Raw genomic sequence first — 144,179 nt, 5'->3', positions numbered from 1 at the left:
TCAAGATTTGGCGTCACTATCTGTATGGGGTTAGATGTACGATATATACGGACCATAAGAGCTTGAAGTATTTGATGGATCAGCCCAACCTAAATATGCGTCAGAGGAGGTGGTTGGATGTGGTCAAGGATTATGATTGTGAGATCCTGTACCACCCAGGCAAGGCTAATGTGGTAGCCGATGCATTGAGCCGCAGGGCGGAGAGCACTCCATTGCGAGATGTATGTTTGAGATTGACTGTGATGACTCCAGTATTGGATGCTATTCGTGGGGCACAGGCCGAGGCTGTGCGACCAGAGATGCAGAAGAAAGAGCGGGTTGTTGGGTTAATTTCAGAGTTCGTTAAGGATGGACGAGGGCTTATGACGTTTCAAGGTCGGATTTGGGTACCGTTCGTGGGCGGTACGCGTATTACTTTGATGGAAGAGGCTCATAGATCGAAATTCTCGATCCATCCCGGTGCTACGAAGATGTATTTGGACTTGAGAAAAGAGTATTGGTGGCCCTGTATGAAGAGGGACGTCGCATGGTTCGTTGAGAGGTGCTTGACCTGCCGTAGGGTTAAGGCCGAGCACCAGAGACCGCATGGCAAGTTATAGCCATTGGAGATTCCTGAGTGGAAGTGGGAACAGATCACTATGGATTTCATCACCAAATTGCCAAGGACTGCCAGGGGAGTCGATGCAATTTGGGTGATTGTGGATAGGTTGACAAAGAGTGCACACTTCCTTGCCATCAGCGAGAGTTCTTCAGCGGAGAAGTTGGCGGAGATATATGTGAGAGAAGTAGTATCTCGGCATGGAGTGCCGATCTCGATTGTTTCAGATCGTGATGTGCGCTTCACTTCCAGGTTCTGGAAGAAATTTCATGAGGAGCTGGGTACTAAATTGCATTTTAGTACCGCATACCATCCCCAGACAGACGGTCAGAGCGAGCGGACGATTCAGACGCTGGAGGACATGCTTCGAGCGTGTGTGTTAGACTTCGGGGGTAGCTGGGATGCGTATTTACCCTTGGCATAGTTTTCCTACAACAACAGCCATCATTCGAGCATTGGTATGCCACCTTTTGAGCTGTTGTATGGTAGGAGGTGTCGGACCCCCATTTGCTGGGGAGAAGTGGGACAGAGAGTGATGGGCAGCACGGAGATCGTGCTCCAGACGACAGAGCAGATTCAACAAGTTAGACAGAGGTTATTGACCGCCCAGAGCCGACAGAAGAGTTATGCAGACAGGCGCCGATCCGAGCTTGAGTTTCAAGTCGGCGACTTCGTTCTCCTGAAGGTCTCTCCTTGGAAAGGAGTGATTCGATTCAGGAAGAGGGGCAAGTTGGGGCCCCGGTATATTGGGCCATTTCGTGTGATTGCAAGGATAGGCCGGGTAGCCTATCGGTTGGAGTTGCCAGCGGAGATGGGACAGATCCACGACACTTTTCATGTGTCGCAATTGAGGAAGTGCATAGCCGATGAGTCGGCAGTGGTTCCATTAGAGGATATTCAGGTGGATGCGAGCCTGAATTATGTTGAGAGACCAGTGGCCATCAGGGATCGGAAGATCAAGGTTCTGAGGAACAAGGAGGTACCTCAGGTGTTGGTTCAGTGGCAACATCGGAAGGGATCGGAAATGACTTGGGAGCCGGAACGTGAGATGCGGGAGCAGCATCCGGAACTATTTTCAGAGTGAGACTTCGAGGGCGAAGTCTAATCCTAGTGGGGGAGAATTGTAACAGCCCGGAATCTCAGGTATTGTTAAAATTATGTTTTTGGGGTGTTTTAAGAGGGGACTCGGCGAGTTGGAGCCTAGACTCGCCGAGTAGGATCGCAGACTTGGTCGCGGGTTCGCGACTGGACTCGACGAGTCCAGATATGGACTCGGCGAGTCTACGCTGTTTAGCAAAAACCCTAACCGTTCAGGTTTGGGACGTATAAAAGGGACTTATTGGCCGTCATTGTTCATTTTAGCCTTCTGAGAAGAACCCTAAACCGATTGTGTGCATCTGAAGCAAGGATTATAGGCCATTGTTGATTATAGAAGAGTTGTTGTGCAAGGAAGAGAAGGGATTGGCTAAAGGAACAGCAAGGGAGTCACATTCTGAGGATTGGGGACACAGAGAATACATCATCCAGGTAAGAATTCGAGTATACTCTGCTATGTTGATGTGATTATGGAATTAGGGTTTATGGAACCCTTTTTGTGAATAGATTGAATGTTACCCTAGTCCCCTAATCGATTGTAACCCTGTATTGGGACCTTTGGAGGTCCAGAATGTCCCATGTCTGTGCATTTCGGGAATTGATGAAGGTTTTGGATTGGAATCCTTATGCCTTAGGTCAAAATGTAAATTATGAATCATAGGGTGTATCATGAGCACTGAAATGAGGACTTTACGTGATGGATCAGCCTAGGAAGGCCAGACCTAGGAATGGTCGGAGCAGTTCTGACCTTATGATGCAGTTTGAGCAGTTGCATGGCATGGACTCGCCGAGTTCGACGAACAGACTCGACGAGTAGCTTGAAGATTAACTGGGACTCGTCGAGTTGTTCGTCAGACTCGGCGAGATGAGTCGGGGTGGCCCCGCGATTCTTCCAGGAGTAACTCGCCGGGTCAAGGAGGATACTCGACGAGTAGATAGGGAATCTCAGAGAGTTGGAGGACGTCTAGACTCGCCGAGTCGCCATGGCACTCGCCGAGTCCGGTCGAGTTGACCGTTGACCGTTGACCAGAGTTGACCTAAGTCTGACTTCTTAGGGATAGTCACACTTAGAAGAAATAAGTGCTAATAAGAGATATGTGATGTTATAGGGAGGTTGTAGCTCGACGGATTGTGCACGAGTGATTTCAGGATTTGCTAGCTTTCAGCATTCACGAGGTGAGTCTTCTCACTATACTGTACCCGGAAGGGTTTGATTGTGTGACCGGAAGGTCAGTTATGATATGTGATATGTATGCTATATGTGGTAAGTTATTTGTTATATGTGCTATGTATGTCATGGGCCGGAAGGCAAATATGTTATGGGCCGGAAGGCGATATGTTATGGGCCGGAAGGCAATATGTTGTGTTATGGACCGGAAGGTCGGCGTGGGTAGGACCGGAAGGTTTACCCAGCAGGGACGGAAGTCCCCTGAGACACATGGACCGGAAGGTCAGGGCCTGGAAAGGCGTATGTGCGTAAGTTGTATATTGGGGAACTCACTAAGCATTTATGCTTACAGTTGTTACGTGTGCGTTTCAGGTACTAGCGAGGACCGTGGGAAGGCGCCGGCGTGATCGGTACACACTGGAGAATGTTTTTATGATCTTGGGATTTAGACAATTTGTATTTGACATGACACTTAAATTATTTATGCCTTGTTTTGAATGGAAATACTTTATTTTTAAAATGAAATTTTGTTTGAAAATTTGCGTTGTTACATTCTCCTTTGTGGATTTCGAAAATCATAGGAGCATCCCAGGTTTCTTTTTGTTTTCATTATGTTGTATGTCTAATAGTGAGAACATAGATCCAATTAGAGTTGCATGCACACATGGGTTTGTTTGTATTAACCCCATCAAAGATATCATCACCATTCTTTCCAATTAACCTTCAAAACGCTATTCATGACTTTTATATTTGATTTCTTTTGATGATTTGAACATAGAATAGATAAATTTATATCCAAGTCATATTATGATATTAATTTCATAATCAATTTTGAATCTTGATGAATCAAAGAGTGATCCAAATTGTTAAGATACTAAATATTTATCAAAGCATCATAAATTCAAAAATGACTTCAATGGTTGAATCCTTAACATTTATTTGAACTTAGGATGATGAAACCAAAATTCACACCATTGGATAAAACTAAATCAAACTACAAATTTATATTTCAATGAATAAAATATTGTTTCATCAAATCTAACGCTCAAAATCTTGTATTAGCTTTATAACATCAAATTTGGCTTGATTCATGGATCAACTTCAATAGATTGGAAATAGACACTAGAATCTATTAGTAAAAATCCACCAAAACTTCAAGATTTTTTAATCAAACATGTGATTCACCATTCTTAGGGGACATCAAATGGAAAAGAAGACTACCTCAATAGCTTGAAGTCATGAAGGTAATGTTAGAAAACTATTTGGAACGTCTAATTGCTTCAAAATTTTAAATCGTTATTCAAACACATGGCTTAATGAGAAAGGAGTAGGATTGGGGACATAAGACATCACATCTTTTCCATTATCGAAAAAAAATAACCCCTTAATTTCATATTTTTCAAAAATATTGAAGCTTCAAAATTAACAAACAAATTGAGACTTAAAGTTTACATATTAACCCCCAACATAGCTTATCTATGCAAATAAGGTCCACGACTAATTACAAAAAAGGGGGGAGGGATTTTCATTTTATGCTTTTTATTTATCTTTGACTTTTATACTCCAATGATAATCGTTTTGTTGGATTAGTGTCTAAGTCCATAACTATTTTGGTATGTACTTGACCCGATGGTGCATGGTCCTTTTGGGTTGCCTTCACCAAAGCAACTTGATAGGATGAATTATGGAGGAGAAAGGATTAAATATGATTTCTAAATATATTATGAGAATAATATATTAAAGGAGAAATCATATTGTTTAATTAATATTAGTCAAGAATTAATTGGTAATTAGTTTTTGTGACTAAAAGAGATTAATTAAACTTAAGGGACTGGAATTGTAATTATAAGATAATTGCAATTTGGGCCATGGATTGCTTTATTAAGGAGTGGACGAATTCTATGGGGAAACCCATAAGGAAATCGTCCAAGGCCTTAAGGAAAGGGATTCATGGGTTGCTTAGGGCTTAAGCATCCAAATTAGGGTTTCCTTGTTAGATAACCCTAATAGCCTAACTATATATACATCCCTTATGACCCAAAAACGTGGCTAAGACTTATTCTAGGGTTTCACACATTTTAGGGCAGCCTCCTTCCTCTCTTCTCTTCATCCTCTTGCTCTTGGTGTTTGTGAACCATTAGAGGAGTGACATTTGTGACTCTAAGCTTTCTAAAGTCAATACAAGAAAGATTTGGGATTGTTATTGCTACATAACAATCAAGGTATGATCTAAACCCATTATTATGTTAATATGATTACTTGTATGCTAGCATTAGGGTTTATAGTCTTGGATAACTTGCGTGTACAATAGAGAAACCTAGATCCAGGCATTAGGGTTTGTATGAGCACATAGGATGTTCTTATGGCCAAAACCCATCAGTGGTATCAGAGCCTAGATTGGTTTCTATTGTATTAATGCCTTGTATGTTGGAAAATTTTGTTTTTTGTGGTTCTGCTTGCTGAACTCGCCGAGTTTCTAGATGAACTCGCCGAGTCCATGCTGAACTCGACGAGTCCATGCCTGACTCGACGAGTCGGCTGGTCAGAATAAAGGAAAACCGGGATTTCTTGCTATTTTTGCTTGAGGATACTTGCCTTATCATATTAGATCAATATAAATCCGATTTTTTAATATATATGACTATATTCTTGATCTAATTGAAGATATTTATCAATTAATAAAATATTTGTTTCCTTATGTGATAATTGATTAATTATTTTGATTAAAATGGTAACTTGTTTTGCAAGAAATCATTAAATAAATCAAATACGGAAAATTACATGATTAAATGTTAATTTAGATTATTTGTTATTTGATCCTTATGTTATGAAATGTTTCATATTTTTCCCCTTTAGGTTTTATAGTTTAAATTTGAACTCAAAAGTTTTAGTTTTGAAATTTAAATAGTTAAAACCCTAATGTTTTGAAATGGTTCAAAACTTGCCCTCAAGTTTTGGAATTTAAATTTTGATGTATATTTAAATTCTAAACCCTAATGTTTTGAAATGTTTCAAAACTTGCCCTCAAGTTTTGGAATTTAAAAGTTAATTAAAGGTTTAATTAGGAATGTTAAATTCTAAAACACTAGTATTGTTTTGAAAAGTTCAAATCTCACCCTTATGGTTTTATTAATTAATTAAGGTGTATAATTAAAAGAGGTTTAATAAATCCATAAAAGTTTTGGTTTAAAATTTAATTGAATTAAAGGTATAATTATTAAATTTGACCACCTAGTATTTTGAAAGTGTAAAATACACCCTATACTATATATAACATTAAAAGTCTAACTTTATATATATGTATGAGTAAAAGTCAGTCTTACCGTTAGTAGGCCTCATTCATGAAGCTGGTCTATAAGGGGTGTTTAAGGAAATTGCCTATAAAATGGCGATTGAATGGGTATCCACTCTTACCCACCGCACTCTTGACTAGTGGAGGGTTGTTAGCCGAACGGGTAGGATAGGACGAAACCTTCCATTATAAGTATAGTGAAGTATAAAAGTAACTAAATGTTTTTCAAATTCCCAATCTTAGTTACTAAGGCAAAGTGAATTGATGCAATTCCATGAAATTACACTTTGTGCCCTTGCGAAGACGTTAGTGGATCGTGTGTGGTTTACCGGCACACTAAATGGTTCTAAGCAAAGGTAGCAAAGGGTGAATCAATGTTTGTCATAGTTCGGTGGAGCGTGTGTGGTTTACCGGCACATCGAATAGGTGAATGTAACATGTGGGGGCACCATGTAGTTTGCATGGTTATTTACACCTGCTTTGTGATCCTCAGCATCCCAGTCACAAACAAGAGGGGCATATCGAGATTTAAACATGCCATTGAAATGTTCAATGAATCTCATAGGATCTAGGAGTTTTCATAGATTTAAAACTTAAATTTCTTTTTCGTTTTTCATGGTGGAAATTAGTGAATCGTCATTCACTTACCTTCAAATGTTCTGCAATTTGGGTTACGGCATCCCTCTCCCGAGTTGTAGAATATTGTGTTGGGTCCTAGCCTTAGTATCTCATTTGGGTGATTTACTAAGGACTCAATCAATCGACTAACTTGAATTCGTTTTCTCCCGTTGTGTAGATGTCTAAGTTCGACAACTATGGTCTTCCCAAATCCTGTGGAACAGGCATTCCACATGAAGATGGTATTCCACGATTTGATCAAGGAACAAGAAATCATGCTTCACTTCCTCCACCTCCTCCAATTGTTCTCCCTAACCCACAAGATCGAAAAATTGAAAGGTTCAGTATCACTAAAGCCCTATTGGAAATGAAACATGAAGATGGTAAACCCGTGTGTGCTCACGTTCTAGGAATGAAATCACACATTGATAGGTTGATAATGTTGGGTGTGTCATTCCCGGATGAGTTGGCTGTGAATTGGGTTTTGCAGTCACTTCCTGAATCATATAATGAGTTCAAAAGAAAGTATTATATGATGGATCATGACGACAACCTCATTTACCTAACTTACATGCTCATTACTGCTGAATCAGAAATGATTTGGCGAAGCAATGGAGCACATTTGTTGGGAAAGTCAACCGACCATGCTTCCGAGGACGTTCTAGGAGAACCGACCTGCGTTTGCTGTCAAAAGAAAGGGCGTTGGATACAAGTCTGCCCAAGGAGCCTGAAGAGTCCAGAAGATGGGAGAGTCAAAGAGTATGGTTGCGCTTCAGGTAAAATCCACTATCTAACTCCGTCAAGTTCCTATTCATTGATTCTTGATACATGATGTGATAAGATTGCATTTGAATGTTTTGCAGGATCGGTGAAAAGAAAGGAAGCTTGGTAAGAGAGCAAGAAGAATCTAATCACAAAGAAATGGATCTAGATCGCATGGACTTGAAGATTAGATTTTGAGCTTAGATAGTTATGATAGAGTTGTTAGGAATTTTCTTTTTGAATACATAGTTTTCAGTTGATTTTCCATTGTAAGGACAAATGTTTTCTGCTGCTTTTATAAATAAAATAAATTTTGGTTTGACTTATTTATTTATTTGTTTACTTCCGTGCAATGAAATCGTTATGAAAATTGATTTTTGCATATTTCTACAACAAATGGATATGATTCTTATTTATGGTGTTTATGGAAAGGTCGAGAATTTACCAAATAGGGAGAGTTTCTCATCGCCCAAGTTTCAATTGGATAGAAATTTGGAATCACGCAACTTGGTTGCATGATGAATGAGAAATTTCATATTTGGAAATTAGACTAATTCGTTGACAAAGTGTCAAGTGAAGGACTACGAGATCGAGTACACAAAGTTGTGTGTTGATCAAAGTCCACCATAAGAGTAACAAGATATTCGTCATGATTTACTAAGAGTTTAGTAAATATGATTATACTTATAAGATTAAGTATAATTCGTAATTGATTAAAAAAAAGTTTAAATCAATAGCAAAACGAATAAGAAGAATCAAGTAGGCAGAAAGATAAAAGTTTCTTCATTCTAAGAAGAAGGGAGAGTAGCTTTTATGCTTTATGATAGGTCTTAATGATTAAGAACCATATCTCAATTGATCCTCTAAGTGAGTCTTAGTACAATTGTATGTTTAAGAAGAGGAATCAAGGATTGAAGAAATGGTTAAATCAAGAAGTCAATCATACTTCGTTCCAATAACAAGTCTTAAAGTTAAGATTGTGACATTGAGTGAAAAGTATTAAGAAGGTTTGTAACATTCATAAAATGTGGAAAGTTGTGATGTCTTGGATAAGACAAAGACCAACTAGGACCAATTTATGAAGAGTTTTCATAAAAGCTACACTAACTCTTGAATATTTGTTTGTCAAGAAATGTTTTGACAAGAGAATCTTATATGTTAAGGAGTCAGTGGGAGTCTAATGGTCTTGAAAGGTTTCAAGAACAAATCAAATAAACCTTATCAATCATCACTAGCACACGAGTTGAGGTTTACATGCAACCTATCGTGTTGACATTATTTTGTTTCTGCGTTGTTCCAATTGAGTTAATTATGCATGTGATTCTTATGAGTTCTCATTTGAATGCATAAAAGGCAAGGACCTTGATCAATGGAAAGTACATTGATAAGAAAAGGTTCTTAACTACTTGGAAGACATGGTGGGCACATGTGCTACCATAAGGCAAGAAATCGAGATTAAGAAAGTTCGATCCATATGAGTTTGAATTTGTCGTAAACTTTGGTTTTAACAAATTCACATGGATAGGAGCACATACACCGTTTAAATCTAAGTGTCATAAGATTTCCTCCTTCATGAAAATGATTGTGAGGAAATGCTTTCACTAAGAAAGATTTTAAGAAGATAGTGATTGAAAAATTGCATTCTCGAATTCGATCATGGTTATGGTATCCCTTTCCATGATTTGAATTGTGAGGTTTGGCAATTAGTCTTAATTGTTTAGACACACATATGAACTATCTAAGGCAAAGGTGTATAAGTTCAAAAAGCCTTGATAAAAGGTTATCAAAGCATTAAGTATTAGAAACATGGACTTATGAAATTCAATAGGTATTGTTTTTCTGAAAGTTAAGATGTTTCTGAATACATGTCGAAGCTAGTGGGAGCATAAAGTGTTATGTTTTTATAATAATCATCATGATAGTGGGAGCATAAATGTTATGATTGTATGATTATTAAGGAAAGTATTGCAAGTTGGCAATATTAATTATAGAAAACAAGAGTCATTCTTTGCAAAGTTGTAAGGATGGAATAGTTGTTTTGCTATAATTAAGGGAGAAAATATTATGCTTCATTTCAAATCTAAAGGCTTAGGTTGTGGAATGTTAATAAATTTAGTCAAAGGTATATAGTGTGTTCTTAAAATTTCGATTATGATTACGGCATTCCTCTTCACAATTCGAATTTTGAGAACATAGCAAATGAAATATTATGGCGGAAGATTGATAAAGTATCAAATCTTTATGTAAGACATTATGCATTGTGTCCCATACGCTTCGGGTATAGGATCGATTGCAAATGCTATAATATTTGACCATTCTAAATTTTTTCAAATGTCTAGCGCATTTAGAGGGAAAAAGGACAAGAATTGGTTTTGACTAAGATAATTAAACAACTATCAAAGGACAATCCAAAGTTCGCCGATGATTGGTCGCTTGTAAGTAGTTGGAAGTATAGTATTGGAAAATATGGAAATTTTTCCATATTGGATGGACCATATCGACATTATTATGAATAGATAAGATTCTATTAAGAATGAGTTGTCATATGGAAAATATGGAAACGTTTCCATATTGGGAATTGAATATTGAAAATCTATGACTAGATTAGAAACTTTTATGCAAAAGGATGTTCAAAGGAATCTACTTTGAGTGAGAGACATCATATCTAAGGAATTGTATTGTAACAATTTCCGATAGAGGACTTTGTAATTTCATTGGCAATAGTCTTTGTGACTTTGGTGCAGTGACATTACGAAAGGATCATTGCATAAAATGTTAGAATCTAACATATTCCATAAGTGGCAGGAATTCAATATTCTTTCACTTATGAAAAAAAGGATTAGGAGTTGTGAAATGAGAATGATTGGAAATGTGTTTAATTTGATCTATTTCACAAAGTAAGAACCATAGGTAAACATTGTGTGCATGCTAAGAGCATGGGACAAGTGTGATAATTCAAGTAAGAAGTTGATTAACCGAAACGACAAATAATGAGTAATCAATATGGTGATAAATAAAATGTGTTTTATTTATGCTCAAAGGTTTGAGGCCATATGGGATTAGTATTATTCTTGTTTTTCACTTTGCATGTTTTGACTTCCTGAATAATTTAATTGGTTTAGAACAGTAAAATTATTCGAACGGGCCACAGTCGTTCATATGTTGGAAGTAGGTATGAATAAAGACTATCGTGAATTGGTGTGTGGATTATCTAAAAGAGTATTAGACATAAGCAAATGTTTGCTGCAACGTTCATGAGTGCTTATGAATATGATTTGAGCATTGGATTAAACCCACGCTCACTTGGATCACTTCATGGATTGTTATCACGAGTGATTGATGAGACGATAACATCTTATATTCTTGAAACCGAGATGTGTGAGTTGTATCTTGCAAGTCGGTTGCACATTGATAATATGTAAACGCACCAGTAACTTGGTGTTATAAAACATATTGTTGTGTGTGATTCGGTGAGTAAGTGCAAGCGAGCATTGAATCAAAGTTTATCCGTTCCTTTTATCCAAAGTAGGATAAAAGCGATATCTTTGGGCCCCTCGATGATTTAGTGATGACAAACGTAAATGCTCGGCCGGGCTAGGGCTAATTTGATTTGTTCAATTAGTCAGTCGTCATAAATCGGAAGTCGAGAAATAGTACAAATAGAATGATTTGAAATCATGTCTCATACGATATCTAGAATGGAGGAATATATGATCCCTTATCTAAAGGACACGCGTATCTAATAGGATCAGAGTTGACAGCGGCTTTGGAAAGCTACGATTGCAGATCAGGATCTGAAGTCATACGCATAATAGTTATTAGACTTATCCAAGTGGGAGACTGTTGGATGATCTGAAGTCTAAGTCCATAACTATTTTGGTATGTACTTGACCCGATGGTGCATGGTTCTTTTGGGTTGCCTTCACCAAAGCAACTTGATAAGATGAATTATGGAGAGAAAGGATTAAATATGATTTATTAATATATTATGAGAATAATATATTAAAGGAGAAATCATATTGTTTAATTAATATTAGTCAAGAATTAATTGGTAATTAGTTTTTGTGACTAAAAGAGATTAATTAAACTTAAGGGACTGGAATTGTAATTATAAGATAATTGCAATTTGGGCCATGGATTGCTTTATATTAAGGAGTGGACAGATTCTATGGGGAAACCCATAAGGAAATCGTCCAAGGCCTTAAGGAAAGGGATTCATGGGTTGCTTAGGGCTTAAGCATCCAAATTAGGGTTTCTTTGTTAGATAACCCTAATAGCCTAACTATATATATACATCCCTTATGACCCAAAAACGTGGCTAAGACTTATTCTAGGGTTTCACACGTTTTAGGGCAGCCTCATTCCTCTCTTCTCTTCATCCTCTTGCTCTTGGTGTTTGTGAACCATTAGAGGAGTGACATTTGTGACTCTAAGCTTTCTAAAGTCAATACAAGAAGGATTTGGGATTGTTATTGCTACATAACAATCAAGGTATGATCTAAACCCATTCTTATGTTAATATGATTACTTGTATGCTAGAATTAGGGTTTATAGTCTTGGATAACTTGCATGTATAATAGAGAAACCTAGATCCAAGCATTAGGGTTTGTATGAGCACATAGGATGTTCTTATGGCCAAAACCCATCACGTTTATCTTCAACTAAAATAAAAGATATAAAAATCAAATCACTTTTATTTTATATAGATTAATAAAAAAGAGAAAATGACATAAATGCCTTACGAAGTTTCTAGGGTTAGTTTATTTAGTCCTTAAACTATTTGTGTTGCTTTATAGGAGCATAAGGTAGGAAACAACTTTTTTTTAGTCACCATAACTTATTTTAGCCAGTTTCAATGTCAAGTCAGTTATTTTTGCCACATCAGTCATTGGAAAGTTAACATCACATTTTGACAATTTCTTTGTTACCTAATCCAAACACAAACCCATCATACTCTCTTGTTTTATCACGAGAAAATATTTCATTTCTTCTCTCTACTTCACCACCAAATCACCATCTCCCTCTTGAACTACCTGAATCATTCCCTCCTCTTCCATTTCCAAATCCATTCTCCTTTCTGGAGATGAATTTCAATGAGTTTGCTTTGTTATCCACGAGTTTTGTGCTTTAACATCTGTTCACGGAGGTTTGTCCCTCTGGCTTGTAGTAACCTGTAATTGGATCTGGAATCCATGGAGTACTCGATTTCTTTGAGTCATCACCTCCTTTCTGCATCATTACAACTCCACTTCCCCTCATACTTACATAAACGCTCCCCTGTGTTACCGTTGCAAATCCATGTCTGTCAAGATCATCAAAAACATAATCAGGTACTTAATCTCCATATCAGATCTCAAACAGAAAGAATATAATCAGTTAAATGTATGAAACGCAAAAATATTCTTTGATTTTTTTTTCTCTCTTCTTCACCACCAAATCGCTCTCTCCTTCTTAAACTACTTGAATCCTTCCTTCATCTTCCATTTCCAAATCCATCCTCCTTTCTGAACTACCTACCTGAATCCTTCCCTCCTCTTAGCAAACCGACTTAATAGTTGTGTTTGGATGCCCTTGTTGAAAATTGTAACTGGGATTGATTTGTCAAATTAGGGAGCCCTAATTTCCTAGATGACGAGGAAGATTGCTACTTCAGTTTGTTGTAAGGAAATACCCGAGTGAAAACCTCACGATTCTCATGAAGAGATACCTCTCCGATCTAAAACCAAAAGGTCCAACCACCGCTACATCCATCACTCGACAGATCACAGAAATCACCGCCCCATGCCAAGAGTTTGCGGTGATCATGGACTATGGTATTTTGGGAAGGATGAGGAACGAAATGGAGGGAAGAACCAAGAAAACGTTGTTGTAGATTTGTGTAAGATCCAGTTTCTAGGTATTTGAAGAACGAAGGGAATATGATTTATCACATACATGGGTCAACATACCTTGGTCAAGGTAAATGGTGTCTTAAGAAATGCTTATGTGGCAAGGGGTATCCGGTTTACCCTTTCAATTTTTCCAAAAGAACCTAATAGATCCGACAAAAACTAATTTATGCCCTCATAAAGCAATAAAAATACTTTAGAGACTAAATGGACCAACGCTAGAAACTTCGTAGGACATTTATGTCATTTTCCCAATAAAAAATATAAATAAAAATATCACCTCCCAATTACAAAGATTATATTTAAATTAAATAGGTAGATTTCAATTTTTATCCACGGTAAATGGTGTGTAACTTTGTTATACTGCCGAGTTATTACAAAACTATTTAACTTTTATTTTATAACTTATGATCATCCCCTATACGATCTTGTGTCTCTAAGCCAAACCACCCTACCCCAACCCTATGGCCTATACCTACCCACATCTCCTCTCCTAGTAATATACCGACTTTGATCATCTACTTCTCATCTCCTATAAATTCTTCCCTCTGTCAAACCACACTACATGCATATTAATCTATCATGGCACAATCGTCGAAGAAGTTCAGAGGTGTCAGGCAAAGGCAATGGGGGTCTTGGGTATCTGAGATCAGACACCCACTCTTGTAAGTTCACCATTTTTCTCCATTTTCTTTAATAACTTACCAATCATATTTTACAATAATTTTCTTATATATATATATATATATATATATATATATATATATATATATATATATATATATATATATATATATATATATATATATATATATATATATATATATATATGAAGTTATGGAATAATTTCTCACTTGATGTTAGCTCTTTATAATGAAAACAAATCAACATCGTATGTTTAATAAGTCACTTTTTTCAAAGTTTATTGTGTTTAAGGAACATACTTTTTACAAATGTAACTAGTCACTGTTTTGCAAACGAATTTGTTCGTTGTTTGTGGATCATTTATCTAGTGGTGTATAATATGCATGTGTATGATGAATGTGCGTAAAAAAATCCTGGTATTTAAATGTAGAAGTTAAGAATATAAAATGATAAAAAAAAAATTCTTTTTGTGATTTTGAGTTTCATAAATTCCAATTCAATAATTGATATTATATGGATGTAAATAGTGCGAGTTGTCGAATGCCGATGTTGATACATATATACTTGTTAAAATATTTATGTAATAATTGATATGGATGTATAAACTTTGATGCAAGTTGTACAACAGGAAGAGAAGGATTTGGCTAGGAACATTTGAGACGGCGGAGGCAGCAGCCAGGGCATATGACCAAGCAGCCATTTTGATGAACGGCCAAAGCGCAAAGACAAATTTTCCGACGACCAACAAGAACCTTTCCGGCAACGTTCACCACTCTCCGTCATCATGCCAGACAGAGATTCCGGCAGCCACACTTGCTGCCAAACTACGTAAATGCTGCAAGGATCCATCACCTTCACTCACATGTCTACGTCTTGATAGTGATAATTCACATATTGGAGTATGGCAGAAACGCCCTGGAAAAGGGTCAGGTTCAGGTTGGGTGATGAAGGTGGAGCTTGGTGGCAAGAGAAAAGATCAAGGGATGGTGGAGGAAACAATATCTCCAATGGTGGCAGTGGTGGAGGACGACGGTGCTTCAGGTGATCATGACATAGATGAAGAAAATAGGGTGGTCATGCAGATGATAGAAGAATTGCTAAACTGGAATTCCACTCCACCTTCACTTTGTATAGTCAACAATTAGCAAGAAACAAACTTTTCTATGGATTTTTACAAAGAAAATCCCTCCTTTTCTTGAGATGAATAATTTTTCTTGAATATGTAAAAAGAATAATATAGAAAATCCTACGGGATTCTTTGAAGGTATAGACGACATCAATCCCTTCACAAAAAACAGTTATCCTTTGGTAAACCTTGCTAGCTACTCATGAATCATGATGTTGAGAGATTTATCAATGTACCTTGTAAAAAGATGTAATTTTAATTGTAAAAGATGTTGTTAGTGTTTCACAAAATAAGCCTATAAGCTTTTATCATAAAGTACAAAAGGCTACATTGATCTTTACCAAATTATGTGATATGATTTTGACTTCTTCAGATGTTTATATCTAAAGAAGTGAGAACTTGAGGGGTTTTATGTTAAATTTCATTGTTTTAGTGTTAAAAAAGGGATAGGTACTAAGGTATGTATAGTTATGTACTTTCTAAAACTTGAAAGTCTGACTGATTTAGGTTGAAGATAGAAATTTTTATCATAAAAATAGATAAATCTTGATAGTAAAAGAATAGTTAGAAGATGGTTATGATGCAATTTATAGCAAGTTCAAGGGCCTAGATAACCCCACAAAGGAAATAACTTTAACCCTAAATCCCCAATCTTTGTTCATTTATAGAAAATGTTCAGGTTAGGCTATATGAGTTTTAAAGAGTATAGGGCCGAAAATCACAGTGAATTACCAAATACGGCTCAATCCCTAATAGTGTCTTCACCTTCTTCATTATTAATATGCATATATATGATCCTAATGAAGGCTATATAAAGCTAACCACTATAAAATAGTAATACTTCAAGCACTATAAAACAATATACATACATTGATCATATTTGTTAATCCCTAGTGTTTGAAAGACAACAGAAAAGAATGTTGATTTCATTATAGATGAGACAAGTTTCTAAAATTTGTTGTGATTAATGCACCAAACTATCATCTCATTTAATGCCAATACATAACAACAATTATCTCTTACGTATTATGTGACAATTTTGATTCCTTATCGTTAACACAAAACCATTTATTAGTGCATCGAACTTCGTTTTCATGATAATTAATCAACTTGAAAACTATTGACTTCAACGTTCATACCTTCTTAATATGACATATTAATCATATATGAGTATTAACGAATCAAGTTGAGTTTGACATTTAGTGTGATGTGGATACATAATTTTGACAATCTAGTTGCACAAAACGTGATTAAATTAAAGCATCAGAGAGGATTGCAATCATATTCAGAGAAAACACGTTTTATTTCCTCTAAAACATGGTTTCCTAAAATGGTCCTTAATTACTAGTTGAAATTAAAGGAGTACATGAAACATTTAGGTCATGACCTCTCAATTAGAAAATGATAGTGAGATACACCTACTGAGGTCTATTTCATGTCCTCTCATGGTTCCTACTTCTTTATTATGATTACAATATCATCAATGGAAAAGTCTCCATATAGCTATCATCCTAATCAATTCTCTAGCTCTCCATAATTCAAGGCCACAAGTAAAATTTTATAACTTTTAGATACAATTTATGGTCCACATAGTGGAAGTACTCTATAAACCGACAAAAGAAGATCATGTGTATGTTCTTGTGGTGGTTTGCATTAGAGATCTAACCAACTTATGTGTCATTAAAACAGTTGGAAGATGACATTTTCTTTGTGGTGGATCATGAGACGACGAAATGTTATTGAAATAGACAGAATTATGAACCTAATCCGACAAAAATACAAAAAGCATGAATTAAATAAAAAAAAGAAAAAAAAAGATGATATGTGATATCTTCACATTCTATATTAATGAAAAACAATCTAAGTCTCTAACCTAATACAACATCTTGGTGATCTCACTCAATTATTTAAAAAAAGAAAAAAAAAAAAAAAAGAATGTATTAAGTTTGATATATTATAGGGCCAGTCACTAAAATGCCTAAAAAGTGATAATAGAATCACAAAACAATGGGTTTTGACACAATTCAAAAATAATAATATCTCAAACTCTTCGAAATTCTATTGATTGGACACTTTTTTCAATAATAATAAAATAACATCACAACAACAATATAATCTTTCTGTCAGAGAGTAGCTACTAAATTCTTTTCGATTGAGATTGTATATTCATTTTGCCCACTGATCAAGTAATTCCACGGAAGGTTTTCAAGTAAGTTTTACAAGTTGTTCTTTTAATATTTTATGTCACATCAGTGTGATAGTATTTTATGTATTTTCTAGTACATTTATTATTTCATGTAGCTGCATTCCATTTACATTTTAATTTCATACATTTTCAATATTTTTAGGCCATTTTTTTATAAAATGATGGCACCCGATATTTGTGCGTATCTTAAAGTGTTGCAGGAACATTTGAAGATGACAATATGCTTGATGTTGATAAAGCTTCCGTGTAAATTTCAGGAAATCGGGGAAGGAAAAAAAAATATTTCTGATTGAGTCGTAGAAATATGTAAGCATAAAATGTTTAATTCTTAAAAATTATGTTAGAGTATATTGTATCGGTGCGATATCGTGTTATAAATAATTGGGTAAATTACACCAATAGTCCCTCGTGCATATGCTAGAAAGCGTGTTTAGTCCCTATTTTTAAAAATTAACTCGGACCGTCCCTCGTATCGTTAAAAGTTGCACGTTTGATCCCTCGTTAGTTTAAATTTGCACGTTTAATCCCTTATGACACATAAAAAGACTAAAATGCCCTTTTCCTTTACCTTTTCATTTATTTTTAACATTTTTGACATTTTAATTATTAAATTTTATTTTAATTATTTTTCTGTTTTGTTGAAGACATGACCACCACCACCACATGTAATCTACACCACCTTCGGAAATTATAGCACCATCACTAACCCTCACCGGAAAATAGAGTATCACTGCCACCCCTCACTTCATCCCATACACTCCTCCGTTCAAAGCAAGTGTTTCACTCAAACCACCATTGACCCATCCAAATTTACTGTTAACACCACCAGCAGCCTCCATCGGTAAATCCATCAACAAATTAGGAAAGAATAATCAAGGCAGATCAAGAAGGAAGAATCAGGGTACGACAATGTTAAATTCGAAATCAGGAAAGGATTTAGGGTTCTTAACCTGAAAGCAGGCGGCGGCAGAGATGGAGGAGGAGGAGATGAGCGACGGTGATGCAAATCTGATTACTGCTGGATTGTCTCTGGTAAGGCTTCAACGAGACCTTGTTTGTTGCCACCATCATCATCTTCTTCCCTATCGATATCTGTATATGCCACCACCGTCTTAAACGAGTTTGAATAAAAGAACCATACGCTCCTTTCTTTGATTTCAAATGACTCAATCTCGATTTCTGAAATACCCCCATCAATGTGAGATAAAGAATCGCGACATAGGGTGTCGAAACCACCGTCTATGTAAAATTGGAGCTCTATTTGGGGATTTCATGTGTGATGGTACGAGAGAGAGGGAAAAAGAGACGGAAATTAAGGTTGGTGGTTGTTAGAAGATTGACGGAGATGAAGTCGTCATTGCCACTTGTGTGCTCTCATCTACACTCCTCCTGGTGGCCGGCAAAGGTGAAAGGGGATGTCGGGAAACTGAAGGGAAATGTAGGGTTGAACGTGTAATTAAGGGGGGGGGGGGGTATTTATTTTATTATATTCCTTTTTTAATTCTAAAAAATGATAAACAAATAATATAAATATAAAAAAAGAAATTACTAAGGGTAAAATAGTCATTTTATGTCTTCAGGGACTGCCCGAGTGAAAAAAACATAATACAGGGACGATCCGAGTTAATTTTTGAAAATAGGGACTAAACACGCTTTTTGGCATATACACGAGGGACGATTGGTGTAATTTACCCTAAATAATTATATATGTTGGAGTCTCTTTCCCTACAAGTCATTTAAAAAAAAAAAAAAAAAAAAAATTTAGACTCCACATATATTTACATGGTATCAAAGTTCACTTCCCGCACCCTTGTGGCTCAATATATCCCTGTCTATCCTCATCGAGTCTCTGCTTTTGAAGATGCAATATTGGCTCCATATATATTTACAAACTAAAAGATAAAAAAGAAAAAAAAATGTTTTGTTTTACATCGTGGTGCAGAAATCGGCCTTGGCGACCGATAATTAATCAGCAATTAATCGTTTGGCGGCCTTGAACTGATTGCGATTAGGGTGCTTAGCGGAAATTTGTCAAAATCGGTCAAACTCGGGTTTGGCGATCCTTGACGGTCTCGACTGTCATAGGCGAGTTATATTTTTTAAAAATTCAAAAAATTTATTTTTCAAATATTAGACCAAAATTTTATATTTTCAAAATTTTAAGTTATCAAATTTTAAAATATTATATTAAAATTTTCTTACAAAATTTTAAATTTTTTAATTTTCAAATACTTAATTTTTTAGGAAATATTATTTTTTTTAAATAATTTTATTAATAATTTAGGGTTCCCGATTAATCTCGGCCTAGTCCGATTAATCGTTTATCGTCAGTTGACCGCCAAGCTACCGCCGAACGATATTTACAACCTTGGTTTTACAAAAGATGTAAAAATAGCTTGCAGAATTGGAAGACATTTATTACTCTATAGCTTCTAAAGTTTGTCAACTTTTTTTTAATTAGTTTAAAAAAAATTCGATTTGGTTTGTTTTTTATCAAATTTTCAAGTTTTCTATTTAATTTTTTCTTGTTTTTTAAAATTTGTTTTTGTTTTGGATTGTTGTTTGTTCTTGGTTGATTTTGTTTTGAATTTGAACATTGTTCTTATTGATTTTTGCAACATGATGGTTTTCGAAGATGGTAAGGATGGTGGTGATGGTAATGAGTAATGATATGGTATGGTTACTCGTATGATTTAATTTAATTTAACTTTATTTACATAAATAAAAAAAATTTAGCATACATGCTTAAAAAAACACATACATTTTTTCTTTATGCAGATTGTATTGGAAATTTAATGGGTAAATTACAAGTTGTCAGATTCCAAGCATCCCACATTGGTGGGAGGAGTAACTAAAAATGTGTTATAAGTTTTTTTTTCTTGTTAAGCCTTTAAACTTTAAAGACTTTAGTGAATACTAGAGATTGACCAAACTTACACATTGTGATACGTTAGTTGTAGTTAATAAATACAACTCAAAACGGACAATATTGTGATACTCGAAAATTAATAATAATAACTGAATCTATTATTTGCAACTAGTCAACATATAATCTCAATATTATTTTTTGGTTTGATTGTTTTTCTATCTATTTCGATATTCAACACATTGTTGACTTTTAGTCTAACACTTCTTTGGCATATATTTTACTTCTTAAGAAAATACAAACTACGTGGTTCATGGGTTTTGAAATGAAGAAAAAGAAGCAATGTACTTTGAAGAATACATGGTTCGTGTGTTTTGGTTTGTATTTAAACATGTTGTGTAATTGGGTCCGATGCTAAAAATAGCAACAAACTTTGCCTGAATTGCAAGAAAGAGTAATGTACTTTTCGGTTTGCGCAAGTCGTGTGTTTCTTAGCCTACTACACGAATCGTGTTAACTATCGTGCATCTTTATTAAGGATAGGGGGCCTGTGGCCCCCCTTATTTTTTTTATTAGAATAGTCAATGGACCAATATTTTTTTATGCATAATAGGCTTAAATATTTTAAACTTGGGTTATGGCCCCCGTGTGCAGTCTGAACCAGAAGAGTAAGAGCAAAAGTCAAACGAACTAACAAATCGTCAACAATCATCGCTCAAACTCTAACCCAATAACCCTTGTTGAGTCGTTGTCACTCCATCCTTCGTTGATATGATTCATCGCCCCTCCCTGCTCAGGTATGTTCTCAATTCTCAGTTCTCTCTATTTATCTCTTCTCTCTTCTCCTATTCAGTGTTCTTTTGTCTTGATTTCAGCCCTCCTGATTTTTATGTTCATAAATCATAATGATTTCATATTGTTAGATAATTTTACATAATTTAGGAGCATTGTTAGATAAATTATTGCATAATTTTGTTATGATATATGAATATTGAATTTAAGTTAGGAGCATTGTTGTGTTAGAGAAATTGTTGTAGAATTTTGTTTGTTGGTTTATGAGATGATGATTTCAATTTTGTTTTTATTGATACAAAATTTTGCTTGTTGCATAATTTTGCTTGTTGTGTTAGGAGCATTTTGTTTTTATGAGATGATGATTTCAACTAGTCGACATATAATTCTAAATACTATTTTTTGGTTTGATTGTTTTTCTATTTATTTTGATATTCAACACATTGTTGACTTTTGGTCCAACACTTCTTTAGCATATATTTTACTTCTTAAGAAAACACACACTACATGGTTTGTGGGTTTTGAAATGAAGAAAAAGAAGCAATGTACTTTGAAGATTACATGGTTCGTGTGTTTTGGTTTATATTTAAACATGTTGTGTAATTGGGTCAGATGCTAAAAATAGCAACAAACTTTGCCTGAATTGCAAGAAAGAGCAATGTATTTTTCGGTTTACACAAGTCGTGTGTTTCTTAGCCTAGTACACGAATCGTGTTAACCATGGCGCATCTTTATTAAGGCTAGGGGGGGCTGTGGCCCCCTTTATTTTTTTATTAGAATAGTCAATGGACCAATATTTTTTATGCATAATAGGCATAAATATTTTAAACTTGGGTTGTGGCCCCCGTGTGCAGTCTGAACCACAAGAGCAAAAAGTCAAACGAACTAACAAATTGTTAACAATCGTCGCTCAAACTCTAACCCAATAACCCTCGTTGAGTCGTTGTCACTCCATCCTTCGTTGATATGATTCATTGCCCCTCCCTGCTTAGGTATGTTCTCAATTCTCAGTTCTCTCTATTTATCTCTTCTCTCTTCTCCTATTCAGTGTTCTTTTGTCTTGATTTCAGCCCCTGATTTTTATGTTCATAAATCATAATGATTTTAGATTGTTAGATAAATTGTTTATTGTTAGATAAATTTTACATAATTTAAGAGCATTGTTAGATAAATTATTGCATAATTTTGTTATGATAGATGAATATTGAATTTAAGTTAGGAGCATTGTTGTGTTAGAGAAATTGTTGCAGAATTTTGCTTGTTGGTTTATGAGATGATGATTTCAATTTTGTTTTTATTAATACAATCATATAATTTCATGGGAAAAATGAAAGTCATTTATTGTTTTTTCAAACGAAAGGTTTATGATGAAGAAACTCATAATGAAAATCAATAGAACGATAAGATTGGTAATTGTAGATAATTTTGGTGTTTAATTGCTGAAAAATGGTTTTTTATATGTAAGAACATAGTTTCTAATACTCCCTCACCCCCCACCCAAAAAAAAAAAAAAAAAGAAGAAGAAGAAGAAGCTCCGCCCCTGATGTAAACGCAAGAATTAGTTTTTGAGCGCTTTTGTCGAAAGATAAGTTGGACTTCTATTTTTCATATGTTCGATCCAAAGAAGAGTTAGATGCGATTTTCATCAATATTTAGCTTTAAGAATTGTTTGGAAACTATTTATTTATGTTTTACCATCTTTGTTTTGCAACACTAACTTGAACTTCATAATTTTCAGACATTGTAAATTGCAAAGGGTAACCATTAACCACAACATAATTCATCAAAGAAAACTTCAATTGTTCAAGGGTCTCATATCTCACTTGATTTGCCTCATAAGGTTCCATACTTCCTTTTTTTCATTGTATTCAATGTTAAGACCTTCATTGTTGCACCATTCATGCCAAACTCTTCGTCAAGGTTACTATATGGTCCATCACTTTTGTACACCCTTCCCTACAACAGCACCACACCGTTCAACATTTTGTTGTCATGTAATAGATTTAAATGTGTATCATTTTGAGTGTTTCTCATGAAACCTCGTAAAGCCTCCATCTATTTCAACATCTAATGAGACCCCACTTTCATGGTCATTATCATGGTATTTTACCTTACTCTCGTCCATATTTTCACTATTGATATTAAATTTCATGGGACAAGATGCCATTTAATGAGCTGTGAAAGAGAAATAGAATTCACAAAAAAAGAAAATGTGAACATCTAACAAGGAATCTAACAAGAAATCGACAAGAATATTGAACAACTTACAGTTTGGAGGTTATAATGTCGTGCAAAAGTATTTTGATTTCCATATAATCGTCCAGGCTTCGATGATTTGCTATTTGAAAACACGTTTTGGAGGGTTGGATCTTATTTATCGATTTGTAAGTGTTATGTATTTAAATGTCTGAGTCATTAAAGTAAAAACTTGTTCTTGGTTGCATTTGTCCTTTGTAAAAATGTCACCGTTTGGATTTAATGGCGTAAAATGAAGCGAAGGAAACTACACATGGTGCATATACACGTGGTAGGTGTTGATTGGGATGTTTAAGGAAATGCCTTACCAACCATATATCAATAAAGGCATGGAAAAGGACCACACACAGTCACACAGCAAGCCAATATATAAAAAAATAAAAAAAAAAATTTATATGCAATATACCCATTTGCCAATTGTCATTTCTTCAAACCAAATTTTCCTATATTTAACACTAAAAGTTATTTTATTATATTTATAAACCATACTCATAGTCTCATACCATGACAAATGGTCCTTGCCGACAACCCCAGAAAACTGTACTTGGATCTGACTAGCGTGGATCAACATCGGTTTTTGGTTCAAAACATTTTCAAAAGCTGATTATTCGTTGTACTACAATTAAAGTATTTTTTATATTTTTATTTTTTTAATTTCAAACGTGAAATGTTCTTTATTTTTATATTTTTCATATTACGAACCTCAAAAAAAATTATTTGGTCCATACCCTCCTCTAGGAAAAAAAAAAAAAAAAACCATTCCAATCCAATATCTACAGAAACAATCTCACTACTCAATGATAGATAGGTGTTACTGACTATCTTAGTATCTTACCAGTTACCTCCCTAACCCCATTTGTATGGGACAAACGTATTATTGTTGTTCTTATGACATTTATAATTGAAATTTCTAAAATTTATCTAAATTATATGAACAGATGTCTTATACGGATTCTATAAACAAATTTTAAGTACATTTGCTTTTTTTTTTCTTTTATTAATTAGCAAAATATTTTATGTTTGAAATTAAAGTGATCCGTTCATTTTGTGACAGTTAAAAACAGAAGTTAACAAGACATTGATTGTTGCAGTTGATTGCCTGCCCATTGGGTAATCTTGCTCGGCCATCAATCCAAGTTTGAAAAAAATCTATACGACCATAGACCGAGTCAACTTTGATAAGTCAAGATAACAACTACGACAAACTTCACCAATTCGACTGTAATCTATCCTCAATATTTTTTAGAAAACTAAAATAGTTAAATAGGGATTGTTATCATTTTTTATACTTTATGTATAAAAAAACAATTAAATAGAAAAAAGTCAGAAAAATACGACTTTTGATTTTTCATTAGGTCTCACCTTTTACAAGTCCTTAAATATATATTATATTGAACATGATTTCATTGCATTAATAAAGAAAAACCAACACATTGATTCAGGGAGAAAGTGGCAGAGTGGTCGTGCAGCCAAAGTATGACAGCAACTAAATCACATGCGGTCAGCAAGATATCGGCCAAGCGAATCAATCGGTTTACACGAATTCCCGTCTCCTTTTCCCCTTTTCTTAATCTTAATTCTCGCAAGATAATCAGCTGCAATCCATGCAAAACTCAAATTCACAGTTTCACTTCCCCCATCAGGTTCTTGCAAATCCAATGATTCCTTAACCCAATCCGGATGATAAGTAACCTGGTACCAAGCCGATGCCTTTCTCTCAAACATCACGTTTCTCTCTTCTTCCGGAAGCTGGTCAAACTCAGGACCTAAATGGTCAAACACCTTCCGGAAGTCTTTCCTTAACGCGCTATAAGCATGCTTGATTCTTTCTTTCATTTCCCCTTGTTTCTTGCTACTGTGTTTTGGCATTGACCATATATGACCCGTGACAATTTCTTCTTCACGGGCCACCTTGTACTGTCCGAGAAGACCGTTTAGTTGTCTGTCATATGATAGCTTAGATCCCCATGCCTCTTTTATAAAGTTTGAAGCTTCTAGAATCTCGAGATCTTTGTCATATGGAACATGGGTTGGGAGGATGTGAAGCTCTGAAGATGGCATGACATCATCGTTGTAAACGTCTTTGATTTGGCGATAGAGTTTCCCGAGGATTTTTTTGGATTTGTAAGATTGGAAACTTTCTTTACCCATGTAGTCAGGGTATAGCTTTGGTCTCAGCTGAGGTGGCATGCTGACAATCTTCCCGGTTTTGGGGAAATCGACGGCTGTGGCGGCTAGTTCTGCTAGTTTTACGCATTTTTCATCCAGAGCTCCGTAATCGCTCATGTCAGCATGGACCACATGCGCGTTGCAAATTGTTCCAAGACTGTCGTTCACCATGTTTTTTGTGAAAAACTCTATTATGTCCTGTTGGGAAGAAAAAGTAAAAATGTAGACTTAGATTCATAAGGTCAAAAACCAATGGGGTTTGACTTTTACTAATTTTCAACTTACTAAAGTAAGTATTTTCCAAAAAAAATCATATCAATTTCAGCTTTCGAAAACTGCTATGTTTAAAGAGCAAAGTGAAAGTCAATCAAAAAGGTGGTACACCATGGAACCATTTAAGAAAAAAGAAATGACCGTTTTGCCCTTGAAAAACTTCCTCGATACCCAATACAGCATATCAAAAGCTAAAGCAACCAGAAGGTTAAAATGGGTATATCAAAAAGTTACCGAGTGTTTAACATCACGTGGCAACTGTTTAGCTTCGGCAGCAGTATACTCCATTGGTGGCCAGCTTCTTTTACTAGGTGGGATAAGCATTTCATCCCAGGTAACAAAATACAGATCCCCATCAAGATCGCTTCCTGAAGCTTCATCCGTGTGGGGCCTATCACCCTTCTGGGGAAACACCAAACAATCAAAAAGATGTTCCAGTCCCGGAACATTCACTGCTTTCAAAACCCTAACATCACCCGGATGAAGACACGGGTTTTTTGCAATTACCACATTACCCTCAATCACCTTCAAATTCCTATCTGTATCACAAAACCTCGACCCGTGTTTCGCAAAACAATTCTCAACAGACGGATTCGATACTTGAATAAAACACTGACCTTGTTCAAGAACACCCAATTCATCCAAACACCCCATTAACCACCTTCCATCTTGCACAAAAATTCTTGATTTCTCCCTCAAATCTTCAAGTTGAGCAACTCGAATACTACTTAACATCCCCCTAAGATGAGGCTCACTTTGAGGTTTAAAACCCGCACCCAACATTATCGAAGCTGTGTTTCCACTTTCAGCACATGAAGCTGTGAGGACATCAAATGCAACATCAGTGTCTGTAAGCATTAAGTTCAACTTCTTCACCATTTTCATTTGCATATTCCAAAAGATATCATCTTTCACGTTCAAAGCCGAAAGTAAAGTTATAATCTGTCTGTTTAAAAACCCGGGTTGTAACCTAGTCCAAGAACATATTTCAAGAACTGTGTGATCAGATTCGAATTTATTCATACTTGGCCTTAAAGAAAGTTTTATATTATCTCCTTTTTTATCAGGCCACCACACAACTACCCCTTTACACCCTGCATATCTAATCTGATATGCACATGGTTGATTGTCTTTCAATTGTAGTTTCTCAGCAACTTCAAGGGCAAGTTCGGGAGAAATTTTCCCGACCCCATCTGAGAATGTATACCCGTTTCTTTTAATGTCTTCGAGTTCCAAATCGACCTCATGTCTCGGGACCTCAACTGTCGCGTATGTTGATGAAAAGCATTGTCCCATTCTTGCAGCACATTTCGCGACATTTTTGTTATTGAATTTCCCCATCCAAGAGATTATATCTTTACAAGTAAGCTTGTCTTTTTCAGCAAAAAACCATGCGGATCGATCACGTAATTGATTTGCAGAAAAAGCCAAGAAAGAGTATTTTCGCCCACATAAGTAAAACCCTTGACTCAAAATGTTCTTCACACGTCTAAACATGGTTGTCTTTTGTGCTATAAAACTCAATGTTATGTCTTTTACAATGGGAGCAGGGTAGAAATTGAGAACATGGTTGTTTAATGTTCTCATACCTTCATCCATGAAGGTGACACGTAAAAACCGATCAGAAACATCGCGATAGTGTCGAAGAACACGGTTTGAAAGTTCAACTTCTGGAGGCAAACAATAGGCTTTACTTGGAGTAATGATCAATCTTCTCACTTCAATGATATCCTTTTGTCCTCCTTCTTCATCAATGAGTTTAGGGTTGTTCATCAGCCATTCTTGAACGATTTTGACCCGTGTAAATCCATCATACACGGGTCTACGGTAAGAGCAGATGTGTTTTAAGGCAGCAACAGTCACCTCCTCTTTCGCATCCCTAAGTAAATCGAATACCTTTTCTGTGAATTGATGTTGATTAATGATGCACTTATTTAACACAGCATTCACCAAAAACAAGACTTTGAAGGGTATGTCCATCTTGTATTGAATGCAGAAAAACGGGTCCCGCAAAGGGGATCCGAAGTCTGGTTCGTTTTCAACTTTTAGATTTCTTGTAGGGTGATCGATGTGTACCCTTTGTTCTTTGAGAAACTCCAAAGCTTTTTTTACTTTTGGGACATCACGGATCCGGATCAAAATACGGTAGGTGTTGCATCTCCCAATAGCGCCACCTGGCGTGAAATCAGTGGTCCGGATCCAGGGATCATCATCATCCAACATTTCAGATGGGTGTGTAATAGCAATGTCATCATCTGCTGTTCTGTAGGAGATCAGAGGAGCTGAAGCTAACTGGAAAACTAACACCTGAGATGCCTGTGAATAATCCATGTACTCTTTGATATCATTCACATCTCTTGCTAAAAATTCCACTTTGTAGTTGCATTTAATCACAGCATGATCTTTTGTACCTTTAAAAGAGAAAGCTGTGTCTTTGGTAAAGAGAAACTTACAACTACAGTCAAACGGGTCAATCAGAAAGTCAAGCCCAGAAGAAGGCCCTCTCCAGCCTACTAAAAACTTATCCCGGCTAGCTAACAGCCCGATTTCCAGAACCACATTTGACAACTTGAAGGGCGTTTTCGTCCTTCTACGTTGGTTCATTCGGTAAGGATTTTCGGGCCCTAAGTTGACCTTTAAATAGTTGTTGTCCAGAACAAGTTCACATTTGCCTTCAGCTTCTTTAATAGAGTTGACTGAATCAGGGTCAACGAAATGGACAAAAGCATGGGGCTCTACTTTCTCATAATCATTCAGTTTTTGAATGTTTTCCAGGTCAGCATCAAATTCAGGATATGTGTCGGGAGGTGTTGAAGATTTTTTTAGCCTACACCTCCAAACTTGTCCTGCTTTTGCTTCAATGTAGTCCAAAAGCCTCTTTGCAGTGATATTATTATCAAACCCTCCTATACTGACTTGTGTAACCACTAGTTCCTTGTCACTTCTCTCAGACTCCATTTTTTTCTTTAAAGATGTTTGAGTGTAAAGTTTGGAACTTTATAAGAAAGGGCTTCTTTCTTGGATCATGCAAGTGTTAATAAAACGTCAAACCTGCAAATGATTTACACCAAACTCACAAGTGTTAATTCATTTTTATTATGTAAGTAATATAGTTTTCTTCTTAGATGAAAAGCAGGAAAATTTCGTAGAAAGGTAAAAGGTTAAGCATATTCGAAAATACATGTAGCATATAAGCCCCCAATACTAAAAAGCAAAATGAACAAATATAATGTGTGTAAAGATTGATACTCTCATTGGGGAATTTCATCAAACACCTTGTGTTCATAACTACAAAGGATGTCAAAGATGTATAAATCATCAAAGAGGTCGAAGTTGTAGGAGAAGAGATCGACTAACAGTTGGTGTTTATCATTAACATAAAAAGAATCATCAAACAAGGGTTTATACTAGGTTAGTCGATTTTTTTACTTCTTTACTTATAAAAAAGAAAGAAAGAAAAGGTATCAACATTAAAACATTCAAGAAACCATGGATTAAGCATGATTCATGAAACTAGTAGTTTGAAATGTAGTATTTGACATTCAAAGGCCAAATCGCATAAAATATGGAACGGCGAGAGTAATGAAATCAGATTATTAATTAAACCCTTCTTTCATTGCGCCTCACCATCACTGCACGCAAATTGAAAACCCACAAAAGAAACAACTTTCTGATTCGAAGTTTTATGATCAGGGCCCAACTCTCAATCGCAGTAAAAACAATCAAGAAGTAGAAGTAGAATACTGGAAAATTCTCATAATCGAACCCTAAAATCATGGATTTCCCACTAACCTTTAGTTCATTTGTGAGAAATGATGAAACCCATTTCAGAAAGCGAATGATACACTGAGAAACAATTAAACTGAATGCGATCAAAAGGCAATGGATTGATGAAGAAAAGCAAACAGACTAGACTGGTGATTGTACTTAGAATATAATAGAGGGAGGACAACTGGTTCTTTTTTGTGATACTCACGCGGGAATGGGTTCTCTCTTTCACCAAAAATGGGAATACAGACGAGAGAAAAATACCGAAAATAATCACCTAATTTTTACTAAATTATACAAATGGTCCCTTTGTTTTGAAAAATAGTCACATGTTCGGTCCTATTTTGTATGTGGATGCTCGTGTGATTTCAAAGACTTCTACATTTGCTTCCTAAGACCAACTCTATTTGTTTTTTACCGTTTAGTCTAAGCATATACCTCACATATCAGGGTACTTTCTTTGTTTCTTTACTCTCCCTTCACTTAGGATTTTAATGTAACATAAACCTTCAATTTTAAATCATTATTGTCTTTTCTTTTTGCACATAGTTGGACCCTCTTCCTAGAAAATATGATCACCAAAATGGTGATTTGTTCGGAAGGCCCAATTGTAACCATGACATCTTGGACGGATCGCAACAATGCAAGAGGTTTTGGTCGTGTCCCCAATTTGGTTCAAAGCCCAGATGTATCAAAGGGTTAGACCCACCGATGTGCCCTAGGCCACATGATGTAATTCCTGGTTTGATGTGATCTAAACCAAATGTTTCTAGCGAGATGATGGTATCAAGTGTTATCATCATTCGTTGAGGTCGAGGTTCATGTCACGTATGAAACATAGGTGGAATTATGAATAACTTAAAAGCAGATTATATTTTTTGTTCAAATAAAAAATGTTATCTAAGAACAAGTTTGAAGAATTTCTAAAACAAGTGTAAAGAGGCTTAAATGATGGAGTTGATGTGTTGATGATTAATAATTTTTTTTGGTTTTACCCTTTCTTAACTCTATTTGACTATGAGGCCCCTGCTAGTTAATCTTCAAGGTGTTAATTTGCAATGGTTGCTAATAGAAACTCGTTTGGGGGTTGATAATCTTTTTTGTATACATAAAATTCGGTTTAATCCCGACTCCGTCCTTGTTTTTTTTAAATTTATTTTATACGGAGTCGGGGTCCCATAGAGTTTTTGATATCCCTACTCATGCTTATTGATAAAGATTTGGTACATATTTTAATAGTGTTGAGTAAGTTACATGACTCGTCCTTGTGGTTCGGTCTAATATGCAAGTTTTGTCCTTAAATTTAATTTTTCATTCGGACCGTCCTTCAAATATGGTTTTTGTTGCGGTTTTGGTTTCTAAATGATTTGAAATGACTAAATTACCCTATTGAATTTTTAATATTTTTTATTATTAACTTAAATATAAAGATTTTAATAAAGAATGTTGGTATCACCATGATGGTTGTCGAAGCCAACAAAATAAATATTATAAATCTTGCACACTAAAATAGTGTATAGTGACAAAAAGATCGTATCCACGGAGATTGGTTCAATTTATAATTCTAAAAAAATATCTTTGTTCAAATACTTGCAAAACAAAAATAAAAGTTAAAAACGGGGTTTTGATCTTTTGGTTGTTTTAAAGAAACTAAGGTTATACTAAGATATAAAAATTGCAAGTAAACAAGTAAAGATTTCAGTTTAATCAAGAAGAGAAAGATTGATATTGGTATTCACCACATATACAATTAGTTAACTTGTCATTAGATGTTATGGTGCAACATTTCTGATTTCATTTAAATTGGTTATAGTAATTTATAAGCATAAATCACCTCAACTCTTTTTTGTTATTAAAATGGCTAGATAAGCTTACAATACATTTCCTTAATTAAAGTTACAAAGTCACCGAAGTATGTAATTTTGTGAAAAGCAATTAGGATTAAGTTTTAAGAGTCACGAAGTCCAAAAAGTAATCAAATGTTTGCATTACCATTATGGAAGAAATATTTATGTGGCCTAAGTGAAATGAAAACAAATCAAATATTCATTCATAAACTCATCATTAAAGACAAACAAACATAAAAAAGATGTTTAACTAGAAATTACTTCCATAAACTGCAACCACAAGTCCATAAGTTATCTTCAAAATAATTAGCCGTCCATGGATTAAACCAACATCAACCAAAGATAAACTTAGCCTAACATGACTAAGATTAAAGAAAAGTAAATTAGTTTAGAGTTACCAAACATAACCCAAGTGAAAACAAGATGAAAATGTAACACCCATAAAAATCATGCCAAATTTAAACTTTTTCAAAACCATTAATTATTACAAAACCTGTTTTCAAAATAGTATAATATCAGAGTATCCCATAAACAAGTCATAAACATGAGGAGTTGTATGATCACGCCTTTGCATTCCCGCGATCATCTGATGTACCTGAAACCAAATCTGAAATTGTAAGCCCAAAGCTTAGTGAGTTCCCCCAAAACACTCATACACACAACAATACTCATATAATCACAAACAAGTTGTTTAACACCAGATTGTTAATAACTAAAAAAATTGTCCACAATAAGTATTTTATATTTAAACGCGTACAATTAACAGCAAAAAATTTTGAACATTATATATATATATATATATATATATATATATAATCGGGGCGGGGCGGGACGAGGATAACCCACTCCCTGCCCCGAACCCGATAACGACCCGTTACCCGACCCGAAATGATCGGGTTTCGGGTTTCCCCATCGGGTTCGGGCTTTTTTGCCATCCCTACAAACAACATGTTATGGGTCCAGCCAACCATCGGATTGGAATACCCCATGCCCTCAACCATCCAATTGGAATGCCAACATACTATGGGTCCAATCATACTCATGATGGAATACCCCAGGCCCACAACAATAGGTTGGAATCCCCACATATTACGAATTCAATCATCCTCGGGATGGAATACTCATGGCCCACGGCCATCGGGTTGGAAGGCCCAGGTCTATTGGCTTTAGCACAAAGCATAGAAGTCTCAACCCCTAATCAAACATTTGCACATATAACAAATAACCACATAATAATCTATAAACCAACAAACCGATCTAACAAATCATAACCGCATATAACATCCTATCTACTAGGATATTGATCTAATGGATCATAACAGCATATACAATCCTATCTTCCAGGATACTGATCTAACAGATCATACAATACTCAGCATATAATATATCAGGATGACAATCCAAAAGGACCGGCCTTAGTGCCTTAGACCCTTAAGTATAGTAAGGAAAACTCACCTCACAACTGTCGAGTTGAAGTGATAAGTTCAAACTCTCAAATCACCGCCACATACTCCACCGCCTATATTTACCATAGAACCATATTCATAAATTTCCAATTTACCAAAATACCCCAAAATTTAACTAGTCAACCATTGGTCAAGGTCAACAGTCCATGTTGACCCGATTCGTCGAGTGCAATTCACCGACTCGTTGAGTCCTTCCTGAACCCGAGAAGTCGTGAAATCTCCCATCGACGCGTCGAGTTTCCCTGCAACTCGCCTAGTCTTCCCACTGACTCGCCAATTCTTCCTACTAACTCGCCGAGTCCATGGAGAAACCCTTAGATGACAATCTTCATCGGACTCGTCAAGTTGACCATGCAACTCGTCAAGTCCTTTCAGTCTTTTCTCCATTCAGATGCTTTTTAATCCATTCCAAAGCTCCATAATGTAGATCCAAGCTCCTAAGTCATACTTCTTACGTAAAGTTGCGAACTTTACGTACATGCAAGGTGCTAATGACTTAAATAAAGCTAAATAAGAGATTCTAGGCAAGGGAATTACACTAGCATGCTAAAGATTGAGACTTTATGATTGTAAGGGCCAATATGAGCCTAGATCTGAAGTTGCAACTTCAGATCTTGGTTCATCACTCGAAATGAAGCACCAATATGCCAAAATGGCCCCAAAACTGAAATATAGAAGGATCTGGATAGAAGAAGATCAAGGTAACGACTTGATACCTTCAAATGATGCTAAACGGGGGTAGACTTCAGATCCACACACGTTCCTTGGGTCAAACTTCTTGATCTTCAGATTCTTCTCACCAATATCCACCTTCCAACACTTAAAACACACAAGTATGGAGAGAAAACTATGATTTAGGGTTTCTGGACTCACAAGGGGCTATATGGGAGGCTAATGACCCTTTAAATAGGGTGCAAAACCCCAGAAATTAAGGTTTCGTCCTCCAGATCCAACTCGTCGAGTCGTGTCATCCGACTTGGCGAGTTGGTCACTTAAGTTTGCGGTCCAAACGCATTCCTACTCGACGAGTCAGGGCCTCCAACTCGTCGAGTAGACTTTTCAATATGAAAGAGTAAAGCTGAAAATTAATACCTGGGAGTCGGGGTGTTACAGAAAATGATGTGTTTTTCAAGTTCTTCTTCCCCTCCAAGAGCTCGCAAGATGCAAAGAAAAACCTTGATTTTTTGGATCCAAAAATAAGCAAAAAAGATCACCAACTTTCCCCATAAAGCAGCCATAACTGAAATTTCAAATCTGCCCCTACGAGCTCACGTGAACTTTACAGACTCATTTGGACCGCGTGAGTCGTGTTGAATTGAAGGATCGTTTCTTTTTAAAGGCTATCTCCCTCCATCTCTTCTTGTATTTGGTTCGGCCCACTTGAATGCCTTATAGGCCCAATTGATTGTCAACAAAACACTCCGATTAGCCCATATCTTCCTTGATCTTTCATAGTCCAAATCATCACATCCTCTTGGATCAGTAGCACATATGATTCTATCTTGTTCTTCTTATTTACATCAAGTCCAATTGTTATCATCCACTAATCTGGAAATACACTACAAACTTTAAATAGCAAGATCTCGCACTCTACCATCGCTTCACATTGAATAGTCTTTAATAAATCCACAATTAAACTCAAAAGACTATAAAGTATATGATGCAGATATAAAATAACAAAAAAGGAAAATATGCATGGAGATTAGCTAAGATGAAATGAAATATGTTAAAATAAACTCTAAAAATAAGTAAATAGAATGAAAATATCACACCGCCTATATATTCTCCCATCACCCTTAACATGTTATTGTTACGTCCTCTTTTGGTTCTTTTGTTCTCTCATTGACACCATACCCACCATATATAAACTTTTCGCTTTTCCATCGCTACAACCTCAGCCCTCCTATATCGTCTGCAACCTCAACCCTCCTCAATTCACTAGTTAGTACCCTAAAGAAGCATTAGTAGGCCTTTTACCAGATTTAAGTACCACTATGAGATTTCCTATTTACGAATGGTTTTATCCTTGTATCTTCATTTTTTTTATTTGGTTTTATACTTGAATATGTGTTATACAAATAGGTGTTTTCTTGTATTTATATATTTTACACCATCTTGTAAAAATTGGTCCATGCGGCCTCTTACTGTCTACGATTAATGTTAGTCGGTCGAGGTAGGTGGAGTCGGTCTTGGGCGGTTGTAGGCGATCTAGACGGTCTAAGCCGATAAAAAAATCAGGCAAAATTTTCAAAAAAAAAAAAAAAAAAACTCTAATTAGTCAAATTTTTGTTATTGGGTGACTAAATTATGACAATTGATGACTAAAACCATTAAAAATATCCTCAATTAGTCTAAAAATTATTATATATAATGATTAAATATTTAGACATTTGAATATGTCTAAGTTTTATGGTTTTTTATTTTGTTAGGATATAGGTAATATTAATTAAAAAAATCTATTATAATTAAGGGTCTTCGCCTAGACGTCGGTTAATCTCTGCCTAAACCGATTAGTCCTTTAACCTTAATCGACCGCCCGACCACCGCCTAACAACTTTTACAACCTTGATTTTACACAAGTTGGTGGTGATCCTCTCTATAGTTCTCTTTTTGCTTTCGGATCTCGCCACTTCTCAATTCTCTTGTTTTTGTGGTGGATTTGTCGATCAGAAAAGACAAATTCACAAAGCAAATCCTAGTTTTGGTATCTAATGTTTCCTTTGTTTAGGTTTTATAGGGGTTAGGCTATGAGGTGTGGTATCACACTTTTTATATTTTTTGTCTATCACATCAACGTCATGTCATTTTCTCTCACTCCGTTCCTCACCAACAACAATTTTTTATCTTTGACCCGTTGCTTTTCTTCACAGTCTTTTAGATGTAGCTTCTCTTTTTCAAATTCCATATACACATTAAAGTTGGAATTAAAATGGTCGAACAAATTAGCCATTTTTTGGAAGTCCAACTTATCTTCCGGTAAAGTAGAGGAAGAACCTTTCTTCTTGGCTTTATAATTGCTTCAATTTCAAGCTCGTCATCACCGAAGCCGAGGTTAACCCTAACACGAGCTTCCGAAAAAGCTGTGTAGTTGGAGTCAAAAGTCTAAATGTTTTGAAACACTAGCATTTTGATCCATTGTTTCCACCAAATTCCATTTTGGGCTTTTTACAGCACCTTTCCAAAACTCAATAAAATTTTTAAGGTTTCTCGTTATTTTTATTTTTATTCCGTATATCTGAAGCGCCTAGTCAACATGTGTCCTATCACTTTGACGGGTTTTTCGATGGTTGCACAAATTCTTATACATTCTATTAAATTCCATGACTATTTTGTTTTACGTCACAAATTTTAGTCATAATTTGTCTTTTGTTTGGTATTCACCAAACTTTATATCTTTGTGAAAAAGCTCCGTCACGCTTCACAAAAAATGTTTGCATGTTTCTATTCTTTGAGATTGAGTCCTCTTTCGCACGCTCCATGTTGTTTGGTGAAAATGACATATCCAGTCCAATTTTGAGTTTTCTTGTAGGGATAGTCCTCTTTGTTTCATTTTATTGTGAACTAAATCACCTGTTTCAGCTAGTCCCCATAAAAAAAACCGAGCCCAAACTGGTATAAATAAACTTAATTAGATGTCACGAATTTTGTGATTATAAAAGAAAATATATTACATTATCCATTCCTAATTATCAATTACAGGTTATCGTCCCAAGAAAAAACCAACTGTTCATCTTATTCCTCCTTTGTTCAAAAATCAAAGGTTGTTTGTTACAAAGTTATGGGTGTTGTTGATTCACTTAGCAACTTCTTCAACAACATAAGTTTTCTTCCATACCTCCTCCCTCTCCTTGTTCTGTTGCATCGGGGGTAGTGAAAACGAGTTTACAGTCGAGCTTCCATTTCGAATTTCTGACAAAACTCTAAGTGCTGAAAGAGTTTGTTTCATGTATGTGTTCTCCCTGTTCTCAATATCAACCAGTTCTTCAGGAACCCTAACAGAAGACGACTCCTCATTTGGTTCAGAACTCCTTCCTTCTTCTTTCCTGTTTCCTGATTCAGATGGGGATGAACTTTGTTGCTTCGTGGATAAAAATTGGTCCAGCATCATCTCACACGTCTTAACAAGATTGTTTAGAACATCAGTTTTGTAAAATGGCTCATTCATAACTTTTTGGATGAAAGGCACACGAAGAAGAGCTCCGCTTAGTTTGTCATGTTTCTTCAGTATCTTAACTAATCCTGTAACATGATTTGAAACTGTAAAGAAGGAGATACTAAATTGTTTGGAGAAATGAAGACTGTAGAGGTTAGTGAATACCTGTGTAATTGAGTGCACTGTAATTTAACAAGAGAACTATCTCCCCATGTAAATCTGCGAGGTCTCTAGCAACTTTCCTCAACTCTTCACTTGAATCCTTGGCTGCGATCAAGTTACTTTCTAGCACCTTTAAAATGATTTGCATTAGATATGTGACAGTATGCATGAATTGTGCACAATAAAGTGATAATCCAACATTATAACACTAATTGGTTAGATTCATATGAAGAGCCAACAACTGAAACGAATTCAATAACAGAAATGATCATCCGTGAAGTTTCGAAATTTGAGATGAATATCGAATTTCCATCTGTTTATGGAAGAGATAACGTAACATTTAGCAATTAAGATGTAAACAGGAACAATTATAGGATTTGATAACAGCACAATCGAGATGCAGGTATTGACGATTCAATTCGAAATTTAGAAATCAAAATTACCTCCAGTTTGATGATATACCACTCTTGTTTTTCAAGGACGAAATCGTTAAGCTTGTCGGTTTGCTCCTGGCACAATTTCACGAAATCAGCAACCGCCTTCTCGTCCGCCGCCGGCTCAATGTCGTCACCGGTGCTCAATTTCATCCTCTTGTTACAGCGACCGTCTCTGGAGTAAACCCGCTTCAATTGCTTCTTCAGATCTTTATAAGACAGAAACTTATCTCTCCAATCCGGCATCATCTCGTCGATCAATTGATTCAGAAGCTTACGGAATTGCATCTTGTTCGATGATTCCACCTCTTACCCTAGAAAACAAGTCGAAATTTGGGAATATGGATGACTTGGTATAAATCACACGTCTGTTCCAGATGTACGTATATATACAGAGAGGAATAGAGGTTTGACAATGGCTTGGATGGATAAAATATTGGATTGAAACAATCAAGGAGGATATTCGGCGATCGATCTCATTCGAGACGAATATTCTCCATGTTTCCGAGGTTTAAACCGGCCAGCTTCACTAAAAACAAAGAGAACTCATTTGTCATTTTCTCTTTTTTGCCTTTGTTAAATATATGATCTATGATGGTTTGTTTTGGGTGGTAATCACAAAATTTTAATAACTAGTTGTAAGATCCATATGTTATACGGGTTAGATAATACAAAAATAATTAAACATAAATGTTTGAACAGAAGTTTATTTAAACATACGGGTTAGATAATACAAAAATAATTAAACATAAATGTTTGAACAGAAGTTTATTTAAATTTGAAATTTTAGATTTGAAATTAAATTTTAAAATTTGGTTTAAAAAGAAACATATTAAAAATACTATATAAGTAATATTGTAATTATTGGTTATTTTCAATTAAGGCAATTATTAATTAAGGTGTAAATATGATGTGTTAATTAAGAAAAGATAAAAAAAAATTGAGAAAATGACAAATGGAAAAAACATTTCTTCAAAAATACCAGAAAATGACATGTGTCCAATTTAATGAGAGAGTGACATGTGGCAAAATTATTTTCATTTATTAGGAATGATAGGCCATGAGGTATGGACTTCATTTGAAGTATGTGAAAAAGATGTTCACTAGTAAATCATCCTCAATGGGTGTAACGGTGGTGTAGATTGAAGCCACTCACAGGTTCTCGCATCGAATCAAAACCATTTATCTCTCTCTCTCTCTCTCTCTCTCTCTCTTATGTTCTCTCTTGTTCACTAGTACCATTTCCCAATGTTTTAAAACCCGTGTCGACCCGGCCGGTTCAACCGGTTGGACCGTGATCCGGGATAAAAGGCGGGTCAAATTAGAGCGGGTTTTTGTAAAAATACCAACCGGATCGAACCGGCCGGGTTTACACTAAATCGCGGTTGAACCGGGTATCTTGAACCGCTAAAAACCTGGATTGGCCCGTTTATTAGGGTTTGGAAGAAACAAAGCAGCGACCAAGGAACGACATCAACAACGACTGAACTATAGTCGCTGAAGGAGATTGAAGGAGCGACTGAAGCAGGCAAGCAGCGAGCACAGCGATTTCATTCTTCTCCAGGTGAGTTTTTTTGTTTTCTTGCTTCCTTATTTTCCTGCAAAACAGCGACCAATTCCCCCTCTATTACTAATCCACTTACTCCAATCATCCAATTTTGAGTCTATCTAGTTAATGATTTGCGATTTCTGAAGCATATCTTTGTTTGGTATTACAAGTTTGTGGTTGATTGGGTTATGTGACAACCCGAAATTTCCATTCGGTCAAACCCTAAAAGTCAACCACTTTGTATCATAAGTTAATGTCATTATTTCTTATTTTTAAGAAATATAAAGTTCGTTTGATTATTTTAATATTATTTTTAAACGATCGGGTGAAAGAAAGTGTCGTCTCGGGTTTTGAATTTTAAAAACCGCAAACACCTCGCGTCTTAGAAGTTCCCGACCAGACTATTATGTTTGGGTTGAAAAATCATCCCAAAAACCGTAAACTCATACCTATGTATGAGTTTACTCCCCAAGACTAGTCATTATGTGTTTACTCCCCAAATACCCAAAAGAGTAAACTCCAAAAAGGCTTTTAAGTATCATCCTAGATTTGATTCCAAATCTTCAAAGTTTTAAGTGTTCTAACCATTTTAAGTTAGTAAAACACTTAATCTAGTGTTTGTACATCTATTCATCCATTCATTTATGTATTTTGTCTAGATTTCCAAAACACCAAGAACACACACTAAGTGTTCTTGGACTTTTAGCTCAAATCAAGCCTCTTAATCGTAAGTACTTCCTTCCTTGAGTGTTGTTAAGCTAGTATTACATTTAAACATCAAGAAATTATGCCAAGAACACAAGGTTAAAGGTGTTCACGGTCCAAGAATGTTCTTGGGCCGTAAACACCAAGAAAGGCACAAATGGTGCCTAAGTCCCTAATCTAAGTCCTAGTTTGATGTTTAAGCCATCCTTGACAAGTTTAAACCTTCCTTATTGTGTCTAAGCCTTGAAAAACACCAAAGACCAACATTTATAGGTGTTTACGGTTTGGGGATCTCCCAAAACCGTAAACACCCTAAAGTGTGTTTAAATGGGTCATTTTCCTTCCTTAGGCCTAAAAACTAACTTAGACTATTATCTAGTTGTGTTAAGGACTTGAAAACATGGCAATACCCTTTTCCATAAGGGTTTACGGTAGTAAACCCAAAGGGGAATGACCATGAGGCCGTAAACTCCTCTAAGGAGTGTTTTTGTTGCCCTAGTCCCTTCCAAAGGCCAAATCACCTAGTAGAAATGCTCCAAAAGGCTTGTTAAACCACAAAACAACACATGGTCAATAGGAGTAGAGTTTACGACCGTAAACCCTAGAGTTTACTGTCGTAAACTCCTTGGGTTATGACCATCAAAACCGTGAACTCCAAGAGAGTTTACCCTTGAACTCCAAACACCCTAACTTTGCCCTACCAACACTTGGATGCAATCCTTGTGATCTTTAACACTTGAAACAAAGTGTTTTCATGTTCTAGAGTGTCCCAACTTAATTTATTAGTTATAAATTGGCTAATTATTATATATATGTTCATTATATGATAACTAGGCTCGTGCATGTGTACAAGTCTCCATTTGTCACCTAGCACCGTACCCGACACTCCAATCCAATCCATTCACCACAAGTGAGTTCATACCCCTTAATTAATGGTTTAAATGTTTTTAAATGCTTATATGGGGAGAGGGGGGATACAAGTCAAATACTTATAGTTATTACATCAATCACATGTGATTAATAACTACAAAACCAATGATTTCCTTATTGTTCAAATTGTTTATCAAACAGTTTTGCTTCAAACTGTTTTACAAGTTCTTATACTTATCAAATACATTTGCTTAACTCTGTTTTACTTATTATCAATTGCATATCTAAGTATGTATAGTTATATAAGAAATGTTTAAAGGACTTACGAAGGCTATCCACCCTATTTCCTTTTCGCGCTTGAGATGTGGTCTGGTGGGATATCGGGTACCCGTCCGAAGGTCGTTTAAATATTAGTTATATATCATGTGTACATATATAGTCATAAAAGGTCCTTCCAGTTCATTCGGTACCCTTGGGTAGCAAGGGTATACTTCCATGTTCATACGTACCAGTACATCACTAGTAACTTACCATATGGGTAACACAGGAGGATACTATTATTATTACTAGAACAATGAAACATACAATGAGTCAGTTCATTCATGAGTCAATACTTGCTAAAGAGAGAGAGAACACTCATTACAGCTAGTGCACACAGTACATTACTATACATGCTAGATAGAGAGAGAACACACATTACAACTAGCACACACAGAACATTACAGTACATTACCATACTATTATATAGATATGTTTACATGATTACGCTACATGAGTACGCTTACATGAGTACGTTTACATAGATACTTTTACATGAGTGCGTTTACATATACGATAATAGGACAGACATCATTAGGTGCTATAGCATAGAACAAGTTCAGGATCTAACTATACTGATGAATCACAATGCAGTGTGATAGTTATATCGGGTATACATGATCATAGTAATGTGGATGTTCACGGCGTGCAAATATGCAGGAGTCGTGTAAAGGTCCCGAAATCCCTTTGACTGGGGGGGGGGGGGGGGGTCTAGCCTGGGATCTAGCCATCACATTAGGCCTTATCCCTCAAATAAGGCAATAGGAGTACAGAGGTAGTCACTTATTGCGAATACTACAGTACTTATAAGAATTACCCTAGACTTAAGGTAATTAGTACGGTTGTAGTACGACACTACACCATAGTACTATCTTATTTTTTCCATTAACATTCACTTCGTGAATATTCACACGATGCATGGTAATGTAGAATCTATATTTTTGGTTAATGATAGTCCGAATTGGGGAAAACACACACTCTATCAAGAGACATATACACAGACACTAGATGCCTTGGTAGTAGTAGGAAACATAGGGTTTTCTAGAAGAGTTCAAACATTATACAAAACATTGTACAAAACATCTTACAGAAACATTTTACAAACGTTTTCATACAAACTCAGACATTAATATACTTATGATCTCACCAGCATTAAGCTGATACTTGCTTTCAAAATAATTTGTATTCTCAGGTCACCACTAGACAGGTACAGGTGTCAGGCTTTTGAGAAGATGGAGTTCGTTCAAGACTCATCTTTTATTTTGATATGTATATTTTTGGTGTTTATAACTTTGACAGAACACACATGTATGAAATTATATTATTAATGCAATTGATGATGTTGTTGCTTGTTTACTATTATTCATTGTTTGTGATATTGTACATGACGTCCTCAGCCCCAGAATGTTTCTGCCATTCATGGTTCTGGGGTGTGACAGGTTATGTTGCTTCTCTTTCTGAGCATCTTGTTCAATTTATCACTGAAGTTAACAATGGAATACTTTCATTATGAATATCAACCAATATTTGTCAAAATTATTGGTTGTTTCATGTTTAAATTTGTCAATTTTATTGAGAAAAAGTTTAAATCTAAAAATAAATCAAAGGTGAAGTGGGTGGAATGTAAACAAATCTATTTGTCAATATCAACCAATATTTATTACTTAATTAGTCAGTTGTATTAATAGAAGAACTATATATGTTTTATATTCATTTTGAAGTTTGACGTAATCAATAAAAAAACCATTTTCTTTTTGGTATCATTGCCTTGTTATCGGTAGATATACCAATGTGGAATTTGATCAAGTTTAGGTAATTCTTATAACAATAATCTTTAGTAAGTTAATTTATTGATTTTAAGATGTTTGTATTTATCAATTTATTTTATAATTCAAATTTGGAAACCAGAAATTGATAATATCATCTCCGATGTAGATTTTATAAAACTTATTACTTTTTGAATAAGTTATTGTATATTTTTTACCATTGGAACGTGAAGGTTTTTGAAATCAAGACATGTAAATTTCGATCACGTAATGTATTGTTTTTATGTTTTGTGTACTTAATCCCAATGTTTTAAAACCCAGGTTTTTAGTTGACCATTCGAATGTTGCTTCTCTACCTAGTTATGAAATCAATTTTCTTTTGACTGTGAAACATGTGATTGTGACATATTTGGTTAGTTTAGAGTTCATTTATTGTTAATTGATCATTGTTTCAAGGTTTTGATTGTATAGATTATGTAATTAGGATACAATTGACATATGTTTATTGATTATAACATTACTTTTCAATGCAGTTAAATATGGAATCAAGGGAAGAAGAACCATTGCAAGCATAATCTCAAGCTCAATCCCATTCTTCGGTTCAATCAAATGTACGAACAAACACGGATATAGCATGGGAACATGTTACTCAAGTCGTTAATGAGAAGGGGAAAAAGGCATGGATATGTAATTTTTGTCAAAAAGTTATAGGTGGTGGTGGAATAAATAGGGTTAAGAAACATCTTGCTGGTATTAAAGGAGAGGTTGTAGCATGCCCAAAAGTTAGTCCTGAAGTGCGGTTTACTATGCAAGGGAAATTGAAAGAGACTGCCCAAAAAGAAAAAGAAAAACGTACCACTAGTGTTACTATCTTGGATGATGATGAAGAGATGGAGGAAGCAGAAATTTCAACTATGAAAAAAGGAAAAATGAAATCTACTTCAAACTTGCATCCATTTTTTATGAAAGGTATAAATGATCCTTCCCAACCACTATCAAATCTGCAATGCAAAGTAAGGCAAAAATACATGATGTGGATTTAGCTAGTGCTATGTGGTTTTATGATGCATATATACCTATGAATGCTTGCAACTCTCCTTTTTTTTCAAATTATGGTAGATAAAATAGCAAGTATTGATTATGGATACAAAGCACCTAATTATCATGCTCTAAAGGTTAATTTATTGACAGATGCAAAAAAGTCAGTTTCATTGATAATTGATTCGTTAAGAAGTCAATGGGTTGATACTGGATGCACAATTATGAGTGATGGGTGGAGGGATGTTTCACAACGACATTTGATTAATTTCTTGGTTTATTGTCCGAAAAAGATATCATTTCTTAAATCTGTTGATGCATATGATATAGAGAGCAATGCTACAAATTTGTGTAATTTGTTCGCTGAGATTGTTGAAATGGTAGGAGAAAAAAATGTGGTGCAAATGGTAACTGATAATGCTGCTAATTACAAGCTTGCTGGTACTAAGTTATGTGAAATATATCCTTCTATTACTTGGTCTCCATGTGCAGCACATTGTCTTAATCTTGTATTAAAGGATCTTTCAGAATTGGATAATGTGAAAAGTTTGGTCAATCTTGCATCGAGGGTTACTATTTTTGTGTATAATCATAAGTGGCCCTTGAATTGGCTAAGAAAAAGACCCGGTTGGAAAGAAATTATCCATCCAGGTGGTACTCGGTTTGGTACCGTGTTCATTGCATTGCAAAGTTTATATGACCATAAAGAAGACTTACAAGCAATGGTCATATCTAATGAGTTTAAGAAGATGTTGAAAGTGGGAAATGTGGTTGAATGTAAACAAATTGTCTTGAATGAAATCTTTTGGAAGAATTGTTTGATTACAGTGAAAGTAATGACTCATTTGTTAAAGCTTTTGCGATTGTGTGATTCGGATGAAAAACCTGCAATTAGTTATGTTTACGAGGGAATGTGTCGGGCAAGAAGAGGGATTAAGGAATTGTTTAAGAAGAAGAAGAAATTATATAGGCCTTACACTAACATAATTGATAGTCGTTGGGATAGGATGTTAAGAAAAAGTATTTATTGTGCGGCTTATTGGTTGAATCCTATTTTTCAATATGATCATGCAAATCTTTGTAAGAAGAATGAGGTGTTTCAAGGCGTTCTTGAAATGGTTGAGAAGACTTTTAAAGGTGATGATGTTTTAAATATTACATTGAATTTAGGTAGGTTTCGTGATGCTGAAGGTACCTTTGGTAGATTTAGTGTCGTTGCTTCTCGTAATCTTACTTGTCCAGGTATGATTTAAATTTAATTTGTTATTATTATATATACAATATTGTATTTTCTAATATATTGTTTTGCTAACTATATCTTTTGTAGATGAGTGGTGGAAGTTATTTGGCGAAGATATTCCGGTTGCAAAAGTTTGCTATTAGAATATTAAGTCAAATGGCATCTTCTTCCGGTTGCGAACGTAATTGGAGTGTATTTGAAAGGATTCACACGAAACGGAGGAATAGATTGGAACATCAAAGGCTAAATGATCTTGTATTTGTTCATTACAACTTGCTTTTACAAAATAGGTATGGTATCTTGCTAAGATATACTATGCTATAAAAGGACCAAGTTATATTTGAGATTTTTTGTGAATGTTTTTGTAGATTGAAGGTTGATATGAGGTCTTACGATCCTGTTGACTATGAAAATATTGATAAGATAGGATTTTGGGTGGTTGAAGAATAGCGGGAAGGAGAACTTAATTATGATGATTTGGAAAATATGCTTGATGAGCAAGAGCATGAACCGGTTTCTGAATCACAAGGTGACCATGTTGATGATGAAGTTGATAGTGAATTTCAGTTACTAAGTGATCGTGAGATTGATGCTTATAATACTCCAATTTCTCAAGATCCATGATTTGGTTTGGTCGTAACGTGTTTGGATTTGTCTACAACTATGTTTTCTATGTGTTTAGGTTGTTTGTTGTGTTTAGATTGATTGGTCATAACTATGTTTTCTATGTGGTTGTTTGTTTTGTTATTGATCTATAACATGTTATTAATACTCTATGTGGTTGTTTGTTGTCTTTAGATTGTTTGTTGTGTTTAGATTAAACTCTGTTGACATCAAATAATTGGTATTATATGTCTATGTAGTATGTAGGAAAATAAAAATATAAGAAAATAGAAAAAGACCATAAACCGGGTTGACCCGGCTGTTGAACCGGTTGACCCGTGAACCGGTCATCACACCGGGTCAACTAAAAACCCAGGTTTTAAAACATTGCCATTTCCAACCTATATTGAATGCATTGTGAACAAGTCTGATGATGATGTGGAGAGATGTTCACCCGTTATCATACCCGATGGCCTAAGAAAAAGAAAGAAAAACTAAACATTTTTTAAGACCACATCTTACGGGATAACGACATATATGGTATGGATTATGATTATGATTGTGCATTGGCTTCTCTTCGCAACAAGCTTCCGGATTTTGACCTTATCAGTTTTACTACTAAAGACACCCCCCCCCCCCCTAAATCCCAAAATACACTATCGAGTGCCCTTTTTTTGTAAAATTGTCCAAGATATGGAAGTGCATCTCAACATGACAGCTCGACAGAAAGTGGTTTTCCAGTGCTTACGTGCACCACATGCTCAAGATTTTATTCTAGTTTATCCTTATAGATAGGTTTGACCAACATATGTCTCATGTGGATTATCGTACTATCCTTAAATATCGACTCATGATCCTAATATTCTCAGCTAACGAGATATGTCTGATGTGTCGCAAGGCATGTTTGGACTCTTTTAGAGAGCATGCAGTTCACCGTAAAGAACTCTCGGGGTTCAAATACAGGCAAAATATGGTTAGGGATGTTTTGTTTGACATATTTAAGTGTGTCGGGGTTTCCGCTAAGAAATAGGCACCTGTGAATTTCTTAACTGACTCGGCAGAAGGAAGGTCAACCCTCATACCGGCTGACATTTTGATTTTTGGATGGTTTGAAGGGAAACACGCATGTGTGGACCTTACAGGGGTATCCCCTCTTGTGGGCTTGAGGGTTAGGGATTTCACGACGGGACAGATTGCTTTAAAAGCTGCTACAAGCAAAGTCACCAAATATGAGAAATCGTGCATGGAAAATCAACACGTGTTCATACCATTTGCATTTGATACGTTTGGTTTCCTCACGTCGGATACGTTAGAGCTTCTTAATAGAGTACAACAGATCATGCATAACAATGTTATATCCCTTAGATCTATAGAGGTAGTCTTTAAAAGAATTAGTTTTACCATACAAAAAGGCTTAGTGACGCAACTTATTGCCCATTTGACATCTCACTCGTTGTGCGATAATAATTAAATTAATAAATTACGTTCGTTTAAATATTTTTTACATTTTATTTGTATTTATCTTCTTGCTTATATCAAATAATAACATTATATCAAATAATAACATGTGGAATTTGTTATTATTATTTTTTGATTTTCTCTATTGATTTTACCAATTGTCTTAATCTACTAAGTAATATATATATATATATATATATATATATATATATATATATATAAAAGATAAAAAAATATTTGATTTCTCATATATTTGATTTTTTTCAATCTAAAATAAATCAACAATTTTTTGGCTTTATTTTCAACTCAACCATTTTGACCTCCTATAAAAGATCATTGGGTTTTTAGGACAACACAACAAACTCTCATTTTTTTTATGAGCTAGCACATTATATGCCATTTATTTTATGATTTGGCATTATTATTATTATTATTATTATTATTATTATTATTATTATTATTATAGTATTTGGACTAGAAATTTGATATTTGGATGTGAATAGCTCAAGGAATTTTAATGAGACTTTAAATTGTACCAACATGATGTTAAAAATGCATTTTTCTGAGAAATTAAAAAGAAAAAAATGTCTAGAATGAAAATTACGAATAAATGTGATTTGAAGTACATATTACTATATGACGACATTTAGGTTTGATGGTTTGAAAATGAGTAATTTGGATAATCTAGATGATTAACATTCTTTAAAGCCAACATATTTAAAAGAATAAGTATGATTGATAAGTAGTATATTTTTTATCCAAAATAATATTTTAAGTTCATTTAACTTATGTATTGGACTAATGCAGTTTGAGCCTACTTCCTGTGTTGGACCCATTTTAGTTTTTTTTTGGCCATTACATATTTTGGTCCTAATTACTGGAACTGCTTATTCATATAGGTTGGTCAGCATTATGGACAGAGATTACTCAGTGTTGGATCTAGTAATGGCTCTTTGGTCTAACGTTTGAAAATATGTGTTTTTTTTTTAAAAGAAGATGTGCATTAGCCCCAAAAAAATGATGGGCTTATTTTATTGTCTTGGACTCATGTTATGGTTACATGGTAGTAGGCTTATTGTTGGCTTAAGACCGTTAAAAAGTTAGAACATATTGTCATTTTGGACTTGTGATCTAAATAGTTATTCACTTATATATGAAAATGTGTTTGGAGACAGAATTTTGGAATGGTCCACAATATGTACCAACCTATTTTCATCTTATAGTATAAAAGATCAGTCACATAAATAGACGTTTTTAATAGAAGCCTGACAAAAGTCATAGTAATCGCAAAACCGAGAGCATACGTAGAGAGAACGTCTGAATCTGACTTCATAAGAGAAAATTATGATTTTTAGAAACTTCAGTGCAACAGTGTACTACATAGAAACTGAAATAGAGATCGGTCGATTGTTAGGAAAAACAATCTAAACAAGAATTGAAGATCTCGTCCATATGATTTCTTCGATATAAAGGCAGTCGACAACATTGATATGAGATGGTTATGATTTTTATACGGCCGTTAACAATCTAAGTCTGATAAAAATACAACTTTAAAAATAAAGTCAAAATTAGTTGAGGAGTCTAAATGAAAGTTGTAGATATCGTCGATTGTTACGCATATTTATATTTGTTGTTGTTACGCATATGAAAGTTGTAGATCTCGTCGATTTTTACACATATTTATATTCTTAGTGTAACTTATATTTATATTCATTGTTGTTGTTATGAATATATAAATAAGATTTATCATTAATTCCGGCTATAATACTGATTTATTTACTTACGGGAGAGGTGTCTAGAATGGTGATGTTGGCTTGGTTGTTGGATTTCAGAAAGACTATACTCCGAAAAGATCATGCCTCCAGATTGACCGACCTGCATGATCCTTATTTGATAGAACATTCGATATTCATTGGGATTAGTGGAGAATCTAGTTTTCATTACTAGATCATTATACAAATTAATAGGATAAAGTATTATAGGTTAATACTTGTTTGGCACACTATCTTCCAGTTGAATCGTCAGTAGAATCGCCCAGATAGTTGTCAATCTTCCAAGTAATTGTCTAGGTGAGTTACCTCACTATATTGTGTACTACAATATATATATATATATATATATATATATATATATATATATATATATATATATATATATATATATATATATCCATAGATAGTTGTCAATCTTCCAAGTAATTGTCCAAGTGAGTTACCTCACTATATTGTGTACTACAATATATATATCCATGTATGTTAGGATATAAGAACCAGTAGGATATGTTGGTAGTATAGTATCTTTGGGCCTAATGTTATGCTTAAGTTAGTTGGAGGTTGCTGCAATATGTTATTAGGCAATTAGATTAGTTTAGTTAGTTTCATGTTTGTGGACTATTTATCTGCTTGCTATATATATATATATATATATATATATATATATATATATATATATATATATATTATGTTATGTGGATAGTCAAGGTAGCAAATCAGCTTTATGCTGAAGGCAAAGGGGTGAGTTAATGGCAATAACAACTTAAGTGGTTGTGAGCCTAGAAAAGGGCAATAGCAACTTAAGCGATTGTGAGCCTAGATACTCAAAAGGTGAGGTGATGACAATAAGAACTTAAGCGATTATGAGCCTAGATACTCGATATATGCATATACATATCTATTGTGGTATATGACATTTTAGGAAACTCACTAATCTTCGTGCTTACCCAGTTGAATATAAATGTTTTTCAAGAACTTCAAATGATTCGTAAGAAGTGCAAGGCTTAGTTGTACACACACACACATTCGCAACATGTTTCCGCACAATGTAATAATACTCTGATATATTTTAATAAATAAAAAGGAAAAATTTTGAGTTGAAAAGCGGGACGTTAAACAATATATGTCAAAAAGAAAAAAAATCTTACAGTGGAAGACCAATCGTTTCCATTTTGCAAGTTGCAAAAACCCAATATACGTTATACTCCCTCCGTCCTAATATTATTGTCCACAGACAAAAAACACACAGATTAAGAAAAACATTAATTACCACTAATTTTATATAATAAAATGAAAGTTTTGTCATTACTTTGTATTTAATGTTCCATGAAATACTTAGTTGGTTAAATAATAATGAGGGAATATTTTGGTAAAAATGTTAATTATTTTTAGAAATTGACTATTATTTTGGGACAAACCAAAAAGGAAATATGGACTATAATTTTGGGACGAAATGAGTATTTTACAAGGTTTTAAATGTGTGAGGTGAAATGTAATCTTTACGAGTCACGCGATGTCATATTGTTTCTTAAAATACGACTTAAGTCGGTATTTTTATATATTCTGATATTAGTCAATTATGTTGAACAAATCGAATAGACATAAAAAGAAAGATCATACAATTATACAGTTATATCAAATATATTATATTTAAAAAATATTATATCAACAACTACTAATAATAAATTAACAAAACTCAAGGGTTTATCGTTAAATAAGAAAAAAAAAACATCTTGAAAAAACTATTGTCTTAGCACGCCCCTCCATCATTTGGGCACACTAGGCCCAGATAACACCATTGTTGCGATTCGCGAAGCTAGAGTCACATGTTGCCGTCATCACAAATCTTGACGTGTCATGATACGCCTTTTAGAACAATGACGTTCTTAATAGATGTTAAAAACTTGATTGAAATATTATATCAAACCCCCCCCCCCCCCTCCCCATTTTGTCATCGTTGTGATTATTTATCAACCCTTTAAAAATCTCATCATCCATGCAATAGTATGGTAGATCTGTAAAGCTATGAAAACCTTGTTGCTCTATTTTCACTTAAAGAAAAAAGTGGAATAAAATAGAAGAAAATGTGTGTTCTTGAGTTTCTTTTTAAGGAAAAAGGTAAAAAGGTGTGTTTTCGATTTTTTAAAGAGGTGAGCGAAAAAAGAATAAAAAGAAAGAATATATATTTTTCTCTTGAAATTTATCCGCTCTGGTTTAACCTTATATGTATGAATTCCCTCCCACTTCTTTTATGTTCCTTCTTCTTCCTTCCTTTTGTTTTTAACCTTTGCTTATTAACTCCAGAACCAAGTGTAAACTTTGTTTTGTACTCCTTATGTTTTATTTGACACGAATATTAAGAAGGTGTCTAAGAAAGTTTTAAAAATGAACTTTCTAATTTATAATCAGTATGGAACCGATATAAGTTAAAATGAAAGTTTAGATAATATTTTTTTTAAACAACCTATAGCAGTCTCACACCTGAGAAAAGTCATTCTGAATAAGTTACTCTTCCCCGACTTATCAAAAAAAATTATTTCATTAAACCTACAACTTTATTCTGTAACATTCCGTTTTGAGGTACATGATTTCGAGGTTTTCTTTAGCATTTTGATGTAATCACGACGTGAGCAGTGTCTCTCACGTCGTGAGGCAGTGTTGACTTGTTGACCTGCTTTATTTGATTCTCACGACATGAGCCCATGTTGCTCACAACGTGAGAGCGGCCTGATAACCAAAACCCTATATTTTTGGTATTTAATGAAATGAGAGGGCTAGGGTTGTTCACCCCCAACCTCCTTCACACTCTGAGCCTCCATAAACCTTGATATCAATCATTCTTGAAGCCCGTAGTCATTTTGGTGCACTTTCTAGCTTGAATAATGAGAAAATAAGAGGAAAGAAGTGTTCTAGTGGTGGAGTGGGCAAAGTATCATCATCATAATCTTTTCTTGTTGTTGTACCTTTGTAAGTATCAAAACTTCAAGCTTTATTGCATATTATGGGTAGATCTAGGATTTTATCCATATTTCTTCATGTTAAGCATGCTTGAGTGAAGTAAATCCATAAAGTTAGCTACTTTATAGATTCCAAAGGTTCTTTGATCATCATATTGTCTAGACCTAGAAGTTAGTGTGGTATAAGAGCCATGCATGAGTTTTATGAATATTTTCCACTTTTTGACCTAGAATGGGTTGGGTCATGCATGGTGCAAGCATGGCCATAAAGCAAACACTTTTATGGACCTTAGGGATCCCCTTTAGCTTCTGGATGAAATGGATTCAATAGCTTAACGGAATAAGGACTTAAAACATTGATTTTTGGATTCAGACTGAAGTTACGATATGAGACATAAGGTCTCACGAAGTGACAACGAGTTGCTGAGCCTGGAACGAGTTGCTGGAATTGTACTTGGTCGACTCTCACGACGTGACCAAGGAATAGTCACGACGTAAGACCTTATATTAGGATTTTTTCCAATGGATTTAACCCAATTGACTTTTGACTTTGACCAGGATTTTGATCAAGTTTGACTTAGGGGTATTTCGAGTATTTTGATCCTGTAATCTGAGATTTGGTCACTGTTATTTGTAAAGTGACCGGTAGAGTTGGTTTTGGGGCAGTGTCTTGTTTCAATTTTTACTCGTCTGTGAGGTGAGTTTTCTAACTGTATCCATGGGCCGAAGGCACCAATGTCGGCACATTATTATGTATCTCGGATGATAGCTTATATGTATTTGTATGTTGGGTTGAAATATACCCCATGGCGGGGCCCACTATCATATGTTCGGGTTGAAATAGACCCCAAAGCGGGGCCCACCATTGTATTATTGGGTTGAAAGATACCCCAGGGTGGGGCCCATATATATGTTGTCTTAGGTGTCTAAGACCATAGCTATAATTGTTATATACTTGAATTAATAGTCGCACGGTCCTTTTGGGTTGCCCTCAAACCCAACAATTGGATATGATGACTTTTGGAGAGAGACTGATTTATTATTTGATTAATAAATTGAAATAAATAGTTTATTAATATATTATGATAATAGTATATTAATTATAAATAGTAATATTTAATTAATAATTAATCAGAAATTAATTTGATTAATTAAAAGTACAGGGACTGTTTGTTATTTATAAATAGTTGAGAAAGGAAGGATCTAGAACCTCTTGAAAGAGGTGGACAAAAAATCTCTAGGGAAACCCTAGGAGATTTCGTCCAAGGCCCTAAGGTAAAGGGATTGTGTTGTTTGGTCACCAAGCAAACGGATCCAGGGCATATCCCTTAAACCCTAGCTTTGGCACCAAGCTTCCTCAACTATATAAAGAGCTTCTTGGCCCTTGATTTTATCCATGCCTTTCCTCTACAAGCTTTGGACTAAATTCCCTCCTCTCTCCTAATTCGTTCTCTTGATAGTTGGGTGTGATTCCATTAGAGGCACGAGACTTGTGGTGCTTGCTTCCAAGAGATCTTCAAAGGAATTTCTAGTTGTTTGCTATAACAACTAAAAGGTATGAAATCCTAAACCTTTTTTAGTATTTTCGAAAATATACTAGGGTTCTTAGGGTTTCTTTTTGATGTTCTTAGTTATAGGTTCAATAGAGAAAACATAGATCTTGTTTTAGGTTGCATGCACTCTTAAGAGTTTTAGGTTTGTTTGATATGCCTAAAACCCATCAGTGGTATCGGAGCATTTGGTTTGTTTTCTGTTGAATAACTATAATAGAAGAATAGATCAATTAGGGGTTATAGAAATTAAACCTTAAAAGGTCATTAATTTCGACTAGGGTTAGGGTTTAAGAAACCCTAGCCCCCTTCCCCAAGTTTTCGAAATTTAGGGCTAGGGTTTTGAAACCCTAGCCTTCCCCCCAAGTATTTTTGAAATATGGTAGGCTATTAGGGTTTTTCAAATTTTATTAATTATCATTTTACTTGCCTAAATATAGATAATTAAAATTGGAATAAATCTTATACCCTTGTTTTCGAAAATTTAGAGGGTAAGGATTAGGATTAAGTTATTTGATTAATTTAATTAGATAATCCTTATTTGATTTAATATATTTAAGTAAATGTTAATTAATAGATAAATATTAAATCATTTGGTTTATTTTTGAATTTAAATTAATTGATTATTAATTTAATTAGATAATCCTAAGTCATTCTCTTGATATTCAAAGGTTGATCCAACAATATGACCCGGATCGAAAATAACCTTTTTCATTCTTCACAACTTTGAGATAATGAGATGCATGTTGGTGATTTAAGTGTTATCGGGCATTTTGGGTAATTGAAACTAACATGTGAACTAAAAGGCTTATTATTTGTACTCTATATTATATGTTTGGTGAATGTATAGTGCATGTATATAAAAGATCAAATTATAAGCCAGTACGGCAAAACGGCAGGGGTTAAGGGGGTCGCGCCCCTATCAGGGTCCAAGAGACAGAGCCCTTGGCGATTGAGGGTCAACGTCCCTGATGGGTTTGGGGTAACACCCTAAAAGGTCTTCGGAAATTTGAATTATTTTCATTATGGAAAAACCAAATTTTAGTAGGGTAATTACGGTAAGATTGAAAACTGCTGTAAGTTTTGGAAACCATTGATTAAGTTGTTAAATTTGTGACTCTCCTAACTAATTTAGAAGATAGAAACCCTAATTTGTCATGCATATATAGGACTCATCTTTTGGCTTGTGTTTATGTACCAAGATACACAAGTGTCTTTTTTGGATTATCCTAGACTTGATTTCTTGTAACCCAGACAGAAGGTGAAAATATCAGTTTGGTAAGTGAACTTACATGATCTATAAGGAATCTGGTTCTCCACCATCACCCTACTTACTGCTCCCCAACAATGCATGCCATGAATTCCATCTTCTACTCACCTTCATCCCCTTTCAACAACCTTCAGCTTAAACAACATCCTATTTGAACACTTTTTGTCCTTCTTTTCCTACACTTAACCAAAATAAATCAATATCTTATAATATTTGATTCACCTTGTTTAGTTTGTAGATTAATAATGAAATATTAATTATTTCAACACTTATTGTATGCCAACTCATGTTACTCCTGTTATTATTTCTCAGGAATAGGTCCACATGTTGGGGTTAAATATGGGAATAACAAGATTTTCGATGTCCGGAAGGTAGGGCCTATCAAGTCCCATAGGATGACTAAGTGAGTGTTAATCGTGCTATGTTATTCGAAACTAGAGTGTGCCCATTTTTAATTGTTTCTTTTACAGTTGTACCCACTTTCTAAGGTGTATTAATGCATGTGCATATGGGACACCAAACCGTTGTTTCAGTTACGGAACGGTCGTCCCATCACATCAATGGTAATGGCCTAATGGGCATGATATCATAGTACCGCCCAAATCACCCCCTCTTTAAATAAAAAAATCTTTCAATTTAGTTATTCTTCTTTACCATTTACTATGTTTTTTCTAGGATGCTCGTCTTCGGATTCTTTGATAATGGTTGGTGATCACTTAGTTATCGTTGTGTCTACGGTTACTCCGAATTCAATAGAGTGTGTTATTCCCTATAATTGTCGTTGATAGACATCGTAGACATCTCTACTCTTGCAAGTATCATGTATTCTCCAAGCGGAAAGGTTGGGTGTATGTTCGGCTTCTTGAAGCTTATCTTCGTCTTCCTCCTATGAATTTTTTGATCATGTGATAGAGCACCATTGTATTCACATGTCTTAGTTATCTGTCGATAGAGTTTGAACTTTCATGTCTGAGTAAGCATGGCTTCGTCAAAGGTCCTTTTGTTTCAACGATATCACTCGTAGTGGTGATTGTTATACTTTCCATTTGCGGAACCTTTTGCTATTTCATGAAAACTAATTGAAAGAGAGATTTTTTGTGTGGTATGAATGTTATTTCATAAAAGCTGAATTGAGAATCATTTTGCTATTTCATGTGGTAATTCGGTATGCAATAGTAGTATAGCAGGTCATGAATGGTGAATTGAAAGAATCCTTTTGTTATTTCATGTGATGACTTTTTGTCAATTTTAAGATGGTATGAATATTTTATTTTTTGGATGGTTTGTTGGTGTTTGTTAATACTTTTAAACAATAAGGTAAAATGATAATTATTCACGTTCAACATATCCGTTAAGCAGTTTTACCAAACAACATGTTTTCATTTAGAGTCGGATCCAAACCTTTGAATCATTCAGAGGTTGCCAAACAACTTCTAAGTGATTATAGATGATTAGATTCAAGAAAAGTTGAAGTGGATATTAAAGAGCTTCTTGATTAGATAAATACTATACATATAGTACGTATTATTTTTTACCCATCAAATTACTTTTTCTGCCCCTCCTAATGCACTTGTTTTACAGTTTTTTTTACGGAAATTGTGACTGATGTTTAGTTGTGTCCTTGCAGTGCTTCTTAGGAATAGTTGACAGTTAATGGTTTATGATGTTGCATCAATTTGCATATGTTCACCTTTTCGTATGTTTTATTATGTAGCAACTTTTGTAAACCATTTGTAGACTTTTTCCCTTTTTTGATTGACATTGTGATCATATCTGGTTTATAATGTATTATGTAGTTGGAAATGCAGATCTTTAGCATGCTTTCTTACTTGTGTTATTACAATGGTTTAACATGATGATATAAAGATGTGGTGTTTTGTTTAATAATGGTAACAAACAATAAAACAAAATTTGAATGTGAAATGTTACATCAAGATTAATTCATGTCAAAAGATACTCACGTTGTGTCGATAACAGTCATGCTAATGCTAAATCATTGTGTGATCAGTTCAAATCTTGTTTTTACATAAATTGAAATGAAAAACTAAATTAAAAGGACTTTAAGAGCAAAGTAAATTTGGTATGGACTAAAATAGATATTATAAATAGCTAATTATGTTAAACTTATTAATCCTGAAAAATACAAAATTAAGTATTATCACAAGATACCTAAACAAAATCTTTATGAATTTAACGCATAATTTTATCGGCTGCAATAAGAAACATATATTCCAAATAACAGTAAAAGAAAGCAAGGTAAGGGTCATTATTTCTGATTTATCATAAATGACTAAAAAAGATTCGACTTTTGTTGAATAAAAATCGAAATACTTCACGATTTTGACATTTCATAAAAGGTAAAAGACAACGCTTTTAGTAACTTAGTGAATGATGTTTTAGATGTGTTACAAATAATCTCACAGTTTACCCAAATGGTATTATTATTCCTTTAAGACAAATAAAGTATGTGTTGAAGTTTCATTAGACAAATGCCGTTTTTGGAACTACATATAAAATTACTTATTTCACGATATTGAAATTAAAGACATTTGATATTTCAAACAAATAGAGTAATAAAACAAAAAATGGTGAAATGGAGAATATCCGTTGATACTTGATATTCTTTAATATGTAAAGTTTAGATTCTAGTTTCAACATCTTGTTTTCTCTTTTGGAAGTTTTAAAACATTAAATTTCAAGTCAAAATCATGGACTCTTCCCTCACTTCATTCAACACATACATATATCAAATATGTATAAATATTCACCAACTATTGATCAAGAAAAGAAACTACACAATACCAGAGAATTGTATTTCATGCACAAGTCATTCTTAATATTATATATATGTGTATAATAAGTAGAATGAAAATGCTACTTTTTATCATGTTATTGCTTTGTTTGTTACATCATAGCCATGGTGGTGCTTATAATGTAATGAATTATGGCGCCAAGGGCGATGGAATGACTGATGATACAAAGGTATGTACGATCATTTACACTTATTTTCCATAAATTTCATGTCTTAAAAATAAATTATTCAAAAGAATAATCTATTTTTTAAAATAAAAGCATTAAAAATAGTAATTGTTTGAATAAGCTTTTAACAAATCCCAACTGTTTACCTAATAAAATACAATGAGTTTACCTTTTTGTTGTTTAATTTAATGTTTGCAACAAGGCTTTTGAAGAAGCTTGGCAAGAGTTATGTAATGATGTTGGACCAATGTCAAGGTTGATCATACCATCGGCCCAAACCTTCTTAGTGGGCCCAATCAGCTTTCAAGGCCCGTGTAAATCTCCAAATATCCATTTTCTGGTAATCCTATCCCCCCTCCCAAAATACAAACTTATATTTCACATACAAAATCTTTTTGTTATATTTCAAATACATCAAATTGTTATAAAAGAACAAAAAACACACAAACTTGCAAAGCATCATTAAACTCACATTTACTATTTTGAGCAGATATTGGGTACAATCATTGCCCCCGAAAACCCTAGTTCATGGGGTAGTTGTGAAACCGGGGCATGGCTATTATTTTATGACGTTAACAATCTTATTATCGATGGTGGTGGTACTATCGATGGTCGTGGCAGTGCTTGGTGGACCAAATCTCTGTCTGATGTACATGCATTTTAGCTTCTTTTTTAGATAATATTCACAATCATTGATTTTTAAAACTATAATTATACTGATTTAATATATTTTTTGTAGATAACAGAAGAATCTACATGTTCAATACCACCAACGGTAAGTATCTTGTTTAATAAACGTTATTAATTAAACATACACTAAAAACGTGTTGCTACATAACAGTGTTGTACTTACTATATTGTGAATGTTGACACCATAATAGTAAGTTTTTTTGCAATGTGTATGTAGGCGTTACATTTTGAGAAATGCTATGGGCTTCGATTAAGACAACTTAAGCATATTGATAGCCCTAGAAATCATATCGGTCTATACAGATGCAGTAATTCAATTATTTCAAATTTAGACATAGTTGCACCTGCAAATAGCCCAAACACTGATGGCATCGACGTCTCAATCTCAACCAACATACAAATATACGATTCCGTTATTAAAACCGGTACATACTTCATATAATATTCATTGTCTTTGGTTTACCTTCACATTTTGTTATATTACATGACAACATATCGTGCTATAAAATGTTAGGCGACGATTGTATTGCTCTAATCAACGGATCCTCTCAAATCAATATTACGGGCATAAATTGCGGTCCAGGCCATGGTATAAGGTAAAATTCAAAGTCGGGTCGGATCAATGTTATGGGTCAAATATTTGTTGTCGCTTAGTGTTATTTTTTTCTTTAATCTTGTAGCATCGGAAGTTTAGGCATAAATGGGGAATATGATACCGTGGAAGGTATTTACGTACGAAATTGTAACTTCACCGGAACACAAAACGGAGCAAGAATCAAAACATGGCAGGTAACAGGGTATATTGTGTTTGTCAGCTTAAATTGGTAACGATGTCAATAGGACAAAAATTACAATTTTTTTCTCTCGTCATCATAAATAGTCCTAGAAAGCCTGACGAGTACTCTTAAAACTCGTTATCTACAATCATACAGGGAGGATCTGGATATGCTAGAGATATAACATTTGAGCAAATTACACTTCATAATGTCAATAACCCGATACTTGTGGATCAATACTATTGTCCTAGTGGAAATAATTGCCCTACAGAGGTAAAACCTTTTCAAAAAAAAAAAAAAAATAATCACTTAAAGAATTGAATTATGAGCTTATCATTTTTTATTTGCAGGGTTCAGCAGTGGAGATTAGTGACATAACTTACAGATTATTTCAAGGAACGTCATCATCTCGAACTGCAATAAATTTTGACTGCAGTAACAAAGTAGCATGTTCTGGTATTTCTTTGGATCAGATTAACATAACATCAACTGTGACTGGAGAAAATACAATTGCACGTTGCAACAATGCTTATGGGGCAAGTTCTTCTACAGAACCTAGTGCAACTTGTTTGTTACATTAAATGTTTGCACGAATTATACATTGTGTTAACCCGACATTGTTCGTGGTTTAAGGTTAGGATCAAGCTGATTAATTATAGAATTAATGTTTATGTCGAGTTAAAGAAAGATCTTGATAGTTGTTATGTAATCATGTAAAATGCAAGTTTAGTATGTTATGCAAATTACATCAAGTTTCACCAAAAGTCTTTACATGAACAAATCCCATCTCTAAAGTGATGAAATCTATTTCTATCTCTAACAACAATCTCCCGATTATAAATCTTGGAAACAAACTTTGTTGCAGAATGACAATCGCTACAAACACGCAAGTTTTTCACAATGCGTATACGAGTGCCAGGTGGCGTTTTCAAAAGCGCGAATGCAATAGCTAATTTTTCACTATGTCTATTCAAAGCATCTTCTTTATCCTCTTCATTGATATCAAGTAACACCTCTGAAGTAGTAGCAACATATCCAGCCATCTTCATCTTCCACCCCATTTCATCAATCATCTCATGAATCTCTTTATCTAAATCATGTGTTCTATCACCCGAAACAAATTCATACATCTTGTTGTCTAGTTCTATCATTGTACTCCCGGGAATCTTTTTTATTCCCTTTTCGCCCATCACGTCTCTGATTTTCTTTTTCTTTTCCCAATCCGACATTTTCCCGTATATATTCGAAAGCAAGACATAATTAGATTGATCCAACGGCTCGTATTCGATCAGCTTTTTTGTGATGGTTTCACCGAGATTGAGTTGACCGTGGAGACGACATGCTGCGGTCAACGTCCTCCAGATTATCGGGTTTGGGTCAAGGGGCATGTTGGTAACAAATTCTAGTGCCTCTTTGACTAATCCTGCTCTACTGAAAAGGTCAACCATGCATCCGTAATGCTCGATTTTGGGTTTTATATGGAAGTTTGAAGTCATGGAGTCAAAGTACTTTTGGCCTTCGTTGACTAAACCTGAATGACTACAAGCTGAAAGCAACCCGATAAAAGTGACATCATCTGGTGGGACCCCAGAAAGATTCATTTTTTCAAACAATGAAGCAGCTTCTAACCCACGTCCATGCATTGCCATGCCCACAATCACAGAAGTCCAAGAAACGATGGTTTTATGATCCAAGGTTTTGAATAGCCTTAAAGCTTTATCCATGTCGCCACATTTAGTGAACATATCAATAAGGGCATTAGAAAGTTCGATGCTTTTTGGAATCTTTTCTCTTTCTATATAGTTTTCAACCCATTTTCCAAGCTCTAAAGCGCCTAAATCACTACAGGCAGAGAGAACAGAAACCATGGTGATCTCATCGGGTTTAACCCCAGCAATCTGCATCTCTCTAAACAACTCAACAGCACTGGTTGACCTTCCCATGCGTGCGTACCCACCGATCATTGCACTCCAGGATACAGAATCCGACTTAGGCATTTCGTCGAACACGACTCGTGCATTATCAACCTCACCACAAGAACAATACATGTGAACCATAGTATTCAAGACATGTATGTCCTCATCAAACCCAAACTTCACAACCTTACTATGAACCGATTCGCCTAAACGTAACCTCCCCACACCCGCGCAGGCCTTGAGGACAAATGGGTATGTGAACTTATTAGGGGTAACATCATTCCAAACCATGGTTTTGTAAATATCAACAGCTGTGATCTTGGATTGATGGGTTTGCGCGTAAGCTCTAATGACGGTGTTGTAAAGGAAAGTATCGTAGAGATGTGTTTTAGCATCCGGAGAGAATAGGATGGATGAAGCGTAGTCAATGGCATTGAGATCGGATGATGTTGAAGTGAATTTGGTGAGGACTAGTGGGTTGTTTTGGAGACCCAGTTTGAGAATCTGTGCATGAATTTGGTTGAGATTAAGGAGTGTAGTGCAGATTTGGAGGATGGATAAACATTGTTGTTCTGCTGCTCTTTTGTTGACGATGATTTTGGATGCTGAGAAGTGCATTTAGTGTAAAGACAAACTACCCAAAGGAAGAAAAGTCGGTTTTGTGCTAGTCTCTACTATTATAAACTCTTAAATTATCTTAGGGCATTTCGTAATCACTGAGTTATGCTTCGAAGACTATTTGTATTTGAATTATAAGCATATTATTATGTGCGTTATAGTTTAAGGTACTCATTTAATCAGAACAATGCTATAGTCTCCGTTTTCATATTGTATAACCATCAACATATTTTTGATATTGGTTGGAAATATGAATACCACTTGTACTTTTCAGTTTTCATAACACGATTGTTGCTTTCCTATTTATCACTTTATCTCATAAAAAATGTGAGTACCGCTATATTCAATTCGGGTATCTATCATTTATTTATAATAGTATGGCCCTATACTATACTCAAATCATATATATAACCGAACTTGATTTTACCACTTAAAGACTTTGATCCATTGGTCTATATTGTCCAAAATTCACTTTAAAAAGCATTCAATATAGCATTCTATAAGTTCATCTAACTTATCTAGAGCTTCATAAAACATCTAGCATGATAATTCAGTTCTGTCACATGTTGCATAAGATTCTATCTAATTAAGGTATAGCAATCCTGTAACTCATTCACACTTTCCATAACTAAAGTCTAAGCCAAGGAGTGAAATGATACAATCCTCAGGCCCTCTTTATTTACCTTGTATTACCTCTTAATAAGATATAGGTCTGAATTTATTGGTGTTTGTTTATAACTTATTTTGGCATCTGAATCTTAAAATCATCATTTATTCGGTCAGACATGTAACCATAAAAGGTGTGTTGCCCTTTTTGCCCTACCCTTGTTGTCCCTTTCTCTTCTTCTTTCATCCACCGAACACCAGCCTCCATCCCTCTTCTTCCTGTATCTCTGACGTCACATAGCACCGACGCCCATCGCACAAATCCGGCCACCATCAATTGAGCATGGGAGAAAACTGACTCCTACTTGATCTTTGGTGTACGGTAGAAACAGGAACACAAATAGAGAAGGAGGTCGAAGGGCAGAATAAGTCGCTTTAGGTATGTACCGTTCTTCAGTTTTACTTTTTTCTCTCTCCCCCAAATACGCTGAATCGCCGATTTCTGGTTAAAATCAGGCTATTATTCGTGCTGATTTTGCTGAATCGCTAAAATTATTTGATGGAGTTATGTTATGGTGTTAAGGAATTTGTGTTGATTTTGTTGAATTTTTTTTCACTGGGCCGAATTATGTTCTAGTGCAAAAAATTTGAAATTATCCTCCAGATTTGATGAAATTATTTGTTGATTTTGCAAAAAAGTTCATGAAGTTTGAATTGGATGATCTACCGGTAGGATTAAGTATAGTATTGATTGTTGGATGTCTTTACTCTTTATTTGTTTCTTTTCGAGTAACATACTTATGTTTGACTCCATTTCATAATTAAATTAGAGTTTCACAGTTACTGATTTGGATATATTATGAATTCATGTGTATTATGTGCATTTTTATGATTATCAGGACATGCTTTGTGCAAGTTGTTTAGAAACCACCCCAAGCAACAGGGATTTGCAAGGAATTGATCAACTTTCACTTGTTGTGTGTGGGTTTTTTCCTTTATGTTAACAACATTTTTCATTATTTTTGTCCAAAATTGTAACTATTTTATGTTTGAATGTTATGAAATTTAACAAACATTTGTCAATCTTTATATGATGCTTAAGCATTCATATCATTGAATCAAAAAATCAAATTCAAAACCGGTAGATTATTAAGGTTTTTGTTTATCAATAAAGGACGTTCGTTGTGTGTAAAATGGTTGAAGTTGAGAAGTATGATGTATTGTATGAAGAAATTTTTTGGTGTCATGTTTGAGTAGAAAGATATTTGTTATTCGATACTTTAAATCTTAGATGTTGAACCTTATATAAGTTTTTACACCGTCTAGTTTTTTGTATGGTGTTTAATTGTTTTGTAATTATTCGAGGATTTGATTTAGTTATTTTTTAAAATGGAAGCATTAAATTTAGCAAAAAACTAATAATAGAGAAGGTTAAAATGATCATTTTCATCATTCAACACAATAATTCAGAGGTTCCAACCAAACAACATGTTAAAATTCGGATCTTAAAAATTCAGACATTTTTAGAATTCATACCTCTTAAAATTTTGATCCTGCCAAACAACCCCTAATTCACTTAAACTATGTCTCTAATACCAAATTGTAACACCCCAAAATTTTCAAACTGTTTCAAAGTTATGGTTATAAAATCTTTTCAAGAATTAACCCGCATTTAATAAAAACTCGGTACCATAAAAGCATTTACAGTTAAAACATTGTGTGATACTATTAAACATCAATAAAACAATAGCAAGCAAATAAGGATAACATCAATACAATAAATAAGGAACTTAACAAGTTCCACACCATTCTCTATCTCTTTACTTATAACTTTCATATATCATATTTTCTCCTTAAGTGCAACCTTTGATATACGACATTAAAAAAAGATACTTAACAATAATATCTCATGAGATACGTGGGTTTGCGACCCAAAACGTTTATCATATTTTTATCAAAAATATTTCAAAGTATTTTCATGTAAATTGTCTCATACATAACATAACATATCATATTATATCATTTCATAAGACATTTTCCATATTCTATTCCATATCAAAACATTTTATTGGACTTAACATACTTCAAAAGGCATTTCATTTCACATTGTAACATCCGAAATTTCAGGTATTATATCTATTCTTTTTATTTCAAGTTTTGTGGAAGAACTCGGCGAGTTGGTGCGTAGACTCGCCGAGTAGAGACGCGATTTCTCACCCGGATTAATGACCGGACTCGACAAGTCGCATTGGTGGACTCGGCGAGTCCGTGCTGTTTAATGAAACCCTAATTTCTCAAGTCTGGGACCTATTTAAAGGGGTCTTATGGCCGTCATTTGTGCTCACCAGCCCCCAGAGCGAAACCCTAGTGAGCTTGAGCGTTCAGAGTGAGAGAAGGAGCCATTGTCGACCTTGGAGGTGTTGTCTAGCAAGGGAAAGGAAGCTATAGCCAAGAGGAAGCAAGAGGGTTAACTTCCTGAAGATCTGAGGTCCAGAACATCACGTTTGAGGTACTATTTTCGAACCATTTTATGTTGTGGTGATGTTCATGTTGATTTAGGGCTTATTGAGCCCTTTTGTGACTAGATCTAGTGCTCCCATGGTCCCTTAAGCGAATTAGGTTCTGGATCTGGACCCATGGAGGTCTAGAGTGCCTCTTTATCCAAGCTTTATATGAGTCTATGGAGGTTTTGGTTTGGGATCATTGTGTTTGAGGTTAAAACACCACTTATGAGTCAATAGGTGTGATATGAGCGCCAAGACATAAACTTTACGTGATAAATGAGCTTGGAAAGACTGGATCTATGAGTTAGTGGAACAGATCTGACCTCAGAAGGTCGTTTGGGGTTGTGCATGGAATGCACTCGTCGAGTCCATTGGCAGACTCGACGAGTTGGAGCGAGTTGTTCCGTGTTTTCGAACCAGGGGTTGAGTAACCGAGTTGGGTGAGTGACTCAGTGAGTCGGAAGGGATTCAGAGGAATCGGGTCCCCGTAGGGACTCGGCGAGTCCACGCCAGACTCGGCGAGTTGGGTTGACCGTTGACCATTGACCAGAGTTGACTGGTGTTGACTTGGTAGAATTAGTCAACCATAGTTGGGATAGTGTTAATTAGAGATATACTTGTGTTATAGGAGGACTATAACTCGGGAGATCGAGCACTAGTGATTTCCGGGATTTATGAGTTGCCGAGATACGCGAGGTGAGTCTTCTTACTATACCTTACCTTGAATAGGTAACCAGAGTTATGTGACAGAGTATTTGTATGCTATGTATCTTATGTGTTGTACTGCATTATTTCTATGTGATTTATGATGTGCATGTTTACAGAGTTAGAACCGGAAGGTTCCCAAAGTTAGAACCGGAAGGTTCACAGAGATAGAGCCTGAGGGTTCACAGAGTTGGGTGCACGGACCCACAGGGTTATAGCCTCGAGTGGCTAATATGTGTTATATATGGTATTTTGGGGAACTCACTAAGTTTCGTGCTTACAGTGTTTTGTGTTATGTGTTTTAGGTTTCTCTCAGGACCACGGGATGACACCGGCTCGATTGTACACACCAGAGAAAGAGTCATGTTTTGAGGATCCTGGTTTATTATGCAAGTGGAAATGGAGTCATGTTTTGTAATTCGATTATGAATGAGATTTTAAGCAAAGTGTTTTTTTTAAGAATTAAACGATTATTTTTAAATGAAAAATTATTTTGAAATTTTCGATGTTACACACATTACATTCAATTATTTAATTAACGACTAATTATGGTATTAAATCATTGTCATTTTTATACTTAGGGTCTACGCCCAATAAAGGAACCACTCCCAAGTCTAAACTAATGTGGAAAGAGCAACTCAATTTATCAAGGCATCATATCAATTAGGACATCTATCTCGCAAGAGGGAGGTGTCATCCCGATAGATTTCTCTAGTGCCTCTTATGAGGTATCATGGTCCGAGTAGTTTTCATTGTGTCTTTTTACTTTTTTTTTTAGCTTTCATATTCCCCATTATCAATACACATATCATAATTTTCAATAGCATATGTTACTAGAAAAATATACTTTGAAAAGATACATTTCACATATCAAAACATTTGTTCTTCCAAAACATTCTTTACTTTCAAAAACGTTTTTGCCTTCAAGACATTCTTTTTAAAAGCATTTAAAAAGAATTTCTTTTGAGTATTGAAAAGATCGGAGTTGTATAGTGTTAGAAATGGATTGGTTAGATCCCTAGCTATGGTAAGCACGGGTCCCTCAGCAGATTGATTATGAAATGGTAGCAAGGATTTCTTTTGAGTATTGAGCAACAAGGGGTAAGCAGGATCGAAGTGGGGGAGAATCCTCCGAGTGTGAAAAGGTAGGAGCACGCAGATCCAGAATGAGGGTGCAACCTCCGAGAAGGAAAAGAGGTAGTTCAGCATTTGATGGATTGAGGATTTCAGGGTTGGGAGTTTGAGAAACTCCCCAACAACTAGTGCGTGTGATGGTAATGGTTAGTACGTGGTTGGGAATTCAGGTTGTGGATCGCCCGTAGGACTCGAGGGAGTCAGAATGAGGATCTTGAGAGCTAATGGCACATGGGTGCCTTCGTATTAGCAGTTAGTGGCGGAAGTGTTGTCAGACTACGGGGCAGCCATAGCATTCCTTAGTAGCTTCGATAGCGGAGTTGGAGCGAGGCCCTTACCTCCTAGTGATCGGTCAGGGATCAGGAATGGGTAGTGGATGAGAATGATAGGGAGTTTGCCTATTTAGCTCTAGAGAGGTGAGACCTTGGGAGAGGCTGCTCCAGGATATGGTTGGGGTGAGACCCGTGGGCGAGGCCCGAGCGAGAGTGATTAGACTAGTGGGACTAGAAGGATAGAGACGGGTGGGACCCGTGGGCGAGGCCCGTGGGTCTTAGCAGCGCAGGTGGGATCTGGTAGGGACCTTAGTGTCAAGTTAGGGGATCGGGGATCCCATGTTTGTAGTGCCTGAATAGCAGAATAGATTGAGCAGTTATAGGTGGTCGAAGTTTCTTCGGAAGTCCCTGGGAGCGACTAGTAGTTGTGTTGGGTCAACTACCGGTGGGAGCCGGTAATCCAGTCATTGATAGGTTGGTAGGGACCAGGGTGGTCTCAGTTCATCCGGAAGGCAGACAAGGAATAGCAGAATTTTCAGTCAGTGGTATTGCGGGTAAGCAGCGTATGGTGGAATTCAGTTACTTGAATCGAGGGGTGCTCGGCACCAAGTTTTGGCAGAGAGGAGGTGTCAGTGGTTACTGACGGATATGACCCGTACTGGAAATAGCGGGGGTGATGGAGTTGGTGAAGGATAGGGCCTTCACAGTGACAGAAGGAATAGTTGGTTATGGAGCTTTGCCTTGGGAAGGCAAGGAATTGTGCAAGGAAAGAAGGGGTGAACCCCTATAGGTTCAGTGCAGTACTCGGTAAGTACCAGAAGGATTGTCGGTAAGTAAGTTGTGTTTCCAGGATGTTCAGGGTCAGGGTGACCCGAGTCTATTATTCGCAAGGATTTGTGTTAGCCGGAATGACCGAGCGGGAGGCCATCGAAGGTAGGCAGCTGGTGTTGGATTAATTGGTGAGTTATTGGAGGCAGATCGCAGGCGGTGGGCCATAACAAACTTCGAGGACGAAGTTTAGTTTAAGTGTGGGAGAGTTGTAACACCCAAAGTTTTGAAGGCCAAGAAAGGAAATAAAACCCTAATTTTTAGGGGAGACTCGGCGAGTCCAAGGAGGAACTCGACGAGTCCGAGCGGGATCCGGGTCGAGGTGTAAGTGACCAACTCGGCGAGTCGGCCAAGTGGACTCGGCGAGTCTGGTCTGTGCGGAGAAAACCCTAAATTCGGGACTTGGAGCCTATTTAAGCTCCTCATTCTCTCCCCTAGGGTTCCTTTACTGCCTCTTTCACCCAGAACAATAAACCCTAGCCGCCATATCCTCTATTTGAGCCATTTGTTGCCTTGGAAGGTGCATTAAAGCTTGGAGAAGGAAGAAGGAACTTGGAGGAGCAAGAAGGGACTATAGATCTGGGATTGTGAGTTCATTCTGAGCATTTGGAGGTAATAAACTAGTTCCTGGACCCTTTTTGCATCTAGATCTATGTGTGGTTGTTGGGGCTTTTTAGCCATAATGTTATTATTTTGAGTTAGAAGCCAGATCTGAAGTTGCTACTTCAAATATAATCATATTATGGTCTTGAGAAGCATAAAGTAGCAGCCCTTGAGTTGATTATGGAGCCTCCTTGCCTTAAACCCTAGTTTGTGGTGTATTTTGCCTAGATCTCTTTCTCTATACGTAAAGTTTGCAACTTTACGTGAGGAATAGGCTTGGGAAGGGTAGATCTACAGTTTGGAGTCCATGCATGACTCAAAAGTCCTCTGCATGTATGGAGGTCTGAATGGACTTGGCGAGTCCTTTGAGTGGACTCGACGAGTGGCATGAAGATTTGGAGGAACTCGACGAGTGGGATGAACAACTCATCGAGTCAGATGAAGTTGGGCAGGAACTCGGCGAGTTTGAAGAACAACTCGGCGAGTTGGTTGAAGATTGCCTTGGACTCGGCGAGTCTGTTCTTGGACTCGGCGAGTCAGGTCGCGAAACCCCAAACCCTTCGAGTTAAGACTCGAATTAGTGAGTCGAGTGGAGACTCGGTGAGTTGGACAGGTCAGGACTCAAAAATCGTTGGACTCGACGAGTCATGGACTGACTCGGCGAATCAAGTCGCGATTGGAAGGACTTTGAGCGCATGAACTCGGCGAGTCAGTAGGAAGACTCGGCGAGTAGGGTTGACCTGGGAGGTTGACTTTGACCTGGACTCTGACTTAGACCAGATTTGACTTGGTTGTCTTTCGGGAGTCAGTTAGACTCAATGTTGCATTGATTTTGGCAGCTCAAGGAGCGAGTGGAGCAGGAATTCAGAGAGTTGTCGGGTAGCAGCTAGTGGGTTCATCAGCCAGTTCAGCCAATGTAGGTGAGTTTCCCTTTGTATGAATGGGTCTACGGCCACAATGCCGGCCCATGTAGTTATGAGTAGAAGACCCGGGGGTTAGCCCTAAGCACAGTATGCTAGTATGATATTCGGGACGAGGTCCAATGATAGAGGGCGGGTGCCCAAGGAATGGTTTATGTGATAGTTTATACTGGTTGTTTGCGTGATACTTGTATGTGCCTGGTAGGGAGGTGAGTGTGGGTGAGGTCCTGTGTCTCACCAATTGCAGAGTGTGGATGGTGTTCCACATCACATTAGCAGCAGATCAGGGGCGAGGCCCAAGTTAGGGAAAGAGTGAGTGTGGGTTGGGCCCGTATCTCACTATCAGTAGGAGCATGGATGGGGTTCCATGACTCATCTGTAGAGTTCGGTTGTTAGGACCGGAGGGTAGTCAGATGCCCCAGAAACGTCTGACAGTATGTGATGATATGTTTATATGCTGGCAAGTTATGTTATATGTGATAGTGGTAGTAGGAGGGGAATAGTCCCCAAGTTCGGTCGTTAAGACCGAAGGGTAGATCGGACACCCCAAATATGTCTGATAATATGTTATGTTATGATATATGTGATAGTAGCAGTAGGGGTGAAATAGTCCCTGAGGATCGTTTGTTAGGACCGATGGGTAGTCAGCACCCCAGAATGGCTTGACATGGGTGGTAGTCAGCACCCCATAATGGCTTGACATGGGTAGTCAGCACCCCAGAACGGCTTGACACGGGTAGGTCGGCACCCCAGAATGGCCGTACCGGGTAGGTCGGGCACCCCATAATTGCCCGACAGTGTGTATGATATGTGAATGTATGGTATGTGGTAGGGTGGGGAACTCACTAAGCTTCGTGCTTACGGTTTTCAGTTTTGGTTTCGGGTACTTCCGGTAGCGGAGGGAAGAGCTCGGGGTGATCGCATGGCACACACACCACAGATTAGATAGCCTAGGAATGTTTACTCCGATAACGAACAAGTATTTTGGAAATTAATACTCTATTCATGTTTTGGAATGATGAATTTGCTTAAAGAAATGTTTTATTAAAAGAAATTTTTTAGTCTTAAATTTTGGGATATTACATAATGTTCCAATAACATATCTAGAGTGTTAATTCATGTTCATGAATGCCATTCACTTATTATTTGTCAATCATTATATGTTTGTCAATACATTTCCTAAAAGGCCCTTTTGGCCAATTATTCCATAAATTCAACTATAGATCACCCAAGCCTTCATGTTCGTGCATTTAAATCATATTATTAGTATCATTTCATGTTTATGAGTATCATGTACTCATCAAATGCTCATATATAAATAATTATGTTGTTTTCACCACAATTTCCCTAAAATCACCTAAAATTCACGCTCATACTTTGATTCTACCATCATGGATGTGATTGAGCATTCCAATTGGGTTTATTGACATCAAAAAGCATATAGGTCATTGAATCCATTACAATCTAACATATAAACATGAAATCCATAATTTGAATTTCTAGGGTTCATGAGGGGTTTCATTAAAATCCTCAAACCCATCAATATGATGATTTGATTGAGATTGAGATTGAGATCATCAAAACAACTCAAGAGAGGTTAGAAACCAAAACCCTAATCAAAGAATCAAACTAATTTCGACATCGAGGTTTTCCCCAAACCTTGAATTCGAAGTATAGAGTTAGAGGATAAGAAATTATACCTCTTAAGCTTGATGTTGCTTTATATCTTCAATTTCTAGCTTGATTACTCAACGACCACTCTAAATCTTCCTTTGCTTAATAGAAATCGCCATTTACCTCTCTCTTTCTCTCAACCGCGTTGTTTTTTAAGCAAATGGGAGCGAAGACCCATTAACTAATTTTGAACTTTATCAACTTGCCACTTTCGGTCCCTCCTTTCAAAACCTCTTTCAAAATAACTCCAAACTAACTTAGAAGCTTCAATGAACTTCCAAAATGACCCCTCAACATCATAATCTTCACAACTTAATCCAAGTTATTTAAGCTGGTCAAATCTCTAGTCAAACCTAAGTTTCACCCGACTGTCACAATAATCCTTTAACTTTTAAGATGTTATAATTTTCACTTCTAATCTTCCAAACTTCATATCAACCAATGATATGCTTACTCCTTAATGCTCTAACTATATACATCATCTCTCTTTTATTCACTTTATTTATTTAATAACAAAGTCTTAAATTTTAAGATGTTACAGACTGTTGGTATTATTATCAAAGTAGAGATGAAGCTTTAAAGGATTATTATGTGGGAGCTTGGATGTTTGTACGTGTGGAGCTTTAATTAAATGCACTAATGGCTTTGGAACTTGTACTATGACATTTGTATGCTCTTAAATGACACACTTGTGTTCAAACTTGTATAATGAGGTGTATATTATATTCCTGTACGCTATATATAAATGGAGAGAGTTAGGTTTTATGTCATTATCACATAATACGCCCTTTAGATTATTTGATGCTCTTTGTTTTCTTAGAACTCTTAGTTAGGGTTCCAAGTTCTTGCTTACTGTTAGGATAAAACAATATTGAATAAAGAGTGTAGTGTAGGATATGTGTAGTGAAGTTTATTTTGTAAGATAATCGTTTTAACGAAAAGTTGATGGTTATAGTTTTGTCACACTTAAATAAGAAACCGAATCACAAACATACATCTAAACAATTGAAAGTCAAAAACCAACAAGTTTTTAACCTATCAGTATAATGAAATGTCATTCTTCCATGAGGTTAATGGATTAAGTTTCATCTTGAACATATATGTTATTCAATAAGTATATTCTCGTCTAACAATGTTTTTTTTTAATTGTTTTTTTCATTTACTTTAACAATTATGATACGTCGTTTTTTTAATTATATTTGTATAAACCGGTCATGACTTTTAAACTCATATAATTCTCCCGCCATTGCTACATTGCCGCCCATATTGTCCCGGTCTCTATCCTCTCTCTCCACGTTGGTGCGGCGCAAGTTAGCATCCTGGATCTGCAATAAGCATATCTGCTCTTCTACTTCTACAGCGAGAACCCCGTATCTCTGTGCTCTCCCCGAAAGTCTTAAAATATCAAGCTTGAATGGCGGACGCCATTGATTTCTCAAAAACACAGCGTATAGTTCTTCTCGTAGACCTCAATCCATTTCTATCCCAATTTCCTAACCCTAATTACCTCACCTCCATTCTTGCTACCTCCAATATTCTTTTATCTTTCCCTCCTCTTTCATCTTCTCTTTTCTCCTTCAAGCTCTTCTTCTCTTCTCTCTCCTCTCTCGATTCCGTCTCTACGCTCCGCAATCTACTTCCCAGTTATTCTTCTGCTTCTGTATCCTTCAATTCTCCTTCGCAAACCCTAGATTCTCTCTCCCACACCCTTAATTCCATCTCTTCTACCAAATTGACGTATTCCCCTTCAAACGCTTTACATATAGCCAGCTCTTTGCTTCAGCTCGCTCGCGACTATGGCTGGGAGTTCGATATTGAGAATCTTCCAGGTAAAATTCATTCTGATCCCATCGATGTCCGATCAAATTTGGTTATTTTGTTGTCGCCAGTTTGTAGATCGTTGAAATCCTTAGCTGATTTTGTGTCTGTGGATGTCGATAATGATTGCTTGAGGAATTTAGATATTTATGGTGCTAGGTTTCGTGATTGTTTTGGTGCTGTTAATGATGCATTTAATAGTAAGGACATACATTTCTGTTGGGTTGACATTCATAGCCACGAAGAAGAAGAAGGCAAAAACAATAAATCCGAGAAGCACTCTGCTATTATTGGAAATGAAATTAGGAAATTTGGTTGGGGATTTTGCTCTGCGGATTCCATTGTTCTAGGTTCTGCGCTTGTTTCTTTCGGGTTGATATATCCAGTTATTGGGATCTCATCTAAGTTGCTAGATTCTCCTAAATTAGATAAAAGGATCCGTGGGCAATTAGGTCTCGAGATTTTGGATGTCCATGGTAAGCCCATAGAGTGGAAATGCTGTGATCTTAATGTGCTGCATCTAAAGGCATCATCAAAGCCTAGCTCAAAAGATGAAGTTGTCAACTCTGTGAGCACATTTTTGGGTAATTTAAACAATGGAATTATGAAGTTGCACATCACATCTGTTCACAAGTACACTGTGTGTGAAAAACTTGAAGAATTTTCTTCAGATCATTTTTTAGTTCAATCTGCAAAATCTGCCAAAAAGGAGAAAGATGGTTTAGACATTTTTTTGGCTGATAAGGTTCTTGGACAATTAGCCAGTGAAAAATCTGAGTTCTTTGAGAAGCATTCGGTTCCAACATGGCAGATTTTACTTAGTTTTCTTTATAGCAAGGGTTACTGGGCTTTGTTATCTATATCAAATAACAATGGGGATTCTCACACAGGGATTCTCAAGCCCTTCACAGTTCATTCAGCTGTTCTCTTGTTCTTAGATCATAACAATGCTCTTGTTCAAAAAGATGGTGGATCAAACCTCTTGATAGAGAATAAACTTTCTCAAGGTGACTTTGATTCTCAAAAGGGTACTTCCCCATCTGGAAAATATGTTCATTTAGCTGGTGGAAAGAGAAGAAAGATTAAAAAACACACACATCGGGACCTTACATGGAGTGCATTCTGCAAGGCTGCATATGAGTTTTTAGATGTGGACTTAACAGAGGTTTATTTTGCCAATGGCTTGAAAAAGTCAAAGAAGTTGAAGTTTCTGAAATGCTGGATGACAGAAGTGAAAAACAAGAGCTTATCTTCCAATAACATACTAGATAGATCATGCAAAATGGCTCCAGATTCAATTCAGCAAAAAGAAACAGATGTAAATGAAGATATTTCTGCAAGCCATCAAGAAAGCGATGGACCTCTTACAATGGCTATTAGTTCTCAACAGTCAAGAATCCATGGGGATGCTGATTTTGAATCTTGTTCAGAAACTCCAGAAGCTTTTTTCAGTAGTTTGCCTAAGAGAATTCAACAGGGGCTTGAATCTGATGGTGTGGACTTGAAGATCATGGCAGAGAGTTTTGTAAACTCGTCCATTTATTGGTTATCTCAAAAGCAGAAAAAGATGGAAAATCTTGATGAATCTTGTTCTACTCAAGTTGCTGAAATCATACAGTTACTACTAACAGAGCCCAAAGATTTGAAGGAACATAAAGATAATGATCCAAGTTCTACCTCAAAATACCTAGTCAAAGAGTATCCTTTTATTCTTTTTATTTCTTTTACATATTCTTGGTAAATTGGTAATATATCTTTATTTGGTCTAATCTTTTCCTTAATAAACTTAAAGATACGAATTACAAATTTTGCTCCGGATGGAGATACTTCAGTCCGAATATGCAGGGAGTATGAAGGGGAGTTTGAAGACGAAGCTTGTGAAACAGATTTGTTCGCTATTGGAGATCTTCCAATACCTTGTGGAAGGAGGCTTTCATGGTGATATCAGTCTTTATGCGTACGTCGAGAAAACCATAAAAACCAGGTACTTCGTTTATTTGTTTGATTATTTGATAGTTTCCACAGTTTTTGTATCCAAATTCTAGCCATTTCTCAGTTGCACACCAACTGTTTGATAATTTGCTTATGATAAATTCAATTTTCAGGTATTCACAGAATCTGGAAGACGTGGTGAAGAAGATCTACGATGAAATGGACCTGTTACCATTTGGTGAAGAAAACGAAGATCAGGGTATGATGTTGAACAGCGAGGATAGCAGTCACGAGATGGCTGCTGCTAATAAGATGATGATTCACGATTCATTGTTTTTAGAAGACGAACCATCGCATCCTCCGCTTGACAACTTGGATTTAGGAGAGACAGAAAAGGATGATGAACAAAAGTTAATTGAGGCTCGTGAGAGGAGAGAGAGGGCTAAAAGGTTCGTATTCACAGGCCGAATGCCCGATTTGCAGAGGGTTTGGGCTCCGAAGCCATTACAAACAACCAAGGTTAGACCCGTATCTAATAAAGAATCCAAAAGGAAGAAACAACGGAGGGCTGGTTATAGCGTGGTTTGTGAGACTCCGATGATAGGCGGCGGAGGAGACAAGAAAGATGAACGGGGTGGTGGTTCTAATTCTGTTTACAAAGCTTTGTTTCAAGATGACATGTGAATAATGAATGAGATCCAATCATTACTAATCAAGCTTTGACGAGACACCCAAAAGAGCATCAACCCAATGATGATGCTTAAGTTTGTGTTTATTAACTTCACTTGATTTTTCTTTGTAAAGTCTGGACTTATAAATTAATTAATTAAGTTATATAACTTGGCAAAGGCTAAGTACAAAACATTCGTATTCATCTTTTAATGATAACATAATTCTTATGTGTGAGATTGTTATGAGTAAATATTTGTTTATTGGGACCAGATTTAGCAACATACTTTATTCTTATTTGCTTTCTCCAAAATATGCAAGATACTTCATCTTAGAAGCACAAAGGCGAGCAATGAGTTAAAATCATTACCTAAAAATTGACAAAATAAGTTGAATGGATAAAAGTTGATGATTTTGAAAAGTTTCTTATCTTAGTAGACAAAAATAAGTTGAGTGACTAAGGGATGAAGGAGTCATAGCGGGTTAGAGGAGGAAAGGGATGAAAGCAAGAGAGAAAGAGAGGGGTTTAACGGTTTGAGAAACCCACTGGGGAGACAACTCAAAGTTGGAAAGTTGAAGAAGATGGGGTCGGTGGTTTTGGAGTTGGATGGGTTCGATACCCTCCGACTAAGGTTTAGCGGTTTCGGCAGGAGGAGGGAAACAACTCCTTCCTCCCTAAATATGGTCAAACACATTTAGTTGGCCATTTTTAACCTCTTCTCTTTCAATATTTTATTTGTAACCCAACAATTTATTCTCGTACTTTATGCATAAGTTTTATTTTTAAATTGTTTGAAGTTAATATTATTGTGATATATCGTGCCGAGCTCAACCTAGATTTGGAGTTAACACTATTTTACGGCCATATCAAGGGTTATGCCTAAAGTTTGTCATTTTATTCTACTAACTAGTTTATAATCTGCGAGAATTATAATTATAAAATTAATATAAACATAGTAAATTTAAAATTATTAATCAATTACTTCAAATAAATTATTAATTAAGAGATATTTTTTTAGTTATATAAATTATAATCGTTGATTTAAATAAATACATTAAATTATATCACCTTATAATATATATTAATTTTATTTTATTTTTTATTCTAATGTTATTAATTTAGTGTAATTAGAATGTGAAATTTAAAATTTGAAATAAATAATCTAATTTAATGTAATTAGAGTGGAAAATTTAAATTTTAAAATTTAAAATGGAGAATTAATAGGTTGACATGTGGCATGATAGATGACATATAATATTAATGAAGATTTCTAACAGTATGCCACTAGTTGCGAGACCCATGTATTATATGAATTTATTTAAAAAAAATGTTAAATATAAATGTCAAAATATTTGAGAACTTTGAATTTATAAGAAAATAAGAAAAATAATGATTTATTATAATGGAAATGTATTTTATCTTTTAAATTTAAACACATAATTTAAATAAAGAAAAGAAACGAATGAACTTTAATTTTGGGAATTTTGAAATTAAAAGGTAAGTTTATTAGTGAAATTAATATCCGTTTATTACTACATTTATTACAACTATTATGTTAAAATATTATGTGGAATTTAATAAAATAGAAAAACTCATAAAATGATATGTGAGAAAAAAATTAATTCAAAATAACCACAAAATGACATTTAACAATTTGAATGAGAATGTAACAAATGACAAAAAACCTTCATTTATTAGAGAAGACTTGTCAACATGAGAATAAACTTATTCATTTATTAGAATAAGAAGATTTATTGATCATGTCTATGTATCTATGCTACAATAAAAATTAAATAACTACATTCAAATGTTTAGTTAATGCGAGATTTGGTCATTATTTTTGGTCATTCAATTTAGAAATTGATTGCAATACACTTTTGGTTTTCTAAATTCCTAATTTATGATTGGCACATTTTTGTCCTTTGGATTTCAAATTTGATTGTTCCAAAAGTGATTAGTTTTCTTGCATCTTTGGTTAGCTAATTGAATCTTTCAAACACATAATTTAACTACGAACTCCATGTGGATTCAATCCGAATTCCAAGGTTTTGTTGGTTTATATTTTTATTGTATCAACGACAATGATCATATTCAAGTTAGGTTTTTGATTTTGTGAGATTAAGTATTCAATTTGTTATGCAAAAAAGCAACAATAAAATGACACATAGATTTAATATGATTTGGTCGATATGACATACTTCATAGGTAGGGAGCCGGAAACTGAAAAATTCTTCTATTACCAACGACTTAGGGCCTATCGACCCTAAGCTTATTCCAAACATTTATCCCATCGATATTTGATGTCGGGTTTCTTGACTTTGTTTTGGGTCGGGTCACCAAGTTCCAAGTTACACATTAACATAATTTTATGATTTTAATATTCCTTCAAATAAAGATTGTCAAAATTGAAATCTTACATACGATTATTTTTGTATTTTACAAGATTGTGATCATAAGATCGGAATGCGATCAAAAGATCCTAACACACATTTTTTTACAAGATTATGAATACGTGTTTTATAGATATAGTTTTTAAAAGTATAAATACATATTTTTACATTTTTATATATAAATATGTATATATACTTCTAAAAATATATTTATACTTAAAAAAAAACATATATCAAAATACATATTTACACTTCTAAAAATATATGTATATACTTATATAAACATGTTTATGATTCACTAAGTTTTTTATTGATATATATATATATATATATATATATATATATATATATATATATATATATATATATATATATATATATATATATGAAGAAATAACATTATAAAAATGTAAATACAATATTTAATTAAAAAAATTTCGTATATAAATATATTTTTTCTTTATGAATACATATAATATGAAAAAAAAAATACAAAGGGTAAAAGTGTAAAAGAAATATAAACTTACAGGTAAAAACGTAAAAAACTATAAACTTAAGGGTTTTTTTGCGAAACTAATATAATGGTAACCTGTTATCACCGGTAAAAGGGTAAAAACGAACATTTTTTGGAAAACGTTAGGGTAAAAACGGACATAAAATTAAACTTTGGGCAAAACCGACAAAACCCTGAAAGCTTGAGAATTTTTATGACATTAACCCTATTTATAACTCAAGAAATCCTCAATCGACATCATACTATTTGCTTTCTTCTCTAATCAAACACATAACCACGTCAACCAAAAAAATCACCAATTGATTATGATGCTTTCTCCCTATCGAACGCATACTATGAGAGTGTAAATATTTTCTAAGTGCAATTGATATATGTTAAACATATGTTTTCTACAGTAGACATTTATTTTGTTTATGATTTATCTTGACGACTACGTTGTCTCATGCATATTTGTTATAATAGACATCCATTTAAAAAAAAATGTTATCGTAAGTATTTAGTAAAATATGATTTTTGAATTGTCGTATATTTAGTATTAAGTAAAATATCATGTTATATATTATGGATGATACTTTGTGACGTGCACAACAATCTTGTAATCTATAATACTATAAATGAGTCAAGATATCTATTAACTTATGGATAAGAGTATAATTTTAATTATGAGTTTAATTATTTAAAATTATACAACAGGTTTGAATCAAATTTTGAAATTTATAAATAAGATTTTGATCAAAAGAGAAAAGTGTGAACGTCTACAAGGTTTTTATTCCTTATCCAACTCCTTTTCATTTAAGACCCATCAATTGCTAGTATCTGTGAGTGAAACACAAATATTTTTTCTTTGTTCAGTTTTAGTCCTTTCATCAAACACAATACCATCATTAATTTAGTTATATTAAAACATAACTTCTTTATTTAATCTTTATTTATTAGATTTCTTTTTTAAACCATAATCACATTTTTAGCTATCCACATTATTTGGTAAAAATCTATTATATAATTAACTTTTTATTCAAAAATATATCAACAAAAGTATCTCCTGGAAACCTTTAAAACGATCCCCTTGACTATAATTTTTATTTTATTTTCAAATTTCAACAACTTTCCACAATTGTTAAAGGAAGATTTTCGAAAGGTACGGGGAGTAACTTGCAATTTACGAAAAGTTGGAAAGCATATAAACTCATTTAATTGATAAACTCCTCCACTTTCTCAAGTCTTTGGCGGTGGTTGAATACTTGAATCAGAGAGAAAGGGAGCAACCGACATTGAATTGTGAAAAACAAAAGAGATAATTCAAGAAAATTTCTGCAACATCTGGAGGGGTAACCGGTTAGTGAGTGTTAATTAGGATTAAGACACGGATTTTGTAGAGAAATCATGTTGGATTCGGTTCGTAGACAGAAAAAAGAGAAGAAAACAGGTATATATATTGTCTAAGTTTCATACTTGATACTTGAATCTTCGAGAGAATGATTCCAATTACTCAAATATCATATCTTATCACTTACACCTCACGAAAAACTTGTAAACAAATTCCAGTTTCCAAAACTATTCCACAATCTCTTTTTTCAGTTTACAGTTCTAAATCCATGGATTGAAAAAAATACTTGAAATCCGTTGCATGGGTGTTTAAGTAGTCAGTAATCAGTAATCACAGTATTTGACAGAGATAAAGAGAGAATGAAGATGAAAATATTTCGTTTCGCATCCCACATCGCTTGGAGGAGAAAGTTTTTCCGATTATTTATACATCAAATGGACTTCGTTTATCGCCGAGCTTGGTAACGCGAGCTTGTGACTCAAGTGAGGGCTCTAAAGTGGGATGGACTGAGATCGAGCCTTGTTTGGTTGGGTCAAAGCTGTTGCAAAATCTGGTTTGCCCGTTCCAAGTTCGGAGTTGGATCAAGTGGCTTGAGCGAAGGCTTGGGCTTCTTGGTTCCTAGAGCAGAGGGCAATGCGTTAGGCTGGCTTCACAGAGCTGCGATAACCTCTCGCTTCGAACAGTGGAAGGATAACAAATCGGTGCTCTCTTGGCTCAAATAATCAGCTTGGCTCCTTCTAATGGACTCCCACTTTTTTCCTTTTTATTTTAAAAACAATATCTTGGGATTTATATTATTTCTTAAATTAAGACGATTTATGTTATGGCTTTTACATTATCATAGTTATTATTACAATAACGTAACCCTCATATTAGAGGAGATTATGAAATCATGAGTAGAGCTTTAATAAATTTTTATAGGAACCGGGATTATTTTGTTATTTGGTACCATAAATTCTCATCATTTCCTTTCTGTGTTGTGTTGGAAAGCTTCCAAAAATAACTTAATATATGCGGTTAATTCTACATTGCCATTTATTGATTTAGACCTTAAATTCATTAAGATAAGAAATAAATATGAACTTCCATGGATAGAACTTTTTTAGGGTTTCGAAACCCCAAGTGGGTTGGGAAAAAAGAATAAAACTTGTAATATAAATGAAGAAGTTTAAAAATAAGTTTCGGATTTATGCTTGGAGTTTGTAATTTTGTAATGTGTGAATCTAAATAAATACTCTTTTTATTTATATTAGAATTTAACAAACTCTATTCCAAAAAGATATAAATGGTGAATGGTTATTTATTTATTTATTTAATAGAAAACTTCATGGGTTTATAAATACATAATAGTAAAATCTTTGACAAACTATTATGAATCTAATCCTAGTAAAATCTTCCCAACGAAGATGATACTTTTTCTATCCAATAACAATAATAGACAAAGAGTTGCTTGCTAAAAATCTCTCAAAATAGATATCATACATACGTGATATTATTTTTATATAAGTGCTTAAAAAGGAATAACCCATGTGCAAGACATCTATAAGATATATCTTTTTGTTGTAACATACAATATTTCATGCTATGTCATCTTTTCCTAACATGATATATTGGTAAGACAACTGCAACTTGGAATCACGATTTGGTTGCATAGAAACGACAACCATAACATCCATATCATTTAGAATGGGTGTGACTAAGGCGTATTTGCTTCTTCTTCAACATATAATGGTTGGAACTTTAATGTTTTAATACAATTTGTATTCAACATGACATACTTAGCTAACATGGATTGCAAATAAGCAATCTAACTATAACATCGTACACATCTTCATGACTAATCTACAATAATCTCTTCTATTTGTATGTAATTGCAATCTATTCTTAGTAAATTCCATGTATAGCTCTTTAACTCTCGTTACCATCTATATATGTATCGATCTTTGTAAATGAAATTATTCATTCGAGCCCATTGATTCTCAAATCTCATATCGTATCAGAGCACACACACTCTAAAGAGTCAATCGATCATCTTGCCTTTCTCCTCTAATCCTTTTCATCAACATCACCATGACACAATCATCCCAAATACAAATCACCGCCTCAAGTCACTTTCCTACCAAATTACTCACCAACAACTTCCATGTATGGAGGCGACAAGTGCAGTCCACATTTATTGGACTAGGTCTGGAAGATTACATCACATGGGTGACTGATCCTACCACAAAATTCATTATCGACAAAGACAAATCCAAACCTAATCATGAATACACGACTTGCTATCGCCAAGATCATGTAGTATTCGATGCAATTCTTGGTTCATGCTCAGATGCAATTCATTCAACCTATCATTACCTCTGTATTTACCACAAAAGAAGCATGAAAGCATCTCAACACAAGCTATGCCAGCACCTCCTGCTCAAGAATCATCTCTTTAAAATCCAAACTTGCTAAAAATCCTAAAGGAAATCGACTTATCAACGAATTCCTAAATGAGATTCGCTCTATTGTTGATGAACCGTCATTTGCTCAAAATTTCCAAACATTTAATTACGGTATTAGAACTAGTATATAACTTTTACGAGTGATAAGAAGATTTATATGGCTGTCGTAAATAAAGCTTTCCATATCTTAATTCTCGTCACTGTACACTGAACATCTCTAGAGTGTATAGATCGAAATGGTGAGAACTCGCAACATATTAGAAAATGCTAATGAAAACTAACAGCCTGAACCACGAGTGATTAAATGTGCACCAGAGGTAGTAGCTGCACCCGAGCCAATCACGATGGCAAGAGTCTAAGCAATGATTTGGGCTATGATGGCCGAACAAAGGGAGGAGATGAGAAAAATGTTTCTTGATAATAGGGATGAACCTATTGTGCCTATCGTGCAACCCGAACTGAATGAAGAATTGTCGGAGGAGGGAAATTACAGTCGTACAGTGAGTCAAGCTGAACCCCGAGTGGCAAGGAGGAACGACCCGAAAAAAGCGATTGATAAGGATGAACGTATGTATAAGAACTTCTTAGGTGCCAAACCACCAAGTCTTTCTGGAAGCCCGAAGCCAGTAGAGATCATGGATTGGATCTCCGAGATAGAGATGACATTTGAAAGTTGCAATTGCAGCAACAAGCAGAAAACCGTCTTTACAGTCAGACAACTAAAGACCAGAGTTTTAAGTTGGTGGAAGTTATTGGCAGATACAAAGCCATGGGGGAGAAGCCCTGAGGTGGGAAGCATTCATGGAGCAGTTGAAAATGCAATACTGCTCAGAGATAGATCTGATAGACCTAAACAACGAGTTTCGAACTTGAAGAAAAGGAAGATGAGTGTTGATGAGTATGTCACCGTATTCACCGAGCAGATGAAGTTATTCCCCTACTTGGTGCTACTGAACTCTCCAAGATAGATAGTTTTGCTAACGGATTGCCAGCATAATTTGGCGCAATGGTAAAAATGGCAACTACTTTGAAGACAACCGTTAGAGCAACCAAGAATATGGAAACCTAATTTAGGAAAAAGGGTCTGGAATAAGACAAGGCATGAGAAAAGAAGAAGCTTGAGGGATCCTCAAGATTCGATAAGAAAGGAAGATTCTCGAAGTCTAACCTGGATGAAGCAGGTGACGATACAAGGGATTAGGAGTAGGGATCTATATATATCTGAAGATCGAGATATAAAGTAGCCATATAGATAGTATCATGTGGTGTAGCCTAATATAAAAGGCATGGTATAAGGTGAACTTGAATATCTATGTAATCGTTTCAAGAAATAATATAAACCTTAGTTTTGTTATTCGATGTGTTAAATGACTATGTGAAATTCTTTTATGGTGACTTGGAGAACTGAAAGACAATACTTGGGACAAGTATGAGTAGGTGTGAAAGGTAGTAGAGGCATATACTACTGGAAGCACACGACTCGCACTTGGATCAGGGAAAGTCACGAGGTTACCAAGACGCTAGTAATTGATTCTGTTTTGTTCATGTGTCATTACCATAATTTCGGTAATGACTAAGAAGATGATTGTTATTCCGACCCTAGTGGTCATATCAAATCGATTCCAGCTAGGATAAGTATTGTACGTGGTTCAGAGAACCAAGATCGATGTAGCATCTGACTTAAGCCAGAAGATTGAACTGAAAGATAATCAAAGCGATCAATAGAAGTATTGTGATTGTTGTTAAAGTAAGAAGCTTGTAGCTAGAAGTGATACATGCTAGAATGTGATTATATCACATTAGAAACTTGAAGGAATGTATATTTCATTATAGAATTTGACTTTAAAAGACTCGAGTCTAAGCATTGCATCATATGACGAGAGGTCATTAGAACATGACTCATCGATCTGTTATAGTAATTGAAGTAAAGAACTTATCTTAAGTTGGTAAGGTTGGGTAACATGGAAACCCTTGAAGTCACGGGTATGGGAGACATTGAATTAAAAACTACTTTTGGAACTAGTTGGTGCTTATGTAATGTTAGGGCGATTCTAAAACCGGAAACTAAGTTGATTTCAGTTGGCAATTGGATGATCAAGGGCTGGACATCAAGTTTGGTTGTTTGAGCCTGATTTATTGACTATAATTATGATGATTGTTATACTCGAGCTATCCAAAGAGTTTCAAACGAACTTTTATTTTTTAAACATGTTTTGCTTACTATTTTTGAGCTTAAGCTTGAACTTACTCAAAAATTGGATTTTTAGATTGGACAAAATATTTTCTGTTTAACAAGAAATAGCGTTTAGAACTTCATATTTCTTGTTTTTAAGTGAACACCACCAAGTAAACCTTCGTTATCTTCGTCCATTCTATTTGATTGCCCCTCAGGTACAACATGGCGAAAGGAATATAAGTTCAAATTCATTCAAATCTCGCCTTAACAATCATGTTAATCACAGAAGACTTGTGTATCAAAATCTTGGACAAGTGCCCAGATATCAAACAATTGAAAAAGATACATTGTAGGTTAATTATTGATGGAAACCTCGTCTCAGCATCGCATATTGCTCTGAAATTAATGAAAGCTTATTCTGAATGTCGCCAAATCGCAGTTACCCGCCAACTGTTTGATGAATTTCCTCAAAAAGATGTAGTCTTCTTCAATGTGATGATTAGAAGCTACGTAAACAATGAATTCTACGAAAAAGCACTTCGTATGTACAGAAACATGTTCAAGTTCAACATTAACCCTGATCATTTTACAGTTCCTCAAGTTCTAAAAGCATGTTCCGTGTCTGAGAATTTGTGGGTCGGATTACAAACCCATGTTGCTGTTCTCAAGAAGGGTCTGCATTCAAATCTTTATGTAGGGAATGGATTGATTACAATGTATGGAAAATGTAACCGGTTACTGGAAGGACGCCAGGTGTTTGATGAAATGCCTAGTAGAGATATCGTCTCCTGGAATGCTATGGTTGCTGCCTACGCCCAAAACCGGATGTTTGAAGATGCATTGGAGATTTGTAAGACAATGATGCAATGTTCTACCTCAAAACCCAACGCAGGCACCATGGCCAGCCTTTCCCCTGCTTTAACAACTTCTACTTCATCTACCAACGTGATGTTTATGAAAGAAATGTTCATGAATCACGCTCGAGAGAGTTTAATTTCTTGGAATGTCATGATAGCTGTGTACGTCAACAACTCGATGCCTAAAGATGCAGTTAATCTTTATCAACAAATGGAGAATTACGGAATCGACCCGGATTCAATCACAGTTGCTAGCATCCTACCCGCTTGTGGAGATCTTTCAGCTTTATTACTAGGAAGAAAGATTCATTCATATGTAAAAACAAAAAGGCTTCTTCCTAATCTAACAGTAGAGAACGCCTTGATTGACATGTATGCTAAATGTGGGTCTTTAAACGAAGCACGCAAGGTGTTCGATGAAATGCCAACAAGAGATGTCGTCTCCTGGACTTCCATGGTCTCTGCTTATGGCATGACTGGAGATGGTGAAACTGCTATCACAGTCTTTTCAAATATGCAAAATTCCGGAATCGCCCCTGATTCCATTTCCTTCGTTCCAGTTCTATCAGCCTGCAGCCATGCCGGATTACTAAACCAAGGAAAACATTTCTTCAAATTGATGACCGAAGAGTATAACATCATTCCAAGACTCGAACACTTGGCGTGCATGGTTGATTTGCTAGGAAGATCAGGAAGAATCAATGAAGCTTATGATTTTATAAAGAAAATGAAAACAAAACCAAACGATAGAATCTGGGGTGCTTTGTTAAGTGCTTGTAAAGTTCATTCCAACATGGAAATTGGTCTTGTAGCAGCAGATCATCTCTTTGAATTGGTCCCTGAACAAGCAGGGTATTATGTTTTATTATCAAATATATACGCAAAAGCAGGTAGATTTAAAGATGTGACAAATATTCGTTCAATAATGAAATCAAAAGGAGTGAAAAAAGAGCCCGGTGTTAGTAATGTTGAGCTTAATAATCAAGTTCATTCGTTTCTTGCTGGAGATCAATCCCATCCACAATCTAAACAGATTTATCAAGAGTTGGAAGTACTTGTGGGGAAGATGAGGGATTTTGGGTATGTTCCTGAAGTGGATTCTGCACTTCATGATATAGAAGATGAAGATAAAGGAAATCATCTTGCTGTTCATAGTGAGAAGCTTGCTATTGTGTTTGTGATCATAAATACTAAAGCTTTTACGCCTATACGGATTACTAAAAATCTACGTGTTTGTGAGGATTGTCATATTGCTGCTAAGCTTATTTCCAAGATTGTTGAGCGGGAAATTATTCTTCGGGATACAAATAGGTTTCATCATTTCAAGAACGGGATTTGTTCGTGTGGTGATTACTGGTGAGATTTTTGGGTTGAGTTCAAATGAAAACAACATAAAAGTAGAGATTAGAGAATTGTGAGAACCAATCTTGATCGTTGATGATTTCTAATCCAAAGGCAACAATTAAGATTAAGAAAATTGTTGGGCCATTTTTGTTGATTTATGACTTATTAAGGATAAATTGATAATTATGCATTCCAATCCAACCTTAATTGGTAATTTTTCGGTGTGGTGCGGTTTGGACAATGCCAAACAGCACCATAAAAACCTGACAATATTTAATATATTATAATACTTATTAATAAAAGTATATTTTGTTCAACTTCGACCTCTTCAGTTCTTTTTGCCACTGTGCATGCCTTATGTTTTGCTATATTTTTATAAAATTTGACATTTGTATCAAAGTGCGTACCATTAACAATTTTCCTTTTGCTTATCACAAGCAAAATGCAATTCGAATCAAAAGCCGCCTCTATCTGTATAAACAATAATGATTAAGTAATGGAATTTGAGATTATAAAACCAAATCCCTTGTTGCATCAAACATATAATTCAAATCTCAAAATCGTAATATCATAAAGAAGTCTATATTTTGATAAGAATAACATATAACTATTTCACAAGCATGTTAAATACATTTAAATGAGAATCTGTACCGGAAATAAAGGAAAGTTAACTGAAAAGTCGGGTTTGGACATGCTGATATGACTCATCATTATTTAGCTATTGCATTTCTTTTTCTTATTGTTGGGCATATGTATAGAACTAATTTTGGGATTGGGCACAGTATGAAAGATCTTTTAGATGCACATATCCCTCCAAGAGGGCGATTGAGACGTGGGCATGAGGGTCTTTATGACACAATTAATAATTGGCTTCATTTTCAATTAGGCCTTGCTCTAGCTTCTTTAGGGGTTATTACTTCTTTGGTAGATCAACACATGTATGAAAAATCACACCAACACATATTTTCAGTTAAAAACCGAAACCGCATCGAATGACACCGAAAATGCATGTAAAACCACGCCGAAACAAAAACCACACCTATCGGTTTTACCCTATAGAAACCGCATCTTGCGGTTTGCGGTTCGGTTTTCTCAAAAAATCGCACCATGCTCACCCCTACTTTTCAAGCCCAAACAACACCTCACTTTCATCTATTAAACTATACTTACACATTTCATATTATATCTTGGTTTGGTCTTAGACCGTTCAAGTTCATTTGTGTTGTAAGTGTATGAGGTTAGTGTGGGTAACAGGGGCGTATCCACCATGTGCTTAGGTAGGTCCTAGGACCTACTTAAGTTCTCAATTTCATTTACAATGTATATAATAGAAAAATTATGAACTATCTTTAAAAAAAGACAAAATTACACAGATGGTCCCTGTGGTTGGCACAAGAGACCAAAGATAGTCCTTATGAGGAATTTTGGACGAGTATGGTCCCTATGGTTCCAAATTGTTGCACGAATAGTCCTTATGACATACTCCGTTTAATTGTTTCCGTTTATCTAAATCACGTGACCCTCACACGAGGGTATTTTGGTCTTTTGCTTTGTTACACGAAATGATCATATTCATAAATGATCCTTACATCTAGCTGCCATTTACATTACCCCAAGAAATCATCCCTTTCTTTTCTCCTCTGGTTTTTCATCTTCATCACTTCAAAACATCAAACGGAAACTAGGGTTTTCATTTTCATCTTTTGCGATCGTTCTAACTTTGTGGAATGTCCGTTCAAAATTCTCAGAAAATCCTGACCTGATCAAAGCTTATGGTGAGTGATCAGTTAACAACTTTCAATTTTGTTAAGTAATTTATGCACATTCAATTTTGAGACTTCATTCTTTCCTCATATCATTATTTATTTGTTTTTCAGTTGAGTTAAGTAGTTTTTGCACATTCAAGATTCACCATGGGGGTATGTTCACAAAATACCCAGGAAGACGTTACGTTGGTGGGAGTATTGACTATGTTGACTACGTAGACATGGACGTGTTTTCCGTACATGAGTTAGACGATATGATGAAGGAGATAGGTTATATCAACGGTGAGCCTATCTACTACCACTTCTTGATTCCTGAGATTGAAATCGATTATGGGTTACTTCCTTTAGGTAACGACTTAGACGTACTTTTGTTAAGTAAGCATGTTGCTAATCATAAAGAGATTATGGTGTATACTGAACATGGAACTACTAGACTCCATGCATACTTTATATCTCCAAATAAGGTCGTATCGGAAGAAATCAATGAGCCTATTTCTCCGGAACTCAATCGAAAAAAGTTTACAAGTACAAAGGTAGGATCATGTAGTAGAAAAATGGACTTGAATGAGAACTATGACTTTTCTAGGTCTGTTGTACCTTTTGGACATTTTGATAGAGATGTAGTGAAAGATGTTCGAGTTCATCCTGCAAGTGAGGAGCTTAACAAAGCCCAAGATGTTGTCCCTTCAGAAGACTTTGATCCTTTCTTTTATATGGATCATAATGATTACCAACAGATGGGGGAAAATGAAGAAATTGGAGATGTTATTAGTGATGAGACTAGTACCGATGGAAGTATAAGCGACGATAGTGACTTTTTAGTGGATGAACTTAATTTGGTGGAGGATGTCGAAGTGAATATGAAAGACTTCCACAGTGGTGTTTATTCTTTTCCAAATCTAGATAACCACCAATCATTCAATGCACCTGATGTCACAGTTGATGAGGATTTGGAGGTGATAGATACACAATTATTTGAATCAACTGGTGTAGAAGAAGATGAGAGGAAGAAATTAATGAGAAGGTTAAACAAACCAACCACATGTTCATCAGGAGTAGTACATGAAACTGCATTCCATCTGGGTCAAATATTTAAGTCCTCATCAGAAGTGAAGGACTACATTAAAATGCATTCAATTCGAACTAGGAGAAACATTTACTTTTCAAAAAATGATAAAAAAAAAAAGAATTAGGGCAAAATGCAGGGGTGTGGTCCCGAAAATGACAGGTGGGCCATGGACAAAAAGTAGAATCAAATGCAAGGATAAAACAGTCAGCTCACAAAAAGCAACATGCCCTTGGGTGGTATTAATTTCTAGATCTGATGAAGAAAGCGATTGGATGGTGAAAACTTTGGTTCATGAGCATAGATGTGTGCAGTCAAGGTCTATTAAAGAGTGCACTTCTAAGGGAGTGTTTGATAAATGTCTGACTGGGTCGAGTCAGCAAATTGGGCTGACTCGGTCAGACCTTTGGTGTTTGATTTGAGCTTTCTCGGTAAGATCTGCTGACCCAAATCGCTTTCTGGATCAGTTTTTAAACAGTTGCTGACTGGAAATTAGACAATCTTGCCCTTATCTTGCCCCTGCGTCGTTATTATTTCTTTCCCCATTCGCTTCCCTTCTAGTGACCTAAAAGCACAGCAGCCGCTAGGAAGAACTCCACAACATTGAACGCCAAACAGTCCGACCAGTCGGACCTGTGCCATCTCGTCGGACCTCCGCCACCGCCATCAGTGACGCCTTCTCGATCCATCACACAGGTTAGATAATTTTTCTGTTAATAATTTTCAAAATCAGATACCATTTATGCTTTGATGGTATGAAATTTGTAGTTCTTTATGAAATCAAATTAGTATATGTTAGAATATTATGAATTCTCAACCTGTATGTTCATATGATAAGCTTTTTTTGTTCTTTTTTGTAGTTCTTTGTGTACAAGAACTGAAATCTGAAATTGTTTGTTCTAATATATGAATTTCGAAATTATATGTGAATTGGAAGTTTGTTTATGTTTTGTTTTGTAGTTCTTTGTGTATAAGAACTGAAAATTGAAGTTTTTTTTTTCTAATGTTATGAATTCTAAAATAGAATGTGAATTGGTAGTTGTTTTTTGTTTTTGTTTTTTTGTTTTTTTTTTCTGAATTTGAAGTTTTTTTCTCCAATTCACATTGGAAGTTTTTTTTTCTCCAGTTCATATTTTATAGCTTATGAATTGAAATTGAAAGTGAATTGGAAGTTTTTTTTTTTTCTGAATTTTGATTTTATAGCTTGTGAATTGAAATTGAATGTGAATTGGAAAATACAATTAGGTTTGTAAATTCCCATTTTCAAGCCCACAATCACATGTTTTACAGAAAATACAATCAAATGTTGTGTTTTTATGTGTAAAGTACTAAAGTAAAATTAATAATAAATAATTATTATAAGATTAATGGTAACCTAACTTTTTTAATAATCCTATTGTTCCTTGAAGAGTGGGCGAGAGGGGGAATGCATGCAACATCACATGTCTTCCAATTATTGAGCTTGTATTAGTATCAAAAGTATAAGCTATAAAATCAAAAATTGGGCTGTTTTTTTTTTCTTTCTAATTTTATAGCTTTGATATTGTTGACCTTAATTGTTAGCTTGTTATCTTTTGTGAAATTTTTAGCTTGAATATTGATGTTTTGTGACATCTGAAATTGTTTGTGTATAAGTTATCAAATCATAATTTAGGATGATGTTAACTTCCTTGGTTGAAAATTGCTTTATGTTTAAAATTGTTCTTTAACTTGATAAAAACTATGATAAATTACTTTAAATATTAATGTTTTAGGATGTTGGTTTGGAACGAGAGTGAGGACAAAACTTTTCTTGATGCATGTATCAATGAACTAACCACTAATGGTCGTGAGGGTTCTGGGCTTAAGGCAAGTTCATGGAAGACAATACGCGAAAAATTGATAAACGAACACGGTAAAGAGGTTGATCAGAAGCAAATGAGAAACCACTTTGACTACTACAAATCAAAGTATGTTGCTTGGGTGAAACTCAAAAACAAAACCGGCAATATATATGATCCTATAAAAAATAAATTTAGTTTGACCGATGAACAATGGAAAGAAGAGGGGAAGGTAATATTTTTTTAATCAATACTATTATGATTATTTTTATAACATATACTATTTGATTAAATTTATTTTTTTAATCAATACTATTATGATTATTTTTATAACATATACTAATATTTATAAAAATTGTAAACAGTTGAACAAGTTCGTGTTGTCATTGAAAACTAAACCCCTATTGTTCCCTGATCTTTGCACCCAACTATTTGAAGGGTTGACATCAACCGGATCTCAAAGTTGGGGGCCATCTTCTACACTCCCTTGTCCTGTAGAAGAGTTTAGTCCCCATGATTTTGATGATGATGTTCTAATGGAAACCTCAACACAACACGTAGGTGCAAGTGAAGAATCTTCGGGGCGTTCAAAAAATAAGGAAGTTGGTGGAAACAAAAGAGTTGGTGGGAAAAAAAGAGATGCAAGGGCATTAGAAGTTGAAGAGGAGATTGTCAAGATTGTAAGGTTATTAGTGGAAAAAAAATGAAAGAATTGAAAAAAGTGAAATGGATAAGGATGTTGATGCGTGTATGGAGAAATTGAACAAAATGGAATGGGGAGAAGAAGATGAAAGACACAAGACCGCTCTTTTGCTATTTGGTGAAAGTGCTGATGTTCGAAAAGTTTGGTTACGACTTTCGCATAGTAGTTGTGAGTCGTGGGTGATGGGTGCGGGTAGGAAGTATGGTTACCTTTGATAGGTGCGGGTAGAAAAGTTTGGATACTAGTTTTTTTTATGATGTTTACTAGTTTTTTGGATCCTATGTTTGATGACTTTTTTTGGATGATGTTTACTAGTTTTTTGGATCCTATGTTTGATGACTTTTTGGTTTACTAGTATTTTGTTATATAACGTTTGTTATATGACTTTTGTTACTTTTGATGTTGTTTACTCATTTTTTTGGTGCATTATTTTTTTTACTTTAACATGTTACCTAATTGTTTGTAACAGATCAAGTATGGTTTCTGATGGTGAAGTTGTAGCTTTTCTTTTACTTGTGTTTTATTGGTTGAGGTCAAACCGGCGCAAACTAATCAGAATTCATAGAATTAGAGATAACGATTCAAGCGGGTATGCATATACACAAGATTTGATGTACAGAGACCCTACACAATGTTTCGATATGATGCGTCTTACACAAGAGGCATTTGCATTATTATGCAACCATTTTACCCAAAAAAATTGGTTGCAATCTAGTAGGACAATAAGCATTGAAGAGAAGATGGCTATCTTCTTACATGTTATAGGACATAATGAACGCTTCCGCGCAGTTAAGGGAAGATTTCATCACTCCACACAAACGATTCATCAATGTTTTCACGAGGTCCTAACAGCAATGATGTGTTTTGCAAAAGAAATTATAGTACCAACAACTCCTAACCCAACAAGACATAACTCAGAACGACATAGACGGTTAAAAAATATTTTTTCCGGAGCAATTGGTGCATTAGATGGAACTCTTGTACGTGCGGTTGTACCTGTTGATCAACAAACTCGTTATTGAGGAAGAGGAAAAGGAGAATGTTTTCAAAATGTAATAGGAATTTGTGATTTTGATATGATATTCACCTTTGTTTGGGCTGGATGGGAGGATAGCACATGATTCAAGAGTTTTGAAAGAAGTTGCATTCAATTCAACTTCTGGATTTCCATTTCCTCCACCAGGTTTGTAATCTTTATATAATTTTTATTATCTATCTTCTTTATATAATACGTGTCATTATATAATGTGTCACATTCTTTTGCAGATAAATATTACCTTTGTGATGCCGCATATACAAACACTCATGGGTTTATGGCTCCATACCGCAATACTAGGTATTGGTTAGCCGATTTTCGAAGAGGCAGACCTTTAACTAGAGAAGAAAGGTTCAATCATGCTCATGCACAACTTAGAAATGTTATTGAGCGTGCTTATGGTGTATTGAAGGTGAGATTCCCAATCTTAAAACAAATGGCTCCTTATCCTTTTACAGTGCAAAGAGACATAGTCATTGCTTGTGTCGCGGTCCATAATTTTATAAGGAAATACAATATAGAAGATGACTTGTTTAGAAATTTTGAGGAGGACACTATGGTTACTCCTGACATCCAAGGTGGGGGAATTGATAGAGAAAACATACAAGGCATATATATGTGTGTTTTGCGTGATCAGATTGCAAATCGACTACTTTCACCTACTTTACATTAAATTATGTTGTTTTAAATTTCATTATGTTTTTATTTGGATATTAAATTATTTATGTTTAATTTATATTTTGTATGACATTTTTTATTTGTGTGTAATTTAGATTTTGTATGACAATATGTATGTTTTTATAATTATTCAGCAATTTAATCCATCAATATATATATATAACAGCAGGGTAAAATGGTCATTTTTCATCACTCAGCACATTCAGTCAGATGTACAATCAAACAACAGGATTTCTTACCCAATCAGGATTTCTTACCCAGACAGACCTTTCTCAGTCAGCACTTTCTCAATCGGCAACTATCAAATGAGGCCTAAGTTTCTTACAACCATCATTCTTCAACAAGTGGAAGGAAACCCAACTATCCCAGTCAAAGCTTTGTGTGTAGAGTTACAAAAGATATACGAGGTGGGGATGTCAAGAATGAAGGTCTTTAGGGCTAAACAACTTGCACGGAAACATGTTTATGGAGATTATCAAAAGCAATACAGCCTTCTCAGGGATTACGTATTAGAATTACAACAGTGCAACCCAGGAACAACTGTGAAGATTGATGTATACAGTGAACCAAATGCAGACTTGGAAACTAGGATGTTTAAGAGAATTTATGTCTGTTTAGGTGCATTAAAACTGGGTTTTAAGGCAGGTTTAAGAGATTTTTTAGGTTTCGATGGGGCTTTCATGAAGGGACCTTACACTGGATAGGTTCTCACTGTTGTGGGTCTTGATTCCAATAATCGGATCTACCCACTAGCATATGCCATAGTTGAAGCCGAGAACAAAAGCTCATGGAGTTGGTTTCTAGAGTGTCTAGGTGAAGATTTGGAGCTCTCTACAAATTCAAACTTCACATTTATTTCTGACAGGCAAAAGGTTAATCTTCTTATGATACTTGTTCATGACATCTTTGTAATTTTGTCTACTACATTTAGAAAATAACATTTTTGTTACTTGTTAATTAGGGGATTTTATCTGCCATTGCCAACCTATTACCTAGCGCTGAACACAGGTTCTGTTTAAGACATATTCACGAAAACATGAAGCTACAATGGAGGGGGAAGGAGCACAGAGATCATTTATGGGAATGTGCAACAGCAACAACAGTTAGACACTTTGACAGATTCAAGGAAGATTTACACTTTGACAGATTCTTATAAGATATTTTGTTGCATTGTACAGGAAGAGCACATACAGATATTTTGTTGAATAATTTATGTGAAGTTTTCATCTCAAAGTTGTTAGATGCTCGAGACAAACCTATAATTACATGTTTAGAATATATTAGGGAATACTTAATGAAACGAATTTGTATTGTGCAAAATGTGATAGATAAGTCTCAAGGGCCACTTACCCCAACAGCCACAAAACTTTTAGATGGAGTTAAGAAAGATGCTTCTCAATACACTTGCATATTTAATGGTGCTGATAAGACTCAAGTTACTGGGACAATGGGGGAACAATTTGTGGTTAATTGGAGGGACAGGAATTGTAGTTGCAGGCACTGGGAAAAAATGTCCCACCTCTTGAGGAGTGGGTACATCCATGTTATAGGTTAAGCACATGGAATGAAATGTACAAGTACAAAGTTCAACCTATCAATGGAAGAAGTATGTGGCCAAAGTCAGATTTCCCCATAACACTAACACCTCCTAAGCATACTAAACAGGTAAATAATTTTCAATTTACAAGTTAGTATACGTTTATACTGTTTTATAATTTATTAATTATGCAGGTGGGGAGACCAAAAAAGAAGAGAAAGAGAGCTCAAACTGAAGAACCAAATAATCAAGGTAAAAGTTTGACCAAGAAGTTCCTTACAGTTACTTGTAGCAAATGCAATAACAAGGGTCACAACTCTAGGAGTTGCAAGGGACAAGGGGGACAAAATGAAGTTAGAAATGTGGTGGCAGGGGGCAAGAAGCTTAGCAAGGCAAAAAAGCAGGGAGATGGAAAAAAGGAGAAACCCAAAATGAAGGAGAAAACCAAACTTATGGATAAATCCAAAATGAAGGAAAAAGTTTGATTTGTTGTCTTTTGTGTTGTTTGTTTTGGTACCTTAGAAAGGTCTTTTGTGTTGTTTGTTTTGGTACCTTAGAAAGGTCAGACTAAGTTGGTTCTTGTGTGTCTTTATCTTTTGTTGGTATTATGGTACATTAGGGTGCTAGACTAAGATGGTTCTTTTGGTTATGATACATTAGTCTGCAAGCTCTTTTGATATTTTGTTGGTATTATGACTTTGCACTTTAAGGTTATGTAATGAACTTTATGACTATGCAAAAGTTTGCATTTTATTTTTGAACATTTCTAATGTTGTTATGGCTCTACAATGGTCTAAAGCCTACAAAAACCTTTCACTTTCATATTTTATACTTTAATGGATCTGCACGGTTCATTAAGTTGCAGACCAATATTTTACACTCATTAAGTTCCTGACCAATATTTTACAATGGTAGCAGACTAAAAGTTTCCCAAATAAAAAGCATTCCATTCATACATACGAACATTTCTTGCATCACAAACAAACAAAACGAAATCATCTTCAAATTAATACTATTATCTGATTCTAACCACAAGCAAAAGAACCATCATCTACCCACAAGCAAAAGAACCATCATCTCCAGACTAATACTATTAGCATCTTTTATACACATACATGAAAAAGAAAACCCAACTAAAAACTAGCATCATCTTCACTTTTTTTGCTTCAAAACTTGCTTGCAGCAGAGATTCTTGAAGCTTGTTCATGGATCTTAGCAAACCTGGAATGACAGCCACAACCCTTCGACACATCGGCTCATCAAACCAGGCAATGAAACCGCAACTGCTAGGACATTTCCAAAACATACAACCTGGGTTGAGATCCATCCATGATGTCACTATCACCGCTTGCGTTCCACAAAAACAATTTACCATTCTTAAGCAAAGTTTCTTAGAAAGACACAGCAGAGAGAATAGAGAAGAGAGAATAGAGGAGACGAAAAATAATGAAGGAAGTGATGGGGGTTTAATTTTTATAGGGAAGGGAAATCTTTTGCAGATCATATAAAGACATGAGAGAGAGAGAAGGGATAAGCAAAAGACCAAAATACCCTCGTGTGAGGGTTACGTGATTTAAATAAACGACAACAATTAAACGGAGTATGTCATAAGGACTCTTCGTGCAACAATTTGGAACCACGGGGACCATACAAGTCCAAAATTCCTCATAAGGACTATCTTTGGTCTCTCGTGCCAACCACAGGGACCATCTGTGTAATTTAGTCTTAAAAAAATAGAGAACCTACATTGAGTTTATTTTTATTTTTATTTTTTAAAAAAAAAAACCACTTTAAAAAGAGAAAAATATAAGTTATTAGGGACAATTTGTTATTTTAAATTATGAGATTGATAATAAAAAGTTAACTACTCTTAATCGGCACTCTCAAAATATTAATAAATAAACAAGTTGTTCTAATAAAATGAAAGCCCACATGCCAAAGACTCTCACTCTGCGTTCGCCGCTTTATCAATGGACTAATAATCAACTAGTTTTTCGTTAAGATGTATGTCTTTTTCAGTTATATTTCAATCGGTTTTTAAAATTTTTTTAATCGGTGGCACAAGGTACTTGAAACATCCCAAAAATACGACCCGATAATTTCATTTATATTATAACAAAGATCATAAAACTGAGTATCACATAATAAAATACTGTGAGAAAAAATGTGTCACAACAGTATCAAAACATATCTAAGAAACTGAATCAACTCCCACGACAAAAACTGAAGTTGTGGTGTGTGCGATGCATCATCCCGAGTTCTTCCCTTTACTTGCGGAAGTACCTGAAACCAAAACTGAAACTGTAAGCACGAAGCTTAGTGAGCTCCCCTAAACTACCACATACCACACAATAACAAATAAAGCACATACTGGGCCTTGCCCACTGCATCGGACCGAAGTCTGGAATTGACTGCATCGGACCGAAGTCCGAAACTGTCTGCATCGGACCGAAATCCGGAACTGACTGGGACCTTGTCCCCTGCATCGGACCGGAGTCCGGAACTAGCTGCATCGGACCGAAATCCGGAACTGTCTGAACATAGCATAACATAAACACGTATCTGCTAACATAACACATAGACATGCCCGAAACACAAAGACATCAAGCACCTTGAACTACTGCTTCGGACCGAAGTCCGGAACTAACTGCTAGCTAAACGGGCCGGCATTGTTGTCGTAGACCCGTTCCTACTGGTAGGAAACTCACCTCGTAAACTGGCTGCTGAATGTATGGCTCTGGAAGCTATCTGCTGCTGCTCTGGTATCTCTCCGGCTACAATTCCATAAACACACTCAATCAAATACTAATCACTGTATTGGGGTAAAATGATTCTTTTACCCCTGGTCCAAGTCAACTCTCCTAGTCAAAGTCAACCTACAGTTGACCTGACTCGCCGAGTTGGGCCGCCAACTCGCCTAGTCCCTATTCTCACTTCTCAACCCTACTCGCTGCTACTCGTCGAGTATGGCATAAACTCGACGAGTTTCCTTTCGATTCTAGAACTCAAGCTATCTGCATCCGACTCGCCGAGTCGTATGAACAACTCGACGAGTTGTTCTTGAGCTAAGAAGATTGCCTTGGACTCGCCGAGTTGTATGAACAACTCGTCGAGTCCCTCCATTACTGAGTCTGACCTCCAGCTCACTGAGTCCACTCTACTACTCACTGGTCCCCACTCGGCATCACTTAAAAGGGGAAAAATCGGGGACTCGCGACTCGACTCGCCGAGTCGCATGCATGCAGCTACTATAAACTCGATTCTGCTTGAATCCAACGCATAAAACTTATAGATCTGGGCTCCCTAAGCTCGATTAACACGTAAAGATTCTATCTTTACGTGCCCATATGCACCCATGAAGATTAAAAGGCTCAAAAAGCATAATAAAGGCTAGATCTAGGGTTCTCAAGCAAAGAAACTTTGAAAAGGCACTAGATCAGGGCTCTAAAACTCCTAAATGAACAGATCTAGGGATATCTCGACCCAACAAGGCATCCATACAACTATAAAGCTTGGAAAATACATTAAACTAGCCTTAGAGGTGTTCTAATGGAGGTTTTAAGCACAAAACAGAATAATTCCGAGACATACCTCAATGAACTCTGACTTTGGCCTTGGATCTTTGCTCTACACTTCCTCTTTTTGGGTCCTTTCTTCTTTTTCCTTCAAGAATCCACACAAAACACTTTAGTCATACAAGGAATGGTTTAGGGTTTCTCTCAAGCTCTCTGAGGGTGAAGGAGGCGAGTTTGGGGCACATAACATTGCTTAAATAGTGAGCAAACCCGGGGATTTAGGGTTTCTTCCTAGCAGGCGGACTCGCCGAGTCTCGAATATGGACTCGTTGAGTCGGCGACTTACACGTGCTCGAAATCCCGTCTCTACTCGACGAGTCGGGCTATAGACTCCCCGAGTCCCTCTTGAAAACTTCTAAATAAATAACATGGAAACAACATACCAGAGACGGGTCGTTACAAGGTACATGAGCCGATTGAACTTGTTCAGTTCTTTTAAGGTACATGAGCCGACCTGACCCGACTCCAAAAGTATTGTTGATTTTTTTTATTGGCTTCACTTAATTAGGAACCATGTGATTCTTTTTTTAAATTCGCCACTCGTGGGTCATTCTATGGTATCCACTTAAGATGGCGTTAAGTTGTCAAGTTAGCAAGATGATGTGTTTTCGTATCTACATTTAAAATTTCAATTTAACTTCAAATTCCTTATTTCAAGCAACTTAGTGTTTTAACACTGATTACTCTCCAAGGGTGCACGGAGTCGTGCGACGGCTAGGGTAACAAATCCACGCCTTGGTGGTTACCGCCAGAAGACGTCTCATGTGGGTTCTTCAGCCCGCTGCTTCCTCTCTCTCTCTCTCTCTCTCTCTCTCTCTCTCTCTCTCTCTCTCTCTCTCTCTCTCTCTCTCTTCTCTTTTTTCTTATACTTCATGCTGAGTGAGTTGAGTATCTAGAAAGTTGAAAGTTAAAGGGGGTAAAAGCAACAATTTCAAAAGTAAAAAGGATGAAAATTTGAGAACTTAACAAAAGTGATGGACCAAAGTTAATAAGTAGAAAAATCGAGAGGTAAAAACGAATTTTCAAAAAGTAAAATGATAGAAAATAGAAATTTAACAAAAGTGAGACCAAAGTTACTAAATACCAAATTCCACATATTTTGCTATAGTATTTAGTATAGGAAAATCTATAAAGTGTTTATATTTTTAACCTTATATTCAATTAAGTATTTAAATTATTATTTTTTTAATTAAGATACGAATACAGGTAAATATATTCATTTTCATCATTTTTCCCGGCTATAAGGTCATCCCAGTTTTAAAATTTACATTTTTTTCTCAGATTTTAAATTTTGTTATAAATTTGGTCCAATTTTTATATTTTTGTCCCTATTTTAAAATTTTGTTACAATTTCATCTTAAATTTTGTTTTTTTTACATATATTTTTCCAAAATTTTGTTTCGAAATATGTTATTTTTGCTTTATAAAATCATATTTATACTAAAAACCTTTTTTACAAAACATTTTTGTTATAAAAAGGTTTTTATATGTGAAAAATATGTTTCTATATAAATTTGGTCCAAAAGGTTTTTTGCATAAGAGGTTTTTTTTATGTGAAAATATATTTTTATATATAAAAAACATGTTTTCACATAAAAAAAACACACATTATTTCACATAAAAGACATATTATTGCCTATGCATCTATATAATTTGAAAACGAATAATATGTCAAAAATTATTTTCACATAGGATGAAAATGATTGTAATGTATATTAGCGTATTGTAAGTTTATTAATTATTATACATGATTACCATTTATTTGAAATAAAGTTATAAAAAAATGAAGGATCGCCACTAATCAGCACTTTCTAAAACTTCGATTTTATCCGGGCACTAATTTAAAGTTGATCATATTCTTTATTATTTTTTCAATAATATTCTATCATTAAAACTCATGTCTTTTTTCGTCTTAGTAAATCTATATATACTATTGTTTATTCATCACTCATGAGTCAAAAAGTATCATTTATCATGATTATCAAGAAAAACTAATTAAATATTTACATTAGCAAGACTATAATCATTACAATTTGGGTCAATCTTAACTATGCTTTTTCCTCTTTATAGTACTTATCGTATATCTATGTCATTAGTTCATAATCCACGTTTACATGTCTTTTGTTAATAAATGTTTATGCGTTTGAAACTTAGATGGTGTTTGTTTTTCAGAAGCAAAATGTCTGCAGTCTGCGGACGACATCTGCAGTAGAAGATATGGACCAAACGTCTGCAGTCTGCAAGAAGACTGTTTGTTTTTTAAAATCTACAAACTGCTAAAATAAATTAAAACCTAAATAAATTGATTTTTTTTTAATTTAAAAGACTTTTTCAATATTTCTTATATAAAAACATTGTAATTTAATAATACAGTCACCTTATTATATATATATATATATATATATATATATATATATATATATATAACAAATTAATTGTCCATTTTATGAAGAAAAAAAACACGTTCGTAAAATACTTTCATAAGTTTTGTAGTATATTTAACTTTTTTAATTACTGTTATAAAAAGTCATCGGATAAATATGCATAAAGTTTTTTAAAATATGAATACCAAAAAATTATTTGACCAAATAAAGTTTATAAAGCTAAAATCATTAAAATAATATATTTACAAAGTGTTTACATGGCAAATGAATTAAAAAAAAAGGTGCACGAATGAGGTTTGATAGGTTTTTTTTTTCATTTTTTTATTCTTTTTGCGCTTTTTTATTGTCTCTTAAGATTAGTGGAAAGATTAAGAAAGAGACTAGAAGACATATGTTCACATCTACGTCAAGAAGAGGATGGACAGATTTTTTTATGCGTACGGTCTTCTAAAAAACAAACAGTCTATAGGACTAAAAGTTTGTGGGTCGTCTACGCGATGCAGACATAAAAGGTCTAGAAGAGCTTTTGAAAAAAAAACAAACACCACCTTATTAATACGGTATGATATCTCTTTTCAAAAAAATTGTCATTTTGTAACAATCAAAATTGACATGGGCGTGGTTTTTCTGTGACATTTAATCAAAATATATTTATTATGATTTTGTTTTTTAGATAAATAATATAAACATATTAAACCAAAAGTGAAAATTATGCGTTATTAGGATTGAAACTTCTATAACTTTAATACCTTATTGTAGTTACGGTTAACAGTTATTTCTTTCGTAATACAATTGTCTTTTGCATGAAAATATTAAAATCAATTGACAGTAAAATCCTAATTATCGACAGTTTTTGAAACATTTACTCTTTTTTGCCGGTTAGCCGGTAATTAGGGTTTTACTGTCAAAAAAATAAAGTTTATGACTTTTTTGTTAAATCGTTAAAAATATTGAGACTTTAGTGTATAGGTTTGGTTTCCCTAGAAACAAATAATTTTATCAGTCTCATGAGACCTAATTCCTATCCCAAGAACTTTTAATTGTGATTTTTATTGCAACACCACTGTTTTTTCTTACCATCATCATCTTACTTTGCTACGATCACAATCTGGGAAACTGATGCAAAAGAGAGAACGATAGAGGGTAAGAAGACTTGTAAAACTTTTTTCTTGGTTCGCCGTCAAATCTTGAACTGAAAAGAGGAACAAATTCAACAAACACAAACAACACATGTCCGGTAAAAAATGTGTGAATGTGGAGAATGTGTAAGAAGGACAATTTCTTCTTTTCCGGTTTCTTAATTCTCCATTTTTAGGATTGCAAAAAACTCAACACGATACTGGTTCTTTCTTTCTTGATTATCATTATGCAAAAATTCAACACAATCGTGGTTCTTTCTTTCTTGATTATCTTTATTTTTTTCAATGTCGATTTGTTGAGATTAAAAAAAAACTATTTAACAAGAATCAAACGTTAATGATTTTAATAGAATCTAGTTGACCAGAGCATATTGGTCAGATTTCAATAACTCTTATACTTAAAGATTATAATGACATTAAATTTCTAACAAAAAAATGGATATATACACTAAAGTCCCTATATTTTTAACGATTTGATAAGAAAGTCCTAAACTTTAATTTTTTTTTTACAGTAATGTCTTAATTCACGATTTGAAAAAGAAAGTCATAAATTTTATTTTTTTATAGTAAAACCATAATTACTGGCTAACTGGCAAAAAATGGTAAACATGTCAAAAACTGCCGCTAGTTAGGATTTTACTCTAAAAAAATAAAATTTAAGACTTTTTTGTTGAATCGTTAAAAATATTGAGAGTTTAGTATATATATCCCATCTTTTAAAATAATAAATCTTATCGACAAACTAATTTTGATTATCTGATATTCTAAACTTTTATTGAACATCATTTTCCATCTGTATAGAATTACTTTAACACAAACTACTTTTATTGAACGACATTCTCCATCTATATTGAATTACTTTAACACAAACTTGAACCGAAAAAAACACAAAAGCTTTGTGAAATATGCATCTAAAAATAAAATTTGGATTGTTTATTTATATGATAAAAGGTAATATAAAATATTTATTAATAACGAATCATGTAACACTTTGTAGTGACGAATTCAAATATGAATTTCCCTTCCTTAAAAAATTGCGAACAGTTTAGAGCCATTGGTTTTAGTTAGTGGTGATTGTACTGGATGCACCTTTCTTTGGTAATCATATCGGTCAGCCGACGTATAAGCCAAAATAATTTCATAGATTCGACACCAACAATGGGTTTATCAACTAAAAAAAATTCACCGAAAATATAATTTTTCTCCATTAAAACACTATCGTTTTATCTAATAATCCTTACATATGCTTTTCCATTGCCTTTTTGTGCCATTGTCAAAATTGACTATTTTTTCTGTTTAAAAGAGACGATAGAAAAGTTGTTTTATGTTTACGTTAGAAACCATCTTTCCTTAAACTAATTAGTGGTAGGCATCAAGAACTTTATATCACAATTGACCAAAACCTATTAAATCCATTTTTCATGCGCAAAGGTAGATATATATCACATTAAACATCTATAGTTTATCCAATTTGATCACCAACTTTTCATTCATTCTATATACATGCTAAGCACATTTCTATTAAAAAACACGTGACAATATATCTCAAACTATACCTATATCTTTTAAATAAATCCATACGATATCTATATATAATCCAAGGGGGTGCATCTTACTACCATAGTATTTGACAGAGAGAGAGAAAAAAGAAAAGGGAATTTGTAGCGATGGGAATTGGAGTGATTGTGAATTTATTTTTATTGTTAATCTTCAATAACATCAAGTGTGGTTTGAGTGAAATTGGCACTGCCTCATCCTATGAGCCTCCTTATACACGTAAGTTTAAATATGATTCTAATTATTATGTTTTTGACATTGTAAATAAATAAATAAATAATAGTTAAATTGAAGTATTTTTTTTTATATGTATTTTTAATGTAGCCACAAGGTGCAATGGCAACCGAGCAGATCAATTCCCATTGGGGAACTTATTTGTGTCAGTGAGCGAAGGACTATGGGATAACGGTGCAGCATGTGGTAGGCGATACAGACTCAAGTGTTTGAGTGGAAATAATAAACCATGTAGAGATGGTACCATTGATGTTAAGGTGGTAGATTTTTGTTCCAAAAGGCCGTGTCCTTCGACTATTGTTTTGTCAAATGATGCTTTTTCTGCCATTTCCAAGTCTCAAAGGGAGAAAATCAACGTTGAATATATTGAGTAAGTAAAACCCCAACTTTTCTTATATTTCATTAGGTTACAATTTACAACCATCTAACTTTATTTTCTTTAATCTTTTGTTTCAGGATCTGACATGAACCTTGGTGTGTATGGAATTTCATGTTTTGTTTTATATATATGTACTTGTTGAAGACTAAATTCATGAAATTAAATATGAAGAAGATAGTGTTTGAATTTTGTAATATACTGTATAATAACAAGAAATTTGCATACAACTCAACTTAATTGAATGTAATGAACCGACATATTAAGATAAGGTTATACTTAAATTTTTCATTGAATTCGTGGGATAACAACAATAAATCAAATAATTATATCATTCGTACACATCACATCGCATCACATCACGGCTTACACAAATTTGCAAATCAGAAACTTTATATATATATACCTAACAATCGATCCCGCATTGTCCTTTAACTGCATCAAGAGTATCGTCTGTGGTAAAGGGGTCGATACGAACCCACAAAAGGGAGAAAATCGAAGCAAGCAGAATCGACCACACGATAACAATGGTGGGGGTTCGATTTTGCCGACCCAACAGACCTTTGAGAAACGGGTATAAATGGACGATAACCCAGATTGCAAAAAACAGTTTCCCAAAAAGTGGGCCCCACGACTGGTAACCGCTGTTGATTGCAGATGAAACGCCGGAAACTATGCCGATTAGGTTTACGATCAGAACACTGGTGGGTGGGATGAGGAGCGCCGTCCATTTGAATATATAGAGTTCTGCAAAATCACCGTCTTCGTCGTTTGCCTTGGATGTGACGGTGAAATTGGTGTCGATTCCGGCGAGAACTTTGAGAAGACCTTGGAAGACGGCGAATAGATGAGCGGACGTGCCTCCTATCACCCAAAACTGTTCGTTTCTCCACCAGTCTTCAATACTCACGCCACTCCACCGGAGCTCCAAGATTCCGGTTGCAGCGATGGAGATAAAGAGAAGAATAAACCACATACTAGCATAGTTGCTTATCTGTTGCAAAACCCCCAATTTTCAACATGTACAAACATTCATGCATATCGTACAACTCATAAAGCATGATTAACGTACCTCGGGGATGATGAATTTTCCGGTGAGAAGGCAGACGGCCGGAAGTACACAGTAGGCTAGAAGAGGGATGGAGGTGAGGGGATAGACGATGGTGTTTATGTATGCGAGCCTCTCCAGGAGTTTTAATTTACCATTATACCCATACCAGATGGGGCAATGTCTACTGAGTAAAATCTCGATTGAACCTAAAGCCCACCGGAGGACCTGGTTCAGACGATCGGAAAGATTGATCGGAGCAGAACCCTTGAAAGCCGGACGTTGTGGCATGCAATATATTGAGATCCATCCTCTTGTGTGCATCTTGAATCCAGTTAAAATATCTTCTGTCACAGACCCATAAATCCATCCAATCTGCTTGCATTTGTACACAAAACAAAATAACATGAAGATTATTGTTTTTCCGATGACCATGTATAACAAGAATCGGAAGCTAGAAGGGTAAAATTACCTCTTTACCCCACTCGGTTTTATCCTCATAACCACAGCTAATAACATGTATTGCTTCCTTCAAAAGGGTAGCTGGATTGGTAGTGGGGGGAATTCCTCCCATCTCCATGAAAGTTGCAGCAACAAATACAGGAGATTGACCAAATCGCTTCTCTAAGCTCTTTTGCGATATTAGTAACGATCTATCTTCATCATACCCTTTCAAAAACAAAAGAATTTAGTCAACATTAATGATTCACTGGACCCACAAACTAAAGTGAAAGACTCAAAATCAAACCTTCAACACCCTCATCGATATCATCCATGTTTAAAATTGGAGTGTTGGATTCCGTTCTTTTCATCACTGCTTTTTTATCCACGTACTTCTTGTTAACGTTTCTCGACTTCTTTCGTGAACCACAACAGCTTTTCACAATGATATTTGGTTCTAAATCAGCCTCTGTTAAAACAGGGTCGTATCCATACAGAGCTCGTCGATTGAAACAGCAACCAGTTCCCACGTAAACCGGCCCCTGAATCCCATCCAGCCCTTTCAAGTTAATCTGTACAAAATATATATATATAGAAATGTCAATTTTTGATTTTTGAAATCCCAACAAGATCGGAATTTGAATTTGAATTTTTTTTTTTAAGTTTGACTCTGTAAAGTTCAGAAAAGCACATCGAAGAAGACGATATTGCGATTAGCATATCGATCGTGTAAATCAATCCCGTCGAATCTCTGTGGGAATTGAACATAGCATGTCTTCTTTCCATAGGCAGGATCCATCATGAAACACATGGCTTCTTTTAGAGCTTTGCTGTTGTTGAAGTAGTGATCACAATCGACGTTCAAAAGGTACGCGCCATTCGTCAAAACCGCCGAAACCCTAATCTGTAACACCAAATTGCATCGCATCCATAAACAACCAATAAACACAAAAAATTTCCATGTTTTTTTAAGAGATCCATACCAAAGCATTCATGGCACCGGCTTTCTTGTGATGTTGAAACCCAGGACGTTTTTCACGGGACACGTAAACAAGACGAGGTAGCTCATTTCCATCTGTATCGCAACCTCCACTGTGCCCCAAGAACACCTATCCAATTCCAATCATCATAAACAAGAGAAGTCAACAATCAACTGTTGATATACAAATTTTCAGCAACCAAACAATCATTCAAATACCTGAATCATTCCAGGATGATCACGGGGGTTGTTTCCAGGCCAAGGAGTTCCATCCTGCATAGACCAGCCTTCTTCCGGCATCTTTTGTGCTTTTGCTACAAGTGCATTGACCCGAACTTTGAATTCTTCGTATTCTCTCTGCCATAAAAGGGTGTTTTAGGTATTTGGTAAAACACTGGAAGAAATCATAAAACATAAAACATAAAAGTGGTAAAACTCACCTTCATTGCTCTACGTTCTTTGACGAAAGAAGGCTGGATCTTGTCCTTCAAGTAATCTATCTTTTGAGCAAAATAAAACTCAGGGGCTCTGGGCTCGATGCTATGCTTCTTGCAGAATGGGACCCACTTTTTTGCAAACTCTGCTGTCTCAGAAAGAGACTCAAATGTAAGCATAGCAGATCCATCATCAGATACATAGCAGGAGACTTTGTCAACAGGATACTCCACAGCAAGAATAGACAACACTGTGTTTGCAGTGATGAGAGGAGGCTCTTTTAATGGATCCACTGTACTCACAAAGACATCTATAGGTGCCAATTGTGAAGGCTCTCCTTCCCTATCAAACCTACAAAACAACAAATTTTCATTGTTTAAGCTAAAATTACCTAATTGCCCATGATGATGACTACAAATGAAAGTACATTGCTATTTCTTGCAATTAGCCCAAAATCTAAATCCCATTACTTACTTACCTCAATGCAAGGCGATCAAGGAAGGTCTCACGTTCAACGGGGGACCATTTTGGAAATTGATCAAGAAGCCAAGAAAAAGCAAACCACACCTCACAAATAACAGATACAAGCCACAAAGGATACGCATCATTAACAGGATGAGTCAACCGATATTGCAAGAAAAATCCCAAAATAATCAATCGCAATATAATCACAACTCGATATGGAGTCAAATGAGAAGATGAAATAGGCACCACACGGCTCATTAATTGTCTTGGATCATCAACCCTATATATATTTTAAAAAAAAAAAAAAAAAAAAAAAAAAAAAAAAAAAAAAAAGTCAAATCATAAGTCGACAAATATGATATTCCTAAAGTACCCTTTAGTTTACTACTTACAGTTGCAATTCTTCTCCATTTGATCCCGTGCCTTCAATCTCACCTCCTCTCCCTTCACCGCCATTGTATCTGTTTGCCATTTGCATTATGTTTTTGTCTTGTTTTAGTTTCCAGCCTTCTACCCTTTCCTTCCAGTCCACATTCCCAAGCCCATATGAATTTAAATCCTTTGATGGGTCCACAATTCTTACAGGAACTATTTATTAAAAGGGCATCATTAGCATAATTACTACAACATTATCTGATTAATAATAATACTTTTTTTTTAAAAGAAAAAAAAAAAAAAAAAAGAAAGTAACCTGGTTGTCTTGGATCCATATAGCGGACAGGCTTGTCACCAGGGCCTAATGGACCCGATGTACTTCTTACAGATAGATTGTCCGGTGTGGCAATTGGGATTTCACCAGATACCTGAAAATAACACTCTGAATTTAGTTAAAAAGGTAATGCTTAGAACAAAAGGGTATATAAGTAATTTTCTTACTTGTTGGCCATTAGTGAGAAGGGGAACTGGTTGCTGTGATTCATGTCTTCTAGAAGATGAAGAAAGATCCGGATCTTCTCCTTGCCATTGTCGTCTCCCTTGTGCATAATCAAACTCGTTTTCCAGGTCATCAACATCGTCCTCGTCATCATCACCGTCAACTCGGGGACTCCCTAAAAACATTTGTATCTCTCTTTAATTCTTACAAAAATCATATGTTTGATGTGTTCTTGATACGAACAAAAACTCAAAAACTAACCTTTGTGTCTTTTGTATCGAGTTTTGCATTGAGGGCATGCTTGATTTCCGTCTCTTCTTTCGTACTCGTAGCAGGGTCTACAAACCGGGAATGCGCACTCGTTGCAAGCAACAAAAACGTCGCCGTTTTCAGTCAGGCCGACGGTGTCGCCACAGATTTGACATATCTGTCCATTCATATTCTTTAAAGGCTTCGGCTGCATCATCAACACTCAACGTCACAATCAAAATTAAATAATTTAAGAAATCATCATGTGCTAAAGCTGAAAATTTTGTCAAATTAATCAAGATGGGCGCTGAAAACAGAAACTTTCATCTCGATGATTCAGATCTAAATCCACAAATTTAACAAAAAACCCTCTTTGAAGATTTAACAAAAAGGTAGGATTAATAAGTCAAAAGTCGTATCATCACTCATTACTGAGCTCACTGGTCACACTGATCACTCAGATCCAAACAAAATAAACAAACTTGGGTTAAACAAAATAGCCTACTGTTAAATCACTTAGATCTATACAAGAGTCGATAAAATTGATTTCTGAACACTCAAAATCCAAAAGGGTATTCAAGAAAAATCGAAAGAACACATACCCCTCCATCGGAATCATGTCTTATTCTCACCAACTCGTTCCTCTTATGAGATCCGGCAACTAATCCTGCATTTGCCTCCATGTATTCCAATTAAAGTAGAAACAGGGGACTAAAGAAGAGCCCCAGATGATAGAAATTGATTTTTTCGTTCTTGATTTGAATTTGAAGGAACTTGATAATCAATGAAGTTTGATGGGCATTGGCGTGAGAAGAAAAGGGCCCATTCTTGATCTCACTTTCGATGATTACTGCATATTAATCATTTGTATTGATTTGTTAAGAAAAGAGAGGGGGAGGGTGTCGGTGATGATGAAAATAGTAATAGATTTTGGTCGAGAGCGGGGAGAATCAGCTTGGCTTGACTGTCTGGCTTCAGTCAGCTGCTTACAGGAAACTCGGCCTTTTAGTTTCGTTACAATGTCCCTTTTTTTAATAGTGTTAGAAATCACCGACTCATAAAATACATATTTAATAGTTTAAATTAAATAATCACGGATCTGAACAACCATCATGTTATATATGGAAATGATATGTGGTTGTCTATATATAAAATAAACTAATATCTTTTATTTATTTAGAAAACATTGTCTTTTATATAATACAAATTATTGTTAGAAAGGCCGGGGTGGTAAATTAGTAAAAAAAATTATCTTACAGCATGCAAGTATATCTTTATTTGATAAATATTTTGTAAACTATAAGACTCATGGATTATATGAGTTAATCAAAAAAATTAATTATAAATGTCTAAATATTTAAGAACTTTGAATTTATAAAAAAAAAATAATGAATTATAAAAATTGATTTTTTTTATCTTTTAAAATTGATTTTTTTTATCCATTAATGAAATTTATATTTATTTATTACTAAATTTATTGTAATTATTACATTTAAATATTATGTGAACTTTATTAAAATAAAAAAAAAAACATAACATGACATTTGGAAAAATAAATTAATTCAAAATAACCACAAAATGACATTTGATAAATTGAGTGAGAGTGTAACATGTGACAAAAAACACTTTCATTTATTAGAATAGATATATATATTTTAATTTTTAATATATACTTTTAATTATTTATTAATTTACTGTATTGTTTTTTAAATAGGTTAGAAACACTCTCCTAATAAAAACCTTAATATGTATTTTTTTTTCAAGATTTTTTTATCTAATGAATCAAAATATATTTTCCTTAACAGTTTATAAATTTTAATTTACAACTAACCATTTGATTATATTTCTTTTATAAAGTCAGCTAATATTCAAATTATAACTATTTTAAAACATTCCGACTCTTGAAAATCGAATTGTAATTTGATTAATTCATACCGAATTTGAATTTAGTTTGAACTATTTGAATCAATGTTTTGTAAACCGGAATTAAGTTGAATTTACTTAATTTGATTGGATCGGACCGATCCAAACAAATAAGTGGGTGATCGTCTCTTACTTGTTCTTTATTCTTATTAGGGGCTCCATGCAGCTGAGGGACTACAGTGTAACTTGAATGATATATTGTGTTAATACAATAATAACTTATGGACCATAAATGTAACTATAATTGATTTGTAAATTGCAAACCAACATACCTGTAAGAAATATAATACATGTCGTACATATTTTATTAATTAAAATGATATGTGTTGACAAAAGAGAAGTAATAATACACCTTCTAATTTAGAGTCAATATCAGAAGAATATGTGTTAACCTTTCAAGTATGTTCGTACACATCTAATTTATTGAAGTTATACGTGTAATTTTTTTGGGTGACTAATCTTTTGATATTGTACGGGCGATTCAAAAATCCTTTATATAAATAGAGGTATCCTTTGAGCAATTCTTATGATAGAAAACAATAATAGCCAAAGATATACTCGATATAAAGAAGGGCCAGAAATTTTGAAATTAGAGTTCAGAATTTTCGAGCAAGGAGTCATAAATAAAGAAAGTGTGATATAACGACGTTAGTAACCACTAACTAGTCAAGTGAGTGCATAGTTATTTTCATCTTATACATAAATATGAAGTATTTAATAAAAATTACGTGTTATGTGTGTATATTATCTGTGTTCTTGATATGTATGTTGGATGAACAAAATATACATGTTTTATTCGATTTAAACTATGTATGTATTTTGTACCTATAAATATAAAGGGTAAAGATGGGTAGATGATATAGATGATAAAATAAATAATGATAGGCCTAGATGTTTAAGATGATCCAGTCATCTAGCGGAGTATAGATGACGACCACAAACTATTCTAGACAGTCTAGTGGAACGGTGGTAGGCTCGAAACATGTAGGTGTTTTTGAACTAAATGTTCACCAGATGTACTCCATTCCCCTATGGTTGCCTTTTAACATATATTGTTGAGGAATCCCCTATGCAGTGCTGTCACCCCGATGAAAAATCCTTAGGCTAAGTCCCTTAATTTAGATGTTTTAGGGACAAAAAGTGAGGATAACGGGAACGGATAACCGAGTTGATTGATTGATGAAATTAATAAATTTAATTATTGTGGGTTGAAAACCCTATGTGCTCATCAGGCTTTCCGAAGCCTAACCCACTCAGTTTCTTTGTTTCACAGGTAGCAGCGTAAGAGCACAGGTGTGATGAGTTTAAATTTGGAGTGAGATTTAAAGGAGAATAGGCCAATAGAATAATAAACTATTGTAAGGCCTGTAATATTACGTTTTATGCTTATGTTGTTGTATTGACCATGACATCCCAAGGTTTTTAAATATAAATGAAATACATTTCCTCGGAAATGCTTTAATAATGATATTGTCATATTTTTTGGAACAAATTCCACATTATTACTCTTTTGAAAAGAATATTCTGATTTAAATAATCATAATCAAATCAGTCTTTTGTGGCCGTGAAATCGGGGATGTCACAAAATACACACATACAATATGGGTTTTTGGAAGATGGGGACGAAGAAATCTGCCACTGAGGGGTCAAATGTTCGTTTTGGTTTTAGATCTTTGTTTTTTGGATGAAGAACCCGAGAACCCATGAACTCGATCTGATTTTGTTCGTGTGTTCCTTATATCTAGGGTTCAAAAATTTGTTCTTGAATGTGTTCATCCAAAAACCCTTCATCAGATCTGATATAATGTGTGTTTGTGTTTGTGTGCTCATCAGATATGGGGTTCATGAATGTGTTCTTGAATGTGGGTGGGTGTGTGTGTTCATGAGCTCTTGATGAGGCATCAGATCTAGTGATTATTTTTAAGGGGAAACTCAAGAACAAACCCATATTTTGTGTATGATTTTTGTTTTTGGGATGATTTTAGGCGGATATAAAGTGGTATAAAAAGTTCAGGTGGAGATGGAGGTGGCAGACAGTGGTGGTGGAGGACGGTGGTCGAATGGTGGTGATGGCATAAGATGTTCTTGAGTGTTCTTGAATTTATGAAGATGTTATTAGATGTTTGTCAAAGACAAACCCAAATGGCTATATATATATATATATATATATATATATATATATATATATATATATATATATATATATATATAGAGAGAGAGAGAGAGAGAAAGAAAGAAAGAAAGAAAGAGGTGGGCCCTATATTTTTAATTAATATAATTTTAAATTAAATAGAAAATAACATATAAACTGTTCAGAAGGGCATTTTAGTCTTTTCAATTTTTCAAGGGACCAAAAAGGACCACCAATCCAAAAAAATCGAGGTTTGGATTAAACCTCAGAAAAAATGCATACCACAAGGACCAATTTTGCAGTTTTGTCTAAGTTATCTGAGATAGTTTATGGATAAACTAGCTTATAAGTTAAAAACTAGTTTTTTCAGCTAACACACCAAATAGAAACTTAAAATATAAGCCGAAGAGTTTTCGTAGTTTCAAATTAATATGGTTCAATATAGAGCAACGAGCAGAACCCGAACCGGACCAGCCTGAAGACCGAAAACCATGAATTACCTTACCCGAGAACCGGACCGTTTTTAGGTGTAGCGGGTCGGGGTTCGGTCCGGTCCAGTTCCGGGTACTAAATCGGGTTTCGGGTTTTGGACCAAACTGGCTTTTGTATGTTTGTTGTTTACGGTTTCGGTCCAACCTTGTTCTTGATACCAAACTGGCTTTTGTATGTTTGTTGTTTACGGTTTCAGGATTTGTTTGTCATGTTACTTTCTAGCATACTATTTCAAATTATAATCTTATTATGTAACATCCATCATTCGTATCTTTATTATTTGCACTTCAATATAGGGAGTTATCTTGAACCGCGTCATAAGTGACTTCTATTATAAGATTTATAATGATGATAATGATAATAATAAGGATATATGTCACAAGTGACTTCTATTATAAGATTTATAATGATAATAATAATAATAATAATAATAATGATATAATCCATGGAACAATCATTTGTATGAAATAGTTAATTATCTTAAAATTTTGTTAAAGCTCAAACCAACTCATGTTAATAATAAACCTTGTTTCACAACAAAGATTTGATGTTATAAAAACATACAAAAATAATGTAATGTGTTATAGTGATATGAAGAAAGGAAATGCAGTTTCATCCTTAGATAATTTATAATTTAATAAAAAGTAGTTCACATTCCACAACCATCAACAATGAAAGGTAATGTGACTTTATGGCTGATTCTTACCTTTTTGCAAAATGTTTTTAGAACCATCATGTTCCAGCAGCTGATTGAAAAAAACATAATAACCAAATTATGGGTGATCAGCGGTTCAAATCCAATGGATTTCGATGGAACCAATCCAATCTAATCATCCATTAGATGTTGGATTTGTCAACCGGTCCAATCCAATTCATCATAAAAAAATCAAACCAAATCGATCCAATTGGATGTTGGATTAGATCGATTCTATCTATTGGATATTTTTTTATTGGTTTAATTCAGTAGTTATCCATTATCCAACCAATTCTAATCTCTTTCTATCGAATAACCAAATATAACTACGATAACTAAAAATAAAACCGCACACAATTATGCTAAATAAGACTAACAAAGTAACATTGCCTTCAAGTAATCCAATTGGATTTTCAAATTTCGCACTCAATCCAATACAATTGTGTAACATCCTAAAATTTACAATAAATTTGAACTTCTAAAAACAATATAAGTATATTCAAAACCATGACTTTTTTTCAAAATAAGTTTTAAAACCATAATCCCAAGATCAATAAATTTCAAAAACCATTTGTTAATTATAAATTCCAAAATCAAAGAAACATAATCCAAGGTAATATGAAAACTTCATCAATCCGTACTGAGCCGGTGTGTACTATCACACCCTGCCATCCTAAGTACATGTTAATCCTGAAATGGTATTTTTTTAAGGGAAAAGGGAATAGCACAAAGCTTAGGGGATTTCACACATACACAATACTATATGTCTATATCATACAAGCTCTACCCTTAATACACATATAACAACAATATCAACCACACAAACACGTATGCATGTCAAAGAGCGAATCAATAACAACATACACCTACTAGGACACATTAGTTATGTCTGATCCCCTTTGCTCGATACATCGAGCCATTGGGGCACATTGGATAAGCCCGATCACCCGAACCCATTGGGACACATTGGTCATGCCCGATCCCCCTTGCTCAATTCGTCGACCCCTTGGGACACACTGGCTATGCCCGATCCCCTGCTCGGATACGTCGATCCCTTCTATACATATTCTTCAATACATGAACAAATAACATACTCCCACTAGATACTAACCCAATCTAGTGTTACCCGTATAAACATACTATAACACACACGAGCTAAAGCAAAGAATGCACAACATTACACAGTGTAGTGAGAAACTCACCTCAAGTAGTAGAGTAAACCTCCAATTGAAACCAGAACCCATTCGCACCCGGTCACCTTTCAAAACTCCTAAGAATAACAATCAAGATTAAATAGGGATATTCACCTTAAACATATAATTAAACAACTAGGTTAAATTTTCAGATTTTAACTCGAAACAACAGCTTGTTCAAGACCTGTTTTTTTCCCGTTAGAACCCATCCAAACCAGATTACGAAGCCATATTCATGAAGTTCAGGTCAATACATTTCCGGGGACTACTTATACAAGTTCATACGAGAGTAAGATCCATGAAAAATAAAAATAAATAAATAAACCCAAGTAAACCTGGTGGCGAAACGTGTTCAAGAGTAAGATCCATAGAGTTGGCGACGCACCTTTTGTGCGTGGAGTTCATTTCAGCAACAAAATTTTATTATTTCCTTTGACAGTTATGACCCCCAGACATTGCCCTTTAATTGGAAAGTGATCCTAACTTGATTTTATTTACAAAAATGTCATTGGACGATTTTTTTTTTGTTTATTTATTAATTTTGATTTATCTCAACCACCCATTTAAACCAACAAACATCCAAGATTTGTCATCGCAATCCTCACTATTTTTCAAGTCATCACCCGATCCTACTTCTATATATTATTGAATACGACTAAACAATGTCCCACTTTAATCATCAATGAATTAGGTAGTATGTCCTCTTTTTGTAATTTTGAATTGTAATTTTGGTCTGTGAGTTTTCTTTTGCAATTTTGAGGTGAGTTTTTTTTTTGCAATTTTGATCCTCTTTTTAATGATTTTGGTCCTCGTACCAAGAAAATGACTATTTTTGTGATAAAACTGCAAAAATCAGGTATAACTTAGGAAACAAAAAAAAAAGTCATTTTATTTGGAACATAGACCATTACAAACAAACAAACAAAAAAAAAAAAAAAAAAACAAACAAACAAACAAACAAAAACAAAAAACAAAAAAATCATTTGAAGACCAAAATTTCCAAAATCAGCTATATTAAAAAAAATCCTTGTCAAATTACCATTTGCAAATGAATGTGTATGAAACTCAACAACCCAGTTGAATGAACTTTTCTTACAACTACACATATGATCCAACCAAATTGCCACAAAAATCTTATAACTCCATCCATCCATCCATAATCATCACATTCAAACTGAAGAAACCACTTATAATTACATCCTTCATTAATTCATGTAAACTTCATACCAGATTCAAACTCCATTGCAATGCAACCAACAGAAATAAAAAGAAACACATAAGATATAACAAGATCTGAACGAAAAAACAACAACTCTGACTCTCCCTCTCTCCTAACAGAGGTGATAGCATAACCATAGGACCTGAAAAACATGACATAAATTACACACACATTCATAAGAAAAAAAAAAACAAAAATCTTTACCAGAATTCGGAATGCAAGGAAGGAATCAATTAGAAACATTGGTAACCAATTCCCTAGAAGACTTGCACTTGAAACATATCATTCGGGAAGCGTAGTTGTGTGCATTACAGCCAGGCCTATATCATATCATATGATTATATGAATGAGAATCAACTAGTATTAATGAATAATGATTATGACCTTAATTAAAAAAAAAAAAAAAAAAAAAAAAATTATGAAAATAGATACCTGCCACAAAACCAGTCGCCAGGCTTCCAGCCTCGTTGGCTGATTCTGGGATTCATGAAACTGAAACTCAAGAAAGGAGGAGGGGGAAGGGGAAGGGTAGGGTAGTATCCTAGTCCTACAGTAGGACCAAAAGATGGTATGCTTTTAATTACACCACATTTGAAACAGAATCTTCGGCTTGCAAAGTTGTGAGCCTGACAAATCCCAACATCACAGAACCAATCCCCGGGCCTAAAAGCAAACACCCTGGGGCCCGCACTCACAGCTGCATTCATGTCTTGGGATCGTGGCTCTTTGCATCTCCTGCATGATTCTCTCCAGTAAAAGTTTAAGTGATTGCATGACCCACAAATCCAATCTCCCACCATGCTCATTCTTCCTCTTCTAAACATTGCATTACATTAGTTTTTTCTTTTTTAAATAAGCATTATAAAATATTTCTTGCATAAAATTCAAGGACCAAATCTATAAGAACAGAGAACGCCGTAGTTTACAAGTCATGGATTGGAAAAAACATCTATAGGCGACCAGCAATATAAAAGGTTTAGAATTTCTTGACTCAATAGAGAAAACTCTGATGCTCTGCTAAAAGACACCAAGGTAGAATAATGAAAGATCAAGTAATCTCTTGAGAAAATGCTAGTGACACCCAACTCAGGTAGAACTTAATAGTCAAAGCCAGCACTAATGTAGGCCAAGGCTCAGATCAAAACTGAAGATCTTGGTGCATTGACAACACATGGTTGGAACAAGGGGGTGTTTGGGACTGCTTTTTGAATTCCAAAAGTGTTGTTGGGAAAAAGTGCTTATTGACTTAAAAAAGTGTTTGGATTAGCTTTTGAGATGGCAAAATCCAATAAGGCAATAAGTTTAAAAAAAATGTTAGGCTTAAAATCTCTTTTTTGAAGCTATTATGATTAAAAAGCTAAAAGGAGTTTCAAAAAGCCAAGTTTTACCTGCTTTTTGAAATCTCCTTTTTGAAGCTAATGGAAAAGTTATTTTGAAAAATGCTTTTGAGTTTGCCAAACATTATTTTTGACTTATTGGCTTTTCAAAAAGCCAATAAGTCAATAGGTTGTTTTGAAAAGCAATCCCAAACACCGCCGCATAGCGATATTAAAGATGAGGTTTGAGCAACAAGGTCCATATAAAATGGTAAAGATGAGATTTGACTACGACTAGAGTCAATGGTCCAAAAATGAGAGGAAAAACCAAAGAAAATGGGATAATGGTGGGAGTAAAACCAAAATTCATCTTAAAACCAAAAAGATGTCTCAACATAGTTAATATCATTATATCCAAAATTTATGGTTCATGTTCTCAAACGTGTCCCTCTATATAAACGAGGATATCAAAAGATCTAACACAATTTCCCACTAGATTACGAAAAAAGCATAACATGTGCAAAAAGATGGACATATTATTTACAACCACAATAAGGCAATGAGTTGTAGCTAAATGCCTTTAAACCCTTTGCTAATTTGGAGATACAAAGAAGGAAATCATAGTAAGATACCCACTATCATCCACTATGAAATGGAAGAAATATCCAAGACCTATGGAACTCGACTCTCTCGTCATTCTACTAGATGGGTACAAATGATGGCCCATAAGATCCCCCCCCCCCCCTTCCCTTCTCTCTATCTCTCTCATGATCTAAGTGACACCATCCATGACACCAAAGCTTAACAAACTATCATCACTGCTTCTAAGTAATTAAATAACTACCTTAATTAAAGAATTATCTCATTAATAAGGCCCTAACATTGTTTATCATGGAATGGAAATCATAATTATGACATTCCATATACAAGTTAAGTTCATTGACATTAATCCTATTAACAAAAATGTAAAGAAATATTGATAGCGTAATCGGAAGCACACAAACATTTATTCCAAACAACCCTAGCCAATTCTTTCCGGTTGCAAAATAATTTACCTAACTAAAGCATTACAAGTAAAATTTTGGAATAATCGATTTGGGATCAAACTAGATCTAAAGGTTAAGTATTCGAAAAAGATACCTTAATATCAATGCGATAAACAAATTCTTGTTGTTTTAGGTGTAGTTGAGGTGCAATCGAAAGATACGATAGCAAACGCACCACTCGGCGATGTCCTATGTCGATTGTCGAGGGCACAATAAAGGGGAAAGGTCACGAACTCACGATAAAGGAAATGAAAGAAAAGGCAAGCAAATTTGGGCTTTAAATTTCTTTCCTGGTAGTCTACACCTAATATTTAGTAAAATAAGTTCAATTTGCAAGCTTCATGTGATAATTACATGCATTTACACGGAATAGGTCCCTAAACAAGACACTAAAGTGTCATGTCTAAAACATGTAGGTTCACATGTTTCAAATCTCTAGATTTTGCCACAACACTTTCATATTTTATAAATTTATCCAACTATTATAAATATTCATAATTGTACGACCACGCTAAAGATGCATAAGAAATCATTATAAAAAACTATCTACTATCTAACATGATAAAAGTGTGGTCTATATAAGCCTAGTCCATGTTAAACCCTACCCAATAAACCTCGTTTCTCCTTCTACTTTGCTTTGTCTAGTCTACACCCTTAGCCAAAATTGTTTTAAAACAACCATTGGCATCATTTGGATGCAAGATACAAGGTGGTAGTTGCTTCAAATGTTAGCCGGAAAAAAAAGAGCATGAGAGGAAGATGGAAATTTCTGAAATGAGGATCCTTCAGTGTTTATGCTTTACAACAATGTTGGAGAAAATACTGAATGCTATAATCATAAATAAGTTAGGAGTTGCGTGAACCACCGAAAATTCGAGGAAAGAAAGATTTTAGTGGTTTAGATATGTCAAGAGGAGGCAATCATCTACCATAACACCCTTGTAATATAAAAGAACATAAGGGACACTTTAAGAATAGTTGTTATAGAAGAATGTTGCAAATTTTATGTAAAAAGAAAAGTTGAAAATAAGCAAGCACACAAGTAGCTTACCATATGCTTACAAGTACCACAACACCAGCTACAAGTAAACCAAAGCTTAGCATGACAAATCAAGGCTAAAAGTAGTAACCAAGCTAGCATATACAAGTAGAGATAAGCGTTGCCTAGATTTTGAGTGATTAAGCTAAGCTAGAAGATGGCATGGAAGAGCTAGAGGCTTGAGGTGTAAGCTTCTAAGGAGATTAAGCTAAGCTGGAAGATGACATAGAAGAGCTAGAGGCTTGAGGTGTAAGCTTCTAAGGAGATGAGGTACAACAAGTACACTAGGTGTAATCATCTCATCAACAATGTACTATGTTTTAGGCCTAAAGAACAAGCAAGCAATGCACACAATTTTACTAGACATAGCAAGTGAAGTTAAGCATTTTTTTTCATCCTAGAATACACTATCAAGCTTGGTGGTGACTTAAAAGATTAAAAAGAAGCCTAAAAGCTCAAAGAAAGGTGAGTATATTTATGTGATTTAATGGGATACATACATGCTACGTATATGTTCAATGCATTTAAATTATTTGCCATGTTCACTTGCTCAAATGATTTTTCAAAGACATTTAACAACATATTATGAAGTTAGCATGAAAGTTTTATTCATGTTAAGTACGGTCATTTAAATACCCAAGTAACCCAACGCATTGGGTATGGGATGAAGGGACGTCTTAAAAACGGACCTTATGGGACAGCCTTATATGAATCCCAAGGTTAGCAAACCTCCCAGAAGTTGGGCCTACTTACATGTAGCTATAAGATCTCAAATTAATGTTTTCAAGCATTTAATTGTTATTTTTCCATCAAATGTTTATGCTAAATATTAAAACCAAAATACTCACTAAACTTAAAGCTTATGTATTCATGTATGTATCTCAGGAAAGAAGAAGGACCACAAGTAGTTAGTGTTTTAACAGAAATTTTGGATGAATTATAAACGGTTAAAATAGTTTTTCTTTTATGCACTTTTGCTTATGTAATTTTGTTAAACCATGATGAAGATGAAATCTAAGGTATTATCTTAGTTGTATTTAAAATAAAGTGTACTAAGGATAGATGACGGTACTCAATGGATCGAGGCGTCACATCTACGGTAAGGCGAAGAGGAGAGGTCGACCGAGGACGCAACGTAACTATAGTGTGAGGTTAGACACGAAGGAGTTGGCACCTTCTACAGACCTCACATAGGTAGGAGTGGAGACGGAGAATTAGGTTAGTGTAGTAGCATAAGTTTTGTTTCTTGTATTATCATTTAGGCATTTAAGTATTTATCGTCTTATGTTATTTCATTTTTACAATTAGTACTATTTCTAGTATTAGTATATTTAATTGTATATTGCTTTTATTTGCTCATGTATGGTGCATCCTTGATCATGGCGAAAGTCTCCTATAGAGGTAGCCTCTCTACCCACGGGTGGAGGCAAGACACTAAGACCACCTACATCAAACCTCCCACTTACCTCACAAGACTTTATGGGATTTGGGTTTATTTGTTGTTGTTGTATTTGGATGCAAGATAGTTATGCTTTCTTTATAAATTTAACTTTATGGCTTTATGTAACTCTCAAATTCATTTTTTATGTAGTTCGTAGTTTTGTGAGTCATGGCTTCAATCCTATAAACTCCATGCCTTTTTTAACACCAAACCCATCTATTCATTACCTAAACCTTCAAAGAGGACCTAATAATGTGCACACTCATGTGCTACAAAACAAACAAAAGCTCTTATTATGTTACTTTTCTTAAGACACGCATCCTACCTTACCATTTCAAGAACACCAGATCATCATCTACATATGATTCATTAGCCTCAAGTTTTCTCAACAGTAGAGAAGCTTTCTCCCGAGCTCTCGTTGATCCTCTCACCGAGAGCTCAGCTAATGTATACATGAAATCAGGCAATCCGATAGCATCTCTCAAGCATTCTTCACTCTCATCAAAAACACGAAGAAGTACCTCGGCTGCACCTTCATTATTCAACATGGACCTACCTTTCAACACATCAAGCATTCTACTCACAATACTAGGTGTATTTGTCAAAGCTTTTAGCCCTTCATCAAACTTAGCAAGAAGCCCAAGAATACTAAGAGCAGTCCCACAAAGATCTTCACTGTCTTTGTTCTCAACTATTCTCAGGAGAACACCAACTGCACCTGATCTAACAGCCAATGTGCAATTCCCATGGAAGTGCACCAACTCAGCAAGTGAGCTGAGAAGGTGATGTGTCACAGGACTATTAGGCCTTGAAACTCCCTTCAACAATGCTTGAATAGTATTCGCTACCCCAAACACTGCTTTATTCTTGTCTAGCATTGCCAGGCTGCATATCAAAGAAGCTGCTAGTTTGCTAGACTCGAGTGACCCACGAGACAGGATCACAGTATTGAGGTGTTGAATGGTTGCCATGTCAGCAAGGGTGGATTTGAGATTAGGGTTTAATGAGAGGTTGAAGAGGATGGAAAGTGAGAGTCTTTCAAGAGCACGGGAGGAGGATTTGAGCAGGGAGAGGAGAGCGGGGATGGCTTCCTGATTCTGCATGACTAAATTTCTGTGTGGAGGGCTTGCTTTTGTGATGGAAACTAGGGTTTGAAGTGCCCTCTCTTTAGCTTCATCATCACAATCAGATTGAATTTGGGAGATGCATTCAGAAATGGTGTCCCAAAGCTTACCAGCTGCCAATGCCATCACAAATGCAGTGGTGACAAAGAAAGAGTGTCTAATTCCTATAATGTTACTGAAAATGAAGAAGCTTATAAAAGGTAGAGACATACTTGTTTGATGATTCCAATGCCTTTGCTTTGTAAACTTCACCATATATTGGGAGGCTTTGGAGCATTGTTTGATGTGTAACACATTGCATAGAACATTACGATCAATATCATTAATGTTACCCTGTCAATCAAAAACCCAAGTACAATCAATAATACATTCATCATTTATTAGTAATACAAATGTTACCAAGCTACAGAAAAGAGATTGGCTTTTAGTATTTATTGGTTACTGTCTTATTTCAATCAAAATGCTTCGGCTTATATCTTGTGTTTAATAGATTCAAATAATAACGAACAAGTAAATCATATTACCGTTGGATTGAGAAACGGCGACGGATGTTTCTTTGTTATCATCGTGGAGTGGAGAAAGCGGCAATGGTCGTAGCGGCGTAGGATTGAGAAACAAACCTCTGCTAGGGTTCCCGAGATTCTTCTTCTACACGTCGCCTGCTGTTGCCGTAAACCAAAATACCCCCTGAACTTACGTAATTAATCATATTTTCCCCTAAATTTTAGGTAACTTATTCCAATTTTATCGGTTAATAAATAATAAATATGTTGCAATTATTACCGGTCTTAAAGAGATGGTAGATAATCTTCTCTCAATCTACTTAATAATTCAATACATCTTGATGACCCTCCTTTTAACTTGTTAGCTTATTCTTTGAAAAGATTATAATATAATGTATCAATTCAAGCACACAAGATTATGTTAATACATATATAAATGCACAAACTACCTTCAAGTCGCACTGATCAAAGAGCTAACCATAACAATAAAGATAAAAACAGAAGAGGCTTTTTAAAACATAACATAATTGATACTCGGTCCCATTCCCCTCAGTCTAACCAACCTCTTAAAAACAAACACATATCCAATCATCGTTACTAGTCTAGCAGCACCTCAACAGTCACTCCACAGAAGAAGAAAGAAATACAAGAGAAATAGTCAAATTATTCAAAACACACCCACCCTACATAGTGTACCAATTACCAAGTCTATAAATCATTTCACCCTCAAAAGTAAGATCTTTCTCTTCTCTTCTCACTTCTGACTGTCTGGAGAACCATCTCCATACGACACCAGTCCTTTCTTCCCAGGTGGGCTTCCAGAAGACGACCTAGATCTTGACCTCGACATTGACCTTGATCTCGATGGCGATTTTGACTTTGACTTTGACTTCACGCTCCTTCTCGGAGATGGTGATGGAGAGGACCTACGTTCATACGGGCTCCTACTTTGAGAATGCGGGGTCCTGCTGCGTGGCGCCCTCCTCCTCTCCACTGGCGGTGATGGCCTGTACCTTGATGTCTCCACCGGCGACCGGCTCCGACTGTAGCGCCGGCGGTACCGCACAGGGACAGGACTCCGGGACACACTCGGACTCCGTGTCCTGCTTCTTCTCCCTCTGTACCTGTGTAAATAATTGAATTTAACAATCAAATAATCACTTTCTCACCAAAAAAAAAAGATTCCATTATTACTCCAAAATACCTTGGTGGACTTCTGTCTCTCAGTGGGCTGCGCCTTCTATAGCTTGAATAACTACAAACCAAAATATTGGTTTAATTGTTTTTATATTAAATATATTAAAAAACTTAATTTAAAATTGCTAGCTGTTAGTTTGTTACCGGTCACGGTCACGGTCGCGGTCACTTCTATAGCGATAAGATCTGACCGGGGAGCGATCGGGAGAATGGTATCGGCGTGCGTAAGAAAATCGGTTACTGAAACCGCGTCCTCTTCTGATACGTTTGGGAGAGCCATCAGGTGAAGCGCTTCTAGACAAGCTTCTCTCCGGTGACCTAGCCGCCCTACGCCCACCTACCGGACTCCTGGAATAGCTCCGGCGACCACCCCTCATAGGCGGTCTGACCGGACTCCTGCTAGGGCTTCTTCTTAAAGGCGGTCTACCAGAGCTTCTGCTCAAGCTTCTTTTAGATGATCTGACTGGGCTTCTGCTGTAGCTTCTTCTGGAAGATCTAACCGGACTTCTGCTTACTGATTTTCGTGAGGATTTTCTAGACGATGTTCGCAGTGGGCTTCTAGAAACACTCCTTCGTGGAGGTGATGGTGAGGGAGTTATGCTTCTGACGTTTTTGCCCCTCACTGGACTTCTGCTTATGCTTCTAACCGGACTCTTGCTGCTGCTTTCGCTTCTGACCGGGCTACGTGATGGGGCCCGTCTAGGAGGGGTCCCACTAACACTTTGACTCCTCCTTGGGCTAATACTCATACTCTTGCTCAATTCCCTTCGAGGAGGACTTTTGCTTCTACTTCTGTTTAGTAAAAAAAAAATAAGATTAGAAAGAATTTAATAATAATAATAATAATAAAGTTTTATTAAATTTGATTGAACCTAGAGTTTCCGAGATGGTCATCGACTATATCAGCCTTCGCCAGGTCAACACCATTGCTTGGGCGGTCCCCACCATTTTCTTTCGGGTATTCACCTTCTTCCTCCTTTACATGTCCATCAAATGCAAATGCATCTCCTGTTTTACCATCTTCAAATTCAGCTGTAGGAGATTTATTATTACTATTATTATGTTTCCGGTTTCGCTTTTTGACATCACCATTATTGTCCTCAGACGCATGTTCGCTTTCACTTGAACTCTCACTTCCGCTACCAGACACCCTACAAAATGATATATAATAACTTTTATAAAGAATAAAACATTACTTTATTTAAGGTTTAACTAAAATTAAAATACCATACCAACCTCTTTGATTTACGTTTGGATTTCTTATCGCGTCTCCTACGCTTCTTCTCGCGTTTTTTGTCCTTTCTTTTTCCACGTTTGTGTCGATCCTTTCTGGATCTCTTTTTTCTCTTACGCCTGTCATCACTTGAAGAGCTGACGTCAGATGATGACGAGGATGAATCATCAGAGTCGGAATCACTATCCGAATCAGATGAGTCAGATTCCATGTCAGATGAACTGTCTGAATCAGATGAAGAATATCTTTTTCTTTTCTTCCTTTTATCTTTTGAAGATTTCTTGTGCTTTCCCTTCCGCTTCACTTCATGGCTGTGAACCTCTGAAGAAACATCTTTCCCACTTTTCAACTTGCTGGCTGCCTTCTTATCTATAAAAACATCAAAAACAGAGACTTTATTTTAAAAAAATAAACAAACAATTATGTCATTAAAAATGCAATAATTATCCACCATACCAGAGCTTTGATTCTCACTCTCGTTTACTTCCCCACAATAAATGATCTTCACTGTCACAGTTGGCATTCCATCTTCATCACCCACATTTTCTATCTTCTTCAATACATCAAGTCCTTGAACAAGCTTTCCAAAAATAACATACTTCCTGTTCAAGAAATTCCATTTCCAACACTTAAATTTCCTTTTCCATCAAAAGTTAGACAGTTAATGTTGCTAAAACTCTAACTTTTCAGATAAATATAAAAAGATAACATGTAGGAAATACCAATACATGCAGTGTATTTATTTTTTTACCCGTAATAGCAACATACTTAACACTTTTTTTTATCAATAATAGCAATATGTAACCATAACAAAAGTAAGGTATGTAGCTATTTCTATCAATTTGTCCAACATAAAACTGTAACAACAAAGATGAGCAAACCTATCCAGGTGGCGATTAGCGCCAAATGTCACATTAAATAAAGAGCCACGTGAATCACGATCAGCAATTGCCATTGTTAGAAGGCCAGGAGCATCATGTTTCAGTTTGGAGGATTCATCTGAAATGTAACAAATTTTGATTATAACCAATTCAAAATAATAATAATAAGGTAGCCAGGAACTTAACATGGAAAAAAAGCCAGATAAAAAAACTCATGACAATGTATTGGGCATAAATATAAAGCATACATTATACATTAGACTTAACTAGCTGCATAAATCATCCAAACCAAATACTTTGTATTTTACCAAAGATTTCAAACCTAGAAAGAAAGGCACACAAAATATTCATACACCCACCATTTTTCAAGACAATTACAATTTGCCCATTTCATTGTGGGTTGAGCTCCCATGCACCGAGAATAAGACCAATGTCAGCCCCCACCTTCACAGGCAATTCAAAAAGGAAACCCATTCTCTCAAAATATAAACATATATAGAAATTTTGGGGAGATAGAAGCTAAAAGGTTTATTTCAATTTCTTTTGCATACACTTTTTAAACAAATTAAATGAAATCCTCAACTACCTAAAGACATATTATGTATTTATGATCATCAACATTCAAACAGAAAACACAAGTAATGAACATAGTGACTTTTCTCACCTGGAAACTTCCCTCCATATATGCTTTCTCCATAACTTCCTGCAAAAGTAAACCAATGAGATATGGATTTTGTATACAAAAATTAAAAAAAATTGGTGGCAAAATGTACATACCATCACGTTTATAAAAATCCCCACCCTGCAAAAAAAAAATACAAAGAATTAATTCACTTATAGAAATTATATTCAGAAATCATTGCAGAAAGATGGATTTGTAAATTGTGTATGATATGTTTCAGAATGAATGTGATGATATTACAAATACAACCAAATAATTACAACCTTAAAAACTACATCACAAGAAAAGCAGTTGGAACCATCAACCCTGTATCCTACAGATTAAACAAGGATAGCCGACTAAAAAGACAGACCACCACCAAGACATCCAGAACTAGAAGAAACTAAGTGGAAAATAAAATAACAAAACAAAAAAAAAAAAAAAAAAACAATATAATTTATGAAAGTAATTGATAGAAAACATACCTGAGCCATGGATCCCTTGATTATGCGATGAAAGAAGGATCCTTTGTAGTGTAGGGGTTTCCCGGTTTTCTGACTATTCCCTTTTTCTCCTGAAATTTAAAAAAGCATCCAGTTTTATAAACTTATGACAAAAAGAATACCAATTATGATGAACATTTTACCAGTACAAAGTGCCCGGAAGTTCTCAGCAGTCTTGGGAACAGTGTCTGAGAATAGCTGTAACACCATATAAAAGGAATTAGTTTTTCAGCTTTATAATAAGTGATGTGGCAATGCCATCTGGCAGAAAAAAGAATAAAAGAAAGATCTTAGAAGGTTAAAGCTATAATAAAGACCTCAAAAACCATCCTTTCAACAGGATCTCCATCTATAGACACATCCAAGTATACAAATGGGTTCTTCTTGCTCATCTTCTTTGTATTTGGGACCAATCAATCCAGCATTCCTCAAAGCACTCTTTCTGCACATTACATGTTCAAAAAGAAAACAGTTTAATAGACAGATAACTATAGCATAATATGGACAGATAATTTACAGCCATTGATATATTAAAACTATTATAGGGCATCACATGCAATAATCCATGCACCCCAAAAGAACTTCACATATGATCTAATCCCATCACCATTGCTTGTTGTCGAGGTAATAAGACACCTAAACATAAACCCTAAAAGAGAGCAACTGATACTTTACATATAGACATTAAAAGTAGCAAATTAACCCCACAAACAAAGTTGGAACCAGGCTTAAATCATAAATAAGCTTTCCATGGTGCAAAAAACGAAGCAAGTTTATCCAATAGTTTTCACGAGAAAAATTACACAATCCACATCTAAGCATAGATCCAAACCTAAGGGGGGTCTAATCGCATTGTTTTCAAAGATGAAGAAGCCGAGTGGCAACCAATATATAAACATCAAGGTAACTATTTATATTAGCTAACATGTAGACGCTATTTAAGAAAGCAAACATACACCATAAACCCTAAAATGAAATTCTCGCACACATCATCAAACATCCTGAAACATCCAGCTTACAACGAAAACATAACACATAAAACTTCATCGATGATACCAAAATCATCATAACAATTATAACGATATGGTGAACCGATGTTTTTTCCTAAAAAATAAAGATTGAATCGACGGTAACAAGTGAGATTTCAACATTTTCCATGAATTACTGTGCTAACAAAACCCTAACCGTAGATTTTAGGACACCTACAGATACCTGATGGCGATGAGAAAATAGAGCCTGCAAGTTGTTGAGTATCTGCTGCTCTTCTCCACAGGAAACCACAAAACGATGAGTGAGAGTGATGATAGTGAAAACCTAGACTTAAAAGGCAGCGGAACCTAGCTCCTTCTAGTGGGGAAATTACTAGAATAGCCTTGGGGTTGAATGGGTTGTAGTCTTGTAGAGAGCAAACCCAAGCGGAATTTACCAAACTCCACACATTATAGTTGTTATTTAGTTATAAGGGATATATACCATAAAGTCTTAATATTTTCATCGATTTGATAAAAAGTTTTAAATTTTATTTTTTTGACAGTAAAGTCCAAATTACCGGCAGTTTTTGACACTTTTACCGTTTTTTTCTGGTTAACCGGTAATTATGACTTTTTTGTCAAAAAAAATAATGTTTAGGACTTTCTTGTCAAATTGTCAATTAGGATTTTACTGTCAAAAAAAATAAAGTTTATGACTTTTTTTGTCAAATCGTTGAAAATATTGGGACTTTAGTGTATATATAATTTTTTTGGTTAGAAATTTAATGGTATGATACTCTTTAAGCATAAGAGTTATTGAAACATTCTCTAATCTGCTAGATTCTATTGAAATCCTTAACGTTTGCTTCTTGTTAAATCGTTTTTTTAATCTCAACAAACTGACATTGAAAAAAATTGAGATAATCAAGAAAGAAAGAAAGAACCAGGGTTGTGTTGGCTTTTTGCAACCCCAAAAATGGAGAAATAAGAAACCGAAAAAAACGAAATTGCCCTTCTTTCCCTTCTCCACATTCACACCATTTTGACTAGGCACGTGTTGTTTGTATTTGTAAAAATTCAGGGCATTTTCGTTTTTTTAGGTTTCTAATTTCTCCATTTTTGAGATTGCAAAAAGCCAACACAACCCTGGTTCTTTCTTTCTTTCTTGATTATCTCAATTTTTTTCAATGTCAGTTTGTTGAGATTAAAATAACGATTTAACAAGAAGCAAACGTAAAGGATTTCAATATGATCTAGCTGATTAGAGAATGTTTCAATAACTCTTATGCTTAAAGAGTATCATATCATTAAGTTTCTAACCAAAAAAATTATATATACACTAAAGTCTCAATTTTTTCAACGATTTGACAAAAAAATTCCTAAACTTTATTTTTTTTAACAGTAAAGTCCTAATTGACGATTTGACAAGAAAGTCCTAAACTTTATTTTGTTGACAAAAAAGTCCTAATTACCGGCTAATCGGGAAAAAAAATGTAAAAGTGTCAAAAACTGCCGGTAATTTGGACTTTACTGTCAAAAAAATAAAGTTCAGGACTTTCTTGTCAAATCGATGAAAATATTGGGACTTTACTGTGTATATCCCAAAAGATAATAACTTTTTTATATTTTATCCTTCTACATACTTATAATTGACATTTGTAATGAATCTTTTTCTTCATTGCATTTTGACATTTAGACTACTCGGAATGGGCAACCGAAGTGCCCGTTAATCCGAAGTGTACATCAAAAAATGTTGGTATAACGGTGCAAACACCGCCTCCAGGTACACGTTTTTTTGGCGTTACGATATTCGGTGTGTGGGTGATAACGGGACGAAACGGGATAAACGGTCTACTTTCCGACCGATGTGGAACGGTCACGAATAATAAAAAAAATTACTTTAATATATATACACACACACACACACATTCTAACTTATCTTTACATAGAAAATTTATCTAATTCTCTCTAATACACATTTCTATCAAGTTTAATATATTTTCTATATTTCTATTTACAAAAAAAATGGAACCTTTTGACCCGTTTCATCCATATAATCATGATATCGACGAGAATGATATGTCCGTGGGTATGATGTATCGATATGTTACATACATGTTACCGCCAAAGCCAGCTCCACTACTGACCAGACGTGCGGCGTTCAACAGAGATCGTGAAGAAGGGTGATACTGCCATATTTATACATGTTTTTGGGCAATATTTACTTACATTTTATTAATATTTTGGTTATTTGCATTAAATAATGATGCTTATAAGCTTTAATTGTACTTTGCAGCCAAATTGAAGTATTTTGGGAGAAAATGACTGAAATTGACAAAGCATGGAACTTTGGAGGCTTGGAGAATGAAAGAAGAGGAAATCCCTGTAATCTGCTAACTTCACGTCGTGAGTCATAACTATTCACGACGTGAATGGAACTATTCTAGAAGATAAGCATCGCGGAGGAGGAATCCTTGTAGAACACAGATATCTACTGCATTCACGTCGTGAGTCATACTCATTCACGACGTGAGAGTGAATTTTATGATAACTATATATTCTCTTGATCATTACGACTTTGAGGGACTTTTGGACAACTTGGAGGGTTCCTGGAGACAAAATCCAGAGGGAGAAAACGTTTGGAATTGGCTTTCAACACCAAGGAAGAAGGAGAAGTTCATTATTAGCTTAATAGTTTGGTACATTTAAATATGTCTTTGAATATGATTTGTTTATGTTTGTTTGCTAGTATGTCCAGCTAAATCTAGCTGCTTCTGTTAGCTAGATGAAGCTGGAACTCATGGTTTCAATACTTTAGTTTTGATTTACTTTTTGGTTATGACTTGTGTTTGATTGATTGAACCTAGCATGTTTGATTTAATATTTGATTGCTTTAAATTCTTATTATGTGTAGTTAGTGAATATGAATATGCATGAATTTGAATACTTAATAATTCAATGAACACTAGTTTATTAGAGCTAAGATCAAACAAATCTTAGAAAAATAATTGAACTATTGAATTAGGATGTGCTAGAGAACTCATATTATGACCATAAGTGTGGTTTTCAAATCAATCTTACATGGCTCCAATTTCATTTAATAATTGATTTTGTGTTAACTATTGTGTGACAATGCATAGATTTACATTAATTAATCAATGTTAGTAAATTTAGAACTGAATTGCTAATACTATCTTAATTGGTAACCAACAGTAATTGTCATAACTAATTTATAAACCATTGAGGGGAAGTGGATTTGAACTAACATAAGTGTTTGTTAATTGATTGAATTTTGTGTTACGAATTAAGTTCATCTAAACTTGCAAAATTAGATAAAAAAAACCCCCCACTTTATTAGAAATTAGGTTAATTTAATAGTAGGTAGATTAATTAGTTAAAACCCTTCCCTATGATCGACACCCGACTTACCCGACTATTCTATAATTTGACTAAGTACAGTGCCTAGGTGCAATTTAGTTAGTTAAGTTAGTTAGGTTATAAATATAAAAATAGGTGTAGCTAGGTAGGTATAATTTGCACGCATCAAAGGGAATAGACGTCTAGTACACGATTATTTTGCGGATAATTGTGTCTACCAACCTAGCGATTTTAGAAGAAGGTTTCGTTTGCGGAAAAATGTGTTTCAACGAATAGTCAATGCAATGGAAAGCAAGTACCGTAATTACAGTTGTTTTAAAAATTAAATATATGTTTAGATTATTATAGAATGTCAGAGTGAACTGCATGAGAAAGTTTGTATAGATTGGCGAGAGGTGTTATCAAAACCTTCAGTGACAAATACTTGCGCAAACGTTCATTGAATGACATGCAATAACTATATGCGGCGCAAGAAGAACGACATAGTTTTTCGGGAATGCTTGGAAGCATTGATTGCACAAAGTCGATATGGAGAAATTGTCATGTGGCATAGAAAGGTCAATACACAAGTGATCATCTTGGATCGTCTTCGTTAGTATTAGAGGTTGTTGCGTCACAAGACTTATGGATTTGGCATGCTTTTTTCGGAGTTGCGGGTTCTAACAACGACGTAAACGTTCTTCATTAGTCACCAATATTTCAGGACCTTTTGACAGGAAAGGCACCAGATGCTCCTTTCACAGTAAATGACGATGAGTATAAGTTCGGGTATTACCTCACGGATGGAATATACCCACCATATTCCACGTTTGTGATGGCGTTTCGACACCAGATATAACCGATAGACAAATTTTTCAAGAGAAGACAATAAGGAGCACGTAAGGACGTGGAACGTACTTTTAGAGTTCTGAAAGCAAAATGTCACATAGTTGAACATGCGGAACGACCATACGAGTTGGACACTCTATGAGATATTATGTATGCATGTATCATTCTGCATAACATGGTGATTGAAAATAAATGACGAAACATTGTGGACTATTCGCCTACGGAACCTGGACACATTCAACTTCAACCAGGGACAACAGATTACTTACATAGAGTCGTTGATATTCAAGACCGACAAAAAAACAAACAATGTAACAACCCAAAAATACGACCTAAAATTTTCATTTTTCATTCAAGTGAAAACAGTATTTCCAATCATAGTTCATACAACCCAAATAAAATAAGTATGTCAGATATCAGGAAAAATTAGAGCGTGCCCAATAAACAGAATCCATATGGTATGTGCAATGCAGTCACCCCGAGTTCTTCTCATTGCCACTGGAAGTACCCAAAACATAATTTGAAAACCGTAAGCACAAAGCTTAGTGAGTTCCCCAAACTACCCCATACCATACATAATAAATCATGCATTGGGCCCCCGCCCGGCATCGGGCCCCGCTCGGTATACAAATATGTTATTCTCATGCCTCGCATGTCACTGGGTCTCGCCCTTTATACACATACAATCAATATTACATAATCATGCTAACACATATAATGATCATAACACTAGCATATGTTCCAATCCTCATGTCATGCTTAGCATCGAGCCTCGCCCGGTATACATACAACAACACATAACGCATGCAAGGGTCACACAAACTCTTAGCATCCTAACATAATTAATAAGGGTCAGCATTGGTGCCTTAGACCCGCTAAACCCAGTGAGGAAACTCACCTCAAATGTTGAATCTCACATAAATAAATCCCCAGTTGCTACCATGACGACTCCCCGAGCTATTAGTACAAAATACCACCTAATCAACACTTAGGTTCCAAACTATAATCAATAATCCATACTTGGGGTAAAATGACCATATTACCCCTGGCCTAGCTTGATCCAAAACTAAGGCCTAAAACCATAAACCAATAAGGCCCAAAACCAAAAGATCCACAAAGGCCCACTTATGGCCCAATTTTCCAAATTGGGCTCAAACCCTCAAATGGCCCTTGGCCTAAGGCCCACTAAAATTCCTTAATCCAAAATATTAATTCCAGATGGCCCAAAAGGCCCAAAGCAACAAGGTCCAAGAAAATGGCCAAACTCGATGCCCAAACAACGCCAAGCCCAACTGCCTGAGTACGCGAGGCGTACTCGGCTATACACTAAGCATACACGCTGCATGGCTTGTATGCTGCATGTACGAGCCTGTACGCTAGGGGTGACGATTGATGACACGACACGACAAAAATACACGACACGAAACGAAATTGAGACGAAATTGAAATTCGAATTCGTGTTCGTGTCAAGTGTAAAAAACACGAAGTCGTGTCGTGTTGTGTTCGTGTTCAAAATTTGACATGAAATTGACACGATTTAACATTTTTTGTCGTGTTTTTTGTGTTTGTCGTGTTATGTATAAATACACATTAATTAAATACATTAATTGTTATTTCATGTTATCTTTGTCGTGTCGTGTCATGTTTGTCGTTTTTTAACCGGTTCGTTTTCGTGTTAGTTAAAAAAAATACGAGATCGTGTCGTGTCGTGTTCGTGTTACATAAACTTTTGTCGTGTCATGTCGTGTCGGACAAAAACACGACACGATGGCCCGATTTTCCACCCCAATTGTACGCCCAACATACTCACCCAATAAGCCATTTCTCCAAAAATCTCTTAACCACTTAAGTCCAAGAGTCACAATCACAGATCTGAGTCATTTGCAACGTCTTAACCCATAAAGTCATCAAATTGGTGGCTTTGCATGCCCCAAATGAGCCCAAACTTGAAATATAACATTCTACTTCCACAAAAATGGCAATTACTCAAACATGGTTGGATTAAAGCTTCAAAGGTGGCAACTTTATGCCTCTAGGACCCAAAGAACACCAAGACTAGCAACTCTAAGCTTCAGAAACGAAAACAATCCACAAGAGCTTATTTATGGGACCAAAAAGGGTCCAAAAGCTAAAACATGGAGATCTAAGCTTCTAAAGATCAAGATCAAGATTTATACCTTGCACAAGCTTGAAATGCGGCAGATAATCCAGATCTATAAAATTCTCCTTGAACCACCACCTTGCTCCAACCTTATCTTCCTTGAAAATGGGACAAAACACACTAAAACGCACTCAAAAGACCTTCCAAGCTCAATAACACTCAACAATTGGGCTAGGGTTTTGTGGAGGCTATTTAGGGGCAAGTTGGAGGCTGATAAAGAAGATCCTTAAGTTATAATGTTCTTTAAATAGTGTTAAATCCCTAAATAGTATGGTTTTAGGGACTAGATACATACGTTGTGCGTACTCCTTTGTACGCAGCGTGTACATGCATGGCACCCGCGATCATTCTACATCAGTACGCCTTGCATACATAGGGTGGTACACCCTGCGTACTTAACACCCTAAGCCCAATAAGAAAAATCCAATGATTCAAGGCCCAACTCATAACAATTAAATAAATCCAAATTAAATAAATACCTTGGAAATTATCAAGCATTACAATTCTCCCCCACTTGAATCAGACTTCATCCTTGAAGTCCGTCGTCTCGAAAAACTCTGGATAATGTTCCCTCATCTCCTCCTCGGGTTCCCAAGTCCACTCTGACCCTTTGTGGTACAACTACTGCACCTTTACCAACTCCATAATCTTGTTCCTCAAGGTTTTCATCTTTCGATCTAAAATTGCCACCGGTCTCTCAATATAATTCAGACGGTCATCCACCTGAATATTCTCCAAAGGTACAACTGCAAAGTCATCCACTAAACACTTATGCAACTGAGTGACATGAAATGTGTTATGAATCAAACTGAGCTCGGCTGAAAGATCTAAACGATACGCAACTCGGCCCACTCGAGCTAAAACTCTTAAGGGACCAATATACTTGGGGCCCAGCTTGCCCCACTTCCTGAACGGGATAACACCTCTCCAAGGTGACACCTTCAGGAGAACCATATATCCCATCTATAACTCTAAGTCTGATCGATGCCTGTTGACATAGCTCTTCTGCCGACTCCCAGCTGTCTGGAGCCTGCTTCGAACCTGCTTAATCAACTTAGTGGTCTTGAGCACCACCTCGGTACTCCCCATAACTCGCTGACCGACCTCGCCCCAACAAATCGGGGTACTGCATTTCCTCCCGTAGAGCATCTCAAAAGAAGGTCGATCGATGCTGGCGTGATAACTGTTGTTATACGAAAACTCCGCTAATGGAAGATGCGTATCCTAACTCCCACCAAAATCCAACACGCACGCATGCAACATATCCTCAAGAGTCTAAATAGTCCGCTCACTTTGACCATTGGTCTACGAATGAAATGTTATACTAAAAAGGAGACGAGTGTCTATCTTGTCATGAAACCGCTTCCAAAATCTGGAAGTAAAATGAACATCCATGTCTGAAACCATTGATATCGGCACCCTATGACGTGCCACTACCTCCCGGACATAAATCTCGGCCAACTTCTCTATATAAATACTCTCCTGGATCATAATGAAATATGCCATCTTAGTCAAACGATCCACGATGACCCAGATAGAATCCACTATGCGCGCAGTCCTGGGAAGCTTCATAATAAAGTCCACAGTTATGTCTTCCATTTCCATACGCTCCAACGGCTGCATCTTGCCGTGAGGACGCTGATGCTCAACATTAACTTTCCTGCAAGTCAGGCATCGCTCAACATACCATTCCACATACCGCTTCATGCAGGGCCACCAATAGTTAGGACGAAGATCCCTATACATCTTTGTCGCCCCGGGATGAATGGAGAACCTCGACTCGTGTGCCTGCCTCCTTCATAAGAACCTGACACAAACCACCCCAATAAGGTACCCATACTCGCCGATGCAGAGTCAACAATCCATGGCTACCATAATCGAAGGAAGCCACCTAACCTACAATGCGTTCACTCTTTTGATGTTCTTCCTTCATATACCCTGCATGAGCCTCATGAATCCGCTCCAATAATTGAGTAATCACGGTCATCCTCAAACATATATCTCTGATTGGAGCCGCGATTGCCTTGTGACTAAGAGCATCGACCACCACATTGGACTTCCCTGGGTGATAAAGGATCTCACAATCATAATCTTTCACCGCATCTAACCAACGATGTTGCCTCATGTTCAGATTCGGCTGATCCATTAGATACCTCAAGCTATTGTGGTCCGTGTAGATGGTACAATGAACCCCATAGAGGTAATGCTGCTAAATCTTGAGTGTGATACCACGACTCCCAGCTCCAAATCATGTGTCGAATAATTCGCATCATGAGGCTTCAGCTGCCTCAAAGCGTAAGCAATCACACAACCACGTTGCATCAAAACTGCCCCCAGACTGGATTGTTGGATTAATGTCTAAGTCAATAACTATAATTGGTAAGACTTGACCCGACCTAGCATGGTCCATTTGGGTTGCATGACATCATGCATTTGGATAGACTAAAATGAGAGAAATAACACTTAAGGTTTGTTAATATATTATAAGTTTTAATATATTAATAAGATTATTTAATTAGTATTGATCAAGAATTAATCTAGGATTAATTAAGTGATCAAAAGAAGACTAATTAAATATTTCGGTTGATTGTATAAATTATCCATACTTGTATAATGGGCTAATGCTTTATGGATTGTCAACTTGGGCTAAAACCCATAAGATGCTCCATGGATTCTCCATGGTGTATTTGAATCCATAGATCCAAGGAAATGGAAAGCCATGACAATTAGGGTTTACCCTAATTGTCACTAACTATATAAGCATCTTATTGTTGACAAAATCGGCACTAGAATATATGTGAAAGGGCTAGCCAATTTTCATGAAGTGTGGATTTCTCTCTAATCTATTCCAAGTGTATTTGGTGTTGTGTGAACCATTTGAGGTGTCACAACTGGCATTTGCTAGGAAATTCGATTCCCATGTAAACATCATCCATTGAAAAAGGCTATACTTACTATACTCTATTCTCATTCACATACATCTCATATGTTCAACTAAGGGTTGGAAACCCTAGAAATTCCGGCTCAAATTCATTATGGATTAGGATTCTCTTATTGGGCCTAATGGACCAATAAACTTTCAAATCGACTGTTTGGGCTCTACTTGGACCCACAGTCATGAAACTAGATTGTTTTGGGCCATGTGGGCCTAAAATAATTCATTTTTATCTCTAATAGGCCTTGTTGGGCCATAAACTCCATTTCTTTTATTCAAAAGGGGTCGTGAATCGTCCTTAAGCACAATGGGCCGAAAAATAATATTGGGGCTATGAAGTTCGATCAAAGCCAAGACATTGAGCCTAAAACCATTTTTCTTCATCCCATTAGACCCATTTTCGGCCCAAGGTTAAAAAAAATAGGGTAAATTGCATGGTGACACATCATTTTTACATGTAGGGTTCCCATGCTAAATACCCTCCATGCAAAAACTAATCTCATGCATCAAGACTTCTATCACTTCAAACCTCTCTTCTCTTTTCCCCTATCTCCTTCTTAATCTCGGCCATAGGGCCCAAAAATCACCAACACACTTATTTTACTTACAAATCTCTTAAGGAAAGCTCACAAGAACACTCCTACACTCTCCTCTAAATTTTCAAGAATTAGAGGATACTTCAAGAAATTCTTATTCAAGATCATCAACTTTGGTCAGTTCCCACTTAGATCTATGATATAATTTCTTGATCTCTTCAAAGATCTCCTCTTACATCCATATATATGTGGATTATGTTCTTAGAACCATCCACATCATCAAGATATTTTGAAGGAAGAAAGCTAGGCCAAAAACAACATCATCTTCTCATATATCTTCATCAAAATCGAACCAAACCTCAAGGTGAGCTTCATACCCCCTATGTTTCGGTTTTTATAAGTTTTGTGGGGGGGGGGGAATACAAGCAAATGTGTAGATCTATGAGTATATGTATGCTTTGTGTGATTTCTATGCTTGTATATATATTCTTATGTGGTTGTGGTGTTGGATCTACTCAAAAAGACCTTAAAACCGAGATCTACATTAAGTTGTATGAAATAATTACAAATTATATTATTTCATACAAATCATTCCTAGAAAAATAACCAAGTTGGTTAATATGAACATCTTTGGGCTTAAAACCCATTTTTGGGCTCAAAATGTTGAAAATATAAATTCAAAGGGCCCAAAATGACAAAATGCAAATTCTGATGGTTGAAATGAGTCAAAACAGTTTCAAAAATGTATTTTCTGGAAATTTACTCTTTTGAAGGATTAAAATGTGAATTTTTAAGCATAATGGGCCAAAAATGAACTTTTCGGCCCAATAAAGCCCAAATTGCGAGATTTTCACATTAGAGGGACTGAAACGGTACTTTTCTGTAAAACAGGGGACTATTAGTGCTCCAAGTCCATTTCAAGGGTTAAAAATACTTTTCATATTTAAAAGGGACCAAAGATGCAAAAAAAATTCTATTTTGGGCCAAAAGTGTAAAAATTGCGAAAATAGAGGTTTCAGCCGAGAAAACTTCATTCTGAGGGACTAAAACTGTTTTTCAAATAAATTTGAGCTGAAAAATACCTTTTCAACAAGTTTTGATACTAAAGTGTAAAGAAAAATGGTTTAAGGACTAAAATGGAAATTCTTTTATACAAAGGGTCAAAAGTGTAAATTTATCCAAAAGAAAGGGGCTGCAAAGAGTAAAAATTCTAATGTTTTAAACAACAAATCCGTTATGATGAAATACTAGTACCACGACTACCGATGAAACATAATACACCTTCAACACCAAAAATCGTTACCAAACGAATTGATTCGGTCTCGAATCAATAATGAATCAAAAATCTATACACGACGATACTACAATACACACGCTGAAATTACGGGAAGTCAATACACATGCGGGAATTCACCAGATGTCGATACACCATCTTTGGGCCCGAAAGTTTCAAATCGTGCCTGTTGGGCCTAGCTAGCCCAATGACATGATCTTTAGGCCCGAAGGAAACTCGCTTACATGTTGTTGGGTCTTATATGACCTAATTCCATGTAAAAGGACTTTCACTGGCTTTTGTGCTGTTGGGCCCCAAGGGTCCTTTGGTACTGCTAGCAAAGTCGAGAATTCACCAATGCGAGTCGGGCCAAGGGCCTTTCGCATTCACGATGACCTTTAACGACTCGTGGAATTAACGGGGGCTTCGCACCTCTTTTCTTCCTAGGTTGTGGGGCTATGGGAAGTCAGGGTGGTTGGATTAGGTGAGTAGTACAGACGACTCCTAAGGGATCGTTTGTATAGTTGTAAGCTAGACATTTTCATTAATGCGTGATTATAACAACTCACCACCCATACTTATCCAATGTCACCTGGAATTATCGAATACACACGTCGCAACGGTATAACAATAAATAAAACGCGTAATTTAAAGTATTAGGAAAACATTGGGTTTTCCTAGAGATTTCAACACTTACACCTACGTGATGCATACCAAGTCAAACAATTTTTCACACTTGTAGAAATAAACAAGCATACTTACGGATCTTCACACTTTTTCTTACTTGCAACAATCTTTTCAGAAAATATCGGATTTTCTAGTGGTTTTTCAAAATAATACAAACACTGTGTTTCAAACATTACTTATGAACTCACCAACATTTTATATGTTGACGTTTTTCAAAATACTTGTATTCTCAGGTAACAAGTAAATCGAAGGAAAAATATACTCAGTGATGTCTTGTTGTTTGTTTAACTAGTATCGAACAATTTACTTTTTGGGAATGTAATGTTTTGAAACAATGTACTAAATGTAAACACTACCAGTTGTAATATTTCAATGCATGGTGATGAATGATGTTATGTTTCATGTATATTCACTGTGATGGTATTCAATTGAGTCACAACAGCCCTCGGACGTTTCCGCCGTCTGGTTCGGGGGTGTGACAGGTTGGTATCAGAGCTCTGTTTATAGTGAACTGGCATATCTAACCACACATTGATATGCAACTATAAACCAGAAGAGGGACTAACCAGACTCTGAACAAAATAAGTAAACATAACAATAAAACACCCTTGCTTGTATTAGGAATGAGAACCTAACACCGAATCGAACAAGATAATGCTAGTATCTCGGTTGATCCAGGACTGTTTTTAGTTGTATCAAGGAGTGGATGTAGCCTGATCAACTACATTCCCTCCAAAGTACGACCATCACATGTCTTGAATAAATCGTGATAGCTAGGGAATCTAAAAACATACCTCTTAATCTCCAAGAAGGGAACCTCAACTAAATCTATGCAATAGTCGTAGAGTTATAGGAGTTATTGGTATGCTATTTGTTTCTAGTATTCATAGCCCTTCGTGCAATACGCTATAGACGAGTATTATTAGTCAGGAAACCTTATCTCCCTAGTCAAAGAATAGTAGGGTGGCTCGACCCAGAGGAAGAACCACAGGAGGAACACGAAGTAGAACTCGCAGGTGAACCCGCCAAGTCAATAAGTGAACCTTGAAGAGGAAGAGCCAGAGGGCAATGATGATGATGACTCAGATGTAGAATCCAATGACATCAATCCTCCATGTAAAGTCAGAGTATCGACATATCGTGTGGGCCCTGGTGGCCCCATGCCCCCCTTAGGCACATGATATTTGGAGATAGAGTCACCAGCAGGGGATACGACCACACTAGGGTAGGAACCGAGGTCTCTCCGACCATTAGCCATAGAGGACCAGCTGACCGGGCCCTCCCAGTCGTGGTCCGACGCACCCGAGGTATTGATAACCAAGCTCAGGACACCACTAATCGAACAGAACAAATGTGGTTTGCTATTGAGAAAGATGAGGGGCAAACATAGGAAGTGAATGGAGACTCTCGAGCGAGACAATTAGTTTGGGAAGTACAACTATGAGATACCGGATAACAAGTAGCTCATCTCCGAAGTGCACCCACTTCATCAGCACCACCACCAGACACTTACCGCCACAATTAGGATCAACCTTTTCTTTTCCCCCTCACTATCCGATATGACTCTCTTTCGTGTACTAAGATGGTACTTAAGGATCTTGAAACCGAAACAATCCATATCCTCTAGGGTAGACGTAACGATCGTGCCAAATATGTGATTACCTACTACCATAAATACATCATAGGGATGTATATGGGAGCAGTAAGAATTATATAACAAGATGCAAAATTTCTAGAGTACAACCAGGAATGACTATAATTACGATCTAGCTTATCAACATGCAGCAGGAAAATGCTGCCCCGCAAGAATAACAAGCGCACCCGCGAGGCACCACTCCTGCAGACGGACTCTGCTACTTTCCAAGCTGCTGTAACGGCAGCAGTAACCGCTGCGATGGCACAAATCAATGCAAACAACCCTAATGGAGGTGGGAACAACATTGGCAACTTCAGCCAAAGGAACGAACATGGAAACCAACAAGTGACAAAATAAATAAAAGTTACATTCTTTTATTAGTTTAAAGTCTTCCATAATTTGTCCTCAAGTTATGGAACTTGAAGAGTTTTTTAATTAAAACTAATTTAATCACATAAGTTATGGAATTAATTAGTTTTGAATATTTTCAAAACTTGCCCTCAAGTTTTGTAATTTGAAAAGTTTTCTCTTATGAATACTTTAATTCCAGGTTAGCCCTTAGAATTTTAAAAGTTAAAATTAAACCCTTATGCTTTATAATATTATAAGTTAATAATATATATATATATATATATATATATATATATATATATATATAAAAGAGCAAGTCAGTCTTACCGTTAGTAGGCCTCATTCACGAAGTCGGTCTATAAGGGGGTATAAGGTTACTGCCTATAAAATGGCAGTTTAATGGGTGTCCACTATCACCTACCGCTTCCTTGACTGGTGGAGGGTCGTTAGCCGAACGGGTAGGACAAGGACTATAATTCTCCCTTCATTAAAAGTATTAATGATAAATACTAAGTAACTAAACCTTTTATAAATACTCAATCTTAGTTACTTAGGAAAATGTGAATAAGGTGCTAATCCATGAAATTACACTTTGCACTTTGTTTAAGTCGGTTAGTGGAGCGTGTGTGGTTAACCGGCACAATAACTCGTATTTAACAAGGTAGGCAAAGGGTGACTTAATGTTTATCATAGTATCGATGGAGCGTGTGTGGTTAACCGGCACATCGCTTGAGGGGTAAACACTTAAGGGTACCAAGTATATTTGCGTGGTTATTCACACCTTGTTTTGTGATCCTCGACATCTCAGTCACAAAACCTGAAGGGCACATTCGAGATTGAAACATGCCATTGAACAGTTCAATGAATCTCAAAAGAATCTAGGAGTTTGAAAAAGCAATTAAAACCTAATAATACATTTTGTTTATCTTGGTGGAAATTGGTGAATCGTGAGTCACCTACCTTCAAATATTTTATAGCTTGGATTACGACATCCCTCTTCCAAGTTATAAAAGTATTGTGTTGGGTCCTAGCCTTAATATTTCATATTGGGTGTTATATTAAGGACTTTAAATCAACTATCTTGAATATCTCCCAAAAGATGTCTGGTTTAGACATCTGTGATCTTCCCAAATCTCTTGAAACAAATTTTCCTAGATGAAGACGATGTCCCATGGAAATCATACTTATTTCACCTCCTCCAATTATTCTCCCTAACCCACAAGTTCTAGAAAAGTTTAAGGTCACTCAAGCCCTATTGGAAAGGCAAGGTCTAAGTGTGATCACATGTTGGAGATGAAGTCACATATTGACAAGCCGAGAGAGTTAGGTGTCAAAGTCTTGAGAAAGTTGGTGGCTCAATCACTTTCTAAGTCACATAGTGAGTTCCTTTGGGACTCCTATGAAACAGACTATGACAAGACTCTTAATGATCTTATCTATTTGCTTGGTATTGCTAAATCAGTAATGATTTGGAACACTGGTAAAGCAAATGTGATTGGAAGATCAACTTCCCAAACTTTCAATGGACATTGACAATGTGACATTGGATATCCAGTAAAGCTCTCTCTTGCCAATGGAAAGGGATCATCCATAGTCAACTTGGTTGACCAAATGGTAAAGAGAGAGGCTAAGTCTAAGATAGTCCCATTATCAAGGGTCCATTTCCAAAGGAAGGGGCATTAGTTGCGAAGGTGTCAATTTTACCTAAGGATGTTAAAGTCAATAAGTTTGACTCTACTTCAGGTAAAGTCCACTATCTAACTCTGCTAAGTTTCTACTATGAGATTCTTGATACATTATGTGACTGGGTCGCATGTTGATGTTTTAAGAATCAAAGAAAAAGTAAAGAAACTTAAAAAAAGAATATGTTGAATCTGATCGCGTAGATGGATTTCTATCGCATAGTTTGAAGATCGGATTCTTGAGCTACCTCTTAGGAGTTATGATATATTGCTTAGGAATAGATAACAACAAAGTTTTCATGTGCTTTTGCACTGTAAGGATAGTTTTTCCACAGTTTTTAAAATAAAATGAAAAATTTTTGATTTTATTTATTTTAAAATATCCTTACAATGGCACTTGTGAAA

General features: G+C 35.4%; 12 protein-coding genes, 2 long non-coding RNA genes and 1 pseudogene across 17 annotated transcripts; 8 read left to right on the top strand and 7 right to left on the bottom strand.

The window, feature by feature from the left end:
• The first annotated feature begins 13,861 nt into the window (after positions 1–13,861).
• LOC145088309 (ethylene-responsive transcription factor SHINE 2-like) lies at positions 13,862–15,514 on the top strand. Its single transcript, XM_079026578.1, has 2 exons — positions 13,862–14,086; positions 14,695–15,514. Exons 1-2 carry the CDS (start codon positions 14,004–14,006, stop codon positions 15,209–15,211), a joined length of 600 nt encoding a protein of 199 aa, XP_078882704.1. The 5' UTR covers positions 13,862–14,003; the 3' UTR covers positions 15,212–15,514.
• A 9,106-nt stretch (positions 15,515–24,620) lies between these two features.
• Positions 24,621–29,800, bottom strand: RDR6 (RNA-dependent RNA polymerase 6). Its single transcript, XM_079026570.1, has 3 exons — positions 29,547–29,800; positions 25,989–28,805; positions 24,621–25,679 (listed from the first exon to the last, which is right to left on the bottom strand). Exons 2-3 carry the CDS (start codon positions 28,710–28,712, stop codon positions 24,804–24,806), a joined length of 3,600 nt encoding a protein of 1,199 aa, XP_078882696.1. The 5' UTR covers positions 28,713–28,805; positions 29,547–29,800; the 3' UTR covers positions 24,621–24,803.
• A 6,648-nt stretch (positions 29,801–36,448) lies between these two features.
• Positions 36,449–38,020, bottom strand: LOC145088294 (SPX domain-containing protein 2-like). The gene is made up of 3 exons (XM_079026556.1): positions 37,594–38,020; positions 37,154–37,280; positions 36,449–37,074 (listed from the first exon to the last, which is right to left on the bottom strand). Exons 1-3 carry the CDS (start codon positions 37,870–37,872, stop codon positions 36,629–36,631), a joined length of 852 nt encoding a protein of 283 aa, XP_078882682.1. The 5' UTR covers positions 37,873–38,020; the 3' UTR covers positions 36,449–36,628.
• Positions 38,021–42,815: 4,795 nt separating this feature from the next.
• On the top strand, positions 42,816–45,520 carry LOC145054852 (uncharacterized). The gene is made up of 8 exons (XM_079003116.1): positions 42,816–42,838; positions 43,114–43,226; positions 43,326–43,403; positions 43,504–43,761; positions 43,912–44,948; positions 45,001–45,072; positions 45,158–45,360; positions 45,439–45,520. Exons 1-8 carry the CDS (start codon positions 42,816–42,818, stop codon positions 45,518–45,520), a joined length of 1,866 nt encoding a protein of 621 aa, XP_078859242.1.
• An 11,912-nt stretch (positions 45,521–57,432) lies between these two features.
• LOC145054846 (putative polygalacturonase At3g15720) lies at positions 57,433–59,794 on the top strand. Its single transcript, XM_079003112.1, has 10 exons — positions 57,433–57,491; positions 57,596–57,662; positions 57,862–57,999; positions 58,150–58,308; positions 58,399–58,434; positions 58,567–58,774; positions 58,864–58,945; positions 59,030–59,138; positions 59,282–59,398; positions 59,476–59,794. The coding sequence occupies exons 1-10, from the start codon at positions 57,433–57,435 to the stop codon at positions 59,704–59,706; spliced, it is 1,206 nt and encodes a 401-aa protein (XP_078859238.1). The 3' UTR covers positions 59,707–59,794.
• On the bottom strand, positions 59,720–61,783 carry LOC145088285 (pentatricopeptide repeat-containing protein At4g21065 pseudogene; annotated as a pseudogene).
• Positions 61,784–72,157: 10,374 nt separating this feature from the next.
• On the top strand, positions 72,158–75,561 carry LOC145088273 (LIM domain protein). The gene is made up of 3 exons (XM_079026538.1): positions 72,158–74,421; positions 74,516–74,707; positions 74,829–75,561. The coding sequence occupies exons 1-3, from the start codon at positions 72,320–72,322 to the stop codon at positions 75,337–75,339; spliced, it is 2,805 nt and encodes a 934-aa protein (XP_078882664.1). The 5' UTR covers positions 72,158–72,319; the 3' UTR covers positions 75,340–75,561.
• Positions 75,562–79,454: 3,893 nt separating this feature from the next.
• Positions 79,455–80,394, top strand: LOC145088267 (uncharacterized). Its single transcript, XR_013701050.1, has 2 exons — positions 79,455–79,655; positions 79,808–80,394. It is a non-coding gene; the product is annotated as an uncharacterized LOC145088267 (long non-coding RNA).
• Positions 80,395–84,094: 3,700 nt separating this feature from the next.
• Positions 84,095–86,531, top strand: LOC145088200 (Tetratricopeptide repeat (TPR)-like superfamily protein). The gene has a single exon (XM_079026449.1). It carries the CDS (start codon positions 84,450–84,452, stop codon positions 86,391–86,393), a length of 1,944 nt encoding a protein of 647 aa, XP_078882575.1. The 5' UTR covers positions 84,095–84,449; the 3' UTR covers positions 86,394–86,531.
• A 5,224-nt stretch (positions 86,532–91,755) lies between these two features.
• Positions 91,756–92,754, top strand: LOC145054835 (uncharacterized). Its single transcript, XM_079003104.1, has 2 exons — positions 91,756–91,931; positions 92,202–92,754. Exons 1-2 carry the CDS (start codon positions 91,756–91,758, stop codon positions 92,752–92,754), a joined length of 729 nt encoding a protein of 242 aa, XP_078859230.1.
• A 10,934-nt stretch (positions 92,755–103,688) lies between these two features.
• Positions 103,689–104,445, top strand: LOC145088231 (EG45-like domain containing protein 2). The gene is made up of 3 exons (XM_079026487.1): positions 103,689–103,857; positions 103,963–104,242; positions 104,329–104,445. Exons 1-3 carry the CDS (start codon positions 103,749–103,751, stop codon positions 104,333–104,335), a joined length of 396 nt encoding a protein of 131 aa, XP_078882613.1. The 5' UTR covers positions 103,689–103,748; the 3' UTR covers positions 104,336–104,445.
• A 65-nt stretch (positions 104,446–104,510) lies between these two features.
• LOC145088170 (cellulose synthase A catalytic subunit 1 [UDP-forming]-like) lies at positions 104,511–109,756 on the bottom strand. The gene is made up of 14 exons (XM_079026403.1): positions 109,342–109,756; positions 108,752–108,947; positions 108,493–108,665; positions 108,308–108,419; positions 108,009–108,204; positions 107,630–107,896; positions 107,157–107,502; positions 106,936–107,073; positions 106,721–106,846; positions 106,429–106,641; positions 106,045–106,309; positions 105,769–105,965; positions 105,321–105,671; positions 104,511–105,242 (listed from the first exon to the last, which is right to left on the bottom strand). Exons 1-14 carry the CDS (start codon positions 109,420–109,422, stop codon positions 104,655–104,657), a joined length of 3,249 nt encoding a protein of 1,082 aa, XP_078882529.1. The 5' UTR covers positions 109,423–109,756; the 3' UTR covers positions 104,511–104,654.
• A 4,849-nt stretch (positions 109,757–114,605) lies between these two features.
• Positions 114,606–115,603, bottom strand: LOC145088253 (uncharacterized). Its single transcript, XR_013701045.1, has 3 exons — positions 115,508–115,603; positions 115,182–115,249; positions 114,606–115,036 (listed from the first exon to the last, which is right to left on the bottom strand). It is a non-coding gene; the product is annotated as an uncharacterized LOC145088253 (long non-coding RNA).
• A 674-nt stretch (positions 115,604–116,277) lies between these two features.
• Positions 116,278–123,270, bottom strand: LOC145088210 (U-box domain-containing protein 8-like). Of its 2 annotated transcripts, XM_079026460.1 has the most exons (6): positions 122,882–123,270; positions 122,570–122,690; positions 121,564–122,470; positions 116,824–117,207; positions 116,596–116,711; positions 116,278–116,533 (listed from the first exon to the last, which is right to left on the bottom strand). In XM_079026460.1, coding segments are annotated over exons 1-4 (1,071 nt in total). In that variant the 5' UTR covers positions 122,924–123,270; the 3' UTR covers positions 116,278–116,533; positions 116,596–116,711; positions 116,824–117,206. The 2 variants fall into 2 exon arrangements, 1 of the variants encoding a protein (XP_078882586.1); XR_013701014.1 differs by lacking the exon at positions 121,564–122,470 and having other exon boundaries at positions 122,882–122,898.
• Positions 123,271–123,352: 82 nt separating this feature from the next.
• On the bottom strand, positions 123,353–128,701 carry LOC145088185 (Cyclophilin-like peptidyl-prolyl cis-trans isomerase family protein). 3 transcript variants are annotated; one of them, XM_079026425.1, is made up of 13 exons: positions 128,549–128,701; positions 127,654–127,778; positions 127,480–127,534; positions 127,319–127,407; positions 126,950–126,974; positions 126,837–126,875; positions 126,173–126,290; positions 125,748–125,893; positions 125,294–125,660; positions 124,930–125,208; positions 124,202–124,849; positions 124,065–124,115; positions 123,353–123,984 (listed from the first exon to the last, which is right to left on the bottom strand). In XM_079026425.1, the coding sequence occupies exons 2-13, from the start codon at positions 127,726–127,728 to the stop codon at positions 123,615–123,617; spliced, it is 2,262 nt and encodes a 753-aa protein (XP_078882551.1). In that variant the 5' UTR covers positions 127,729–127,778; positions 128,549–128,701; the 3' UTR covers positions 123,353–123,614. The 3 variants fall into 3 exon arrangements, with proteins under 3 accessions (XP_078882551.1, XP_078882561.1, XP_078882566.1); XM_079026435.1 differs by lacking the exons at positions 127,480–127,534; positions 127,654–127,778; positions 128,549–128,701 and adding an exon at positions 127,118–127,167 and having other exon boundaries at positions 127,319–127,413; XM_079026440.1 differs by lacking the exons at positions 126,837–126,875; positions 126,950–126,974; positions 127,319–127,407; ... (1 more) ...; positions 127,654–127,778; positions 128,549–128,701 and adding an exon at positions 126,532–126,616.
• Between the last annotated feature and the right edge of the window lie 15,478 nt (positions 128,702–144,179).

This window comes from Lactuca serriola, chromosome 1 (genome assembly GCF_051521515.1).
Source record: "Lactuca serriola cultivar US96UC23 chromosome 1, Lser_US96UC23_V15, whole genome shotgun sequence".
Taxonomy (NCBI): Eukaryota; Viridiplantae; Streptophyta; class Magnoliopsida; order Asterales; family Asteraceae; genus Lactuca; species Lactuca serriola.
The sequence above is the reverse complement of the archived record's forward strand: the minus strand, read 5'-3'. Positions and strand labels throughout refer to the sequence as shown.

What these genes read in the sequence shown, in the direction of transcription:
- LOC145088309 (XM_079026578.1), top strand. Translation starts at nt 14,004, where the DNA reads ATGGCACAATCGTCGAAGAAGTTCAGAGGTGTCAGGCAAAGGCAATGG. An exon ending in GAGATCAGACACCCACTCTT is followed by an intron (nt 14,087 to 14,694) that starts GTAAGTTCACCA and finishes GTTGTACAACAG; the next exon opens with GAAGAGAAGGATTTGGCTAG.
- RDR6 (XM_079026570.1), bottom strand. Translation starts at nt 28,712, where the DNA reads ATGGAGTCTGAGAGAAGTGACAAGGAACTAGTGGTTACACAAGTCAGT. An exon ending in CACGTGATGTTAAACACTCG is followed by an intron (nt 25,680 to 25,988) that starts GTAACTTTTTGA and finishes TCTTCCCAACAG; the next exon opens with GACATAATAGAGTTTTTCAC.
- LOC145088294 (XM_079026556.1), bottom strand. Translation starts at nt 37,872, where the DNA reads ATGCAATTCCGTAAGCTTCTGAATCAATTGATCGACGAGATGATGCCG. An exon ending in GGTATATCATCAAACTGGAG is followed by an intron (nt 37,281 to 37,593) that starts GTAATTTTGATT and finishes ATCATTTTAAAG; the next exon opens with GTGCTAGAAAGTAACTTGAT. An exon ending in CAGTGCACTCAATTACACAG is followed by an intron (nt 37,075 to 37,153) that starts GTATTCACTAAC and finishes ATCATGTTACAG; the next exon opens with GATTAGTTAAGATACTGAAG.
- LOC145054852 (XM_079003116.1), top strand. Translation starts at nt 42,816, where the DNA reads ATGTGGAATTTGATCAAGTTTAG. An exon ending in TGGAATTTGATCAAGTTTAG is followed by an intron (nt 42,839 to 43,113) that starts GTAATTCTTATA and finishes TTTAAAACCCAG; the next exon opens with GTTTTTAGTTGACCATTCGA. An exon ending in GCATCCATTTTTTATGAAAG is followed by an intron (nt 43,762 to 43,911) that starts GTATAAATGATC and finishes AAATTATGGTAG; the next exon opens with ATAAAATAGCAAGTATTGAT.
- LOC145054846 (XM_079003112.1), top strand. Translation starts at nt 57,433, where the DNA reads ATGTATAAATATTCACCAACTATTGATCAAGAAAAGAAACTACACAAT. An exon ending in CGATTCCGTTATTAAAACCG is followed by an intron (nt 58,775 to 58,863) that starts GTACATACTTCA and finishes ATAAAATGTTAG; the next exon opens with GCGACGATTGTATTGCTCTA. An exon ending in CAAGAATCAAAACATGGCAG is followed by an intron (nt 59,139 to 59,281) that starts GTAACAGGGTAT and finishes ACAATCATACAG; the next exon opens with GGAGGATCTGGATATGCTAG.
- LOC145088273 (XM_079026538.1), top strand. Translation starts at nt 72,320, where the DNA reads ATGGCGGACGCCATTGATTTCTCAAAAACACAGCGTATAGTTCTTCTC. An exon ending in TCAAAATACCTAGTCAAAGA is followed by an intron (nt 74,422 to 74,515) that starts GTATCCTTTTAT and finishes ATAAACTTAAAG; the next exon opens with ATACGAATTACAAATTTTGC. An exon ending in GAGAAAACCATAAAAACCAG is followed by an intron (nt 74,708 to 74,828) that starts GTACTTCGTTTA and finishes TTCAATTTTCAG; the next exon opens with GTATTCACAGAATCTGGAAG.
- LOC145088200 (XM_079026449.1), top strand. Translation starts at nt 84,450, where the DNA reads ATGTTAATCACAGAAGACTTGTGTATCAAAATCTTGGACAAGTGCCCA.
- LOC145054835 (XM_079003104.1), top strand. Translation starts at nt 91,756, where the DNA reads ATGGATAAGGATGTTGATGCGTGTATGGAGAAATTGAACAAAATGGAA. An exon ending in GTGATGGGTGCGGGTAGGAA is followed by an intron (nt 91,932 to 92,201) that starts GTATGGTTACCT and finishes TGTTTGTAACAG; the next exon opens with ATCAAGTATGGTTTCTGATG.
- LOC145088231 (XM_079026487.1), top strand. Translation starts at nt 103,749, where the DNA reads ATGGGAATTGGAGTGATTGTGAATTTATTTTTATTGTTAATCTTCAAT. An exon ending in CTATGAGCCTCCTTATACAC is followed by an intron (nt 103,858 to 103,962) that starts GTAAGTTTAAAT and finishes TTTTTAATGTAG; the next exon opens with CCACAAGGTGCAATGGCAAC.
- LOC145088170 (XM_079026403.1), bottom strand. Translation starts at nt 109,422, where the DNA reads ATGGAGGCAAATGCAGGATTAGTTGCCGGATCTCATAAGAGGAACGAG. An exon ending in GACATGATTCCGATGGAGGG is followed by an intron (nt 108,948 to 109,341) that starts GTATGTGTTCTT and finishes TTGATGATGCAG; the next exon opens with CCGAAGCCTTTAAAGAATAT. An exon ending in TATCGATGAGGGTGTTGAAG is followed by an intron (nt 105,966 to 106,044) that starts GTTTGATTTTGA and finishes TGTTTTTGAAAG; the next exon opens with GGTATGATGAAGATAGATCG.
- LOC145088210 (XM_079026460.1), bottom strand. Translation starts at nt 122,923, where the DNA reads ATGATAACAAAGAAACATCCGTCGCCGTTTCTCAATCCAACG. An exon ending in CGCCGTTTCTCAATCCAACG is followed by an intron (nt 122,691 to 122,881) that starts GTAATATGATTT and finishes TTTGATTGACAG; the next exon opens with GGTAACATTAATGATATTGA. An exon ending in GCATTGGAATCATCAAACAA is followed by an intron (nt 122,471 to 122,569) that starts GTATGTCTCTAC and finishes TGGCATTGGCAG; the next exon opens with CTGGTAAGCTTTGGGACACC.
- LOC145088185 (XM_079026425.1), bottom strand. Translation starts at nt 127,728, where the DNA reads ATGAGCAAGAAGAACCCATTTGTATACTTGGATGTGTCTATAGATGGA. An exon ending in CTTCCGGGCACTTTGTACTG is followed by an intron (nt 127,408 to 127,479) that starts GTAAAATGTTCA and finishes TTTAAATTTCAG; the next exon opens with GAGAAAAAGGGAATAGTCAG. An exon ending in GCTAATCGCCACCTGGATAG is followed by an intron (nt 125,894 to 126,172) that starts GTTTGCTCATCT and finishes TTTCTTGAACAG; the next exon opens with GAAGTATGTTATTTTTGGAA.